This window comes from Spermophilus citellus, assembly GCF_964194105.1.
Source record: "Spermophilus citellus genome assembly, chromosome: 12".
Lineage (NCBI taxonomy): Eukaryota > Metazoa > Chordata > Mammalia > Rodentia > Sciuridae > Spermophilus > Spermophilus citellus.
Genome location: NC_138198.1, coordinates 9748623 through 9865431, shown reverse-complemented (window position 1 = coordinate 9865431; position 116809 = coordinate 9748623). Strand labels below are relative to the sequence as shown.

General features: G+C 39.4%; 2 protein-coding genes and 1 long non-coding RNA gene across 3 annotated transcripts; 1 reads left to right on the top strand and 2 right to left on the bottom strand.

Annotated features, from left to right (window-relative positions):
- Nucleotides 1–5064: 5064 nt before the first annotated feature.
- LOC308631361 (serine/threonine-protein kinase MRCK alpha-like) lies at nt 5065–52744 on the bottom strand (the record flags this gene model as incomplete). The annotated part of the gene is made up of 7 exons (XM_081262527.1): nt 52583–52744; nt 29818–29873; nt 10232–10325; nt 9723–9853; nt 8094–8161; nt 5831–5907; nt 5065–5073 (listed from the first exon to the last, which is right to left on the bottom strand). The coding sequence occupies exons 1-7, from the start codon at nt 52610–52612 to the stop codon at nt 5065–5067; spliced, it is 465 nt and encodes a 154-aa protein (XP_081118653.1). The 5' UTR covers nt 52613–52744.
- Nucleotides 10646–12808, bottom strand: LOC308631566. The gene is made up of 2 exons (XR_014018252.1): nt 12245–12808; nt 10646–10875 (listed from the first exon to the last, which is right to left on the bottom strand). It is a non-coding gene; the product is annotated as an uncharacterized lncRNA (long non-coding RNA).
- Nucleotides 52745–53100: 356 nt separating the features above from the next.
- LOC308631511 (serine palmitoyltransferase 1-like) lies at nt 53101–111736 on the top strand. Its single transcript, XM_081262804.1, has 13 exons — nt 53101–53237; nt 54790–54897; nt 55788–55882; nt 76545–76638; nt 77607–77679; nt 84233–84365; nt 90766–90895; nt 94231–94320; nt 99517–99624; nt 101020–101115; nt 101407–101503; nt 102992–103046; nt 111589–111736. The coding sequence occupies exons 1-13, from the start codon at nt 53181–53183 to the stop codon at nt 111719–111721; spliced, it is 1269 nt and encodes a 422-aa protein (XP_081118930.1). The 5' UTR covers nt 53101–53180; the 3' UTR covers nt 111722–111736.
- Nucleotides 111737–116809: the final 5073 nt, after the last annotated feature.

Here is a 116809-nt window from a genome sequence, read left to right as displayed (position 1 = left end):
ATTGCAGTTTGATGAACATTTGGGTTCTTTCCTGTTTTAGCTGCTCTGAATGTTCTTGTCCTGACATATGGGTGTGCTCTTATCATATGCATTTCTAGGAATGGACGACAGTACAGTACAGGAGGGTTCCCATTGCTACTGGGTCTCACCCTTGCTTGTCTTTTGCATTCTTTTTTTTTTTTTTTTTAAAGAGAGAGGAGAGAGAGAGAGAGAGAGAGATTTTCAATATTTATTTTCTAGTTCTCGGCGGACACAACATCCTTGTTTTGGTATGTGGTGCTGAGGATCGAACCCGGGCCGCACGCATGCCAGGCGAGCGCTTTTATTGGATACATTTTGGTTACTGTGTGGTGGTATCTTGTGAGGCTTAGAATGTTTCATGTGTTTAAGGCTGTTTGGATTTCTTCTTTTATTTAGGGTCTGTTAAATCCTGGACACTCTCCCACTAGGCTGGTGTTTTTTCTTTTCTTTTCTTTTTTTCTTTTGGGGCTCTTCATGTATTCTGAATGGGAGCTCTTTGTTGATTGTGTGTGTTGTGAATACTTTTCTCTACAATGAGGCTTGTCTTTTAATTTTTCTGCTGGTATTTTTCTCACTGCTTTGCAATACTAGCTTTATAATGAATATTACTGGCTTTATAAATAAGTATCCATAAAGAAATATTTTTCTCAGGACTCTGTTCTATCCCATTGGTTTATAATTTGTAATTTTGCCAATAGCATCGTCTTTTTTAAATTTACTATAGTTGTATCATAGGTATTGACAAGTTTATAAAGCAAGCTCAGTCAATTGTTCTTCAAAAGCATTTTTACTTTTTTGGATTTTAACATTCCCATATAATTTCCAAGGGGAAAACTAGGATTTTTATAATAATTATATTAAATCTTGAGATAGTATATTGAATCTCCTACCTTGATTAAATTATCATATATATATATATATATATATATATATATATATATATAAAGGCAAAATTAATATCTCTATAACAGCGAGTCTTTCAAACTAGGAATATGTTACTGTCTTTTAATTCAGAACTTTTTTAATGCCTCTTTTTTAAGATTTTATAATCTTTCTCCCAAAGGTCTTCTAGCTATCATTAGATTTATAAACACTAGATTTTTTAATGTTATTTTAAATGGTGTCTGTTATAAAAGGTAATTATTTAATGTTTCTTGTTGGCATATAGAAACGTATTACATTTCTGTATATCGACTCAGTATCCAATCACTTTGTTAAATTCTTATTATGTCTAATAAGTTACTGAAAAGGCCTTTCGTCACCCCCAAATTCATATGTTAAACCTTAAATTCTCAATGTGATGATATTTCGAGATGAGGCCTTTAGGAAGTAAGTAGGTCATGAGACGAGAGACTTCCTGTTGGGATTTGTGCCCCTGAAGGAGAGACATGAGACCTTGCTTTCCCTTTCACAAGCCAACCATGTGAGCAAGCAGTTGTGAAGGCTGCCATATTCAAACCAGGAAGAGGGCCCTCACCAGAACCCAGCCATGCTGGCACCTTTACATTAAGATTTCAGCCTCCCGAACACCTACGGCAATTCACCACAACAACCTAACGGGACAGACATCATCCTTATCATATTTGGATTGAAAATCTGAGCAGGCTTCTTTATTTTGTTCATAAATATTAAAAGGAGAATGGTAGATTTCATTGTTTATCTTTTGAATCAAATTAAGGCAATTCTTTTCTAACATGGAATGAGGAATTTTTCTTTTTTTTATGTTGCAAAATGTTATTGAGTTGTATCTGACATTTTTAGACTTTTATTAAAAATATAATTTTTATTTTGGGGCTGGGATTGTGACTCAGAGGTACAGCACTCGTCTAGCACATGGAGACACTGGGTTCGAGCCTCAGCACCACATAAAAATAAATACGTACAATAAAGGTATTGTTTCCATCTACAACTAAAATTTTTTTAAACATGATTTTTAATCTGTTAAGTTATGCTGATTCATGTTTTAGTGCCAAACTTTGTGTTATGGGATAAAACCAAACTGAGCAGGCTCTATTATTGTATTATTACTTTTATGTATGGTTTTGGGAACTGAACCCAAGGCCTCACACGTGCTAAGCAAGCACTCTACCACAAGCTACAACCCCAGCCGTTTTTTAAATTCTGTTTTTAAAAATTTTTTATTTTAAGACAGAGCCTCACTAATAAAATGCCAAAAAAAATGTGTCTTAAACAATGGAAATTTTATATTCTCACAGTTTTAGAGGCAGATAGTTCAAGTTCAGGGTGCCAGCATGTTCGAGTTCTGGTAATGGCTCTCATTTTGGCTTTCAGATGACTGCCTTCTCATCACAACTTTACATGTAAAAAAGAGACCCAAGTTCTACCTCCCACAAAACACTAGAATTCAGTTCAGCCTATTTCTTGGCGTCATATAAGAATCCTCTTTCCTCCAGTTCCCAGTCACCTGACCCTTCTGGTGAGGCTCTGTCTGAGCCTCACAGAATGGTACTTGGCATCCATATTTCTACCAGCATTCTGTCCATGGTTGTGTGTTCCCTAAGAATTATCAGGTATGCTTTCTCTCCAGCTCTCCTTTTCTTTCTGAGCCCTCAACCAGAATCACCACTAATGTCCATATTCTACCAATATTCCCAGTAGGCATTTTTGGCTTATTCTAACATGCACCTCAAAATTCTTCCAGACTCTCTCCCTGTTACTCAGTTCCAAAGCCAGTTAGACACTTTTAGTTATTTGTTACAGTAGCACCCCACTTTTTAGTACCAAAATCTTAGTTTGGATTTTCCAAAGAAACAGAACCTATTGGAATGTGAGTGTGTGTGTGTGTGTGTGTGTGTGTGTGTGTGTGTGTGTGTAAAGAGATTTACTACAAGGAATTGGCTCACACAGTTATGGAGGCTGAGAAATTCCAACATCTGCAGTCAGCAAGCTGAAGACTCAGGAGAGATGATTTCCAGACTGAAAGCCAACTGGCTCCAGACCAAGAAGAGCCATTGTTTCAAGTCCAAAGACAGGAAGAGATAGATGCACAGAGTCAGGCAGACAGGCAAGAATCCCCTGTCATCCACAGAAGGGTCAACCTTTTGTACTATCCAGGATCATCCCCCCCACCTTTTTTTTTAATTTTACCTATTCAAATGTTTACCTCATTCAGATACACTAGCATCCTGTGGCCCAGTCAAGTTAACACATAAGATACTAACCATCCCAGGGAGTGTTCCCTCATTTCCTGTTTTCTGGAACATTTTGTCTAAGATTGGACTCATTCCTTCTTGTATGTTTGAAAGAAACTGCGTGGGTCTGGGATTAAATCTGTGAGAAGATACTTCACAACAGTCATAATTTCTCCAATGGTTATAGAAATATTCATGTTTTAGATATTGCTCTCATGAATTGAATTTGTTGGGCCCTATTTTCTAATAGCTTGTCCCCAAACTGTTTCACGTATCTTGGTATGAGATACTGTCATATTTCAAAATAGCCTGAATTCAGTATATACTTTGTTATTATCTTTAACTATCTGCTCCAGCTATGATGTTTCCTTTTATCATTCTTGATACTGGCTTTATGTGCCTTTACTTTCTATCCTTTTCTTTAAATGATCTTGCAGTATATTTTTATCATTTTATTTATTTTTTTAAAAGTCAAAAGTATTTTTTAATTGCTTTTATTTTTTTAAATACATGACAGCGGAATGCATCACGATTCTTATTACACATATAGAACACAATTTTTCATAACTCTGTATATAAAGTATGTTCACACCAATTCATGTCTTCATACACCTATTAAAGTCAAAAGTATTAAATTCACTGTTTTATTCTATTTTGTCTTACTTTTTCTGCATCATCAATTGCAGCTTTTACGTTACTCCTTTCTGCCTTCCACACTTTGAGATTTAAATTGCTATTGTTGGGGCTGGGGATGTGGCTCAAGCGGTAGCGGTAGCGTGCTCGCCTGGCATGCGTGCGGCCCGGGTTCAATCCTCAGCACCACATACCAACAAAAATGTTGTGTCCGCCGAGAACTAAAAAATAAATATTAAAAAAAAATTCTCTCTCTCTCTCTCCTCTCTCACTCTCTCTTAAAAAAATAAAAATAAATTGCTATTGTTTTTGCAACTTCTCAAGATATATGTCTAATTCATAACTTTTCAGGCTTTCTTATTTTCTCTTTTATGTAGATAAAGCTATATTTTTTCTAAATACTGATTTAGCTATATTCAATATGTAGTATTTTTGTTATTATTCAGTTCAGACTGTTATCTAATTTCCATTAGAATTTCACCATGGGCTGACAGCTTACTTAAAACATGTATTCTTTATGTAGATATAAGATTTTTGATGGTTTACTTAAAATGTATTTCTTAATTTACATATAAAGAACTTAACATATGGTATAAAATATTTGTTTCTACTTCAGCTCTCTAACCATAGTTAGAGAACATATTTTCCGTGAAACCAATCCCCTGACATTTGTGCAGACTTAGTTTGTGATCCAGACTCATTTTAAAGAATACTTTTGCAGTTTTAGAAAGAAAATGTATTCAGCCTGTGTTATATGTTCTGTCTATATTTTTCCTCTCGGTCAGTCTTCTTAATCATTCCATTCAAATAGTTTTTGTCACTTGTTGAGAAATGTGTCTTTAGATCTTCCTTTATCATTTATGCATTTGTCTAGTTTTGTTGTAGTTCAGTCAATTCTCATATATTTTGTCATATTAGTCAGTTCATATATATTTAAAATTAGTATGAATTCTAAGTAAAAGTAACCTTTTATCACAGCTGAGTGCATTTCCTTACCTCCAGTAACAATTTTTTGCTTTAAATTTCATTTGATATTTACATGTCTATATCAGTCTTTGTCAGATAAGGTTTAGTCAATAGCAAAGCATTCTTTCTACTCGATTGTGGCTTACAGGTTTTCTTCACAAACAGAACATCTTACATTTTATTTGTATCTATTCTGATACAATCTTTCATTTTCTTTCCACTTCAGTATTTTTTTCACTGTCAGTCGGTTTAGTTACTAGTTTATTGAGATTCATTTCTGTCATCACAGGCCCTACCCATACTGGAGGGAAGAGAATTGTGCCCCCTGTTACCTGGCTTTTCTCATTTTACCTTTTTAGCTCTCCACTATTTTTAACCAAGTCTCTGTTTTAGGAGATCTCTATTAAAACAACTGGTTGAGTTCATTTTCCTGAATTATGAATCCAAAGACTCATCAACAACAGAATGGATGAAATGGTTATAAAATATCCACAGAAAGGAATTTTATATCGCAGTACAAACACGTGGTTGCTACACATCACAAAAAGCATGAAACTCACAAAACTGAACTTTGATGATACAAAAGAACATATGCCATATATCTAGAACTAAATCATATGGTCCATACACAGGCTGTGAAATAGAAGGAGAAGAGGGGGAGCCACTGCACAAAGCATGAAGGCAGGGTTCCCGTCAGCACAGAGGGGTGGGCTGTCACCTGGAGGGGTCCAATTCCAAGGTGGTCAGTCATATTTCCTGTGTTTATGTGACTGTTATGGACTTTTATGCACTTTCTGGTCTGTGTGGTTTGTCTCATGATGTCAATATCTTGTTCATTATTTAAATTCTAATACAGATGCTTTAGCATCATATAATCTTTCAGCCCTGATTTACACCCACACCTGATTCCTTCATGTATGTTTGTCAGGTCCTCATGCCTCTAACATGGAATGACATGGAAACAGTCATTTGCCAGAGGGAAACTGCTATTTTGAGAACAACAGAATCATTCCACAAGTGGCGGTAGAGCACACTCAGAAGGCTTAGCACATACTCACCTCTTTCTGAGCCACTGCATTGCAAGTCGTATTGAAAAGCGCCCAGGAAGACGGGCCTGAGTCCCGCTGCACCCCACCTGGAAGGCAACCACACATGTTTTTGAAGCTTGAAAATGTAAACTGAACCATGTCCATGACTTATTCCAGTCTTAATTCTAGTTTAAAGTTGTTCTCAGACTACATTTTTCAAAGATAAGCTCATTGGTCGCGTATACATATTTAAACCCAAATGTTTCTATATATTGACATATATTATTTACATTAAAATCATTTGATTGCATGTCAAATAAAGCAATCACTTTTACCAAGTTCATGGTAAACTGCACTGAAAATGCATAAATAAATTACATCAGTTTTCATGATTTGTTTAACTCCTACGTGTCGAATCACTGTTTTTTCCAATTGTAGGATAACTAAGTAGGACTTAAAACAGTTTTGGAGACTCAAAGGGATTTCAGAAGTATGACATGTGGCTTTTTTCTTTTCTTTCCTCCTTTGTTTTGTTTACTTTTCTCGTGCTGGGGATGCAACCCAGGGTCACACCTGCCTCACACCCTCAACCATGGAGCATCACCCCCGCCTGTACACCTTTTCTATACCGGTTGTTCCCCAAGACAGTTACAAATGTCAAACTACTTTGTGTGAAATTCTAGTGTGACACACTTTTTTTTTTTTGTACTAGGGATTGAACCCAGAGGCACTAAACCACTGAGCCACAACCCCAGCCCTTTTTTGTATTTTATTTAGAGGCAGAGTCTCACTGAGTTGCTTAGTGCCTTGCTAAATTGCTGAGGCTGGCTTTCAACTTACAATCCTCCTGCCTCAGCCTCCTGAGCTACTGGGATTACAGCTATGACACTTCTTCACAGAGTTATTCATGATAAGAACACACAGTCATAAAACAAATATAGTTAATTATACTTAAAACTTGTATAACATCAAAGTACTATTTACTTAGGCAGGAAAAAGATCAGAGGAATTTCTTTTAATGTCATCCTTGATCATCTAACTTTATATGCATGGTATTCAAATTTACCTTATGACTATAATTTGATTTAAATATTACAGAATTGAAAGGCACACATTTAAGTTCTCTAAGGCCACCCCCTCTTGACACCATTGATAATGCCAGGAGATGAATACTCAGACGTGAATCACTAACATCATCGTTTACTGATTAAATAAAGCAGGGTGTCACAGGACACTGCAGAAGTGTGCGAATGCACTGTGGTATTCAAAGAGAAAATCATGATAAGAAGAAAAAACACGAGGTCTAAAGGTGAACTTCGCAAAACACCATGGTCATAGTCTTCCTCTGTCGGGTTCCTTTTAAAACACGTCGAGCCGCAGGCCGATGTTTTGGACTCAGAGCGGCCCATTCACTGCTGATCTCCAGATGGCAAGGCTCCAGCCAAGGCTGTGTTGTGGGGGCACTCTCCCAGGGGGGCAGAGCGTCCTCAGTGCTACTCATGGACCCTGTCCTGCATTCAGCACTCTCTAGACCACTCTTAAATTGGAGCCTGTGTTGGTTTTCATCTTTTCAGGGGTAACTAGAGTGCTCTTTAAGTGTTTCTTCTAACTTCCATGCAAGAGTCAACTCACAGATATTAAAGGGACAGACGCTGCTTTCCAGGGTTTCCCGAGTTCTTTAGGAGTCTTCCCCTGTCCTCCACAATATGCACCCGCCAAGGGAGGGCCACCCCCTCTCATCTAGTCCAGTGTGTGCCATCAAAGCATGGAATGCAAGTTGAAGGTCACACATGTGTATAAGAAGTTCTACCAGCTAATTCATTATTAAGAAACAGCCCCAGTTTGAACACGAGCAAACCTCCCATATCTCTACGATGGTTTTGTCTTGTGCTGTGACATGTGGCAGCATTCCAAAACCGGGAAGTGATAGGACTGGGATAAATTTGAGAACTTTATCAATGGCAAAAAAAAATGTGTTTCTACAAAATATTTCATGGTAGAGAACTTTATCAATGGCAAAAAAAAATGTGTTTCTACAAAATATTTCATGGTATTAAATAAGGGTAGTTCCACTCAAAGCAAAATATCTTGCTTTTGCTATCATAAAAAGCTCTCTGGATTATTTAAAAGCAAACAAAATGTCTCCTTAAATAAGGACACACACACATAAGCCAGTTAGTGAGGGCTATTCTCACACCTGCCCAAAAGATGCCCATGGAAATGGAATGCCATACCACCCTGTCTACACAACAACCCATCCCATGCACCCCGCCTTGAGATCTGAATTCCTCACCCTTTTTCAGACGTTCGATTTCTAACCACAAGTCAGACTGGTGTTTCTTCACTTTAGCTTTCCTTTTACTAAAAGAGGCAAAAAGAACAGAAGACATCATTAGGTGCCCAGTGCCTGTGATTAAGCTATAATTGGATCCCACAAAACAGGAAGGTAGGGCTTTTGTGTTTAGAATCCTCAGCTAAGTTGAATTTCATATCTAAAATGACATTCCAAATAAAGGAGATTGGATAAAATTACCTTGGGTTTTGTTTCACAGGGAACCCAAACCATGGGCCAATAACTCAGTCTATGCGCCATATTCCATTTGACTCACAGATCTGCTTTGTGTGAACAGACGTGCCCTGAGCATAAGATGAACGGGCATGTTTTTATCTTGAAAGGCCACACAGATGCCATCTGGTAGCTATCCATACTGTACCAACCACATACTGAGAAATGTCTTTCCCACTTCACATTAAATGAAGTGTACAGTCTTATAATGGATCATTGGAACACGTAAGCTCCTGGTCTTGAGTAATTCAACATTCTGCACTGAAGTTGACCCAGTGTTACTGTCTAACACAGTTAAGTGAATCAGGCTTTAGACACAAAACCTGGCCCTTGGAGTCATATTTCTTTTTCTCTCACTCCATGACTTTGAGAGCACATCTATCTACAAAATTAATGTTATATTTGTATTTTTACTCTGCTGTGAATTTTACGTTTTCCCTTTTATCCTCCCACGTCACACCATCTCCCGTCTTCTGATATATCCATTAGCCATGTTTATTGACTACTGGCATAACTATTTTATTAGCACTCACACTGGTAGAATTTAACTGGCCCTACTGTTGTTGTTAGAAGAAAAGGAAATTCGCCACCATCCAGCAAACGGAGTGGGAAGAGGCACCTTTTTAAAAAGACACACTTGAAGATGTGCAATGTGAATTATAAGCTGAAATTGAAAACATGTTACACCATTAGAGTCTTCAGAATTTAAAAGGCTCTGAAAAAGAGGTCACAGGATTTTCCTGACTTCATTCCATTTGCATTTCAAAATACATTTGTACACACACAAGAGGATTTGGGGTGCTTCTGATTCAGAGACCTTTTCAAGTAAGAAGGAAAAAACAATAGAGGCTTGACTCTTAGGTGCCTCTGTTTTTGTATTATTCAGTATTATCAATACCATTTGGTGGAGATATCAGAATCACAGAAGTTAACATATTGCAAAAGAAGACACGTTAAAAGCATTGAATTAAACACTTTCAAATTATTATGACTTGTCATCTTGAAGACAAAAATCTAATTTTCAGGAACACCAAATGTTAGGTCATAGGTAGATTGAATGTGTGACCTTGAAGAGGGGGCTTTGTGCTTTGAGAACCACATTAGGCCCCGTTCCCAGGAGGGTCATCTACTTACTGGGGTGTGACCCTCATCCCTCCCTAAGCTACCTTTGTGGCTAGCTTACAAATTGTTTTCTGTTTGTTTGTTTCTGGTTTGTTGAAACAGAGACACACTCTGTTGTCCAGGCTGGTCTCAGACTTGTGTCCTCAAGAGAATTCTCTCAACTAGCTGGAACCACGGTCATGCATTACCATGATCAGAAAATCATTGTGTTTCCAAGGCACCACTTGGCCTTACCAGTGAAATGCCCCCTGAGGCCCCTCTGGGAGCTCCTGTCTGCATGATCTCTCTAGGTCCAGAGCCGACTCCAACTGAAGTAAAGCCGACGAATCCAGTTTATCAAATGGTTCCATCTCCCCTAGCATTTTCTACAAGATCATAAAAATAGGTTTTCACTTCCAATTTTATATTAACATCAAAATCTAATTCATGCAAACATTAGGAGATACTCTAGACTATTATTGTTTTGAATAGTAAATAGAAAATTATTCTTGTTAAAATATATAATTGTTCATGAAGTTTGGAAATGATGTTAGAGACTCATACAAACAATCTCATTGTCGTACTTACCACCACCATGATAGTTGTCCCTACCTCCCCCAAAGTAGGGCTGACTTCTTAGGGAAAGACTTTTAGTTGGCTGAGAGCCAGAGAAACTGGCACAATTCAGCAACTTCATTGTTAATATCAGTTCTTCTCATTTCCATTCTGTCAGCTTTCCTGGGCCATGATGGACGAGTACTCACCTTTCTTCTTGTAATCAAGCTGACATTTCTTAAAGATGCCACTTCTTTGGTTACTACTGAGGTCAAGCCCTGAGCATTTGTTTCATCTTCAGTGCTACAATACAGAAAGTAAAAGATAGAAATAAAATGCAAATACGGACAAAATTAGACACACCAAGGAAGGATAGAGAAAAGATATACTATAGAAAATCTGAACATGAAACTATCTAAGGAGCCTTAAAAAAATAAGCTACTGCCAATAGAAAGGAGATGTTTGTATTGGCAGAACACTCTTATACACATCTAGATTGGATTGGCAAAACACTCTTAGAAACCATGAAGAAGCTGGCGAGATTTAAGACTCATTAGGTTGAAAGAGACTACTTCCTAGATTCAGATCTCAGAGTGGGGAGAAACTATCAGTGTTTTCAAGAGTTAATTGAGCCAGAAATGTCACTGTTCAAATCTTTTCATTCTTAGAGGTTACATCAGATATCAATGTAAACATTGAAAACCAACACTATGCCCAGATAGAAATAGTTTAGTAATAAGCACTACGCACAATGCACATCAGTTATTCATGGAACCACATTAGGCCCCATTCCTAGAAGGATCATCTACTTACTGGGATGGTTACCTTCATCCCTCCCTAGTGAGACCAGAAGCTGGAAAGTAAGAATTCAGGGGTGACAACAAACTGAGCACACTTTTTTGACGTATGAAGAAAAAGAAACTTTAGTATATGGAGACCTTTCAGAAAGGATTTCTACAGGTTGCTCTCTAGTACAAAACAAAAATTGAATTCAAGAAAGGAATGCCTATAGGGGACCCAAGAATAGTGGCAATATAACCATAACTTATGTCTATAAGTCTAAACTACTGTTAATAAATAATAATAATCTTAAATTAAAATGCCAGATGATGACAGCCTATGGCAGGAGTGAAACTATCAGAGTTCATGATCAAACACAGGTAGAATGCAAGAACCCTACTCTACACTTCTCCACGGGCCATGTCATATTTTGAAGGTAGAAATACTTGTAGAAAAGTAACTTTTCCTGGTCAAAATCTGTCATTCAGAACATACGCAAATTTTTAAGCATATTCAAAAAGATATGACTGCATAAAAATCAACACTTCGATTTAAAATATTTTCATGCTAAAACAAAAACTTGCAGTATCTTCTATCTGTCTCACAAGAGGAAATATGACAGATTCTCATGCAACTGAACTGAATATATTTAGAAAATGTGTTTCTTTGAACCTGATCTGCAGAGACTTTATTGGGTTCAGTTAGGATGGTTTTATGTTACGTGTTATTATGGTGGAAGTTTTTGGAACTAAGGCTGTTTCTCAAATATATTTCATGTGATACATGACATGCAGGGCTTTTAGGAAAACAAAACACCTTCTAGTGTGGGCTTTCCTATACGTAAATAATGAGAGAAATAAATGGAGTCAAAAGGCTTTCAACATGACAAAAAATAAGACAAACATAAACTAAAATATGTGCAAGGAAGCAACATAGCAGGGAAAATATCACAGGCTATCAAGGTCACATGACCTAGTAACCAATCCAGGCACTACCTCCAAGGAGAGCTCTCGGCCCAGACATGTTAGAAAACGTGTGGAAACTGTGTTTATATATGTATTTGGGCACACACACAGACACACACACGTTTTAAGCCTCAGTCGAAACCTTAGAATTGATAATTCAGAAAAGCAGACTGAAGAATGTTTTGAGATTATAAACCTAAGTTCCTAATTCGTTAATCTCATCATGTAGTTTCAACACTTGCTGCCCGTATTTCAAAACACCATCGTCTATTACAACTTTTAAAAGAAAATAGGAATGTATTTAATAAAAAGATATATTCATTTGAAAACAGAAACTCTGAAACCCAGGTATAAGTATGAGGTTGTTCATTATGTATCTTTAAATCATCCCTGGGCCATCAATGGTAAGTTGGTAGGGAAAGAACCGAGGACACACACCTTCCTGATGTACTCTGCAGGGGCTGGTAATCAACCGACCTGCAGAACACAGGTGGTCTCTCCTTGCTCATGGCAGCAGTCCAAGGCCTTGCCCTTCCAGGGAGACTAAAGGATCTTGGCAGAGGAAGGAGGTCGGACAGTCTAGTTCCTAGTTCTCAACAGTCCCAAAAACCTGTGAGGGTCAGGCCAACTGCTGCTCCCAGGCTGGAAGGTTCTTGCCCCAAGATTCCAGGGACAGATCTGTCCTGAGTGGCAGTTAAATGTGCAGAGTGCAGCCTGGATGGGTACCACCTTGGATGACCTGCCCTGTGGAAAAGAAGGGACTCCTTCCCTGGACCACAGGATGGGATGGGTCCGGGAAGGGTATTTTGGTTTTAGCACTGTGATAATCGTTGCATGAGGCTTTGAGTTATGAACTTTCAGTGTGTGAGGGTATGTTGGACATAATAAACTAGTGTATATCTTAAGCAGGAAGTATTATACTTTTTTTCCTATTTTGTTGAGATATTTCTCTTTTGTAAACTTTGATTTTTTAATATATAACTTCAGACTTGCAGACAAATATATAAATAGTACAAGGAGCTCTTATATTTTGCCCTATTTTCTCTCTCTCTCTCTCTCTCTCTCTCTCTCTCTCTCTTTCTCTCTCTCTCTCTGTCTCTCTCTCCATACATAATATGTACATTTTTTCAGAACAATGTTCATATGCAATACATACTTGTAATATGTGCTTTTTTCCTGAATAATTGGAAAACAAGTTGCAGACACCATGTGCTATCAGCCCTTAAATATCTGAGAACCAAGACCTCTCCACGGTGAATATCTGGAAAGCAGCTGATACAACACTGCTTGCCAAACCGTGGTCTGTATCTAAATGTCAACAATGTCCCAGTGGTGTCCCACCTAAGATCCTCCCCTCTTTGATTCAGGTTCTGACTAGCTATCACGAATTGCACTTAGATAATTCACCTTTTAATCTGAAGATGATCTTCAGTCGCCTTGTATGACCTTGGACATTTGGAGAATATAAACAAAATGTTTTCTGAGTTTGTTTGACTTTTCCACATGATGAGATTCACATGACGCACTTTGGGGGAAGAATACCATAACCCCATGTTCTGTCCACACCCTAACCTGGTGTCCGGGGCATATCATACCAATCTGCCCTGCTTCTGATATTAGTTTGGGGTGTGGGGTTAGAGAGATTCTGAGACTGCTGAGACATCCTCTCTTTCATCCACGGCTCATGCTTGCTTGAATTGTGTCACTGTTGACTATTATGGTTTGTACATGAGGCGACCCTAACAAGTTCATGTGAGAACCCGTGCAGGGATGTTCAGAGGTGAAACGATTAGATTAGGAGAGCTGCAATCTAATCAGTGGATTCAACCATCACTGGGGTGTGCCCCAATCTCTCAATCCCTCCTCCTCCTCTCTCTCCCTCTCTCTCTCCCCCACCACTTCCTCGCTGTCATGAGGTGAACAGCCCTCCTGAGTCCTGCCCTTCTGCCGTGAGGATCCACTTCATTCAGGCTCAGAGCCATGGTGTCAGTTGCCCAGAGACTGAACCTCTGCAATCATGAGCCAGGTCAATTTTCCTCCTCTAAGCTGTTCTCATCAGGTATTTTAGTTACAGCAACAAAGAGCTAACAATGATACTTGGGAAATAGGTCTCTCACACTGTCATTTCTTCTACATTTATTAATTCGCATGCTCTAGAAGGAAGTTTTTTCTTTTCTTTCACTTATTATTCATTAATTTATATCAGTATGTGAATATAGGCTCCTATTCATTTTATTCCTGTGATTGATGTTTATTTTTTCTATTGGTTGTTCAAAACATTACAAAGCTCTTGACATATCATATTTCATACAATTGATTCAAGTGGGTTATGAACTCCCATTTTTACCCCGTATACAGATTGCAGAATCACATAGGTTACACATCTACTTTTTTACACACTGCCATACAAGTGACTGTTGTATTCTGCTGCCTTTCCTATCCTCTACTATCCCCCATCCCCTCCCCTCCCATCTTCTCTCTCTACCCCATTTACTGTAATTCATTTCTGCCCCTTGTTTTTTCCCTCTCCCCTCACTTCCTCTTGTATGTAATTTTGTATAGCAATGAGGGTCTCCCTTCATTTCCATGCAATTTCCCTTCTCTCTCCCTTTCCCTCCCACCTCTCGTCCCTGTTCAATGTTAATCTTTTTCTCATGCTCTTCGTCCCTGCTCTGTTCATAGTTGCTCTCATTATATTGATGTTTAAGTATCTGCTTCTGGGCAGCTTAAACAATAGAAGTTCATTCCCCACAGTCCTAGAGTCTGAGTGCAAGGTCAAGGGTGCTGGCCCAGGAGGTCTCCTTCTGAAGCCCCGCCTCTCGGCTTGGAGATGGCTGCCCATATTGCTCAGTGCACAGATGGCTTCTTTGATGTGTGGGAGGGAGAGGGAACAAGAGTGAATAAGCATCCTGGTGTCTTTCTTGTTCTGTAAAGAGGTTAATTCCATCACGAGGTTCTCACCTTGATGGCCTCATGTAACCCTGATTCCCTCCCTAGACCCCACTTCCCAATACTGTCACATGGGGTGACAGGGCTTCAAACTATGAATTGAGGGTGAACACAAGCTCTCCTCTGGCACTTCGGGTCCACTCCCGTGTCCTTTTCAAAAGCTTCAGTGCCATTTGAGCACTTAACTAGTTTCTGGCAGGAGATGTACCAAGTTCATCTTGTCGTTCTGGCAGGAGATGTATCAGTCCCAGACCTGGAATCAGGCATGCCACAGGGACCCCTCCCTGTTTCCTTTGTGGGGACTGATGTTTAGAAAACATGCATGGCCTATGGGCTTCTAATATGTCGTGTATTCCAGACCCTCTCAACATAGAAAAATAGTTGTACACACACACACACACACACACACACACATACAGTGTATACAAATATATGCAACACACCTATGTACACAATATATATGTGTATGCATGAACATGACCACACACAAACACACCATAATATACACATGCATAGACACACATCCCCATGCACACACACCCCATATGCAAATATGTACATACCACACACACATACAAAACATGCAAACCTCTATCAAACTTGAAATCATGCTTCTCGGAATATTGTGTTCATTAACACATCTAGAGAGGATAAACTGCCTAGAAATCCTTTCAGACTTCTCTGTCCTGAGACGAGAGAGGGAAGGAAGAGAGATTGTGTGGAAGGACCTGACACTGCAGTGTGGTTCCAAGGCTGCTGGGGAGGCCTGCCAGCGAGGTCCCCAGCTCTCAGGAACAGTCAAGCCTTATCATCTCTGCTGAGCTCAGCCACCAGCTGGAAGCAGCCTGTGGGAGCCATGACCTTGGCAGAGACACAGTGGTCAAGGTCGGAATGTCACTGGGGGTTGGAGATGAGAGGTGCATCCTCACGGCCACCACAGACAGTAAAACTGGAACATAAAACACAGTTAGAGTTTACACCTCCGTTGACCTTACTAAGACTGCTTAAGGGGTGGATTTTACTTTCAAAAGAAAAAATAACACTTTACAACACAAATTAGACAAGTGAAAAAATAATCAAATGACACCTTTGAAAGGCTTAATGAAAATAACTGCCAACTTCTAAACCCAGGAAATAAAACACACTCTGAAAATAAAGGTGGATAAAACTGAGATAATCAAGTCCTGAAGAGAAGAGATTAATCTCAGCTCAGAGTGTGGTAGGTTTCAGCCCCTGTCAGTTGACCTTGTGGCTTTGGGGCCTGTGGGTGAGGTAGCACACCATGCCAGGGAGCACTGATGGGGCCAGACTGCTCATCTTGTGGCAACCAAGAGAGGAAAGAGAGCAGACAAGAGACTGGGGAGCCGGGACACACAGGCACCACTCTAGGAACTTGGGAGGCTGTGGCAGGAAGATGGAAAGTTCAAGGCCAGCCTCTACACCTTAGCAAGACACTCAGCAACTTAGTTAGACCCTTTCTCAAAATAAAAAGGATGGGTATGTGATTCAGTGGTAAAGTGCCTCTAGGTTCAATCCCCAATACCAAAGAGAGAGAGGGGAGAGAGAGGAGAGAGAGGAAGGGGAAGGGAGAGGAAGGGACCCAGGGTCCCACTACTCCCTTCAAGAGCACCCAATGACCTGAAGACCTCCCATCAGGTCCTACCACCATCTCCCAAAAGCATCAAGCTGGGGATCAGGTCTTTAATACACGGGCCTCTGGGAGATATTGAAGAGCCAAACTATGGCACACAGACACACACTAAAAGAAGTACCACAGGAGATGTTGGAGTCAGAAGGGAAATGATTATAGGTGGGGAGATGGTACGGTAGGATTTTCATATATGAATACATGACAAGGGAAACTCCACATCATGTATAACTACTAGAATGGGATCCTCAGGAGGCTGGGGTTATAAATCAGTGGGTAGAGTGCTTGACTTGCCTGCATGCACAAGACCCTGGGTTCAAACCTCAGCACTGCAAAGAAAAAAAAAAAAAGAATGGGGTCCTAATTAGAGTAAGTTATACTTCATGTATGTATCCTATGTCAAAATACGCTCTACTGACATGCAAAGAACAAATAAAAACAAAACAAAAACACTGACCATTTAATCAGCAGTAATAATGAGAACTTTAAAATATATGTGTGAATAAAATAAATGACAATACCACAAGTGGCAAAAAGCAGCTTAATAAGTTAGTGTTTTTTTTCCCTGTCAATCAATTCTAAAGTTCATATACATTATAAACTTAAATGTGAAGTATAAAATGTAAGGGTTTTGGCTATGGAAATGTAAATAGTGTCTCCTTGGTGAGCAAACTCTCAGGGAATAATAGGCATTTTGTTTTCACAGCTGCAATATTCTGCAGTTTCTCCCAGGAACCTAGTAAGATAACTAATACACACTCGGTGCCTGGAAAAGTTCCTGTGCAAAGGTGCAGGATGCCTAGCTGCTGTGGTAACGCCTTCCATGAGGAGGCTCTGTGCCAGAGTCTTACCAGCTTCCGCCTTGATCTCAGACACTCAGCTCCTGGGAATAAAGGCACTCTCTTGTTAGACCACCACAATGTTTCTCCAAGTTCCTGCTCCTCCTGAACCTGCCCACATGACAGTAACTTTAAACAATGAACTTTCTTGAAAGCTACACAAAGCTCCTGATATTGCACATCACAACTTAGTATGCAACGGAGAAATAAGCTGCATAATCTTGCTGACTCAGCACCTGTCTAACAACACAATGGACAATAATGTATAATGGTGCCCAGTGACCTAATGTAAACTTTTGATATAAATGAAGCCGGGAAGCTTAGACAAGGGGCCATTCTGCCTCTGTACCTTGCTTCTGTCTCCTTTTCTGACAATAAAACAACTAAAAGAAAACTTAAGAAATCATTATGATTAAGTTGATGTACGTAGTTTCCTCAAAGAGGACATGAAAAGTGCCAACATATAATATTCATGATAATGATAACATATAATTATAATGAGGGGAAGAAGTAGGTCTTGTTTATTGAGGAAATACACACAACTTACATACTGCACAGGAGCCAATCAAGATAAAGGTCAGAGGGGTGGAGCGAGTCCACGTGTATACCCATCCCATAGTCTGTAAGGGAAGGCAGAGCTGTCCACGAGGGCCGGAGAGTCCTGGACCTATCCTGGAGGTGGTCCTCCTTTTCCGTCACCACCCACAGCACCGCTTCCTGGCTGATCACCAGGAGCCGTCCCAGCCACACGTGCGGCCCCAAGACCAGGAAGCAGGCAGCCATGCCCTACACACATGCACCTCAGATGGAGCACTAATCTCCAGGATATACAAAGAACTCAAAAAACTTAACACCAAAAAAACAAACAACCCCATCAATAAGTGGGATAAGGAGCTGAACAGACGTTTCTCAGAAGAAGATATACATTTGATCATCAAATATATGAAAAAAATGTTCAACATCTTTAGTAATTAGAGAAATGCAAATCAAAACTATTCTAAGATTTTATTTCATAACCAGTCAGATGGTAGTTATCAAGAATAGAGACAGCAATAAATGTTGGGGAGATGTGGGGTAAAAGACACGCTCATACACTGCTGGTGGGACTGCAAAGTGGTACAACCAATCTGGGAAAGCAGTATGGAGATTCCTTATAAAACTGGGAATGGAACCACTGTTTGACCCAGTTATCCCACTCCTCAGTCTATACCCAAAGGACTTAAAATCAGCTTCCTACAGGGACACAGCCACATCAATGTTTATAGCAGCTCAATTCATAATACTAAACTATGGAAGCAACCTAGATGCCCTTCAGTAGATGAATAGCTAAATAAACTGTGGTATATATACACAATTGAATATTACTCATCATTAAAAGAGAATAAAATCATGGCATTTTTAGATAAATGGATGGAGTTGGAAAATATCATGCTAAGTGAAGTAAGCCAATCCCAAAAAACCAAAGGCCAAATTTTGTCTCTTATAAGTGGATGCTGATCCATAATGGGGGGGACATGGGAAAAATGGAGGAGCTTTGGTGGGGAGAAGGGGAGGGAGGGAGGGGGAGGGGGGTGTGGGGTCAGGAAAGATGGTGGAATGAGATGGACACCGTTACCTTAGGTATATGTATGACTGCACATATGGTGTGACGCTACAGTGTATTCAACCAGAAAAATGAAAAGTTGTGCTTCAATTGTGTACAGTGAATCAAAATGCATTCTGCTATCACATATACCAAATTACAATGAATTAATTATATAAAAAATAAAATGTATACAGCATTATAAGAAAAAGAAAGGGGCTGGGGATGTGGCTCAAGCGGTAGTGCGCTCGCCTGGCATGCGTGCGGCCCAGGTTCGATCCTCAGCACCACATACAAACAAAGATGTTGTGTCCGCCGAGAACTAAAAAATAAATATTAAAAATTCTCTCTCCCTCTCTCTCTCCTCTCTCACTCTCTCTTAAAAAAAAAAAAAGAAAGAAAGAAAGAAGGAATGGCAGAAAGCTTCCCAACTTCCCAACACTGGCAAAACTCATAAAGTTTCAGATCAAAAGAAAATCTAATGCCCCCCCCCCCAAAAAATATGCTCAAATACATCACAATCTAATGGAAACAAAAGGGAAAGAAAACAGAAAAATTATGCATCAAATACAGAGCAACGATGATCCAAATGATGACATACTTCTCACTGAAAATCAGAGAGATTAGAAGTCACTGGAATGTTTCATAAATGCCAGAAGAAATGGACTGTCAACATAGAAATCAGTGATCAGTTAACATATCTTTCAGAAAGGAAGTCAAAATTATCATATTCTTAGGTGAAAGAAAACTCAAATTCTGTCATCAGCATACCTGATATTTTAAAAGAAATGCTGACAAAAACATTTCAGACGGAAGTGAAATGACATGCAAAGAAAAGTGAGAATGTCAGGAATGAAGGAAGAGCAAAAGAAATAGTAACTGTCTAGGTGAGGATAATAGACATGTTCTCTCCTGAAGTTCCTTAAAATAATGTGACAATTGAGATTTTTAAAAAATAGCTGGCCTACCTTAAAAGATATTACTCATGTGATTCAAACTCTTTGAATAAAGCTCAAGACACAGGAGTAAAACAAGATCACTCAGAAAGCAGAAGTCGTTACAGAACACCCACTATTAACATCCAGGTTATTGTCTATTTCTTTATAGTTTAAAACTGAAGTCAGGTATGAACACGCCCAACACCAGATCACTTTTTCTTGCACCAGAATATAAGCTATTAAATAAAAACTCCAGTATTCTCTTTTAAAATAGCTGGGCATTGTTCTTTAGGGATCTAAATATATGTATGTGCAATACCTGGGATATCTACATTAGTACCCAACAAGAGCAGAGTTCACATTCCTTTCAAATAGACATAGGATATTCACCAGGAGGGATCATGTCCTCAGTCACAGAACAAGCCCCAACAAACTGAAGGGAATGAAATCACCCGGAGCACGCTCTGTGGTCTTCCATGAACTACTTTGCTCCAGCCCTCCCTGTCCCCAGCCCAGCCCCTACTTGTCTTCCTTTCTCGTAGGTTTCACTCAATTCTCTCTCTCCATAGCAGTCCTTTTCCATTCTTCTCTTTCCTTCTGCCCATTTGCTCATTGATCAAAAATATTATTTAGACAGATGATAGTGCGTGTTGGTGAGGATGTAGAGAAATGAGAAATGAGAACGCTGATACAATGCTGGGGGAAGGAACATGATGCAGTGCTGTGGGGGAAAGCCAGGTGGTTCCTCTAGGAGTTGAGCACAGAGCGAACCTGTGACCCAGCAATTCCACCTAGTCCGAAAGAATTGAAATGGAATGTCTATGTGAGAATGTTCACAACAGCATTCTTCATAATAGCCCAAAAGTAGAAACAACCCAAATGTCCAAATCATGAGGAGTCCAACAAAATCGAGTCATACAAAGTACGGATTTATGCTACAACATGGACAGGTTCCAAAACATTATGCTAAGGGAAAGAAGCCAGTCACCAAAGGACCACATACTACATAATTCCATTTACATGAAATGTCAGAATAGACAAATAGATGAGAAAGAAATTCAATGAGTGTCCTCCCAGGACTAGGGTGCCAATGTCAGGGGAGGGAGGTGATGGCTAAGAAACATGGTGATTTTGGGGGGAAATTTCTCTAAAATTTATGGTGGTGATGGATGAACAACTCTGTGAATACACTGAAAGCATACCTGTTAAATGAGTGAATCATATGGTCTGTGAATTATATCTCAATAAAGTTGTTTAAAAAATATTGCGTGAGCATTCTTCCAGACAATGAGATACAGCAGTGAACGGAATTAGCAAGTTGCTACATTCCACTGGGGCCTGGGTTGGGGGGTAAACAATGAACAATATACGTAAGCCACCACTAGAATGGCCCAAAATAGCAATGGTTTAAGCAAGAGAGAGGGTTACTCTCTCTCCAGGAAAGAAACACACTAATGGGCAACTGAGACCCAGCCTATTCTGTAGAGCCAACCTCCAGCATCTGTAGGGTTCTGATTCTAGGATCCCTTGAAGGCATCCAAATCCCAGGATGTTCAAGTGCCTTAAATAAAATGGTGTAGAATATGCCCATCACCTATACTTTAAACAATACTTTTTTTCTCATATACTTTAAACAATCTGTAGATCACTCATAATATCTAATATGATGCAAATGTTATGTAAATAGGTATTATACTGTATTGCTTAGGGAACAATGGCAAGAAAAAAGTCTGTACATGTTCAGTATGGATGCAATTTGTTAAAAATATTTTGATTCACAGTTGAATCCATGAGTATCCAGCCCACAGATATGGAGGGAAACGATATTTTTGTTGTACCAACTTAACTTCCACCGTCAGGTTGCCTTCCTGGTTCCAGGTAGCTATGTCACCTTCCTGGTTCCAGGTAGCTATATCACCTGGGGAACATGAACACAGTTTATTCGGGTTCTCCAATGAGTCCATGACTCCAGTGGTTCCATTTTACAAACGAGAAAGTGAAGGACACAGTTCAAAGTCACTCAGAATCCCAGCTCCCAATTAGCTACTCCATCCATGTGTCCTCCTTGTTCACCATATGTGTCTTGGTCCAGTTCAGCATGTGTAGATGAGTGTCAACTTGATTCACAGTGGGCTGTGGGTTAAAGGTGCAGAAAGGTACATAGCAGAATGTCTGGAAGCTATGTCATAGCTTTTCTCAGAAGTGGCTTTGGTCCTCCATGTGTGCCAGATCCGCTGTGTTCCCAAGAGAATTCTGATTACTGAGTAGGAAGCACCAGGAATCTGTCTATCCACATAGACGATAATTGCACTGGCAAAATCTTTCTGATTAATTATCTTGGATATCTAGAGTTTATTGAAAGCTTGCAACATCTAGGGGAAGGCTTGAATGGTATGACAAATTATTGACTAATTTCATCTCCTAGCATAGTAGTGGCCACCCATCTCCCACTCCCAGCCTCTGGCAGGCAGCTGTGCACACGTCCCTAGAGAAACCTATACACAGTTTAGGGGAACCAGCATAGGATAAAAAGCCTCTATCCTATAACTATGAAGGATGTAGTAGCAGCTCTGATTGCTGATGGCTGCTTCTAATCACAAAGATGCAGACAAACAGGTGGGCGACATTTGTTTTTGTGCCCTCCCCCATTTTTGCAAGCCCCTCACCTGTGACAGAATTTACTTCCTTGAGATTTAAAAGGACAGCACTTTTTTCCTTCCTGAATTGTTTTCTCTTTCCTCTTATAGAAGCCAGACATTTTAAAAAGTAGAACATTCAGAACAACTTCACATAAGGGGCAAAGTAGAAAGTGATCACACAGGATCAGAGGGAGGCATAGACTCAGAAAAAACCTAAAAAGACCTCAGCTTTACACCTCAGGTCGATCCTTAGCACAGAGACAGCTGATGACAATCACAGTAACCAAAAGAAGGAAACAAAACAGAAGAAGCAAAGCCTCAGGGCAGAGGAGAATCTGAATTCCATAGATATCACACTATTAGAAACAACACCACCACCACCTACAACAAAATCACATGACATACAAGGAACAGGAAAATATGGTTCATTCAAAGGAAAACTTTCCCTGAGAAAGACCAGATAGAAGATCTTCTACACAAGACTTTAAAATAACTGTCATAGAGATGTTCAAAGGACTAAAGGAAGACATGGAGGAAATGAAGAAAATTATATATGAACAAACTAAAAACATCAATTAAAAAACTTAAGAGAAACTCTAGCTGTGCAAAGAACAATAACTGACCAAAAAAAAAATTCACTGGAGTAATTCAAAACAGATTTGAGCAGGTAGAAGGAAAATTGAAGACAGGACGGTTAAAATTATTAGGTCGAAAGAATAGAAATAAAAAATATTGAAGAAAAGTGAACAGAGCCTATGGGACCTGTGGCACAGCATTAAGTAGATCTTCATACACAGTGTGAGTCAGGGAAAGAGCAAAAATAAAAATGGAGAGAGAATGTATTTGAAGAAATAACGAGAACTTCCCAAGTTTAATGAAAGATATGATTATACATGTCCAAGAAGATCAGTAAACTCCAAGTAGGATAAATTCAGAGATATCTACCCCAAAACAAATTATAATCAATCTGTTGAAAATAAAGGAGAAAGAAAATCTTGAAAGCAGCAAAAGAGAAACAAATTGTTACATACAATGGATTCTCAGTAATTAGATTTCTAATCAGAAAATATTCTCAAAATACTAATTTTACAAAAAAAACTATCAATTAAGAATCCTATATCCAGAAAAAAAATGGTCTTTCAAAAATAAGAAAGCAATTAAGACATTTCCAGGTAAACAAAAACTGAGGGAATTTATTACTATTTGATCGTCTCCTCAAGAATTACTTAGGGGAGGGCTGGGTTGTGGCTCAGCGGCAGAGCGCTTGCCTAGCACACGCGAGGCCCTGGGTTCGATCCTCAGCACCACATAAAAATAAGTAAATCAAATAAAGGTATTGTGTTCAACTACAACTAAAAAAATAAATATTTTTTAAAAAGAATTACTTAGGGGAGCTCTGTAGTATAAAATAAAGGATAATAGACAGTAGCTCAGAAACATGAAAAAAAATCTCAGTAAAAGTAAATATTTCATAATTATAGACACTAGTATTATTTTAGCAATAGTTATAACTCCAGATTGTTCTCTATATGATTTAAAAGACTAACACTTTAATTTGACTACAAGTATTATTGTAACATGGATTTATAACTTTACATTTTGTTTTCTACACTTTTTAAAACAATTATTAGTTCCTGTTTTTGGACACAGAGTAAACATGTGATTTGGAGAGATTGATAACTGAAAAGGATACAGATGGAATTATAAAGGAGCAGAGTATATGTTATTAAAATTAAATTAGTATAAATTCAAATTAATGGGTTATAAATTTAGGGTGTTAAATGTCATTCTCAGGGTAACCACATGCATGAAAAAAAAAGTTAAAGTGTGGAAGCATCTGAAGAGTCCTCAACATGTAAACAGATACGTAAAATGTAGTTTATCCATAATTCAGAGTCTAATTCAGGTCCTGACTGAGGATGACAGAGCCTCTGATCTTGGTCACCATTGCCAGGCCTGCCTTCACTAACCTCTGGAAATACTCTTAAATGTGCTTTCATGTCTCTGTCCTTTTGTTTGAACCCCACAGTTGCTCTTTGCAGAGAGTAGAGTCTTACATCCCCATTTCAAGAATCAGGAAAACAAAAAGCTAAACATGACAAAATGTGCTGGAAAATGTGCAGTGCCCATCAGCACAGCTGGTTGATGGTACCTTGAGTAGCATCTTCAAGCCTTTAGCTAGAGCAAGCATTAATGGAAACTGAGGCAAATCTTTATTAAGAAGAGGACAGATGGGGGAAGGCACATATAGGTCAAGCATCAAGCCGGAGCTGCAGAACAGCATGGAAGCCCTGTTTATGAGCGGGTATGATGTTCCAGCAAACATTTTACACGGACATTCTTGCCAAGGTCCACAAAGATCCCAGGTAATCGGAAGCATTAGTTCTCATTGCTTCTAAGGGACAGAGGTCAATTAACTCACCAGATTTGCTCAGCTAGAATCAGGATCTGAACCTACACAGGAAACTCAGGAACGCTCATTTAATCTCTACACTCCACTGCCCTGAGCTGGCACACAGGGATAGGTCCATCCTTCTGCATCAGGACCACAATTTCATCCCAGGTAACGTGGCAAGGTAAAGAGAGGGCTAGATCCCTGAAGCTCTAAAATCTTGTCTGTGCAGTGATGTAGACAAGAGGAGGTAAGGTAGCTGAGTGCCGTGGTGCATGCCTGTAATCCCAGTGGCTCGGGAGGCTGAGGCAGAAGGATCATGAGTTCAAACCAGCCTCAGCATCGGTGAGGCACTAAAGCAACCCAGTGAGACCCTGTATCTAAATAAAACACACACACACACACACACACACACACACACACACACACACAGGACTAGTGATGTGTTTCAGTGGTTGAGTGCCCTTGAGTTCAATCCCCAGTACCCCCCACTCCTCCAAAAAGAGGAAGTAAGGTGAAGAAATGTGGTGCCCAGAGGCTTCCCAACCCAGAATGAAAATGATCAGTACACGTGTCCAGTCGGGCCTCCAGAACAGAAGACTGTCCAGAGGTGGATTGCCGCAGTCTGGCTGCAGCAAAATAACCCGGGGGTGACGTAGTCTGTTCAGGCTGCTTTACAAAACTACCAGAGACTGGGAAGCTTATAAATAACAGATATTTATTTCTTACAGTTTTGGAGACCGGGAAGTCCAAGATCAATGACTAATGAGAGCCCTCTTCCTGATTCATAAACTGCTGTCTTTTTGTCGTACCCCTACGTGGTGGAAGGGGCTGTTGAGCTCTCTAGAGAACATTTTATAAACATACAAGTCTGTAGGTCTCCACCCTCCTGACCTCCTGTCTCCAAGAGCCCCTCCTTCAAATCCCGTGATGTTAGGGATTAGGATTCAGGTTATGGATTGAGGAGGGTCACGTTCTATCCATAGTATACATGAAGGGTCACATTAGTGTGGTAGGCTTAATTAACAATTTTAGCTGTCCATGGGATAACAGTAAGGGCATGGTTTTTATCTTTTCTTAATCCCTTAATTTAAAAAATATTTTAAAAGACGTTTATAAGCAAACACACAATATACATAAATATCTACATCCATAACATGGCATTTACACCTACCCTATAGTTTATTCTATGTCTTTTCCTAGTATGTTTAATATATATTTTTGGTTATACATGTATCCTCAAAAAGCATACTGTTATCTGTATGAGTGTTTTATTTACATACATAGCCTGTGCTTTAAGACCTTATTCTAATTCTTACCTCTGTCATCTAGTTCTTTGCTTTAAAGTTATATCCATGTTGACAAGTCACATGCTTGTGCATTCAGATGCATGTGTGCACATGCGAGTGTGTGTTGCTTTTAGCAACTATGCTGTATTCTGTGGTGTGTTTAATCCGGGATTCCTAAGAGGGAGCCCTGGGATGCAAGGACATATGAGGAGGTAGGTAGAGGTAGCTCATCTGGGAGATGAACCCTAGAAACTAGTAGTGCAAGGAGGAATGGGGCAGGGAGCAAAGGGAGCCAGAAGAGGGCGTGTGATCTAGTTAGTTCCTTCAGTGTCTCTTCTGGTGCCTCCAGCGCCAGATAAAGCCCTGGCAGAGAACTGCAGGTGATGGCACAGAAATGGTACATACTGGGTGCTTAAGAAGTAAGGGGCACTAACTGCTTCTGCTATAGCATCTACCACGATAGCCAAGAATCCTCGTGTGTGTCCCCTCAGGACTCCAAGTGAGAGGTTTTCCAGGAACAGGCCCAGGAGAAGAACAGCCCTTTAGGATCTGAGGGGAAGGCGTGTTGCAGGAAGACTGCTGTACTGCAGAGCAGCCCTGTGAGGGCTCCCCACCACAGTGCCTGTCTCACTCTCCCCGCTACCACCAGAGCTGGACAGTGTCCACTTCTCACCCAGACGATCAGTGCAAGGTATTATCTCACGTTCATATCTAGTAACTATTCAGGTATTTACAGGAGAAAGAAAAAAAACAGATCCTGCCTTCATACAATGCACACCAAAAAAATTGCAAACATATCATGAAAAGCAAAAATATAAAAATTATAAAAACATTTTAAGAAAACAGTTTTTTTTATTTTAATTAATTTTAATTAGGTATATATGTGACAGCAGAATGCATTTTGACACATGGTACATAACTGCATTATTGCGCACAACTTTTCATTTCTCTGGTTGTACACAATGTCGCGTCACACCACGTGTACCTAGGGTGATGATGTCCATCTCATTCCACCATCTTTCCTGCCCCCATGCCCTCTCCCCCACTCCCCCCCCTTTCCCCATCAAAGCACTTCCATTTTTCCCATGCTCCGCCATTACGGATCAGCATCCACTTATCAGAGAAAACATTCGGCCTTTGGTTTGGGGGATTGGCTTTTTCGCTTAGCATGATATTCTCCAATTCCATCCATTTACCTGCAAATGCCATAATTTTATTCTCTTTTAATGCGGAGTAATATTCCACTGTGTATATACACCACAGTTTCTTTATCCATTCATCTGTTGAAGGGCATCTAGGTTGGTTCCACAGGTTAGCTATTGTGAATTGAGTTGCTATAAACATTGATGTGTCTACATTACTATAGTAGGCTGATTTTAAGTCCTTTGGGTATAGATCAGGGAGTGGAATAGCTAGGTTAAATGATGGTTCATTCTAAGTTTTCTAAGGAATCTCCATACTGCTGTCCAGATTGGTTGTACCACTTTGCAGTCCCAACAGCACTGTATAAGTGTGCCTTTTCTCCCACATCCTCACCAACACTTATTGTTGTTTGTATTCTTGATAACTGCCATTATGATTAGAGTGAGATGAAATTTTAGGATAGTTTTGATTTGCATTTCTCTAATTACTAGAGACATTGGACATTTAGAAAACCTATTTTTTTAAATGTAACTTTGAAGAAAGACTTTTTTAAATGCATGGCACAAATCCTAAAGGCCAAAACCAAGGAAGACATGAAGATCTAACTACTTAAAAATTTTTATTTCTTAGGAAAAGACGCCAAAATGAAGTTTTTTTTTTTAAGTTATGTAGTGGAGAAAATGTATGTGCATATATAAAAAGAGATAAATATACAAGTTATATAAAATTAAATAAGAAAAAGAATAACTCATTAGCAAAAGAGGCAAAAGCTTTTGACAATGTACCAAAGAAGTTTTATGGAAGGGCATTAACTAGAAACATGCTCTATTTCATGAGCAATTGGGGGAAAGTTAGCAAATCCACTGGGATGTTTCATTCCTCCGGTGTCAGGTGGACAAGGTGCTCAGCGTGTGGGACACAGGCTCGTGCAGTTGCTGGGGGTGGAAGTGCAAATCCGTCTGATCTTGGCAAAGGCACGTGGCTCTCCAGTTGCAGACCAAAGCCACGTCCACTGAAGACCCAGACACAGCAAGTCTGATCTGGGTTCACATCTCTCCTTGAGAGGTTTGAAGAGTTGAAGCTCAAAATCCCTTCACTAATCTACTTCTAGTCTTTTGGACGCTTCTCCCTGCCCCCACAGACCAGGACCTCAGCTTCTTCAGGGCGGCAAGATGTTTGGAGTGGCATTAGGCACTAGTTCTCAAATGTGAAGTTCGGAACACCCCCACACCATGGCCACCACTGCCACAGGTGCACTGAAGCCCAGACGCTGCCCCCCTCACCCTGGCCTCACAGTTTCTGGTCAGTGTGAGATGAGGCTCGAGAATCAGGTGATGCTGACTTAGTGTCTTGTCGGGCCTGTGTGCATGCTATTTCCTCTGTGGGACACTCCTTCTTCTGCTCCTGAATAGCACCTGCCGGGGCGAAGGTCTCACATGCACCTGTGATTCAGGAATCAGGTCTGTCTTCCCCATAGGATAGTTCCAGGATTGGATCTGGTTTCCTTACCCTTTTATCTTCTTCGAGGTCATCACATATTTTGAATGAATGAATGAAGCACTATGTAAAGATAACATGTAAAAGCATAAGGGAATGTATTCATGAATGTCAGTGTTTTGAAAAAGATCCCGAAGTCCGAACACCAAATTTTAAGTGTGATTTAAGTGTCTGATGGAAAGGGGAGGAAATGGATATAGGTATTTAGGTTTATAAAAAAGAAGAAGAAAGATAAAAAGAAGGAGGAGGAGGAGGAGGAGAACTCTATTTTCTTCTATATCCTTAATTATTCCTTGAGTCTTTGGCAAAAATGATGCATACAATAAACACATACATTGCATTCAACAGAAACAGAACTCCATCAGGATGACATGAACAGCATTCAGACCTCACCATGTTTGTGGCTGGTTTTTCTTATTATGGGGTGAGGAAATATGTTAGCATGTCAGCACATTTGTAATTGCCTGATTATTTCCGCAGGATTTTTAGAAGAGGGCTGGAGATATAGCTCAGTTAGTACAGTGCTTGCCTCACATGCATAAGGCCATGAGTTTCAATCCCCAGCACCACAAAAAAGAAAAAAAGAGAAGCATTTCTAGAAGGTTTTAGGACTCATGTGTCTGTATGAATGGTTTGGATTGGGGAAACCACTCACTCTCCATAGAAACTCAGTTCCAGGATTTAAATCCCTCTTTAATCACAGAAATGAAAAGGGAACACAATATCAGGAGGTAAACTCATAAACGCTGTTATGCAAACGTCTGTTAAGAAATCTAGCTCAGAGAATCCAGCAAAGGAGAAAAATATGCTGTTGAACTTGTCCTGCTCCTTGTGGATCCCAAATGTTTTCATTCCAGAAAACCTGCACTTAGTGCTAATCAAGATATTTGAGAAGATAAGTGACACTCCGACTTGCTTGGCTCCTTCACTTTTTCCCACCCAAACTTAACGTCATCTGTATTGTGGACTGACATTACCGTATACCTGAACATTAACATATTTGGAAAGGAGAAACAGTGGTAATCAACTACTTCCAATCTGTGAAGTCACTCTGAGAGTTTGAGATTCCAGACATGAAGTATGATAGCATTTCATGTTAAAAATCTAACTGAAGCCAGGTGTGACGGTACATACCTGTAATCCCAGCTACTCGGGAGTGAAGCAGGGGGGATTCCAAGTTTCAGGCCAGCCTGGGAAATTTAGAAAAAAAAAAAACATATCCCAAAATAAAATAACAAAAGGACTGGGGATGTAGTTCGGTGGTAGAGCATTTGCCCAGCATACAAGTGAATCTGGGTTTAATCCCTAGCACCCCCTCCCCACCCCCACCAACACACACACACATGCACACACACAAAAAAAGAAGGAAAGAAAGAAAGAAAAAGAAAAGTAGATTCAATTCATTTCAACCAATCCTGAGTCTCAGCCCCGGAGACCAAGGCTGCTGGGACAGCCACAGAGGTGAGTTAGTGGCAGGGTATCTTAACAAACACCCTGACAATCCCCCTTCCTGTACTGATCAGAAAGTTAAGGTCAAAAAGGTACAATGACTCACCTGGGGCACCTGAGGAAATAAGCGCCATGCAATAAACCTGGCCTGTCCCCAAAGGGTTCAGCCATGGAACACGCTTGTTCACTGTGTCAAGGTGAACTGTGCCAAAGTGCGGAACTCCCTCCTTTAAAGCTTGCCACTACTGTGGGAGGAAATGGAACTCATAAGCATGTCCCAGATGCCTTTTGTGTTACCCTGGTGGCTGCTGTTGAGGCTAGTCACCAATGCTTGCTTCACCCCGGGTGACCCAGATAAAGCCCTGGGTAGCATGCCTGGTCCTGTCACAGTGGGGGATCTGGTTGGGTCCTCAGGAGGGAGTCACTCCCTGAACCAGTTCTGGACTCACCCTCTGCCATCCTGGCAAAGGCTCCAGCCCTTCTGTCCCCAATCAGCCTGGAACTGTTCTAACAATGAAAGCGACTCTAAACTATGCTATCTCTTGCTGGGTACTTCCTAGTGTTAACCCATTTTTATTTTCATGGTTACCCATTCCCTTTGTACAGAGGAGAAAAAAAAAGCAGAGGGATTTTTTTTAATGTGCAGAGAACTTTTAAAAAAAAGGAGGGGATACTTTTTAAAAATTTTTTTCAGTTGTTGATGGACCTTTATTTTATTCATTTATTTCTATGTGGTGCTGGGAATCAAACCCAGTGCTTCAAAGATGTGAGTCAGTCGCTGTGCCACTGAGCCACAACACAACCCCTGCAGAGAGCTTCAAGGCTGAGACTTAGCAACAGATCATCTGGCTGGATCCATCTGCACTTCCTTGGTCATCTCTCTTCTGACCTTCTTCTTTCATTGAGTTCCCCCAGTAAGAGAACCTCACTAAAATTGCTTTGTCCTCCACACTCCCATCACAACTGGAACCCACACTGGATTCAGAGCCCTGAAAGTATACAGGAGGATGCACACAGGGTACATGATGCCATTTATATAAAGGACTTGATCATGCTCAATTCTCAATAACCACACAGAGTCTTGGAACTAACCCCCCACACACATAGCCAAGCACAACTATGCACACACACAGTGGTTATATGCAGGTGTGTGCAGATCTGTGAATATATGTGTAATGTATAAATTCCATTCTAATGTCATACCTGGTATGGAGGCCTCTATGGTGCATGAGTGTAAGTCATTCTGAAATGGAAATGCTTGGAGGCATTTGAAAAGCTACTTCCTGCATTTGAAACACAGGTCATTCTTCTCCACCAGTGGAGCAGGGAGAGGGGACAGGTGAGCATCTGAATTTACGACCACTGATTCCAACACTAAGCACAAATCTGGTAGTGTCAGAAGTTCATCTTTAAGATAATATTTCCTTTTATCTGGCCCTGGGATCTGGTCATTTTAAAGTCAGTGTTCTGTCTGGTATGGCCACGAGTATGCTGAAAATGAAAGTGGACATGTCCTTCTGAAAACAACACATTTCCTTTTAAAATATCCTGTAAGCAGTTTCTCTGTTACGTGACTTTTCAGACCTCATGTGACTCTTCACTATCTTTTGCTTCCCTAGGAAATTCACTGTGTTGGAAATTATACTTTGATTAATTTTGCTTCCTTTGGAAAAAAATAAAGCAGTGTCAAACTTCAGAAGTGGGTAAAATTCTATTCTTTCCAGGACTGGAGTGAAGTTCTCCAGGAACCAGGGTGGACCTGTGCTGATTCCACAGACATGGCGGCTGGGTCAGTCCCGTAACTCTAACCCTGCTGCAGTAGCCACCATGCTGAGCGAGAGCTGTTCATCAGGAAGGACAGCAAAGCCTGCTCTTCAGAGAGTCATCCTGCTCCTGGAGTCATCAATCTGAGTCACTCCACGGTCACTCAGGGGCCCCTACCTACGTGGTGCAGCGAGCCTCCAAGGGAGGTTAGGCACTGAGACTATTTTCTATATTCCAAATATTTATCTGATTTGGCCCTTTGGAGATGTTCTTTTTCGGTGTGCAATAGTAGTATGAAAGTATGCTGATTTTAAAAACACTGATTTTTTCATTAAAAACCAAAATAGTCATTGGAAAGATGCCAGAACTCCTGGTGCTGGCTGCCTCTGTCCCAGGACCCCATAGATCACAGCTGCCCCAGCCCATGCCTTTCTTATCTGCAGAGAAAACTCTTGTGTGTGACAGGGTTTGTAAAGATAGCTAGTGGGGACAGCATTCTGGTTGTTGAGTCTAGTTTATCCTTGCTTCTCTGTCCCCCACAGTATAACAGTGGGATCCCAGGAAGTATGTCCAAATCCTGCAATAAAAAGCACAATGCTACTGAAAATAACACAATGTGAATTGCATCATTCTCTGGTACACCCCATGAATACCAAAATATCTGCAAATGCTCAAGACCCTTACGTAAAACAGTGTAATATTTGCTTATAATAAACATGCATTCTCCTGTATAATTTAAATCATCTCTAGATTACTTATAATATGTGACACAGTTTAAATCCGAAGTAAATAGTTGTTATAGTTTGTTGTTGTATTATGTGGGGAACAATGACAAAAAAAATGTTTCTACATTATTTTCTGAGCTATACTTGGCTCAATTCAAAAATGTGGAACCTAAGTGCACACAGGGCCAACCGTATACATGTGTGAAACACAGAGACGCTTTATAGTTTTCTTTTATAATATAGGTGCTTCTTTGTCGCTAACTGGTTGGGTGCCTTCGCCTAAGTTGTTTTACCCCCTCTGTCTCAGGCCCTGGTTTGTTTCCTGACATATGATTGAACTTGACCTAGGTGGCTTCCCAATGTTCTCCCTGCCCTGCAGTCTCGGGAGCTGTGCCTACTGTGCATGGACTACGTTTGCCTGTCAGCTGAGGTGTCCCAGGGGCCAAACAGAAGAGCAGTACAAATGTTACAGGTGCCCGTCACCACAGCTCAAATTCACGCAACCCTCATTTCACCAGTAGGTATTGATACCCCATTGCATGGATGAGGAAACAGAGGTTTGAAGAAGTTACCTAATTTTCCAGAAGTCGTGGAGCTAGTACAGTGATGGATTCTGGGTTCAGGGCTTTTCGTGGCTGTGCATTGAGATCCTGCTGCAGTGCTAGACACAAAATAATAACTCCAGCAAGCACTTCAACAGGGGCCTGCCAATGTCTTCAGCACTCTACGTGCACTAACTTGCCCTGTCCTTACTACAATCTTATCTCCATTTGGCAATAGAAGAAACTGGGTACAGAAGGATTAAGCAGCTTGCCCAGAGTCGCAACGATAGTGTGCGTTCAGCAGTCATGTGCAGGAGCAAGATATAACTTACAGCAACACTTCCAAATCTTTCTAATAAAGTATGGAATGATTATTTTCCACGTCTATTTGCAGAATAATGGCCCAGAAGTTTGCCCTTTACCAAAGAGATAGCTTTGAAGACCTCCCTAATTACTGTTTTAATTCCCCAAGAATCAAAATCACAGGGTCACTTACCCCTGAGCACTATCAGTTGGGTACATTAATAAAACACATTAGTTTCATAAGCAACCAACTTAGTCCAACTTTATGGAGGAAGCTCTCCTAATTGTGTTCATTGGGACTTTTTTTTCTTCCTTGTATGTGACATAGTTATCCAAGAACTGAAAATGAACAAAATTCTGTGTCATTGTAAACTACTGATTTGTACTATGCTAAAATGAAATGTATATGTTTCATGGAGTCTAAAATGAACTTCCTTTAAGCAAAACATAATTTTTTTAAAATTTCTTACATACATGACAATAGTGGAATGCATTGCATTCATAATTATCCATTCACAGCACAATTTTTTATAACTCTGTATATAAAGTATGTTCACACAAATTATACCATTATATATGAGCTGCTCCCTTTTTTTTAAAGAGAGAGAGAGAGAGAATTTTTTAATATTTATTTTTTAGTTTTTGGCAGACACAACATCTTTGTTTGTATGTGGTGCTGAGAATTGAACCCGGGCCACACTCATGCCAGGCGAGCGCACTACCGCTTGCGCCACATCCCCAGCCCCCAGCTGCCCCTTTTTTGCATTACAATTCTTAATACACCTTTACACCACAATTTATAATATCTCTGTTTGTTTATAAGGTATGTTGACATCAAATTCACATCTTCATACATGTATTTTGTATAATGATGACCCTCTCTTTCCACCACCCATGCTATTCCCCTTCCCGCTTCCTTTCCCTCCCACCCCTATTCCCTATCTAGAGGTAATCTTCTGAACAGACACTTCTCAGAAGAGGTTATACAATCAATCAACAAATATATGAAAAAAAAATGCTTATCATCTCTAACAATCAGAGAAATGCAAATCAAAACTACTCTAAGATACCACCTCACTCCAGTCAGAATGGCAGCCACTATGAAGTCAAACAACAATAAGTGTTGGCGAGGATGTGGGGAAAAGGCACACTCATACATTGCTGGTGGGACTGCAAATTGGTGCAGCCAATTTGGAAAGCAGTATGGAGATTCCTTGGAAAACTGGGAATGGAACCACCATTTGACCCAGCTATTCCTCTCCTCATCCTATACCCAAAGGACCTAAAATCAGCATACTACAGGGACACAGCCACATCAATGTTTGTAGCAGCACAATTCACAATAGCTAAACTGTGGAGCCAACCTAGATGTCCTTCAGTGGATGAATGGATTAAAAAATGTGGCATTTATACATAATGGAATATTATTCAGCACTAAAAAAGAATAAAATCATGGCATTTGCAGGGAAATGGATGGCATTAGAGAAGATTATGCTAAGTGAAGTTAGCCAATCCCCCCAAAAAAAACAAATGCCAAATTTTTTCTCTGATATAAGGGTGGATGACTCAAAATGTGGTAGGGAGAGAGAGCATGGGGGGAAATGTAATTTATTGTTTGAACAATTTAAAATAAACATTTTGAACTTTTTTAAATTTAAGATGCAAAATAACTTTTAAAAATGACTTCTGTGTTCACACAACACCATTATAGAGAGATATGGGTGAAATTGAGGAAGCGAAGCACAATCCATGTATTCTATAATTATTTGTTATCTACCAGATACTTGAGAATATAATGACAAAAATTTTGCCACAATTCCAAAATTCTGGCGCATGGAGAAGGCTACAATAGACATTGACATACTTAGGCTTCATTATGGAACCAAAAAGTGCACAGTCCTAAAACAACCTGCAGCTCAGGAGGCAGAGCTCCCTGGGAAAATGGCATTTGATCTGAGGTCTGAAGGTAGGAACTGCGGCTGGGAGAAGACAGCACCCAGCTGTGGAGAACAGCATATGATGGGAGGACTGGAAAGGCTGGTGGTGCGGGAGTCCAGAGCAAAGTGATAACTAAGAACTGGGCCTTATCTAGTGGTACAGCAGGTCAGGTGGCACGTTCAGTTCCCTCCCTCCTTCCTCCTTTATTCTAGCAGTGTGCAGAGATTCCTGGGTCTCAGTGAAGGTTGGTCCAGTCCCCAGACCCAGAGAAGAAGGTTAAGATGGGTTGGTTATTCCATTCCCCATTTTTAGCGGCCCGTCAAGTTGTGGGCGTGTGACCCAGTTCTGACCAACAGAATGGAAATGGAGCATGGTGGATATTTCCTGGGAAAAATTAGGTTGACAGACAGACCCTCAGAGCCTTGGAAAGAGAGATTCCTTTGCTCTGCCTCTCTCTTCCTGGCTGTAATGTGATTATATGACACAGCGGCCATTTGGAATCAATGACGATTCTGATGGCACAAAGCAAAATGGATCTAGACAGACACACGTAGAGAGTCTAGGTTCCCCACATCGCTGAGCCACTGCACTAGTTCCACCACTGCCTCTCTCAGGCTTCGTGGTATGTGAGATCACTAGGCTTTGGCGGCTCAGTCAGTCTGGACTTTATGACAGAATCCGCAGACTAGGTGATTTGTGAGCCGGAATTGATGGGCCCTCAGTCCTGGAGACTGGGCAGTCCAGGCACTGGCATGTCTGGTGTCTCTGGTTCCAAGAGGGTGCCTTGGACACTGTGTCCTCTAGAGGGGTGGACAGCACTTCATCTTCATAGGACAGAAGGCAGAACAGAAAAAAGCAAAAGGAGACTGGACTTGCCCATTTCTAAGGCATTAACCTCACCCATGAAGGCAGAGACCTCACAGCCTGGTCACTCCCACCTTTTGATACTAATTCTATGGCAATTAAATTGAAACCTAAATTTCGGAGAGAACAATATTGAGCCATAGCACCTTAAGTCATTGGTGGTCAAGTATCTTCTTACAGCCCAATGTAACCCAAACTAACGTGTGTGTGTGTGTGTGTGTGTGTGTATACATGCATACATATGCATTTTTGTTATCTATTATTGATAACTAACCATCCTCAAATTTAATGGTATAAAACAACAATTTAATATTACCTCTCACAGTTCTGTATGTCGACTAAGCTTAACTGGGTCATTCTTGCTTGAAGTCTTACACGTGGTTCCAGAAAGGCTGGGGCTGCACTGTCTGAAGGCATGACTGGGCTGGGTTTCCAGGGTGGAGCACGGACAGGGCTGGTGGCTGATGGTAGCTCTTGGCTGGGAGCTCAGCTGGGGTGACCAACCATTGTACCTACACATGGCCCTTTTGTGTGACTTATGAATCTCAGTGTGGTAGCTGGTCAGAGGGAGTATCCAAAAAAAATGATCTGAGAGGCTCAGACAGATACCCTAAGGTTTTTTTATGATCTATCTTTGGAAGGTGGATGGCATCATTTTCATTATATTCTATTGGTCAAAAGCAGATACAGAGCCAACCCAAGTTCAAGGCATGGATGCCAGGAGGTATAATTCCATGGCAGGGTCACCACTGAAGAGCAGATGTCATACCATGGAAGGATTTTAAGTGATAGATTCAGGGGGTTGCTGTGTTAAATGGATTGGAGGAAAACAACATGTAGGAGGCTAGTCAGGAGATTTTGAAAGACACTGGACTCCCCAGTCTCCAGAGCTGTGAGCCAATAAACTCTTGTTGGTAAGGGGCCCCAACATCCCCCCCGTGACAAGTCTCAGTTCCAGAGTGGGGCTTATTATGGTGATTCCCTTTCTCCTTTATATTAATTCAGGAATGGGGCTGACTTGAGCCAATCTGGGCCCCTGGGACTTGAGCAATGCTCTAGGATCTCTGAGAAAGTTGGTTTTTGCTCTTAAAGAAAAAACATTTGGAAACCTCAAAGCCAGTTTCTGTGGTCACCTGAACATAAGCAGTGGGGACTATTGGTCTTAAAATGATCTTGATATTTGTCTTAAATGAAAGATGATCCTCTGATATATACAGAGCAGATGTCTCAAAAGAACCAGGGTCTTCAATGGCTTTGTGGAGCCACAGGATTGGGACCATCGAAGAGTAAATTGAACCTCATTTTTTAAAAATGTGACACGACTGATTGGAACAGCAATGAGTACCGTGCACTTAGCAAGACCTTAAAGGGGTTATTCAGAAGGACAAGGGATGGAAATGGGACAAAAGGGAAAAATAAATGAATGAATGAAGTACAAGTTATTTTTAAACTTAAGAATATGAATATCTCAATTTTATACCCCAAAACATGAATGATTAATGCCTGGAGGACCCTTAAGGAACATCATCTGAGGAAAAGTTACAGGAAGAGATTTCAAGGATGTAATATAAAGTTGCATGTTTAATATACCAGATTTATGAGAGATTTGGGAATTTTCAGCATTAATTTTCTTTGTATAACAAACTGACTTAGGATCCACCCAGAAATCCCTCTGCACCACACAATAAGTGGAATCACTCTTTATACACATAAATCACTCTGAATAGCATTTGACACATTATTAAATGTGTCAGTAAAAATATAACAAGATAATGAAGGACATGATTCTGGTTTAATTTTAATTCTTATCCAAGTAGTACTCAGGGTGTAGTTTAAGAACTCAGAAGTCCAAGGTTTATAAAAACAACAACAAAAATCAGTCCTGGTCTACCTTTTCTTCATCCTAGATTCCCATTTCCAAGGTGCCACCCACTCTTTCTTGTTATTGTTACTTTTTCTGAAAATTTTCTCAGATTTTTAAAGTGGCATTCTATTTGGCTATTTATGATACTGTCGTTTTTTCTATTGTTCATTAACATGGCATTAGAGAAGAGAAAGGTGCAGGTCTCTTATATGACTTCCCTTACCTGCTTCCCCTCCTCTCGGCTTCTCAATTTAGTTTTAACTCATTTGGGGGGGGGGGTGTATCCATTCAGAATGTTTGTCGTAAATGACTTTAAAACCTGTTGTTTACTGTGGAGCCAAGTGGTGATGCTCTTCCCTCTCTGTAGCAGTTTTCTCCTGAGCTCCTCACCTCCTTTTATTGATTTACTGATGTAGGACCCAGCGGTTACACTCTTTCTGCCCTCTGGTGCCTTAATCCACTTCTCAGGTCACACTTTAATTGGCCACCACTGTCTTCCCTCCTCTTCCTGTGAGAAAGCAAGCATGGGAGATCCATGCTTAAGAACTTCTGCTGTTACAATCAGTGCTGTTCACCAAATACTTCTGGCTCTGTTTTGCGAGCCAGGGTAACATGATCCTCCCACGATCCTTCCCGAGTAGACGTGGCGTGTCCCTTTCATGACAGAGCACTTCATTTCCAGTGCGTCACCTTCCAGAGCATTTCTCTCTAACGTCATGACAGTTGATATTCAGGACAGTGACTATGTTGTAAACTCGGATTATGCAAAAGGAAACAAATTGCAGAATCCAACCTCCCCCACTTACAAAAGTACAAAGGATGTAGGATGAGCATGATATAAACCTTTGTTGTTATAAGCCACAGAGATTTGGAGGTTTCTTGTTACTGCAGCATAACCTAACCTACCTGGCTTAACATATACTGTATGTTTTTACTTTTATGATTACTGGAGAGTTTCCATAGTGATGGAATCCCCTCTGGAAATCATTTCCTTCACATGTTGGAAACCACTGGCTGCTGCTACTGCTGCTTCCTCTTCCTCATCTTCATTTCCCCCCCTTCCTGTCCTTCTTCTTCTTTTCTCTCTCTTCCTCCTCCTCCTCCTTTCTTTACACCATCTGGCTTCCAGAGGTGCTGATGAGAAATATGATGCTATACATATAAGTATCCTTTTTACATGACCTGTTTGGAAATCTCTAGAAACTTTCTTCATTCTCATTATTCTCTTGCTTCATAATGGTATGACTGGTTGTAGAGTTCTTTATAATCACTGTGATGGAGTCTCTGAATCTAGACGCTCATGTCCTGCTGAGAATTTTCTCATATCATTTCTTAGGTCGCTTCCTCCCAACCTTTTCCTGTGTGTTGTTTCTGGAACTTGAGTATTCAAATCGTGCAGGTCATAAACTGCAAGATTCTCTCATCTTTGTGTCTTTCATTCTTGAGTTAGTGGGTTTTTGTTGCTGTGACAAAACACCTGAGAAAAGCTACTTAAAAGGAGAAAAGATTTATTTTTGTCTCATAGTTTCAGAGGTTTCAGTCCATGGTCTGCAGGCTCCAGGACCATGGGCCTATGCTGATGCAAAGCATCATGGTAGAATAAAGCTACCTCGTGATGGCCAGAAGAAGAAAAAGAGAGGGGAAGGAGTCAGGGATACAATAGTGTGTCCAGAGCACACACTCCCACACAACCCAGTTCCTCAAATTAGACCCCACATCCCATAGTCCCCACCACCTCCCAATAATGCCATCAAATATGATGTATCAATGGGTTAATCCATGGATATGAATTTAGAGCCCATGACCCAGTCATTTCCTAAAAGCACCACCTCTGAGCATGGTTGTGTTGGGGGAAAGCCTTCAACACATGATCCCTCAGGGTCATTCCAGATCTAACCCAGAACAGTCCCTCTCTTTAACGTCTTTGAATTTATAAGGCCTTTTAAAACTTTACCTCATAAGGCTTCTAGTACATTCTTTCTTTTATTTCTGATAACATATTTAATTAAATAACATATTTAATTCATATTTCTGATACATTTTTAATTCCCAAGAGCTCTAGATGGTCCTTTATACAGCCCATGTCTCCACCCATGGGTACAATTATATTCTTTCCCCCCTGAAACTATAAAAGTTGTGTATATATGTATGTGTATGTGTGTGTGTGTGTGTGTGTGTGTGTATTCTTCTGCTCTCAGGATTAAACTGGTTTGCCAAGTTGCCTTTTTAATGAGCTTTATATTTCAATATAAATTTGTCAATGTATATTAAATTTTAGATTTACCAAAAAGTATGAGAAAATAGCAAGGAGAGTGCCCTTATACCTTACCCCCAGTTTCTCCTAGAATTAACATCTTACATTACTACACCATATTTTTTACAGTTGATGAGCCAATACTTCCACATTTTTTTATTTTTTTATTTTTATGTTGGTCTTTCATTCTAGATGCTTTCCTCAACTCTATGGTGACTCTTAGACGACTCTTTGTATTTAAGAGCTAAGAAAATGCAGATATATAAAGGAGTTGAATTGTAATACAATCTTTGTAGAGACTAAAGTAAATTGTCACACTAATTCTTAGATGTCTCAATCTACATATTCAGTCTCTCTTAGTAGTCAAGAGTCCAAGATGAGAATTCTAGGACTTGAGAATTTTAGAACTTCTCTTTCCCCAAATGTCTAACTAGAAAATGATATCTAACATGATCAACTAGAAATAATACCTGAGAAGTGTAATTAATAGACAAAGCAGGAGACACGTTTAAAGTAAACATAAATAACATACCTAGAAAATAGTACTCTGAGGGAGACTCTTCATACCTCTTCTCTCCGGTACTCAGAGTCACCCCTTTGTAGACTACCAACCTTGTATCTCTATTTCTTATCTCCTTTCTGAACCTCAGATGCAAACACCCAGCTGCCTCTGGGATTCCCCCACTGGTGGCTAACACTCACTCCTAAACCTGCTCCTCATCTGGACTTCCCGTGATACTAGATTTTCATGCCATCCACTCAGGGGTGCAGCCCAAAGACCTTGGAGACATTATTGGTCCCCCTTTTTCTTCCATTCTGAGGTAGCCAGCCCGACCTTCCTGTGATGTCTCAGGTGTGATGGCTTCTACCCTCCCATCACTATGACCTGGGGCTGAGTCCGTCTTGTGCAGAACCTTTGCTCACCCCCCACCCCAGCCACACTGATGTGTTTGGCGAGTCTTGAACTTTGAAAGCCATTTCCACATATCAAAATATCTGCACCGTGTCTTCCCTCTTCTAGATCACTGTTTCACCCGAGATTCATATATTTTATTCCCTTACTTTATGAATTGCTTTGTTCTCACAATATCTCAGAGAGGCCCTCCCTCCATTCTTGCTAATTCATTTCTTTATGTTCTTTCTTTTCTTCACAGCATCCCAGGACATTAGATTTTACAGTTAGTTCTTGATCTATTTGTAGTCTCTCTACCCACCAGAATGTAAGTTTCCGGGAGGACAAGCACTTTGGGGGGCATTTTTGTATCTCCAGTGCCTGTATGAAGTAGGGGCTCTATAAATACTCATTGAATGAATGAATGTAGTGACATTGAATACTAGCTCAATTGTTGGAGAGGGTGAGTAGGCACAACTAGAAATAAATTAGTGAACCAGAATATTGACATTAGGAATTCTGCCAAGATGAAATGCAGAAGGTTAGAAAAGGAAAAATTTGGAAAGAATTTATATAAAAGATAAATATAACATACATATATATATTCAGAATGGACTTTTTAATGTTGATTTTATATATATATATATATATACATACATACATAATATAAAATTTACCATTTCAACCACTTTAAGTGTATAACCTGGTGGAATCAAGTATATTTCATTTGCCTCTTTGACCATTTTTAGTACTTCAGGAAATGTCTGCTCAAGTCCTTGCTCACTTTTCAGCTGAATGGCTTGTTGTGGTGATGATTGTTACTTTATAGAATTTCTGTATACACAGTGGATGTCTATCTCCATGCACTCTCCATACACTCTGGATATTTATCTTCATACACTCGTCTATTCGATCTAAGGCTTTGCAAATGATTTCTCTCAGAAATAGTTTTCCAAAGAGACAACAAAAATAATGAGGAAATATTCAGAGAAGCACTTGACAACACTGTTCTAGAGCTAAAGAAAGATACAGCCCTTCAGTTGGAAAGACCCTAACTAGTACTCAAGAAGAATAAATTTAAAATTTAATTTATTAAACTTTGTTACACATAACGCCTATGTACATAAGGTATATTCATAGGTACATGTCATAATGCTCTATACGGTTATATGCACTTGAAATTTTTCCATAAATACACTTCATAAACATATCATGAATATATTTATATAATATGCTTTTTCCATAAACACAGTGTCTCTGAAATTTACCCATGTTTATACATGTAAATAGTGGCTAAAATAAATTTGACGTATACTTTTTCATATTATTGTAAAGTTTCAAAGGAACAGATCAATCCAACAAAAGAAAGTATAGAGCTATGAACATCAAATAAACTAGAATCCAAGATCAGCCCGAGAAATAGTATGAGAGTGTTACTTAATTCTAATAGAAGAAGGAATCATCTGGGGTGATGTCTGAGATAAAATATACAGCATTTGAAGAAAAATAAACAGGGAAACTCACACATGATCAAGAACACTGCTCCTCCAAAGGCAGCCTGAAGTGATCCATGGAAATGGTTGGCTATCTACTTGACTCAGAAAAACTCCACTAAAGTATGCACATCAGGAGTCCAGTGGAGCTGTCCACAAAGGGTTCCGAGCTTTTACTGTACATGTTGATCTTAAGGGGTTTTTTAAAAGTTAGAATGATTTTAATTGTACTTACTTAGACACAGTGAGGTGATGTGATAGATGTACACGATGTGTAATGCTCTGATCCAAGGGGCTGGGTGTAGATTCTCTGGTCACTGAGAACACCCAGGTGGACAAAGCCCCTGAGACATCCTGGTGATTACAGAATTCATGGTCAGATTAACCCATGCATAAGTTCCCCCACCACCTACAGAGGGGCCTCACTGAAGAGGGTAAATTGCCCCTAAACCAGAACAGGAGGCTGCACAGAAGAAAAAGTTATCTACAATCAAGCAAACAAACACACACTGAAGGAACAAGGCTCATGGCATGGAATGAACTCAGCACAAAACAAACGCACATAAAAGTTTTTTAAAGAAGAGCACATAACCCAAGATTATCAAGCATGTGAAGAAAACCAACACCTACAAGGAATCTATTGCTTCTATGAACAGTTAATAAGTCAAATACTTATAAACACTGACCTTAGTATAGTTGGTCCTCTGTATCCGTGCATCCAGCCAATTTCAGATCACAAATAACTGGAAAAAATTTGCAAAAAGTGTTTCCTGTTGCTGTTCTCTAAATGATACAGTATAGCAACTATTTATATAGTGTGTTAATCAGTTTTCTGTCACTGTGACAAATATGAACAACTAACAAGGAGGAAAGACTTATTTTGGCTCATGGTTTCAGAAGTTTCAGCCATGGTCAGTTGGTCTCATTGCCGTGGACCTGTGGTGAGGCAGAACATCGTGGTGGGCAGAATCTGGTAGAGAAGAGTTGTTCAGCTCATGGTGGCCAGGAAGCAAAAGAGAGGGGGAGAGGGAGGGCCAGGGACAAGGTATCCCCTTCGAGGACACACCCCCAGTAACCTGCTTCCTCCAACTAGGTTCCCCTCCTGAAGTTTCCATCAGTTCATTAGCACCAGCAGCCGGGAGCCAAGCCTTCAACATGGGAAGTTTGGGGTATTCTAGATCCAAACTATAACACACAGCAGTTCCATCATGTGAGACATAAATAACTAGAGATGATTTAATGCATGGGGAGGATTGCATAGTTTAAATGCAAAGACTACACCGTTTTATATAACAGATTTGAGCCTCTATGGGGGACCTGGAACTAATGTCCCAGTGACACCAAGGGACAATGTATGATTGTACCCTCAAAGGAACAGTGAAGTTGTTCAGACTTCCCACCTCTAATCAACTTGTGGCCCACCCCACTGCACTGGTCAAGGTCACCAGCGATAGCTATGTTGGACAAGCCACAGTCACCTTGGGCCTTTCGGCAGCATTCACTCAGACAGGCACCCTGACACTGGAAGCACTCTGGTTTTCCTCTGACCTTCCTGAGGTTCCAGTTTGGTCCTTTTGCCGGCCTTGCCCTGGGTCTTGGGCCTCTAGCTTCTTCTTTCCTTCCTTCCTTCCTCCTTCCTTCCCTAGGTGATGTCAGGAACCTGTTTACCCAGCGGGGTCCTCAACATCTCTCCTGGCAGTCTATGTGTGGCAAATCGACACTCAACACTTAGCACCTGTCCCCCCAGACCTCCTCCTCCTGCTACCTTCCTCATCGGGTCATTGGCAGAACTGTTCTTCAAGTTCTCAGGACACAACCTTGACGCCTCTGTCTTCTTCTTCATACGGTGCAGAGAATTCGTCAGAAAATCAATGTAAGTGCTTCAGGGTGCCGCCAGTTCTCCGTCGTCCCCTCTGCCTGTGCCCTGATTCAAAACTCTCAGATTACTCAAATGGCATGAGTGCGGTGCTTCAGGGTCTGCTGGCCATGAAGATAGCCCTCACACTCTGGACACGCAGGGCTGGCCCTGGCGAGTCTCATTTCTCCTCCTCCCTCCTCTCTTGGCTGGCTCTCAGGCACCCACCCACAGGAGACTGAAAAGAGACAGAGGGTAACCTGGGAAGCTCATGCTCGCCACTGCGTTAAGCAAGATCGCCAGCAGCAATTACTTAATTCAGGGCTACTTTCCCTCCAGACTGGCCACCATCTGCAAGGCAGTTCAGGAAGATCCCTCCTCTCTGTGTCCTTCAGGTGGAAGACCAGCAAAGGCCTCCTGTTGACGTCAGGTTGCCACATCATTCCTGTATCCCCTGCTGCTTCTGCCATGGCCTTTACTAAAATCTCTCTGCCACCAGTTCTCTATAGTGCCCACCAATGGATGAATGGATTAAAGAAAATAGAGTACATATGCCAACTGGAATATTATTCAGCCCTAAAGAAGAACAAAATCCTACCATTTGCTGCAACATGAGCGAACCTGGAAAACATCAGGTTAAGTGAAATCAGCCAGATGCATTAAGACAAGTACTGCATGATCTCATTGGTATGTGCAATTTATAATAACTGATCTCATGGAGGTTGAGAATAAATAATGGTTACCATAGGCTGGAGTTGAGGGGAGAAGGGATTTGGGAGGGGTTGGATAATGGGTACAAAGTTAGAGTTAGGAGGAATAAGTTCTCTATACCATAGAAGTGTGATTACTTAACACCAACATATTGTATATTTCATAATAACTAGAAGAGAGGATTTTGAAACTTCTCACCACAAAGAAATGACAAATGGTAGAGGTGATGGATGTGTTAATTTCCCTGATGTGTTCATTATATAACACTTATGGGAAAGAAAATGTCACATTGCACCATCCCCCAAAAAAGACTACTCTGCAATACCATTAGTAAAAATGCTGCAATTGCTACAGTGTAGAGTCCAGAACTGGCTCTCATTCCCACCTTATCTCCTATTCCCTCCCACCCAGCACTGCTGAGCCTTCTCACTCTCATTTCCCCATTTGGGGAATGCACCAACTTCAGGATCTTTGCATCACTCTTTCTTCTACCTTGTAAAGCCCACAGCAGATGAGAAATTCTTGTAGAAGGCAATATAAAAAGGACAAAGATACTCACGAGGTTTCTGCAGAGCTAACGCAACCATTTCTGCCCAGTCTTCAAGTAAAGACTCAGCTTCTCAGAAAGCCTCCCCTGGTTGGTCCATCCAGAATACCACACCCCTGCAATTCCACCTCACTACTTCATATTCTCTGTTCTCTAGCATTTGTCATGATCTAGGATACCCTATATTTTACTTCTTTGTCTTGTTTCTATCCAGTTCCTCTAGTAGATCCATGAAGAAATATGTTTTGGATGGTTTTGTTCATTTCTTTGTCCTGTAGACGAACTCATTCAGGAAATATTGGTTGGATGATTGAAAAGAGAAGTGGTCTATGAAAGAAGTGACTCTTATAAATAAGCAACACCAAGACATTTGAATAACAAAAATACTGTACTCCAATTTTTTTAAAAAACCACTAAATGGTTGAATAACAGATTAAACGTGACTAAAAAGTAAACTATGGACATTCTTGGAGAATTATGAATAATGTTGTCATGAACATTCTTGCAAGGTGTGGTGCAGAACAAAAAAAGGGGAATGAGAACTATGTAAGAGAGACTTGGAAGATCTGAAATCCACTGATAACAGCTTCAAAACAGTAACAGAAAGAAGCTGTGAGAGGAAATATTCCAAGACAGCACTCAGAGTGACTCAACGGAGCGGAAGAAAGTTACATGACAACTCACACTGAAAGTACAAATCAGACCTAGCACAATAAAAAATAAATAACATGATTTAAAACTGAGGAAAGGATCTGAATACATGTTTCTTCAGAGAAAATACACAAATGGCCCTCAATCACATGAAAAGATGCTCAATATCATTAGTCTTTAGGGAAATGCAAATAAAAACCACAAGATGCCACCTCACACTCACCAGGATGGCTATAACTAATGACAGATAATAAAAGATGTTGAGAGATGTACTTGTGAACACATGTGGGTGTATGTTGCACACATTTACTGCAAAGATGATTCTAGGAATTTACTTAAGAGTTTGTTAACTGTGATAACTGGATAAAGTTAAATGTTTAACAAACTTTCAACTATTGAAGCATTTAACTTATTGTTCAAGATGCTTCATATCATGGGGGTTGAAGGCTTATTTGTGAACAGCATTATTTCGGTGAATGGCCCTAATGTATTCACTGAGGTGAACACATGACATGTCCAACATGTGTCCACCTCAAATATGCTGGTGGGAATGTAAAATGGCCCAGCAGCTTTGAAAAATAGTTTGGCATTCCTCAGAATGCTAAATATAGAGTCACCATATAACCCAGAAATTCCATACTTAGGTATATATATCCAAGAGAAATAAAAACAGATGTCCACACAAAAACTTGTACATGAATGTTCATAACAACATTATTCATAATACTCTGAAAGTGGAAAAAAAGCCAAATGTTTCAATAAATCATGGCTATAATTACTTCTGGAAGATGGCCAACAGATCTGAATATTTAGTTCTCCTTCTTTTGTCGTAAAGGAAGACAAAGGGAATGGTGATTGAGAATGTGTTGGATGAGCCAAATGAATTGTTGAACTGCTGTATCCACAAAGCTAAAATGTATTAAAACAATACGGTCCATTACAGCCAAGGGGAGGAAGTAACCTCGATGTCCATCAAGAGATAAATGAATAAAGAAAACGCAGTATATGCATCTTATGGAATTCAGCCTTAAAAAAAGAAGGAAATCCTGTCATATGCTATGACATATTTGAGACTTGGGAACATTATGGTAAATGAAATAAGCCAATTGCAAAAGATATATAAACATGATTCCACCTATATGTGGTGTCTAAAATAACCAAACTTCTAAAGTCATAAAGTAGAAAGGTGGTTGCCAGAGACTGGAAGAAGGCAGAAAAGGGGATGTGTTCAATGGTTCAAGAGTTTAGTTTTGCAAGATCAAAATATTCTAGAGATCTGTTGCATGATAAATGAGTATACAGTTAATATTTCTGAACTTTTCACTCAAAAAATGATTAAGATGTTGAATATTATCTCATGCATTTTTTAACCATTGTGGTAAAAAAAAATATATAACCATAAGCCAGTATGTTGAAAACTACTGTCTTAGTTTGCTCAAAAAAATATCATATACTGGGCTGGGATTGTGGTTCAGTGACAGAGCGCTTGCCTTGCACATGTGAGGCACTGGGTTCAATCCTCAGCACCACATAAAAATAAATAAGCCAGGGGCTGGGGTTGTGGCCCAGTGGTTGAGCACTTGCCTTGCATGCATGAGGCACTGGGTTCTATCCTCAGCACCACATAACCAACCAATCAAACCAGCAAACAAATAAAATAAAGATAAAGATATTGTGCCCATCTACAACTAAAAAATATTTTTTTAAAAAAATAATTAAATAAATAAACAAGCAAAATAAAGATTTTTTAAAATACCATATACTGGTAGCTTATAAACAATAAAAACTCATTTCTCATAGTTCTGGAGACCGGCAGTCCAACATCGAAGCACCAGCAGATTTGGTGCCTGGTGAGAGTCCACTTCCAGCTTCACAGCACCTTCTCCCTGTGTCGCTGCGTGGTGGAAGAGGTGTGGGACAGCACTGGGACTTGTTTTAATCCGTTCCTAAGGGCTCCACTCAGGACCTCATGATCTGCCAAGGAGTCTGCCTCCTAATAACACCTGCCAGTCCATTTTATGCTGATACAGCAGAATACCACGAACTGGGTGATTTATGAAAGAAAGGAAGGAAGGAAGAAGTGAATGAATGAATTTATTTCTCATAGTTCTGAAGGATGGGAAGTCCAGTAACAAGGTGCTAGGAAATGGTGACGGCTCTCTTAGAGCATCTTCACATGGTGAGAGAGTGCACAGGAGAGAGCGGGCCCCTCCCATGATAACCCATCCATGAGGTGAAGTCCTCATGGCCTCATTGTTTCTTAAATGTTCCACCTCTTAATATTATTACAATAGCAATCAAACCTCAACATGAGCTTTGGAGAGGATACTCAAACCATAGTGCCATCACATTCAAACCAAAGCAGATCATGTTTTTTAACACATGAATTTTGAAGGACACAAACATTTAATCCATGGCACCTTTTATCCCACAAAGGAAGCATATCTAGAATGTGGAAGGAAATTCCAAAAGTGAAAAGTAAAACACAAATAATCCAATTGGAAAGTGGGCAAAAAGCCACAAATAGACAACTTACCAAAGGGGATACATGGATATGTATCATGTTTATTTGGTGACAAATAAGCATATGGAAAGGCGTTAGCATTCCTAACCCCCAAAAAAATTAAGATAAAAATTCCAATGAGATAAAATTACACACCTATCAGAATAGTCAAAGTAAAAAAAAAAAAAAAAAAAAAAAAAACCTTGATTATGAGTACAAATATGGATTTAAAGATGATTCTGGGAGCTGAGCATGTGGTTCAGTGGTACAGCTCTTGCCTAGCATGTGCAAGGCCCTGGTTCAACCCTGGGTTCATCCCCCTAAACCATACGCACCAAATAAAAGTGGTGATGCTGGTGAGAAACCAGAAGGAAGTGTAGGTGACGGTAGAGAAAATTTCTTTCATCTTACAGAATGTATATCCCATTGTAGGTAAAATGTTAAGAGAAATATGGAGACTATAGTGTTTATGTTGAAAATTCAGAAGTAAATGTGGAGTATGTTATGGGAAGAAGATTCTTGAGATACAGTGGCAAAGAATATGTGACCTGTAGCTAAGCGGGAAGCAGAACTTTGAAGCAGTGAACTTGATATTTAGCTGAGGAGATTTCTAAGCAAAGTGTTGAAGGTATGGCCTGGTTTCTTCTTACTGCAAGGAGATGTTAAACACAAAAGACCAGCACTTGATGATTTGGGAATTGCGTGGCCTCGCCAGATTATAAAGAGTGCTAAAATTGGTAAAACTGCTGCTGGAAAAGTGTGGTGAGGAGAAAGAGCCAAGGTGTCCTTAGTCAATTTTTATTGCTGAGTGACAGATGGATCCACTAAACCTTCTTAGAAGAGTCAGAAAAATATATATGATTACCAGGAAAACATGTGTCGGGAACTCTTTTACCTAATAACATGAGTTTTCTGACATTCATGGAAGACCTACAAGGTTTGGGGGATGGTTGAATCAGTAGAAACTGTTGGCTTGACCTGAAGGGACAGAGAAGGACAAAGTGAAAGAGGGGGCCGTCAGATTCCTAAAATTCTATAAGCAGGAAGTGAACTAATAGAACTACTCAGTTATAAATATCTGATGCCCTTCAGAAGAAAGGAAGAATGGCCCTGGGTGAAGGCATGAGCACGAAGGTAAATGCTGGAGGTGGAGGAGCAGAGGTCTGCTGAACTGCCCTGGGTACACTGGCCAACTGAACCCTTGGCCCATGTGCTGCTTTAAGACACAGAGGATTGTTCTCAGGCTTTGAACACAAAAGAAATTTGCCTTGCTGTATTTCTAACTTGCATGGCACCAATAATCTATTCTTTCCATCTTCTCCCTTTTGGAATTGGAATGTCTATCATATACCTATTCCATCATTGTATTTGGGAAACAGATAAATTGTTCTCTAGTTTCACAGGTTAAAAGATGGAGAAAAATTTTGCCCTGTAGGGATCATACCCAGAAATTCACCTATATCTGATTTAGATTATGGGATCTGGGACTTTTTAACTGGTTATATAGATGAGAGTTGAGATTTGGGGGGGGGTTTAGGATAATATATATATATATATATATATATATATATATATATATATATATATTTAGGGGTTTTAGGATATATATATATAGACATGAATTTGGAAGGCCATGGGTTGAATGGTGGCCTCCCAAAAGACATGTCTATGTCCTGGTCCTAGGAACCTGCAATAGTGGCTCTATTGAGAAAAAGGTTCTTTGCAGAGGTAATTAAATTAACATTCTGACTAGAAGAGTCTAATAAAATTCTTCCCCAGAACTTTGGCAGAACGGCAGCCTTGTTAATACCTTGATTTTGGATATCTGGCCTCCAGAAATGTAATAGAATAAATAGAATAAAGGCTAGAATAAAGGCTCCCAGTTTCATTTGTTATGGAAATGCTAAGAAAACTAATACAGAGACCAAGAAAGAGCAAAACAATCAAGCAAAGTCCTGGGGTATCTCTTCCAGTTATTTACTGTAGCAAAACAATCCCAAAACAATGGCTGAAGACCATAGCAATGATCTATTTGGCTCACAGATTTGGGTGACTTAGCCAGACAGACTTCACTCAGGCGCTCTCTTGTAGTTGTAATCAAGTACCTGCCTGGCACCAGGACTGGTAAGACCCCGCAGCCAAGGACTGAAACAGCCGGACCCCTTCGTCATATTTCTCCCTCTATGTGTACCCACATAATCTCCTTGCGGTGAATTCTGTTTTAGAAATCTTACCAAAGAGAGGCCCAGCCACAAGGGATGGGCAGCACAGAGATTCCACCTTTTAACAGCAAGTATGAATGAACTTGAAGACAGTACCATTGTCTCAGAACTTCAGGGAGATGACAACGTTTGCCCTAGATCATGACATTTATATCACAGAAACCCTCTGTCCTCCTTATTGTCAAGTACTGCCCAAAGAAGATAAGCTCTCAGATACTTTCAATTCTTCAAGGAAACTTGGGTATGGCGGCCTGAATGTAGGCTTTTGAGAAATGCAAGCGAGGCCTGTTCCAATAAAAAAAAAAAAAAAAAAAAACTTGGGGGGCGGGCAGGAATGGATATCCAGGGGATGTGGGCAGAGCCTTCACATTATGGGCTGCATGGTGTGAAGTCTGTGTGGAAGTGTAATTCACAGTACTGGTGCTACTTCAAAGTATTGGGGAAAGTCGGGATTACACAAATAAGTGGCACTGGGAAAATCTATTATTAATTAGGGGGGGTAACTAAGACCCATATCTCTCATCACACAGAAATATAATTTTCAGAATAAAGAGCTAACTTTAAAAAACATCAAACTGGGACAAGCACAGCTGTGATAATTAAGTCCTTTCCAAGCAAAATACAAACCCAGAGGCAATAAGGGAACAAACTGACACATTACATAAGGATTTAAATGTAGGTGTAACAAAGGACAAGAAGAACAACTAGATAGAAATAAGGCAGGGCTGGGGTTGTAGCTCAAGAGCACTTGCCTAGCACAGTTTGAGACTGGGTTCAATTCTCCGTACCAAGTAAACAATAAATAAATAGAATAAATGTATTGTGTCCATCTACAACAACAAAAAAAACCCCAAAAATAGAGCAAAAAAAAATTTTTATGGGAAACTGAAAAATATCAGATATTAAGAACTTGTGTTCCTTCAAACCCACAAGAAAATGAAAAATAACCAAATAGAAAAATGCACAAAGAATATGAAATATTGGTTTACAGAAGGTCTACCAATTCCAGTGAATATAGAGTCGCTCGACCTCAAGAGTAATGATTAATGGAAAATAAAGCTCATGGAAGTATCATTTAAGCTCCATTAAATTGGCCAAAAAAATTTTCTTTTTTTCAAAGTTCACGTCAGACGGGTCGTAACAAGGTGTAGAGGGTGGCACACCTCACACAATAGCGTGCACACCCAGTCATCACCCTTATGAACCGAAGGCGCCAAAAATATATTTTTAAAGACAGATAATATCCATCATGAACTCGAGCATGGAAACATTTTCAAACATTTGAAATTGAGAAATTTTGGAGAGAATATGGCAGCCCTTACCAAAATCAGTAGCGTTTTCTGGCTAAACATTCACCTAACGGAAGGCAGGCAGAAGTACTCTGCCGGGCACAGAAAGGTGAGTGCGCTGGAACACCGATATTTACGGCAGCACGGTGGGCGGGGGGGAAAACTAGAACTGAGACGCCGCCAACGTCTCTGCGAACTCACACCGCCGCCTCCGACCAGGCCCGCGACGCAGTGAGCGCCGTTCTGCCAGAGTCGAGGGTTGGTAGAGATTTCTGGGGTTTTTCAGAAATGAGGATGCATTCCCGAAAGACTCAGGTAGTTGAGGAGTGGAGAATTTTGCGGCGACCTCTCTGTGTGGCACCCACGGCAGGCTCACACGGAGGCAGAAACCGGCCCGCCCTCCGTCCGCCCACGCCCGGGCCAGCTCCTCCCCCTCCAGGCCCCTCCCCTCCAGCCCGAGGCCCTTCTCCCTCCGCCCCTGCCCCACCCCTCCCTCTCGCTCCCGCAGGCCTCCTTCGGCTCAGTGCGCCGGCGCCAGGAGGTGCTGGGCACCCAGACGTCACTCGGCCGCGCCGCGCGCTCTTTGACGTCCGGGTGACCCGCCTTCCGGAAGGAAGCTCCGGGGCCGACCATGGCGACCGCCGCCGAGCAGTGGGTCCTGGTGGAGATGGTGCAGGCTCTCTACGAGGTGGGCTCCGAGGGCCGGGAGGCCCACGAACACCCCGGCCCTGGGGAGGGTGGCGCGGTGCGTGTGGACTTGCGGTCGGAGGCCTCGGTGGGCCGACCCGGTCCCGCCCGACTCGGCGTTCCTGGCTGAGAGGACTCTGGAGCTCCCCGTCCCGGCGGCCGAGCGTGGGCTGTGGGCCGGGACCCGCCGGGCCCGGACGGAAGGTTTTGATTTGAGCCGCAGTTTTCCGGCTCCTCGGGGCGCGGGAAAGGAGCCGGGGGCCGAGGGAAACGGCGGGCCCGGGAAAACCAGAGTGGGACGGAGGGGTGACCGCAGTGGGCGCGAGTGCCGTGGGCCAGCGCGGCCCGGGGCCGGGGAAGGAGGCGCCCGAGAAGGCGGAGCGCCCGCTCGGAAGAGCCCGGTGAGACTGGAGCCTGTCTGGACGGGGACGGGGCGGGGTGGGTGAGAAAAGAGGCTGCTGCCTGAGGACTCAGGCCGAGCAGCTCGATTGTCATCCCATGGTCCGTCTCGTCGACTTAGGTAGAGAATGAGTTCCTCGAGGGCTGGCTGTTTGCGATGTGGAGCTCATATGAAAGATGAGAATGCCCGTTTCAGAGAATGTCCACTGACAACTGGACGCTCTGCTGCGTCTCTCGGGTCTCTTCAGGGCAGTGGTCACTAAGCATATGGAGCTCTGAACATTTCTTGAGGAGGAAAAGAAGTGGCATTTGTGAATTTTATTAATTCACTAGACTGATAGTTTCTCGTTTAGAGTGATTTCTTTGTGGGATGGACTCTCTACCTGCTAAATTCTAGTCCTTGAGAAAACTAAAAGGATATTTAGACTTGTGACTGAATAAATTACGTTTCAGGGAGAATCAGCAATTTTTTAAAATTGTCTTGAAGAGACCAGTTCTTGTGGCCGGTTGCTTTGTCCTTTGTAATATTGGGGGAGGCTTCTCTGGTATATCTAAAAAGAGAGTGTGAGTGTGTATATAGAGTGTATGTAGTTTTAAAATTATTTGTGCCGTGACTTCAAAGTTTATATGTGAATTTGCCAGCAGTTTTCCAGTCTCCAATTTCTGGTGTATTCATATTTAAAATTGTATTGAATGATTGTCACTCAGTCTAATGCTTGAAAGTAATTTAGCTTACGATTCTAAATACTTTTTTGAAATGATTTTTTCCAATAACAGCGTGTTGGAGTACAGAACCCCATAACTAACCAATTGAGGATGTAATTAATATCTGAAATCTTCCACAGGAAAGTCAGCCTGGACTGAAAACATACAGTTAAGCAGAAGAACAGAGAGAGATTGTGGCAACTGGTTTCCACATCACTCTGTTAGCTTCTCTTGGAGTAGATCGATGGAGGTGATAGAAGGGTTATTAAACTGAAATATTTTGTTAGTCATTTCCTACCAGTAAAAATTGAAATTAACATGAAGGATCTGATAGTTTATACTGTTGTAAATATTGGGATTCTGTGTCAGATTTTTAAAATTTCGTTTTCAGTCCTAAAGAGATTTGAAAAGCTGAAGCTTTCTATTTCACTTTTATGTTTTTCTTCTAGGCCCCTGCTTATCATCTTATTTTGGAAGGAATTCTGATACTCTGGATAATCAGACTTCTTTTCTCTAAAACTTACAAATTACAAGAACGATCTGATCTTACAGTCAAGGTAAGAAATTAAACATGTTTTGTTTTGTTATGATTGTAATTGCTACATCTCTCTCAAAAGGAATTGTGGTGCCTCAGCTCTACAGGATATGTTAAAATATCTTCTGAAACGTAAGGAAATTAAGACGAATGAAATGTCACCATAGGCAAAATATTGGGAAAGTTTGGGATAAAGTCAGTATCCAAAGTTATATTCCTGTATTTGCTGGGAGAAAGCAGTAGTCTGAAAAACTATTGTATTTTATAATAGTTTATATAAAGACTATGAGTTCCTTGAGAAAAGCTAAACTATTTCTGAACCCTGGGAAAGTTCTCCCTGAGGACTTTACAAAGGACATTTGGAGTTAGAATCCTACCTACCCCCATCTAAAATGGAATCTTGATGTGTTGTATATGGTAAGGGAGAAAAAAAAAAATCCTGACCATAGAAATGAAATTTTCTTAAATATCAGTCATCCATAGAACCTTTAGCTTGTGATAAGGAAGGAGTTAAGGACAAAGTACATAAAATTCAGAAATGATTCTGTTTTCATTCTAGCCACAATAGCTATGTAATAGTGAATTCATTATGAATTTCCATTACAACCTATAGTTTGGTAGGGGAGAGTTTGTTTGTTTTTTGATATTGGTGATTGTACCCAGGGGTATTTAACCATTGAGCCACATCCCTAGCCCTTTTTACTGTTTTATTTGAGGCAGAATCTCACTAAGTTACTAAGGGCCTCACTAAGTTGCTAAGGCTGGTCTTGGACTTACAGTCCTTCTGCCTCAGCCTCCAGAGTCACTAGGATTACAGGTGTGCACCACTGTGCCTGGCTACACCTGTAGCTTAGAGATTGCTGAAGACTGTGGGAAATGACAGTGCTGAGTTGTAACCCTTTTCTCCTGTAGGAAAAGGAAGAATTGATCGAAGAATGGCAACCGGAACCTCTTGTTTCTCCTGTTTCAAAAGACCATCCTGCTCTCAACTATAACATTGTTTCAGGGTAAATTGGTTTTGCTATTTGAAGAACTTGAACTTGGTTTTCTCTGGTTATGTTTGCCAAAGTGCGTACTTTTTCAATAGATTCGTCTCTAGGTACCCATAGTTTTCCTTTGTATCATGAGTAGCATCTTTTTCCTATTCCTTTTCTTTTTTTTTTTAAATTATTTTTTGTTCTGATTTGTTATATATGACAGCAGAATCCGTTACAATTTATATTATACATATAGAGCACAAATTTTCATATCTCTGGTTGTATACAAACTATATTCACACCATTCATGTCTTCATACATGTACTTAGGGTAATGATATCCATCTCATTCCACCATCTTTTCTACTCCCATGCCCCTCCCCTTGCTCTATCTAGAATTTGTCTGATCCTCCCATGCTCCCTTGCCTCCAACCCCATTATGAATCAGCATCTTTATATCAGAGAAAACATTCAGCATTTGGTTTTGGGGGATTGGCTAACCTCACTTAGCATTATATTCTCCAGGTCTATCCATTTACCTGCAAATGCTGTGATTTTATTTTCTATTAATACTTAGTAGTACTCCATTGTATATATATACCACATTTTCTTTATCCATTCATCTACTGAAGGGCATCTAGGTTTCACAGTTTAGCTATTGTAAATTGTGCTGCTATAAACATTGATATGGCTGTGTCCCTATAGTATGCTGTTTTTAATATTCAGTGCCATTCTGACTGGAGTGAGATGAAATCTTAAGATAGTTTTGATTTTCTTAATGCATTAGCTAACACTTAATATTCAGAGCTGAAAGAGTGCCTTTGTGTCCTGTACCTCTATTCAAATGAGCATGACTTCTCATAACTAGTCATTCATGTCCATAATTTAAATTTTTTTTAATGAGGAAAACTGCAATCTACCATCCTACCTCACTCCAGATTTCTACTTTCTAGAAGGAATCACTTTCTATTTAGCTTTTTTCCCTTGTATTTACCTCTTTTTCCAAGGAACTTGCTTATGCTGTTATTTCATGTTTTGTTTTTTCTTTCATTCCCATGTTGTTATAGCCTCTAATTGTGAGAGAGAGAGAGAGAATGGCTTTATAAAAACAGATTGCTCCCCAAGCCTGTAGGAGCTCTTTTCCAGCCTTTGTGTGGATGAGAAAAAGGCAGCCTTCCTCTAGCAGGTGCGATAGTCAGCTGTGGGCCTTGGCTGTGGTGCGGTTCTCTAGGCGCCCTTAGCAGGACATCTGCTGCTCAGCTAACAGCAGCCACACGCCCCACCTCTCCCTGGCAGAGTTTAGTTATAAGGTGTCCTTCAATTTTTTAATGTCTACAATCGAATGACTACGGTAGTATCATTCATTAATTAGGCCAGTGTTATGTGACTGCGTTTTCTTTTCCTACACTTCTGTTTTCCCTGGTGTCAGTCATTTTTCTTTGCTCATTTGTTTGGTTCTTTGTATTGTCTCTTCAGTTTTCTCTAGGTGTATAAATCTCCGTTCGGGATTTTGACACACATTAGTTATCTCTTGGGTTTATTTCCTTTTTTTCTTCCCAGAGTACTCTTACTCTGCTCCAGTCCTGATTGGTTGTTAAATGCAGCTGCTGCACACAGTGGCCTGGAATCTCAGGTCACCATTCTCTCAGGACTTACTTTCTTTCTCCTGCATTGTCTATTTGCTCTGTCTTGGTTTTCTCTCTTATATTAGTAGAATATAAATAGATTCCTGGGAAAGATGGATGTAGTATGAACTTTATATATTTTTAAGTTGCTTTTTATTTTGACTTTTCACATTGTACTGATTATTTTATCATTTTTTAGTGATTTGTTAAAACACCTCAATTTTTGTGATCCTTAGTATCCCTTCTTTTTTAGTATGCAGAATATTATGTAAATTGTTTGCAAAAACTACAAGAAAAAAAATTGAAGGATTTTTTTGTTGTTTTGGTAAATTGTGTATTGCTTTTCAATTTTTTCAGTAACTATATTCAGTACTGACTTGACACAAAAATAAATAAATATTTTATCTTGATTTTATTCCTTTAAATAACAGCTTTATTTTGAAATAACTATGTAACATAAAATTTTTTATTTTGAAGTTTACATAATGAAGTGGTTTGGGAGGATAGTTGGTCTCTTTTGTTTGTTGGTTGTTTGTTTTGGTACTGGGAATTGAACCCAGGGGTACTCTACCATTGAGCTGTATCCTCAGCCCTTCTTATTATTTTTTGCTTTGAGACAGAATCTTTCTAAGTTGCCCATGCTGACCTCAAACTTGTGATCCACCTACCTCAGCCTCCTGGGAGTAGCAGGGATTACCTGGCTCAATTAGGTGGTTTTTTGTTTGTTTGTTTGTTTGTTTAACTTCATTCTTATTTATCTATGTGTGGTAATGAGGATGGGATCCAGGGCCTTGCACATGCAAGGCAAGCACTCTACTGCTGAGCCATAACTCCAGCCCCTGAATTAGGTGTTTTTTAATATATTAAAAGTTGTATAACCTTTAATTATATAATTAATATATTAAGAGTTATATAACTCTCACCACTTTCTAATTCCAGAACATTTTCATCACTTCCAAAAAAATATCCCAAACCTATTAGCAGTCGTGCTCCATTCCTTCCTATTCCTCCCCATATACCCAATCCTGGCAATCATTAATCCACTTGTATTATTTACCTATTCTGGATATTTCATATAAAATAAATCATACAATATGTAACATTTGGTGTCTTGCTCATTTTACTTGTGATCATCCTATTGTAGCATATATTAGTCATTTTTATGACTAATTACTGTTCCTTCATATGAATATATCACTTTATATATTCATCAGTATTGTGCTTTTAGGAGTGTGGCATTTTGACAATGTTAATTCCGCCTATCCAAGAACATGAGATATCTTTCCATCTTTTAAGGTCTTCAATTTCTTTAGTGGTCTGTAGCTTTCATTGTAGAGGTCTTTCACCTCTTTTGTTGGAATGATTCCCAAGTATTTTTTTTTTTAATGAGGCTATTGTGAATAAGATTGTTTATTCCTAATTTCCCTTTCAGTTGATTCATCACTGGTGTATAGGAACGCAACTGATTTATGGGTGTTAATTTTGTATCATGTTCTTTTGCTGAATTTGTTTAGGAGTTGTCAAAAGTTTTCTGGTGGAGTTTTTTGGGTCTTCTAAATATAGGATCTTCTTGTCAGCAAGTAAGAATAGTTTGAGCTCTTGTTTTCATACTCATATCCCTTTTATTTCATTCTTTTACCTAATTGCTCTGACTAGAGATTTGAAGACTGTTGAATAGAAGTGGTGAAAGAAAACATCCTCGTCTTGTTCCTGTTTTAGAGGGAATGCTTTCCGTTTTCTCTATTTAGAATGATGTTGGCCTTGAGTTTGTCATATATAGTTCTTGCAGTGTTGAGGTATGATCCTTTCATTCCTATTTTTTCTAGTGTTTTAATCATGAATAGATGCTGTGTTTTCTTAAATACTTTTTCTGCATCTATTGAGATAATTATGTGACTCTTGACTTTGAGTCTGTTGATGTGATGAATTATATTTATTGATTTCTGTGTGTTGAACCAACCTTGCATCCAAGGGAAAAACCCCACCTGGTCCTGGTGCATTATTGTTTTAGTATATTTTTGTATGTGATTTACAGCTTTTTATTAAGAACTTTTATGTCTGCATTTATCAGGAATATTGGTCTGAAGTTTTCTTTCCATGATGTGTCTTTGTCTGATTTTGGTATCAAGGGTAATACATCTTCATAGAATGAGTTTGGAAGGATTCCCTCTTTTTCTGTTTCATGGAGTAATTTGTAGGATTGGTGTTAGTTCTTCTTTTAAAGGTCTGGTAGAACTTGGCTGAGAATATTTTTGGTCCTGGTCCTTTCTTTGTTGGTAGGCTTTTGATGGTGTCTTCAGTTTCATTACTTGAAATTGATCTGTTTATATGTTCTATGTCCTCCTGATTTAATTTGGGTAGGACATGTATCTCTAGGAGTTTATTGATGTCCTCAAGATTTTCTATTTTATTGGAATGTAAATTTTCGAAGTAGTTTTGAATTGTTTGTAATTCAGTAGTGTCTGTTGTAATATTTCTTTTTCATCATGAATTTTAGTAATTTGAGTTTTTTCTCTTTTTCTCTTCATTAGCTTGGCTAAGGGTTTATCAATTTTATTTATTTTTTTCAAAGAACGAACTTTTTGTTTCATTGGTTATTTAAATTGTTTTTTGTTTATTTCTATTTCATTGATTTCTGCTCTGATTTTAATTATTTCCTGTCTTTGACTGCTTTTGGTGTTGATTTGTTCTTCTCCTAGGGCTTCGGGGTGTAATATTAGATTATTTATTTGATGACTTTCTGTTCTTTTAATAAATAAGCTCAATGCAATGAACTTTCCTCTTAGAACTAATTTTATAGTATCTTAGAGATTTTGATGTTATGTCGCTATTCTTATTTACCTCTAAGAATTTTTTTTATTTAATCCTTGATCTTATCTCCAGGTGTTGAAGTAGCTTCTATTTTTTATTATATTATTGATTTCTAATTTCTTTCTATTATGATCTGATAGAATGCAAGGTATTAAGAGTTTCTTTGTGGCCTAAGATATGGTCTGTTTTAGAGAAGGATATTTGTTGCTGTTGAGAAGAAAGTATATTCAGGCATGATGGATGAAATATTCTGTGTCTTTTAAGTCTAAATGATTTATTGTATTTTTTAGTTCCTCACCTTCTTTATTTAGTTTTTGTATGGAGATTCTATCTGGTGATGAGAGAAGCATGTTAAAATCACCCAGTATTATTCTGTTGTGATCTGTTTGATTCTTGAAATTGAGAAGGGTTTGTTTGATATATGTAGGTGCTCCACTGTTTGGGGCAAAAATATGTACAGTTGTTATATCTTGATATATAATTCCTTAAACAGTATGAAATGACGTTCTTGATCCATTCTGATTAACTTCTGTTTAAAGATCACTTTCCTGATGATTAGGATAAAAAGCCTTGCTTATTTAGATGATGCATGTGCATGATGTTTATCTTAAATTTGTGGATGTCTTTGCCTATGAGCTGAGTCTCTTTGAGACAGCATGTGGTTAGGTCTTGTTTTTAATTCAGTCTGCCAGTCTGTCTTTTGATTGATGAGTTTAGACCATTTACAGTCAACATTATTATTATTTTTAAATTAAAAATAAAAATATTAAAAATAAAGCTGAAATATACTAATCAAACATCTTAATAGTGATCAATGAAAAATAACTGGCTTCCAAAATGCTAGAAGTGAGGAGAAAAAAATGAATATGTATAGGTCTCCATGAGCCATTCAGGTCACAATTAAACAGAAAAGAAAAAAAAAAATTTTAAATCTTGATCAAAAGTTAAAGAATTGCTTCCTTTGGAGTTCATATATTTCTCACCTTCCCTTCTCAGCAGTGTTAGTGTCTGGAGTGTGATGCCTGCTTCGCCCTCAGGGTGGGGTTGCTAGTATATAAGAGGAAATCCCATAGATACAATCCTGGAGGGGGAGTTTAGGCTTAGGAAGTCTCTAGGTTCTTGTTGAGTGGTGACTGATACGAAGATTTTAAATCTGTGTACCACTAGGGCCCTGCAGTTGCTGGTCCACACTGGAAGCCTAGACCCGGGGAATCTCCCCTGGGTTCTCCTGGTGCAGGGGAGAAGCTAATTCTTAAGTCCACTCCATCACCGGCAGACTCCACATTTCCTCATGTCTTCAGTCCCCAAACTCAGTCTCTCACATCCCACCCCTACCTTTTCGAATTCCTGGCCAGGTGCTAGTTTCCACAATAAGTATTCTCCACTGTAAACCCCTCTCCACATTTGATTTGCTTCTGGTCAGTTAGGCACACTCTGAGTTGTGCAGTGGGTTACCAGGCTTGTATTTCAGGCTAAACTCAGGTTTGCCAGGAATTAACCTTTCCAGCTGCTAAGCTCCGCAACTTCAAAATGGTTCCTTTCCTATCTTCCACAGGCTGCTGGGAGAGAGGTGGTTTCTTTACTGCACAATGATGTTGTTCAGCAGCCTTTTGGTTTAGTCAGGCAATGTATTTGATCTCTGATCTCTCCATACTCAGACACACCTCAGGCATCCTAAAAACGTGGTTTCCTTTATTCCCTTTTCTTTCCATGTTGCTTATGGAGGTGTCTCCAGCTGTTGCAGCTGTGGTGGCACTGGGGATTTCTTCCTTATTTTATTATATCCAACCTCCTGGATCCCCAATCTACTTTGAGTGTCCAGAATTAAAGCCCAGTATACTCTCCCTTTTTAAAATTCTTTGTCGCCCATCTTTCTAAGAAGTTGCCTGTTTTCCTGGTTTCACACCATGGAGCAGCCAGGAAAGTATCCTAGCAACTCTGTCTCTTCTGCCATCTTGAAAAATGGATTAGCCTCATCATATCTTTTACCTATTTTTTTCTGCTGGATTCCCAGTCTTCTTTTATGTAGCAGAAGTTATACATGCATTTTAGATTTTAATCATTAGTTTTTTGATGTAATACTCTATTGCATTGATTCTAAGACGTTTTGGGTTTTTTCCCCTATTTTGAGATCTCTGAAGTAGGAATGAATTATCAGTTGCTGAGAGTCATTGATGAGTCATTGTTGGCTAGAGATATTGTGGTTGTCATTGCCTATGTACTGATGAACTTGGTCTTGGCTCTCCCTACTGTCAGTGCTACTATAAAGTCACATGCACTGCTGGTCAGTAAGGCAACGTATGGCTGGAGAAATAGCCTGACCACACTGAGCAGATGAAGAGAGGATGCTGTGACTAAAACATGGCTTGAATATCAGTTTGTCAGACTACCTGTTGCCTTTGGACAGTGACAACTTACTTTATAGAAACATGTGATTTGATTGGGGGAAAGATGAAACTGTGAGATTGTTCCAGTAGGAAAATTTTAGCATCAAAACTTAAGAATGAAAGACAATAACAGCCCCGGGGGTCCCAAAGGCCGCCGCCGCCGCCTCCGGCGGAGCACCATAGAGCAGACTCTTCACCGCGCGAGTGACCCGCCGAGTTAAATGAAACAGCTGATAAGATGAGTGACAATTTAAAGTCCAAGTGATCCGAGAACACACACTGAGCCCTGATTGGCGGAATTCAAACTCCCGGTCACCTGCTTCCCGCAGACAAACAGCTATGACTCAGCATTAATCCATCCGGCTGAAACAACTGGTCAGCCCTTCTCATCCTACGAAGGTAAATGCCTACCGAGCCTTCATAGGTAGTGGCCACAGGTTTGAAACAGGGCTTGGGAGAGACAGTAAGGACCCACCCATTGCATTGGTCGCCCAGCAAAGGGAAACGAACTGTCGCCATTTGCAAGAGACACCACTATGGCAGAGAACTGACGTCATCAGACTGCTGCGGAGGAGATAACTTCATTGAAACCTGCAGCTACAGGTGTGTGATCCCCTAGCCTTCCCTCTCCACACATCGGAGAAACCATAAGGGCCCCTCCCAGCTCTCCCATAAGGGCCCCTCCCAGCTCTCCCGTGAGTGCTACAGCCAGCCCGAGGGAATCAGAGGTGGTGCGGGACCCGCGGCGCGGAACTACCGCTCCCACCAGGGCTGACTGCTGAGGTCTCTTGCACCAGCTACGGGGAAGTGGATACCGGAGGGCAAGTAAAATCCGCTGAGGATTCTCAGCCCCAAGCTCTACAAACTTAGGGTCTGAGGGAATGGCAAACTGGAAGAGACTGCCCAGTCGTTCATGAAAACAGGGCTCCCGGGAGCAGCAGACCTGGCATGTAGCCAGTATTGTCGTGAGAGGGGCCTGGCTAGAGGAAAAGTGGGAAGTGACTAGACAAAAGAGGAGGCCCTAGACACTCAGGATTGGAGACTCGCCCAGTCTGGGAGGAGCTGCTGCACAGTGATTGGTTCCTGCGTATTGACAGGAGAAACTTGACCTGGTGGGCACAGCGCCACCTACTGGAAGACAAGTTAATCAAACTCTAAGACGGCATTTATTAGGTTTTTTTTTTTTTTCTTTTCTCTTTTTTTTGATTTGGGTTTTATTTTCATTTTTCTTTCTTGTTGTTTTATTAATTTTTTTTACAAAATATATTTTTTTAATTTTTTTATACTAATTTTAATTTTAATTTTTTTTAATTATTATTACTATTTTTTTTTAATTTTTTTCTTTTTTCAGTTCCTATTTTTTTCTTCTTTAGTCCTTTCATTTTTTCGTATCCCCCTTTCCTTGAATTCTACCTGCCTACTCTCATTCTCTTTAGTGACTTCTTCCCTTCCCTTCAAATACCTTTCCTCCCAAGCATCAAATTAATTTATAGGAGTAAACACTAACTCACAAGTCAAACAGAACAAGAAGTAACATGAGCAGCTTCAAAAAACAAGGAAGAAAAGGAGTACAAACAATGCAGGACAGCCTAAATATTCAGGAGGACCTAGAGTCATCAGAAAAATGGTCATATAAAGAACTCAAGGAACACCTTAGACAGATGGAATGGAACCTTAAAGAGGATACAAGACAGCAAATTCAAGCAGCGAAAGAACACATTGAGAATGAATTTCATGAACAGATAAAAGAAGAAGTTAAGCATCTTTATCAGGAGATAGAGATTATAAAAAATAATCAAACAATAATTCTAGAAATGAAGGAAACGATAAACCAAATTAAAAACTCAATTGAGAGTATCACTAACAGAGTGGAGCAAGTAGAAGCCAGAACGTCAGATAATGAAGACAAAATATATCATCTTGAAAAGAGTCTAGCCAACTCAGAAAGGCTGGTAAAAAAACATGAGAAAAACATCCAAGAGTTATGGGATAACATAAAAAAACCAAACTTACGAGTCATCGGGATAGAAGAAGGTACAGAGATTCAAACCAAGGGAATGAGTAACCTGCTGAATGAAATAATTACAGAAAACTTTCCAGAAATAAAAAAGGAAACAGATATACAAATTGAAGATGCATACAGGACACCGAGCACACAAAATCACAGTAGACCAACGCCAAGACACATTGTTATGAAGATATCCAATATACAGAACAAAGAGAAAATATTAAAAGCTACAAGAGAAAGGAGACAGATTACATTCAGGGGTAAACCAATAAGGTTAACAACGGATTTTTCATCACAGACACTGAAAGCAAGAAGGTCATGGAACAATGTATTTCAAACACTGAAAGACAATGGATGCCAACCAAGAATTCTGTATCCAGCAAAATTAAGCTTCAGGTATGACAACGAAGTAAAAATCTTTCATGATAAACAAAAGTTAAAAGAATTTGCAGCCAGAAAACCAGCATTGCAAAGCATTTTGAGCAAAACACTACACGAGGAAGAAATGAAAAACAATAACCAAAACCATCAGTGGGAAGTGCCTCAGTAAAGACAGAGGGCAAGGGGAAAGACAATCATGGAGAAACAAACTAAAATTTTTTAAAAAAAGGATAAACAATCAAACATGGATGGAAGTTCAAACCATATATCAATAGTAACTCTGAATGTTAATGGCTTAAACTCTCCAATAAAGCGACATAGGCTGGTATCATGGATTAAAAAAACAAGTCCAACAATATGCTGCCTCCAGGAGACACATCTGATTGGAAAAGACATACACAGGCTGAAGGTGAAAGGATGGGAAAAAATATACCACGCACACGGTCCTCGTAAGCAAGCAGGGGTGGCCATCCTCATATCGAATAAAATCGACTTCAAGACTAAGTTAATCAAAAGGGATAAAGAAGGTTATTATATACTGTTAAAAGGAACCATTCACCAACAAGACATAACAATTATCAATATTTACGCACCAAATAATGGTGCTGCGACATTCATAAAACAAATTCTCCTCAAGTTCAAGAATCAAATAGACCACAACACAATAATTATGGGAGACTTCAACACACCTCTCTCACCATTGGACAGATCCTCTAAACAAAAGTTGAATAAAGAAACTATAGAACTCAATACCACAATCAATAACCTAGACTTAACCGACTTATATAGAATATATCAACCATCATCAAATGGCTATACTTTTTTCTCAGCAGCACATGGATCCTTCTCAAAAATAGACCATATATTATGCCATAGGGCAACCCTCAGTAAATATAAAGGGGTGGAGATAATACCATGCATTTTATCTGATCATAATGGAATGAAACTGGAAATCAATGATAAAAGAAGGAAGAAAAATCCTACATCACATGGAAAATGAACAATGTTACTGAATGATCAATGGGTTACAGAAGACATGAAGGAGGAAATCAAAAAATTCTTAGAGATAAACGAAAATACAGACACAACATATCGGAATCTATGGGACACAATGAAAGCAGTTTTAAGAGGAAAATTCATCGCCTGGTGGTCATTCCTCAAAAAAAGAAAAAACCAACAAATAAATGAGCTCACACTCCAACTCAAAGCCCTAGAAAAGGAAGAGCAAAACAACAGCAAATGTAGCAGAAGGCAAGAAATAATTAAAATCAGAGCGGAAATCAATGAAATTGAAACAAAAGAAACTATTGAAAAAATTAACAAAACTAAAAGTTGGTTCTTCGAAAAAATAAATAAGATCGACAGACCTTTAGCCATGCTAACGAAGAGAAGACGACAGAGGACTCAAATTACTAACATACGGGATGAAAAAGGCAATATCACAACACATGCTACAGAAATACAGAACACAATTAGAAATTATTTTGAAAACCTATATTCCAATAAAATAGAAGATAGTGAAGACATCGATAAATTTCTTAAGTCATATGATTTTCCCAGACTGAGTCAGGAGGATACACACAATCTGAACAGACCAATATCAATGGATGAAATTGAAGAAGCCATCAAAAGACTACCAACCAAGAAAAGCCCAGGACCGGATGGGTATACAGCGGAGTTTTACAAAACCTTTAAAGAAGAATTAATACCAATACTTTTCAAGTTATTTCAGGAAATAGAAAAAGAGGGAGCTCTTACAAATTCATTCTATGAGGCCAACATCACCCTGATTCCGAAACCAGACAAAGACACCTCAAAGAAAGAAAACTACAGACCAATATCTCTAATGAACCTAGATGCAAAAATCCTCAATAAAATTCTGGAGAATCGAATACAAAAACACATCAAAAAAATTGTGCACCATGATCAAGTAGGATTCATCCCTGGGATGCAAGGATGGTTCAACATACGGAAATTGATAAATGTTATTCACCACATCAATAGACTTAAAGATAAGAACCATATGATCATCTCGATAGATGCAGAGAAAGCATTTGACAAAGTACAGCATCCCTTTATGTTCAAAACATTAGAAAAACTAGGGATAACAGGAACTTACCTTGACATTGTAAAAGCTATCTATGCTAAGCCTCAGGCTAGCATCATTCTGAATGGACAAAAGTTGAAGGCATTCCCTCTAAAATCCGGAACAAGACAGGGATGCCCTCTATCTCCACTTCTATTCAATATAGTTCTCGAAACACTGGCCAGAGCAATTAGACAGACGAAAGAAATTAAAGGCATAAAAATTGGAAAAGAAGAACTTAAATTATCACTATTTGCAGATGACATGATTCTATACCTAGAAGACCCAAAAGGGTCTACAAAGAAACTACTAGAACTAATAAATGAATTCAGCAAAGTGGCAGGATATAAAATCAACACGCATAAATCAAAGGCATTTCTGTATATCGGCGACAAAACTTTGAAACGGAAATGAGGAAAAACACTCCATTCACAATATCCTCAAAAAAAATAAAATACTTGGGAATCAACCTAACAAAAGAGGTTAAAGATTTATACAATGAAAACTACAGAACCCTAAAGAGAGAAGTAGAAGAAGATCTTAGAAGATGGAAAAATATACCCTGTTCATGGATAGGCAGAATTAACATCATCAAAATGGCGATATTACCAAAAGTTCTCTATAGATTTAATGCAATGCCAATCAAAATCCCAACGGCATTTCTTGTAGAAATAGATAAAGCAATCATGAAATTCATATGGAAAAATAAAAGACCTAGGATAGCAAAAGCAATTCTAAGCAGGAAGTGTGAATCAGGTGGTATAGCAATACCAGATTTCAAACTATATTACAGAGCAATAGTGACAAAGACAGCATGGTACTGGTACCAAAACAGGTGGGTGGACCAATGGTATAGAATAGAGGACACAGAGACTAATCCACAAAGTTACAACTACCTTATATTTGATAAAGGGGCTAAAAGCATGCAATGGAGGAAGGATAGCATCTTCAACAAATGGTGTTGGGAAAACTGGAAATCCATATGCAACAAAATGCAACTGAATCCCTTTCTCTCGCCATGCACAAAAGTTAACTCAAAATGGATCAAGGAGCTTGATATCAAACCAGAGACTCTGCGTCTGATAGAAGAAAAAGTTGGCTCCGATCTACAGATTGTGGGGTCGGGCTTCAAATTCCTTAATAGGACACCCATAGCACAAGAGTTAACAACTAGAATCAACAAATGGGACTTAATTAAACTTAAAAGTTTTTTCTCAGCAAAAGAAACAATAAGAGAGGTAAATAGGGAGCCTACATCCTGGGAACAAATTTTTACTCCTCACACTTCAGATAGAGCCCTAATATCCAGAGTATACAAAGAACTCAAAAAATTAGACAATAAGGTAACAAATAACCCAATCAACAAATGGGCCAAGGACCTGAACAGACACTTCTCAAAGGAGGATATACAATCAATCAACAAGTACATGAAAAAATGCTCACCATCTCTAGCAGTCAGAGAAATGCAAATCAAAACCACCCTAAGATACCATCTCACTCCAGTAAGATTGGCAGCCACTATGAAGTCAAACAACAACAAGTGCTGGCGAGGATGTGGAGAAAAGGGTACACTTGTACATTGCTGGTGGGACTGCAAATTGGTGCGGCCAATTTGGAAAGCAGTTTGGAGATTCCTGGGAAAGATGGGAATGGAACCACTATTTGACCCTGCTATTGCCCTTCTCGGACTATTCCCTGAATACCTTCAAAGAGCATGCTACAGGGATACTGCCACATCGATGTTCATAGCAGCACAATTCACAATAGCTAGACTGTGGAACCAACCCAGATGCCCTTCAGTAGATGAATGGATAAAAAAAAAATGTGGCATCTATACACAATGGAGTACTATGCAGCAATAAAAAATGACAAAATCATAGAATTTGCAGGGAAATAGATGGCACTAGAGCAGATTATGCTTAGTGAAGCTAGCCAATCCCTAAAAAACAAATACCAAATGTCTTCTTTGATATAATGAGAGCAACTATGGACAGAGCAGGGAGGAAGAGTAGGAAGAAAAGATTAACATTAAACAGAGACATGAGATGGGAGGGAAAGGGAGAGAAAAAGGAAATTGCATGGAAATGAAGGGAGACCCTCATTGCTATACAAAATTACATATAAGACGTTGTGAGGGGAATGGGAAAATAAACAAGGAGAGAAATGAATTACAGTAGATGGGGTAGAGAGAGAAGTTGGGAGGGGAGGAGAGGGGGGATAGTAGGGGATAGGAAAGGTAGCAGAATACAACAGTTACTAATAGGGCATTATGTAAAATTGTGGATGTGTAACCGACGTGATTCTGCAATCTGCATTTGGGGTAAAATTGGGGGTTCATAACCCACTTCAATCTAATGTATGAAATATGATATGTCAAGAGCTTTGTAATGTTGTGAACAACCAATAAAAAAAAAAGAAAAAAAAAAGAAAGACAATAACAATAATAGGTCGTCTAGGGGTGCTTTAAAAATGCTAAAATACACTTGACAGCACAAGGAGGATATTGCTGAATACCCAGCATACTGATGATTCCGCAGAAGAGAAAGACAACTGGATAAAGAGGTTTAGGTATATTTTGATGTATCTATTATATTTTCCTTTCCATAAGTATAAAAGCAGTATGACAAAGATCTGTGTCTAAGAATGACTAATAAACCTTTTTGTTAAATATAAACTAAATAGGTCTACATGAGAAAAATATATTCTTTCATTTTAATCGACATTGTTTTTCTTCCATAGTGATAGATAAAATATAATTGATGACCTCTTAGATTCAGTATAATATAATAAATCTCTATCACCTGTTACTTTGGTATCACGAAAACAAATTCCTTAATTTTGACTTGGTCCAATGCATCCAGTGTGGCATTGTTTTGTTATTTGGAGGCTTTTATGTACTTAAAGAAGTCAATTCCAAAGTCACAAGATATTTTTAAAAAGCTAACAGGATCTTTTTAAAAATATTTTTCACGTTCTTGTACTGGTAGTTTGACTTTGCCCAAATAGAGAAATTTATGTGTAACCTAGTAATTTGTGGGGCACCTGCTCTCATTTTCACGTATTTTTATGTATACAATTTCCTGCATTCCGTGTTCTTATGTCTCTTTGCCTGTCTGCACCAGTGCCAAATCTAGCACTACCAGGGTCTGAAATATTTACTGCTTCTTTGTGTAAAGTACTTTCTTCCCCTTTTCTTTTTGGGCATTACTGGGTATTCTACCCAGGGCATCGTACATGCTAGATAAGTACTCTACCACTGAGCTACACTCTCGGCCGTTTTTAAATTTTATTTTGAGACAGAATTTCACTAAGGATCTTATGTTTTATTATAAGACAGCATCCTGCCTGGCCTCAAACTTGAAATCCTCCTGCCTCTGGTGGGATTACTGATATGTGCCACCTTCTTCCTTCTGAGTTTAGTTTACTTATTTTATCCTTCCATGTAATTTTGAAGTTTGTAGAGATAATAGTTTTTGCCTCATGATACAGTATGGCCTTTATTAATATGATGAGCAATAAAAAAAATCAAGCATTCTTGTTTTGTTCCTGTTGTTGCAGAATATTTCTCCATTAATTTCCACTTAATATTTATAGATTTGGGGTATATATTATCTTCTCAGTTTGAGAACATACTTTTCTGATCTTAGTTTTCTAAGAATTTTAATTTTAAAATAAATATTGGATTTTATCAAATATCATTTCTGTCTCTATTAAGAGCATTCATAATTTTCTTTATTTCATTATATATCATGTATTTTTCTCAAATTGAATGATGCTTCCTGATATTTAACTTTCTTCTACATCTTTTAGATTCACACTGTTCTTTTTCTGATACAGTTGAACTCACAAAATACACATTTTTAACGTTTTCTAGTACTAATTCACAGTCAGTTTTCCAAAACCTTTAGAGTGGAGAATTCAGAATTATTTAGGTTTTGAAATATAATGAAGTACTTATTCCTTATTAGAGAACCACTTTTTCTTGAAGCCTGGGGCAGCATCCCATGTGAATATTTGCACTCAGTGGAATAAGTAAAAGCAATAAATAGTTCATCATCAGTTTAGGACAGGTTTTAGTGCCAAATGAATTTGTGGCAAACTTTAAAAACTCCTGTATCTGTGTTGAGGGCTATAAATTCCCTTACAAATACTATTAACCTATATTTTTAATATATGTGTTATTCAGATCTAAGTATTTTCTAATTTTCATTCTGATATTTTCCTTTAACCAAAGCATAAGTGTTTTCCCTGAACTTTGTTCTTCTCAGTAATTTATAATTTATTGACTATGATCATAAAGTGTTGTGGATGATATCCTTTCTGAATGAGACTAGTGCTCTTGTTGAGATTCACTTTTGTCTTTATTGAGAGTTTGTGCAAATGTTAAAGTTATATTGTGTGTTACATATGCAGATCTTTATCTTGTGGGTTTGAAAGTATGTTGCTAGGTGTCTTAGGGCTCAGTATTTTTTAGTGGTTTTGAATGTTCCTTTTGTCATCTTGTAGCAGCTTTCCTCATTTTTCTAATAATACTTTTTATCTTAAAGTCTGTCTGATAGCACTGTAGCTATACCAGCTTAGTTTTAACAAGTAATTAATAATTTAGTTAATAAGTAATTAATAATTATCATTCTCTCTTCTGTTTTCAACTTTACTCTTGTTTATTTTGTGCATAATTGGGTTTTAAAAGCCCAATCAGTATCTTCGTCTTTTTTCAACAATTTAGTTATAGATGGACACAATAACTTTATTTTGTTTATTTTTATGTGGTGCCAAGAATCAAACCCACTGCCTTACTTGTGCTAGGCAAGTGCTCTACCACTGAGATACAACCCCAGTCCAGTATCTTCATCTTTTAACTGAGGGGTTTGAATACATTTATTGTGATTACTAAGTTATTTGTATAATAAATATTAATACTGCTGAAATATGAGATAATTCATAATTTTCCTAGTAAAATTTAAGGTATTTTTTGGCCACTTTGCTATGTAAAATTAAATGGATATATAAGAAATAGCCAAAAATAATCTATCTAATTTAATCATACATATATTAAATCTCTTTGTACAAATAGTATTATTTGAAAATATTGCAATTCCCCTTACTTCATGCAGTAATCTTATTCTGATTCTTTACAGACACCTTGGATACCATATTTATCATTTTAATCACTTCAAAAATTAATTTTCCAGATGTCATTTTCACCTTCATTAATACTTGAGATCCATAATTTCTTTTTTTTTTTTTTTTTTTTTTTTTTTTGAGAGAGAGAGAGAATTTTTAATATTTATTTTTTAGTTCTCGGCGGACACAACATCTTTGTTGGTATGTGGTGCTGAGGATCGAACCCGGGCCGCACGCATGCCAGGCGAGCACGCTACCGCTTGAGCCACATCCCCAGCCCCAAGATCCATAATTTCTTAAATCTGTGTATTTTGCAGTATTTTACCCAAGTCTCAAATATTTATTCACTGTCACTCCTATACTTGACCCCTGTGGTAAAGTTTTTTGTTGTCTTTTTGTTTTAAAGGTTTATTTACTTGGTTGTGTAATACTTTCATTATGAAATCTTATTCCAAGGAATATATAATTTGGGTGGGAATTTATGCTATATTTATGTCAAATTATTTTACCTCTGTCTAAGAGAGAGGCGGAGAGAAGGAAAGAGGGAGGTAGAAAGAAGAAATTTGTTTCTTTTGACTACCTAAAAGTAGAATTGATAGAGATCATTTCTGGCAGTAGTTAGAATTCAGTTCTGCTCCTTATAATAGGAAATACAAACTTTCCTGGTTTGAATAAAATAGTTGTTAATTTCCCTTTGCCTACAGGTGAAGGGAGGGGACAGCTGCACAAATGTTCAGGGACCCAGGTTCCCATTCTGCTATTGTACTCTTGAGGTGTTGTGTGACTTCTATTGATAAGTCACCTAAGACAGAATGGTAAGCAGATCAAATTAGGTTATGTACATGTGTAAATATAATGCATTGACTCCCTCTGGCATATACAATTATAAGTCACCAATGAAATTTTTAAAAAATAAAAGTAGTTTTGGACTAGAAACAAGTTAGAGAACAGCCAGTCTTGTTATTCTAGTTTAATTTAAAATCCTAAAAAAAAAATAAAATAAAATAAACAAAAGAAAAGAGGTCCTTTCTGCTTTGCTTTGTCAGGTTGGTTAAGGCAGCACTGGCCACACCTAGTTGCGGGAACAACTGGAAAATGCCTCTGCTGTTCCAGGTGGCAGGGTAGAAATAAGAGAATACATGTTAGATTGGCAGCTCTTGATCTCTGCTGCTCGTGTTGCCCAAATAGCTGATGTAATTGCAGAAGTGCCGGGTAATGTGAGAGACTGAGGGCTCACCTATGTGGCTCTCTGTTACTGCAGGGATAAAAATTGGAGCAGATGACTTGTAGATTCTACTTTCAGCATCATCATTCTTAAATACCATGCTTTTACTGGTTTTATTTCTTTTTCCCCCTTGCATTCTGTTTTCCTGATCTCATTTTCTCAACTCACTTTTCTTCATTTCTTTCTTAACCCTCATATTTAACATAAGCATTTTCTGTCTAACTTTTAATCAGAATTTCTCATCTTACTGAACAGGACTGGGACTTTCTCCACTCTCTACCTCGGTTATTCCCAATTCTCACCCACTTCAGTTCCCCCAGTTTACACCCTCCTGGATTATTATTTTTGTGAAATACCACTTCTTACCTTTACCTGTTACCAGTTTCTTTGCTACTCTGTATTTATTGCTTTATCTATCCAACTTCTTTGGACTTAAAATGTTTTTTTCCTAAAATATATTCTCTGTTAGATCCTTCAGTAGGGGTTTGTAGAAGATAATCTCATCTCTTACTGAAAAATGTTTTCATTTTACCTTTTTGAGTAACAGAGAGAAATAAGTTCTAGATGGGTATTTTCCCTACAGCCCTTGGAAAATTTCACCATCACGTTTTTGTCACTATTTTGGTGAGGCTAATGTCAGTCTAATTGGTGCCCATCTTTTGTTTTTCCTAGTGGCTTTTACAATTGTTCTCTTTATTGGTAGAATTCTGCTGTTTGACTATATGTGTCTTTCTATAATTTATTCTTACCCTGTTAAGGTTTTTCCTTTTCAGTCTGATTCTAGTCCTAAATGAATTCTGAGAACTTTTTAGCTGTTATCTATTTGAAATGTTATCTCTTCCCTTTTCTTCTCCATTGTTTTATTTGGAACATCTGCCTAATGTTCTTTTTTTTTTTTTTTAGTTGCCAGTGGACTTTATTGATTCATTTATATGAAAAACAAACCCAGTTCCTCACGCATGTGAGGCAAGCGCTGTACCACTGAGCCACAACCCAGCCTTGTGCCTAATGTTCTTTTAACCTTTTCTTGGTATCCTTCATGTCCAGTATGTGCAGATTCCTATTTTTTCATTTCTTTATATTTCTCAGCTCTTTCATTTTCCATAGTGTCTGGGTATTTAATGTGTATCTTAGATTTCTAATTTTATTGACACTTAATTTTTATTTCTGGAAGTTACATATGGTTATTTTACACATCTATCTGCCTGTCCTTTTGTTCACAGTGCCTCAATCTTTCCTTGTGTTTATGCTTTTGATCCTTAACGCCTTCTTGTTCTGACACCTCAAGTTCTCAGGTGCTCGCCCCTCTGTACTCTTTTGTCTGCTGACTCTTGCTCATGGGAGGGTTGTGATTGTGATTGGGAAGAGTTTTCTCTTCCTTCCTTTTAAGTCCTCTGAAACCTTGATTGTGAAGGTATCTTTGGTCTGACTTGCTTCTGCAAGGTACCGTGTAGGGTTTTAGCTCCAAGATTCCTGTGTCTAGTACCTTGTTTGACTTATTCCAGCTAGCCTGCATGGAGGACAGGTAGGAGACTTTAGTTTGCACTGGATGCTGATTTCCTTTCCTTTCGTTCTCTAAGCACTAGACCAGAATACCAGCCCTACATCATGTCATGCTGCCCCCTGGCAGCTTAGGGCTATATAGTCTGGAGCTGTGGATGTACTTACTCTTGATATTTTATATTCTTTTTGTGTTACAGTGTTTATGGAATGACTTAAATTCTCAGAGCCAACAACCTCTAGTAAGGGTTTGTCTACTCAGGTGTTTTTGTTTGTCTTTTTGTGATGGCCAGCACCTCCACAATCAGGGAAGAGTTGGGGACACTCACAGAAGGCCCTGATAAGTAGGAAAGTAAATAACACTGGATTTGAAAGAAGCCCTCAAAGGCCCATGGAACAATGGAGATGTTTAGAGAGTATCTTTTATGGAGCATGCACTCCTATAATCACAGTTACCCTAAGAGAGAGATTCTCCCCCTAATTTAAAGGTGATGACCCTGATCATGGAGTCCAGGTGACATCCTAAGCATCCAGTGCTGTCAGCAGTCATAATGAAGATGGTGTCTATCTACAGTCCATTTTATTTTCACTGAGTCTTCTTGCCTTTGTATGGGTCAGTTTGCTTTTGTGAATTTACTTCAGACTGACTTTTCCTTCTCTGGTTTTCCAGTATTTTGTGTTATTTTTCTCATGAAATTACCAATTCTATTTGAGACTATCCACAGGAGCCACAATTCTCAGTCTTTTCTAGCTTCAGTGCATTTTATAGAGTGACCCAGTTCACGGGCTAATACAGAAACAAAACTGAAATCAGAGTTTGCTGGCATGCACGGTCCTTTCCCTCACCCTGTGCAATGGCTGTGTCTCCTTTGTTCCATTATATTCTTGTTCCCTTTAGTCAAAATAGGCTGGTTGTAATGAACATGGTCTCACAGTCCTTGAATAAATGGTTCGTGACCTGTAGTTTGACCCCATATTTTTTGAAGCATGGCTTATACTTCAGTGTATTCAGGAGAGGGCTTACCAGTACCCATTCTCCCATCTTAGCCATGCACGGATCAGTTTCCTAATTTGGGGGGAGATGGTAGGGTAAGGATGGGGAATCCCTATTATTTTTTTCATGACTTCTTATAGATAATGTTTATTTTTAAACATTAATCATAGCTTACTCTGCCTATTCTTGCTTTTGATCTTGATCATTTTATGTTTCCTGCCTATTTGTATAATTCCAGATATTTCTGAGATACTTTATTTAGCTACTTCTTTCTTAAGCAAAGTTTAAAACAAAGCAAAGATTTGCCATTTGTCCATCTCGGAATTCTAGCTCATTTTTCTTTTTTATTTAAGTAGTACATGGTAAGTTACTCAGAATAGAATCTATGGAAAGGTGTCTAGTTTTTACTTTCCTTTTACTCCTTAAAAATAAAAGAGAAGATTGGTATGCAAGTAGGGCAGAATGGCTACACTACTCTGTTGTGCCTACCACTAGGGTAGTATGTGACATGAATGTGTATTGAAGCATATCACTTTTGTCTCTTTTTCCTAGCCCTCCAAGCCACAACATTGTGGTGAATGGGAAAGAATGTGTGAACTTTGCGTCCTTTAATTTTCTTGGATTGCTGGATAATCCTAGGGTTAAGGTGAGTAGCACATAATGCTGAAGTGTGCAGAACTGTGGGTGCCTTAGAACATGCCATATCAGGCTCCTGTTCCCAAATGCCCCAAGACACATATAACATTACTGACTTAAGAAACAGAACATAAAATAAAAGGTAAGTGTGGACTATCAGAAGGGATGTGTAAGCATTTTCCATTATGCTTTGTTTGACAGACCATAACCTGGACTTAGACAAAGGGAAGCAAGAATGTCTAATAGTGCCAGGTGCAGGGCACATGCCTGTAATCCCAGCGGCTTGGAGGCTGAGGCAGGAGGATCATGAGTTCAAAGTCAGCCTCAACAGTAGTGAGGCTCTGAGCAACTCAAGTGAGACCTTGTCTCTAATTAAAATATAAAATAAGGTTGGGTATGTGGCTCGGTGGTTGAGTGCCCCTTTGTTCAATCAGCAGTACCAAAAAAAAAAAAAAAAAAAGAATGTCTCATAGAGCTTAGTGTGGGTGACAGCGAAGTACCAAGTAAACCAGACTTGAATTAGTCAGAAAGGTGCTAGGGATTTATTCCCAATATTGGGATTGTGAAGTAGCAAACATTTTTCAGGAAAGACTTAGATCCACAATGTAAAAAATATAAAGGCATTTGGTTAACCAGGTTTTGAGAGTCAAGCTAATATAACTGTTCCATGTTTTAAGTCATACACCTGAGTCTTCACACCTATAGTTTTCTTACATCCTATTAGAGTTGTCTTAGTCCTGGGCTGGGGTTGTGGCTAGTGGTAGAGCACTTGCCTAGCATGTATGAGGCACTGGTTTCAATTCTCAGTGTCGCATATAAATAAAAAAAAAATAAAAAAGAATTATCTTGGTTCTAAGAAAGGAAGAGAAGTAGAGGAAGGATAAGGAACTGTGTGAGTTAAAGAATAAAAAGCATGAAAATGTTGATTTTTATACTTTTAGATAAATTATTAAAATATAAATTTTTCCTAAAATATAGGCAGCAGCTTTAGCATCTCTTAAGAAGTATGGAGTGGGAACCTGTGGCCCTAGAGGATTTTATGGCACTTTTGGTAAGTTGTTGTGATACTCTTGTTTTTAACACTTCTACTTTTAAGATTGATTTCAGAGCTCATTGGAATATATGATCAGTTTGGGTGTTAAGCTGACATGCGCAATATCTTACCTAACTTTCATTTTGTGGTTTGGAAGCATTGTTGGGAAGTGCACTGATCTGGGATTGAAAGTAACCTGTGGAAAAGAGCTGTGGGTGCCTTAGAACATGCCATATCGGGCTCCTGTTCCCAAATGCCCCAAGACACAGCAGTGTGGAGAATACGTTTGCATTGTGCATGCCAGCTGTTAGGAGAAGACCCATTTGCAGGTGGTGCTGTTCTCATAGTTGTCCAAGAACCCAGGTCTTCCCCATCTCTTTGCTCTAGTGTCTGAGGATATTGGCCTGGTCTTTGTGGTGGACACAAGTCACAGTATGGGGGAATAGAAGTGCAGGGTAGCTCTGAAGGAGAGGTGGCCTTGCACATCATTTCTACCCACTGTCCTCTGGTGACCACTAACTCCAGGCCATACCTAGCCACAAAGGGGGCTGGGAAAGAGCCCGAACTGGAAAAGAGCCCTAGCTGGGCACCATGTTCCAGGAAGAAAGGCAACAACAGATTTGCTGGTGGAGTTACAAGCTTTTTTCTTTCTGGAATGAAAGTTCTTTGACTTCTTTGTGTGATTATGACCCAAGGCAGGCTAATTAAATATTTGGGTAAGTGTATAACAAATGTCATGAGCTCCCTAACTTAGTCTTTAAGAAAGATCCTGGCATTTTATGGCTGTTTTTATTAAGCGTATGTTGGTCTTCTCATAACTGTTCAAATGACTGTATTCACTCTGGCGTACCCAGTGCCCAAGTGTGGGTTAGTAGATCAAGGGAGACATCGTCTGACTCCTACCCTTATTTGCATTTCTGGATCTTTCTGTTTATTTTGGTTTTAGTTTTAACAGTTAACTTGATTTTATGTAAGGGAACATCTTTCTTTATTCCTTGTTTGGTGGTTACATTATTTATTTCAAAAACAGAGTAATGTCCAAGAATCCTGCATCTTAATGGATCTTGAAAATCTTGCTTTTATCATCCCTCCCAACTACTCAGAAGAAGAAGAGAAATCCCAGAGAAGTTAAGCATCTTCCTCTCAGTCACACAGCTCATTAATTCAATCCTAAAATTAGACCCAGTGTCCTGACTCCCAGTCTTAATGGCAACATCAAAGGACTGAGTTTAGATCAGAGCCTCCCACTTTCTTCTAGTCTTAAGACAAACACTCGTTGTTTGCTTGGTTTTTATTGGTAGGGAATTATTTCCTTAACAAAGTACTAGAAAACTAGAAAAGGCAATTTTTTATGAGGTTGTTGGTTGTCATCTGATTAATGAGGCTTTCTTTCTCTGACTATTTGCTAGGATAAAGAAATTGCTTTCTTAAAAGCCTCTCTTTATAGTGGATTTTATTTGCATGTGTAGCCTTGACCTCTTCTTAGAAGATAATCTGGGAAGACAAATTTATTGCCAAATCAAATTGTGAAGGGAAAAAAAGTTTAAAATCTTCAAAACCAGTTTCCCAAAGCTATCAAATACATTGTTAAAATAGCCTAGTTAACTCTCCATTTGGATCACTTGCATAAGAGTGTGCTGGGGGCTTTTAAACATCAAGTCCTTGGATTAATAGCTGTTAAATTAATTTTCTTGACCGGGTAATTCAGTACAGGATGTAAACATCAAAACAGAAGACGGAAATAGACAAGAGAAGCCTTTTAACCTCTGCCCTGTCCTCCCTATCACCATTCCATCCCCTCGAAAAAACAAGCTTCCATGACTAGTTTTTTAATTTTGCCAGAGATTTTGTTTTTCAGAATATGTTTTGCAGAATATGAAAACTTCTTTTATACATATGTGTTTCCCCCATTTTTGGAAAAATTGTTGTACACAGTATTTATTGTTCTCTTCCTTGATATTGAAATTGATATATTTTTGCTTGTTTTGTTTTTTGTGGTGCTAGAAATGGAACTAAAGACCTTGCACAAGCTATACAAACACTCTACCACTGGAATCCAGTCCCCAAATTAATGGGTTTTAAATTTAAATTGGATTTGATCTTTCAGGTATCTGAATGAGCCACCCCAGGCAACTGTGAATACAGTTGCTTATTGAGTCCTCTGTAAGCTATTTTATTGGTCACTGATTCATCCTAATTCTAAAATTATAGTTGAAGGTTCGAGGAGACTTTGGGATCTGGACCAAAGTTGCAAGTTAATTTGCAGTGGGACAGTTTTATAATGAGACAGGTGGGAGTAATGTGTCGTGTTTTCTGAGTGTGTTGTCCTTCAGACAACTTATTTCTTTTCTTCTTAATAGTTGCACAGTTCTCTTGTTATCTTTTTCCTTTCTATATATAAAATGCCCATATTTGTACTTTTTTGTTTCCAGCATGACTTTTTCTGTTTTTCCTTATTCTGGAAGTAATCATTTAAATATTTCTAGTTTTATTAATGCACCTTAAATTTTTAACATTTAGCAGTATCACAAACTATTTCTGGTCATCTCAATCTAAATTTTAAATCTCTGAAACGCACTGTATAATTTAGTTATTCTAAATATTTAGGGCACATTTGCTCTTTGCACTGAGCACAGAAGCAGTTATGAGGACCCCTTTCCCTCTTGTAGTCTTATGTGTATCCCTAAAGAGTTTAGTTCAAGGCTTAGGATCTCTTTTTCCCAGGGCCCCCAAAAGATAGCTTTTAACTTTGTCTTCTTTGTGTTCTTCTCTAGAGTTATCATATTCAGGCATCTGTTTTCCAAATCCATTCCCTCTTTTAGTTCTCTTTCTCTCTCTCTCTCTCTTTTTTTTTTCCAATTTTTCAGATCGTGAACACAAATCATTTGTGGTACAAGTAAATTTCCTTAATATTCCCTTTTTACTATTTTTACAGTAGCATATAAGCCAGATGGTTAATACAAAAAAAAAAAAAAGGAAATATAGCCATGATTGAGTTAAAATTTTATGTCATTTTTTTTAGGTTAAATCTTCTCCTGCCTCCCAGGTGCATGGCAGGTAGAGCTAAACAAGTTCTCACAATGGTGACCAGAATGTCTCCTCACCGACTTCTGAGGAAGTTAAGGAGCCTTCTCTTCCTCCAAGGCTATCTGATCTCTGTGCACCCACGAGGGTGTCTTCTGAAGAACACCTTTTTTCTTTGTTTTGCTTTTAATATACTTAAACTTATATTTACCTGTGATTTTTCTCCCTGGTACCCTGGGATCTGTTTTACATAGGTAATGGAAAGACAGTTGTGTGGTAAGGGTTTCTTGGTGAGAGATGATGGCATTTAATTCTGTTTGGAGCCATTAGTAAACAGTTGTTCATTTGGGTGTTTTTGAAAACATCTTCTTTCTTTGTGGTACTTAACTTTCATTTCATATTTTAGTGGGAAGAACATTAGACATAAAATTCCTAGATGTGCCACTTTTCTCCTGCCAGTCCTAGGGTGTGGTTGGCTCAGGTGGGAATATCTCTTCTTGCATAGCTTTTAAAAGTTTGGTAGGATTCTCATGTGAAAACATTTTGAAAAACATCCTGCGCTAGAGTTATGTTCTAATGAATACATAATTCTTATTATTTTTACTTTTAGAAAAACTTGTGTATCTAGGACTTTTTCAAAAGAGTAGTATAAATGCAAAAATATGAAGCTCTTAGAGAAAAACATAGTAGGTAAAATGTTTCTAAAATGTGACAAAGTTTACTATTTTTTGGTCTTTCCTCAAGAAAACAGGGCAGAAGGCTATCACATGATTCCATTTTAAGTAAGAAGCTAAACAAGTAGTTCTTAGAAGAAGAGACTGTAATTATTAGAAATTCAGATAATTAAGATAGCAAACTGTAACCGGGTTTTCCCTTTTAAAAGAAAACCTTTTCTTCTCCAGGTACCGGTTTAATTGAGCAGTCTTACATAGCATCCTGCTTGTTCCATTCCAGGCACTGTTCTTTATTGGCATTAACCCATGTGAATCTAACATCCCTTTGAGGAAGGGCTAGCTATTATCCCATATGGCTGAGGCACTGAGAGGCACAGCGCAGTTTTAGGTTTTCCCAGATGCACACCAGGTGACGGGGGACCCCAAGGCCTGTCTGTAATCTGAACTTCATGGTGGCCTTGGCTGCCAGAGCCTCTGATCTGGGAGCTAGACATGAAGATAAGCAAGTGTGAGAAAATGGGCCCAGTGCTCTGAGTCTTGTAGAGACTCTCTGGAGCACCTTCTGCAGTGGTATCTGCTGCTGTGACTTTGAGAATGCAGTGCTTGAGTTTTGTTCCATCCAGAGCTGAAGTATCAATTGCTGAAATGCATTTGTTCACAGAAGACATGAACATCAGAAGTCAAAGAATAGCTCCCTGTTTTTCTCCTTGCTGTCTCCCCTCCCTTGGGTTGAGAGTTTCTTCATTGCACAAACTAGCATCAAGAGAAACTAGTTCTGCAGTCACCCTGTCACAGAACCTGCTCTGCAAGGCCAGTATCTGCCAAACCCAGAATCTTTAGATAAAAGGAAAGCCCAGTCTTTCTGAAACTTTTGTACTTAGGTGTTGATTTATAGTTTGAAGGTTTTTCTTGCTACCTTACAGCACCTGTATATAAACAGTTAGGAGTGTAGGTAATGATGGGGTAGTCCTAACATGCCAGTTTTCATCCACTCACTTGCTCACTCTGAAGCCCTGAAACAAAACGATGTTCAGTTTTACAGTCTCATCTCTCATCAGTCAGGAGTCATTTAGAGCTAAGAAGTCTATAGAATGATTTAAAATAAAATCCCTTTTATAGTTAGCAAAAACAAGGTGTCTGTGTCCATAGCATGATTTTCTTTTTTGAAATTGGGATGTCTAATGAAAGCAGTCCACCATGTCCTGGGCAGCCCATCTGCTGACTACTTGGGGAGGTTTGTGGTAGATTCTCCCAATCAGAGGCACTATAATTGAAGGAGGCCTCTTCCTTGGGGTCTGCTTGGTGGCAAAGTGAGAAGTGGCTGGGAGGTAACACTAGGATGTGAGGGATGACCTCCCTGAGATTAACCCTTACTCATCTGCTTGGACTCTTCAGTTCTCAACTACTCTTCGCTCTCCAGCCAGGTTTTGCCTGAAACCTTTCACTAATAACATCTCTCTTAGAAGGTGCCTTGGACTTGGTGTAATGTCACAATATCCCCTACTTGGCTCAACTGGGATCTAGTCCACCAAACTTAGTGTTATTGTAAAATCCCACGTTTGTTTAATGTTGACATAAGGAAAAGTATCCAGTCTGAAGATAACTCTATTGGTAATGGAAATTGAATATTTCATGTGTTTCTTTCATGACTCTAGATTCCATTTGTATAAGTTGAAATGAAATGAAGAGAAGCATGCTTTATGCTTAATCATGACTTGACTGGAATGTGACTTCATTTTTACAGTTCTGTAACATCCTTTTAAGAAGTCTATAACTAGAGTGGGCCCTGCCAGCTATCCGCACTCTCTACCACTTGGAAATGTCCCTCACGTGGAAATGTCTTGGCCCCTGCTGTTGTCCCTAGTTCAGCCTTCCCCTCAGGGAACATACCACAGCTTCTTCTTCCACCATCTCAAAAATCTGTCTCTGCTATCTCTTATCACCCGCTCCTTTCTCCCTCAGAGCTGGCAGGACCCAGCTTCTTCCTTCCTGTGTCAGAAGTGCTTCTTGTACAGAGCAAATGGGAAAACTGTGATCTAGTCCTCCAGATGTGGGTCCTGCTGCAGTTAAAAGAGCAAAAGGAATGTTTAAAAATTCATTTCTCTCCTTGATAATGTCTCATTGTAAAACTACTTTGAAGTTCTAAGGATCAAAGGCAGTTGGTAGACTGTTCACTCTAAGCATTGCTGTCCTTCATCCCAGGACATGAAGCCTCATGGCACAGCTGTAAGGAACCCTGATTTAAGAGGGAAATAAAAACAGGTCAGTTTAATAATTATAAATTATCTAATCATTACATCAGCATTCTTCATAAGCTACTTCTGTGGAGGTATCCTGTTTCTTTTGGTATTATAAACTTGAATTTCCCGGTATACTCTTAAGAAATTCAGACAGAAGCCCAATCCTACAAAGAGATGGCAGATGCCACAAAGAATACTAACACAGATTGTGAAAGACATCGTCACTGAATTGCTAATACATGTTACCATCTCCTGCAGAGTTTACAGGTCCTTTCTCTAAAATGCAAAAAGACGGTATATTAACGTGGCCTCAGTGTTTTTGCTCCAGGAAGTTAAAGTAGATAGTCAGTGGATCTGGAATTCCTACAGTAGAGTGAAATAAAAGCAAAATTGCCTCTGTCACACATTTATAGATAGGAAGGTAGTTGATGTTAATTTCGTGTTTTTCAGAAGTGCTTCTAGCCTAGAATTATTTTAATATATCTTTAATAGTTTATTATTTAAAAAATAGATTTTATCCATAAGGTGAAAGTGTTATTAAGCTATTATGTTCCTTTCTTTATTTTTTAGTGTAAAGGAAGAATCAATCATTATAAGACAGTTTTAACTTATTCAACTTTTTTGTTGAAATAGATGTTCATTTGGATTTGGAAGAGCGCCTGGCAAAATTTATGAAGACTGAAGAAGCCATTATATATTCATATGGATTTTCCACCATAGCCAGTGCGATTCCTGCTTACTCTAAGAGAGGAGACATTGTATTTGTGTAAGTCAGCTTTACTTGTACTTCCAGTCAGAATTTGAAATGTTGACCATCTCAGAGAATTCTTCCATTGGAAGTTTTCTACATACTGTAATAGGAAGTTTTCTTTTTATTTGTAAAGAAATATACAAAGGGTATGAGACATTTACTCAAGGATGCTTGAAGGTTTCAGTTGTCATCTGCTATTGAGATTTTATTTATTTACATTTAGATGAGGCATACCACCTGCCCTCCCTGTTCAGTTCTGTGGCCTTGTGGTGCCCTCCTGAGTCCATGTCATGGTCTCACACTGCTCATTCTGCCTGGCAGTCACTTCTCATCACCCATCCATCCCAAACTCAGATCTCTGCTAATCTTGCTTTAGAGTTTATTTAAGGACACGGGAGCCATAAATTGAAAATGTCCTTACTGCCCACAGCAGATCCTGGATGCATGATACTGCTGTCACTAGAAATGCAAAGGCTGGCAAGGAGAAGATGTGAACTACCTTTTCAGGCTTTTTTTTTTTTTTTCTCCTTTTAACCATTTCTCCCCAGATATTTGAGCTGTAGCCTCCTCATTAGCCTTACACACTGGTTTCCTCTCCCCTCAAGTTCTTTGTACATGCAGTCCCCATGCCTGGAATACTGTTCCCTCCTCTTGTCATCAATTTATTTCCTGCTCATTATATTTATAATGTCTGCTCTGCTGGGAAGCCTTGCTCAACTTCTCAGAGCAGGTCAAAACCCCTGCCAGAAAGAATTTGATATCCTTATGAATCAGTGCACTGACATTCCCACTGCCTGCCCTTCATTCCCCTCAAGCATGAAGAGACATTCTCTCTCCACTCTTCTTTTCTAGTTCTTATAACAGTTAATAATTTTATGTCTTTGATTATTTTCTTCTGTTTCTTGCTGAAAGCCCATTGCTTAGGATCACATTTATCATTTAATAGTATTCATTTAAATATTAGTTCAGTAAATCAATGAACAAAAAAAAGAGGGGTCCGAGTACTTGAATGCTGGAGCCTGGCCTGCCTGGACCCTGCACTGTCCTGTTACCTGCCACTCACCACTGGAGGTGCTGCTTGTGCAGTGGCAGAACCTTCCACTGCACCCGCTACAGAGCTGAGGCTCCCTAGGGATTTTCAAGGTATATGTGACCCAATCCTCACCAGAACCCTTCAGTAATCTGGAGCACTGAGGAAGGCTTAGTTGGGCATTTTAATTAAAATTAAATACTGTGAAAGACTCACCACTAACTTGAAAGCCATTGATTTAAACAGTGTTTCTTTGTTTTCCATAAAAGCAGAGTTAGAGATAACTGCAATGTCATCATCTATTTACCACTTATTCAAGGACCCACTATTAATTCGTTTTTGAGTTTAAGTCCAGAAGAAGTGAACTTGTAGCTACCTTTTTCAGATTCAATGAATACTATGTTTTGAGTTTTAGCTGGTGGGAAACCTAAGCTACATATCCTTCCATGCACTATACCTAGTGTCTTTTTTGCTTCCAGGGAATCATTAGACAGTTTATTTTCTTCTACATGATCTATTTTTGACTGATTCATAAAAATATAAATTGTCCATATTGATTGGGTAGTGTGATATCTCAGTACGTGTATACATTATGTACTATATAGATCAATTTAAACTTCTATCCCCTCAAGCTCTTATGGTTTCTTTATGGTAAAGACTTAATGTGCTTTATTGTTTTGAAATATACTGTGCATAATTACTGTCTATAATCACACCAGAACTTCTTGCTCCTATCTAACTGTAACTTAGTATTCATTGACCAAACTTTCCCCTTCTCTCCCTCCCTGCTGTTCTTTCTGTCATCTTATAGTTGCCATTCTACTCTGAATTTCCCATTCCCGATGTTTTTAGATTCCACATAAGAGTGAAATCATATAGTATTTGTCTTTCTCTGCCTGGTTCATTTAACGTAGTTATCTTCATTTCCATCCAGATTGCCACAAATGACAGGATTTCATTTTTTTTATGGCTGAATAGTACTTCATTTTCTATGTGACACATTTCTTTCTTTTTCTTTCCTTTTATAGTACTAAGGGTCAAACCCATACTAGGCAAGTACTTTGCTACTGAACTGCACACAAGCCCTTTTTAATTTTTATTTTCAGATAGTTACCCACACTTATATTATACTTTCGATCTTCCTGCCTCGGCTTACCAAGAAGGTAGAATGACAAGCATGTGCCACCATACCCAACTGTACCACATTTTAAAAATCCATTTATCAGCTGATGGATATTTAGGTTGTTTCTATCTCTTAGCTATTGTAAATTATGCTGTAGTAGACATGGGAGTGCAGGTGTCTCTTCAACAGACTGATTTCATTTCCCTTGGTTAAATAACCAGGAGTGGGATTTGCTGGATCAGGTATGTTTTTAGTTATTGGAGGGGGGTGGTGGTGGGGGGGGTGGGAATTGAACTCAGGGCACTCAGCCACTGAGCCACATCCCCAGCCTTATTTTGTATTTTATTGAGAGACAGGGTCTTGCTGAGTTGCTTAGCACCTTGTGGTTGCTGAAGCTGGATTTGAACTCAGGATCCTTCAGCCTCCTGAGCTGCTGGGATTACAGGCATGTACTGCCATGCCCAGCTGTTTTTAGGTTTTTGAGGAAACACATGTATTTTCTCCCATTCTGTAGGTTGTCTCTTTACTTTTCTTGTTTTCCTTTGCTGTACAGAAGCTTCTAGTTTGATGTGATCCTGTTTGACTATTGCGTATGTTTTCTGTGCTTTTGAGGCCTTATCTAAAAACTTGTTTAACCATTCAGATATCCTAAAGCATATTCCCTGTTTTGTTCTAATAGTTTCACAGTTTCTGGTCTTTAAATCCTTAATCCATTATAAGTTGGTTTTTGTAACTGGTGAGAGATGGAGTTTCACTTTATTCTTCTGCATGTGGATATCCACTTTTTCCTAGCACCATTCATTGAAAAGACTATCCTTTCTCTGGCGTGTGTTTGCTCAAAATCATTTGACCCTAGAAACGGGTTTACTTATAGCCTCTCTGTTGTGTTCCACTAGTCTAATATATCTGCTTATACACCAGATACAATGCTATTTTAGTTACTGTAGGTTTATATTACATTTTGAAGTTAAATAGTATGGTTCTTCCTGCTTTGTTCTTTTGCTCAAGATGGCTTTGTCCATTTGGGGATTTTTGTGGTTCCATATAAATATTTTTTTCTTGTCTTTGAAGAATGTCTTTGTTTTTTAGGGATTGCAATGAATCTGTAGATGATTTTAGATTGCATATCTATCTTAATAATACTGATTTTTTTTCAGTCCTTGAAAATAGGATGTCTTTCTACTTTCTGGTATCCTCTTTAATTTCATTCACCACTGTTTTATAGTTTTCCTTGTAAAGATCTTTCACCTCTTTGGTTGTTTTGTCTGTGATTTTTGAGTCTTATCCTTTTTTTAGCTAAGGGTTTGTCTATCTTTTCAAAGAGGCACCTATGTGTTTAATTGATTGATTGTGTGTGTGTGTGTGTGTGTATGTGTGTTCTTCATATGTGTGTTTTTCTAGTTTCTTGAGCCATAAGGACCTGCACAGTCTAAAGGACATACCAAGACTTCAGTGTGTCTTTTCATTTGCACAAGTCTATATCACCAGTCAGCATGTCCTTCTCTACCTGGTGCTTAGGCAAATCTGGAGTGCCATCTGTGAGCACTGGCCCAGCAGTAGCTGTACTACCCAAGATTGAGGAAGGAGTGGTAAAGACAGTTCTTCAGATACCAAGGCTGACACTTGAACTGGATCACACCAAAGTCTCACAGCTTCAGGGACATATACAGTCCGGGAGCACGGGGAATGTGCCTCAGGCCCACTTCAGTCCTGGCAGTGATGCAGGCCAAAACTTTGGCCTATCCCACTGGCACATGGGTCTCCACCTGAGGCAGAGGTGTGTCTCAGTCACTCATCTTCGAGCTCTGGCCTGTGAATGAGGTCTTTGGTTTCTACCCAGCATTGAGTCTTAACATGGCAGGCCTGGCACTCCCACTTCAAAACATTCCTATGCCAGCTTTCATGCCCTACTCCTCAAAGGGCAGAGTCTTGCTCTAAGCCTGCCACCCCAACGTGGAGGAGGGGTGGCAGAGGCAGTCTCTGTGCAGCCTGGCTAATGCAGGTCCATAGGTTCAGTTCAGAGGTTTTCCCTGGTGGTAAGGGTAATGGGACTCTTTCTGGTACCGGGTTTCATCGTGGTGGGCCTGGTATCTGTGTTTCAGGTCTAAGGCCTAAACTTAATTCCCTGTCTCTCCCCCATGCAGGAAGTTTCTCTCGGCTTGGAGTTAGGGAAGGGGTGATTCTCTAGTAACTCCTTCCTTCCTGCTTTCTTCAGTGTCTTTTCATTTTGTTACACTAAAAGTAAGCCCTGTAGTCTCTCGCTTACCTGGCTTCCGTAGTTCTTGGTGGTAATAGTTTAGTTTATGAATAACTGGTAAATTCAGAATCTGGGGAGACAATTGCTGGAAGATCTTACTCAGAGGATCTTGCCATCGGCCTCCAATTCTGCATATTAAATATAATACTTTTGCCTGAAATTCAGTTGAATGCAGGGATGCTAAAGGTAAAAATGTTGTTTGATAAATTGGTCTTGACAAATCCATCAGGCACAGTGCTTCATTTCCTTTCAGTGAATGGTGATGATGTTTCACACACAGAAAATTTCAGCACAAAGTTTATTCACGAACTTAAGTCTGTTCCTTCAATCTGTTGTCTGTGTTCACTTATTTATTTCATATTCATGTTTTTAGATTAACTAAAATATTGAGGTCATTGCAGGTTTATAAGCACTGAAAAGAAATCAGACTGAGATTTGTGCACTCTACCAAGTCTGTTTTCTCTGGCTGCTTTCAGATATTTTTCTTGATCATTTGTTTTCAGGAATTGGACTATGGTGTGTTTGGGCATCTATTTGTTTGGGTTTACTGTTCCGGGCTTTGCTCAGCTTCTTTAGTCTATAGGTTTAAGCCATTTGTCCCATTTGGGAAGTTTTGAGCCATTATTTCTTTGAGAACCTTTTTATTAGTCCCACCCTTTTTCCCTTTTCCTTCTACAACTCTAGTGACACAAATATTCCATCATTTATTATACTCCCACAGATCCCTGAATCTCTGCTCATTTCTTCCTAGCCTATTTTCTTTCTGTTGTGCACCGTGAATCATTTCTATTCGTACATCTTTCCATTCGCTGATTCTTTCCTATCCGTTCAATAAAGTCTTGTTTTGTTTTTCAGTACTAATATCTTCTCAGGATTCTTCTTTATAACTTCTCTTTCTTTACTGAGGCTTCCTATTATTTCACTTTTTGCAGGCATGTTAATAATTGCTCATTGAAACATTTTTGTGTTGGATATTCTGAGATAATTGTCAGATGATCTTGTTTTCTCTTTTCACCTCAGTATTGACATTTGTTTTCCTTCATTCTGTGTAAGTTCTTCTGATTCTTGGTATAAGTAATATTTAATTGGAACCTGAGCATGTCATATAATGTACTACAGTGTATACCTTCTTTAAACCAACTCTTTCTGTCGGCTTTCTCTGACACTATTCTAACAAGGGAAGGAGTGGGGGACTGCCTCCTTGTTACTGCTGCTAGGGTGTCCCATCCCAGGTTCCTACTTGGCCTCCATTAACATCTGAGGTGGAAGTTTCTTCATTGCTGCTGGGTGATGAAGACAGTACTGATTTTTCCCTAAGTGACGTCTGGCACCACCAAGCAAAAACCAGGAGGGTGCCCCAATACTGGGATGGAATTTTATGTACCCCATGTGGTCTCTGCCAACACCCCAGTGGGGAGGACAGGGTCCTCTTGTCACCAGCTAGCAATGAAAGTCCCAGCCCCCGGGAGGGTGTGGGATACTTTGTTATAGCCCCTCAAGGGTCAAGTCGAGGTTCCCTTTCTCAGTCTCTGCTGGTTTGAGTGAGGTTGGAGCTATAGTTTTTTCCTATAACGTTTGGTCATAGTTAAGTGGTTATTGTTCAGAACCCTTCTGTCCAGCTGGGCTACCACTGTTGCTTCCCATGAGAAAATATAGCAGAATAACAGTCACATCAGAGATGACACTGATAGTGAGTTGCACCAATATGTTGTGTATTTCTTAGAAAGAGCAAGCATGTGAGTCATTTGATATGTGCATCCTGATCTCAGAGAGGTTAGAATTTGGCAAGTATGCACTGCTTAGAATAGATTAAATGTGATAATTGTGTGACAAGGACTTGCAGAGTGAAGAGCAAACAGTGACATATGAATGCTCAAACATGTTTTATTTGCTGTGTTCCAGTTAACAACTGGAGATTGGTTAACTCACAAAAGCAAGCATTCCTTTCCTGAGAATGTTGACAAGGCCCTTTAACCCCAATTTGGTGAACCTCTCTCCCTTGCAGAGATAGTGCTGCCTGCTTTGCTATTCAGAAAGGATTACAAGCATCACGTAGTGACATTAAGTTATTTAAGCATAATGATGTAGCTGACCTGGAGCGACTACTAAAAGAACAAGAGATCGAAGATCAAAAGGTATGATTCTTTTGAAGAAAATTATACAGTTCTTTTGTACTTTCTAACCAGCTAAATTATATATGAAATGGTAATTTGTCATTGAAAACTTGCCTGCGGATCACATTTGGATATTAAGTAAGCGTGTTCCTGCTTATTAAATATATTTCGTGTTGGAGAGCCAAGACTGATTGTAATTGCCTTGTCAATGCCATAATTATATACAGCAAAATTAAGGGGGTTGAGGGACAGTTTGCACTTAGTGAGTGGGGGAGATACACACTCTCAACTCTGTATAGTACCACCAAAACTCATTAGGGCATGTATCTAGTGGATTCAAAATAGGCTTATTATATCAGAATAAATCACATACCAATTACATGGAGGAAAGAATGTCAGCAGATTTTAATTTATTTATGAACCAAGTAAGACCCTTTCTCCCCACCCCATCCTTACCCTGGAGCGCTAAGCAGCTGCTGCCTGTGGGAAAGGACTGCCCTGTAATTGGACTGCCTACAACCTGCAGCCCTGTTTTCAGTCCTTTGTCCCAGGAACATGAATAGCCCCTGGTGGTGGTGGTTTGTATTTGCCCCCTTGGTTTCTAATTAGAGAATGGCACAGAGGAAGTACGTTCAAAGCATCGCTATTAGGATTATAATTTATTTTTCCTATGATGACAAGAATGGAAAGAGTAGTTCTGGTCTGTGGCTCTGTAGCAGGACATAGTGATAGGTGGACTGTTCTGGGAGCCTGAATGTTGTATCCTTTATCTCAACTGTTTCAAGAGGACTTTGCAGATGTGACTTGACTCATTCATAACTAGAATAACAGATGAAAATGCACATCACATTCCTCAATTTTGTGTTAATTTCCATTTTCCCAAATATTTGCTTTATTTATTTAGGATTCTGTCATCTTTGTTTAGGATCAGTTTAGAAAAATCTACAGGGAAGCTGGGCCCAATGGTGCACACCTATAATCCCAGACACTCAGGAGGCAGAGGCAGAAGAATCATAAGTTCAAGGCCAGCCTCACTAGTTTAGTGAGATTCTGTCTCAAAAAATAGACTTTTTTTTTTTTAAAGGGCAGTGGGTGTAACTCAGTGGTAAAGTGTCTCTTGGTTCAGTCTCTAGTACTGCAAAACAAACAAAAAAGCTACAGAGAAATTTCTACAATTTCTAAACTTGAAGCCATTTCATTGAATTTCTTTCTATAGATTGTAAAAAAGATCTCTATTATTCTTATTTAGTAATAACATGCTGGCCACCAGATTGAAAAATACTGCCTTGGAAAGTATGACCAAGAATTCAGTGTATTGTAGATTATTTTATTTAGCTAATATTGTACAGATTTGGAAGATGTCATATTCATATTCCATGTGTTTTATAAGATTTCTAATCCGTGGAAGTTTTCATGAATAATGAAAAATAAAATTTCATAGAAGGATTACTTACACATACTGTGCAAGTGAAAAATAACCCTTACTGCAGTATGATTAAGGAAATAGCCTAAAGGATTTAGTTTTTCAAATTATGGCACATTTTTTTAAGCAGTGCCCACATAGGTGTACTGAAACAAAGGATGCTCTATAACAGTGGGAAGAGTTTAAATTGGCACCTACCTCCTAGAAGGTAAGTGGGCAAATATATTCCACTTAGATATCCCCTTAGATTCCCCTTTGACCCATATGTGGGGTGTCACATTTAGAAAATAATCAGAAATGGTGTTAAAGGTTGGTGGGTTTTTTTTTTCCCCACACAAAAAGCAAAATGAGGGAAACTACTTAAATCCAACATTAGAATAGTTAGATTATTTGTGTTATTCCCACAAAGTAGAATATCTCCATTAAAATCATATTTTAAATAATACTAAATAATCTAGAAATGGTCATATTTTTAAAATCAGTTTCTGAAATTATTGCAATATAATTCTAACTTTGAACAAAGTAGTAGACATATACAAAGAGACAAAAATTATCATTGAGTGATGTAAATAGCTAATTTTTAAATTCTTTTTTTTCTTTTTTTTAATATATTTTTTCATTTCTTATGACTCTTACATGAATATTTTAAAATCCTAAGAAAATACTTGGGCTGGAGGTATGGCTCAGTATAATAAAACTTACCTATCGTGTACAAGACCCTGTGTTTAATTCCTAGTCCAGCCAAAAAAAAAAAAAAGGTAAAATAGAACATTTTTTTTTTTTTTTAAGGCAGAATGCCTGCCACCATGGTGAAATAAAGGTGACCTCTTTTCATCATTGACTCCTGATAGATCCATGTTGCTATCTGAGAAGCATTCTGTTTTGAGTTGACTGAATGACAAGATTGAACAACCTTAGTGATGTATAATTTGCTGGACCTCAACTGCCTAAACTGCCCCCTTAAAGCATTGCTGATACTTGAGTTTCTAACTGTCCAATGGAGCAAATGTCTAGAGGCAAGAAACCTTTTGAGTAGGAAGTGAGTTCTAACTCTTATCTGCGGCCACCAGTATTTTTTCATTCAGACACACCTGAAGCATCTACAGATTCTTACCATGTGAAGAATTTATAGTGACCTGCTGTGAGCAGGGTGTTGGGAGATCCATATTATTTGAATAGGCTCTCCATCACCACCCAACCCTCGACATCATTAGACCAAGGTCATAGTTGAGTTTTACTTGGCCCAGTGACAGGTCAGTGGGAGAGTGAGGAAGGACAAGGGTTTTGCTGTACTTTGGTATGTCAGGGAGATCAGAGTTTGTGATTTTTGTTATGACCTTTGATTGTGTAAAAATTGCCATGCACACAAAAGGAAGCAGTTGCATTGCTCTTGGGAGCTGCAGTTTCTCCCATTCCTTTTCCCAGCATTGTTACCAGCATCCTGCCATTCTTGTACCATCTGTACCTCTCCCTGCTTGATGATGATGCTGTTCATCATCATCATCTTCATTATGGTTCTTTTTCTTTTAGGCAAAAATTAAAGACATGGAAATGCACAAATCCTAGCCATATTATTTGATCAGTAGTTTTTACCCATGTAGCCCAGGAATCAGTGCTTCATCATGATATAAAATTTCTCCAGAGTTTCCTTGGGTCCCATCCCAGTCTCTCTGGAGTTGGAGGGTTTCCTTTGTGCTTTAACACAGTTCAAGTGCTGTAAGTATGTGTGAGGTTCCCTAGTCAGTGCTGTGAATGAAAAACATGTCTGAGGGGGAAAAAAAAAAACAGGATCTCAAACATTGAGCTTTAAATTCATTTAGACCATTTTTATTTTATGAATAAATCTTGTGAGGTGAACTTTGTAGGGAGTATGTAACAGATTTTTTTACTTGGAATTACTGAAATTTAAGATAATCTGGTTCTTTTTTTTAAGAATCCTCGCAAGGCTCGTGTAACTCGACGTTTCATTGTAGTAGAAGGATTGTATATGAATACTGGAACTATTTGTCCTCTTCCAGAATTGGTAAGCAACATGTTTATTCATTTTTTAGTATTTATTCATTTATTCATTATTTAGTATTATTTCAGTATTGGATAGTTTGGCAGATGTGCCTTTTGCTTATGACCACATTGAGTGTGTGACATCTACAGTACTTTGCACACTAGCTATCAAAGATATTTTGATCATTCAAGGGAGGCAGATTACTTACATGCTAACATTGGGCTTTAAAAAGTAATCAAAACTTTTTATAAAGCAACTTTATTGCTGGTTGCAGCATTGCACACCTGTAATCCCAGCTATTCATGTGACTGAGGCAGGAGAATCACAAGTTCCAGGCCAGCCCAGGAAACTTAGGCCCAGTCACAAAATAAAATTTTAATAGGGCTGGGGATATAACCTAGTGGTATAGAGCACTTGTCTAGCATGCACAAGGCACCAGGTTCAATCCATAACACCACAGCAACAATTTTTTTAAAAAGTTCTTTTTTAAAACATGTTATTGAGGCACAATTGATGTGTGTGAAATGCACCAACTCTTAGTATACAGTTTGATAATTTTAATAGATTTATATACCTCATCATCACCACCACCACAGCCAAGGTACAGAACATTTCCATCATTCCAGAAAGTTCTCTCATGCTTCTTTGTAGTCAGTGTCTGTTTCTAGTCCCATGCAACCATTGGTATGCTTTTCATTTCTTTAAATTAGTTTGATCTTTATTGAATTTCATGCAAATTAAATAATATGTATGTTATAAAATTCAACTTTATAACCTTGAAAGCAGTGTACTGTTTTTAGAAACCATGATCATTGAGATTTTCCATATCAAAGTAAAATTCACATAACATAAAACTGGCATTTTAAAGTATACAGGTCAGGCTAGGAATGCGGCTCAGTGATAGATTTCTTGCCCGACATGCATTAGGCCCTGGGTTTGACCCCTCCCCCAACACCACCAAAAAAAAAATTAAGTCTGCAGGTTAATGACATTTAGTATACTCACCATGTTGTACAACCATCAACTCCATCAAGTTTCAAAACAATCCATACCTATTAAGCAGTCTATATTCTTCTCTCCCTAACTCCTAGCAACCACCAATCTGCTTTCTGTCTCTATGGATTTACCTAGTCAGAATTCTTTCTATAAATGGCATTATACAACATGAGACCTTTTAAATATGGCTGACTTCATTCACTACTGTGTTTTCAAAGTTCACATACATTTTACTGCTATGTGTCATGTACTTGATTCCTTTTTAATGCTAATCTTTCATTGTGTGAATATATACCACATTGTATCTGTTCATCTTTTAATGACTGGGTTTTTTCCTATCTTTTGTCTATTATGAGTAGGGCTGCCATCAGCAGGATCTTAGGATAAACTGTTTGATTTCCTGAGGAACTGTCACACTGTTCTCCACAGTGACTGCACCATTTTACATTCCCATCAGCAGTGTTCTGATTCTCCACATTCTTACCACCACTTATTTTCTAGGTTGATTTGTTTCTTTTCTTAGCCATCGTAGTATGAAATAGTACCTCATGTGGTTTTGATTTGCATTTTCCAAAAGACTAATGTGTTGAGCCTGTTGTCAGGTACTTATGGGCCATTTTTGTTTATCTTCTTTGGAGAAATATCTGTTCAAATGCTTTGCCCATTTTTTGTTTGGGTTGTCTTTTTGTTATTAAATTATAAGAGCTCTTTTTTATGTTCTGGGTACTAGCCCTTATCATATATATTATTTACAAATATCTTCTCCCATTATATGAAGTTTTGCTTTACTTTTTGATATTGTCTTTTGATGCGCAAAATTTTTAATTTTGATGTGGTACAAGTTAGCTGTTTTGTGTCATATCTAAAAATCTTTTGTCTAATCAAAAGCCATGAAGATGTATTCCTTTTTTCCTTTGAAGAATTTATAGTTTTCACTCATAGTTTTAGGCCTTGGTTTATTTTGAGTTAATTTTTTATATGCTATGCTGTAGTGATCCAACTTTATTCCTTTGTTTGTATATGGTTATCTAGTTATTTGCATTGTTCATTGAAGACTAGTTGTTTCCCATGAAATGGTTTTGGCATTATTGTGAAAAATCAATTGATCAAAGATTCATAAGTTTATTTCTAGACTCTCAATTTTATTACATTCATCTATAAGTTCATTCTTATACCAGTACCACACTGTCTCAACTTTTGTAGCTTTAAAATAAGTTTTTTTTTTTTTAAGAGAGAGGAGAGAGAGAGAGAGAATGAATTTTATTTTTAATATTTATTTTTTAGTTCTCGGCAGACACAACATCTTTTTGTTTTGTATGTGGTGCTGAGGATCAAACCCGGGCCGCACGCATGCCAGGCCAGCGTGCTACCGCTTGAGCCATATCCCCAGCCCTAAAATAAGTTTTGAAAGATTGTTTTAGCTATTTGGGGCCTCTTGAAAGTCCATTTGAATTTTAGGATAAGTTTTTCCATTTCTATAAAGTGATGCCGTGGGATTTTGATAGGATTGCATGAATATGTAGATTACTTTGGAACATGTTGCCATCTTAAGGATATTAAGTCTTTGATCTGTGAGATATATTTCCATTTATTTAGCTCTTTTATAATTTCTTTGATTAATGTTTTGCAATTTTCAGTGAGTAAGCCTTGCTCCTCTTTCATTAAATTTACCACTGAGTGTTTGATTCTTTTTGATTCTATTATAAATGTGATTTTTTTTTTTTTGGATTATTTACTGCATGCTTGTGGAATTACAACTGATTGTACATATTAATGGAGTAGAGTAACATGATATTTCTATACATGTATGCATTGTATAATGTTTTTGTTTTGTGGATCTAATTCAGTATGTAATATGTCATGTTTGGAGAGAGAGAGTTTTATTTCTTCCTTCAATTTGGATTCCCCTGCCCTTTTTTCCCCTTGCTGATTCTGGCTAGAATTTCCACCATGATATTGACTGGTAGTGTTGAAAGTGGACACCCTTGTTTTGTTCCTAATCTGGGAGGAGAAGCTTTCACTATTTCACTATTGAGAATGATGTTAACTATTTTTCATAAGTACCTTTTATCAAGTTGAGGAAGTTCCTTCCTATTCCTAATTTGTTGAGTGTGTTTATCATGAGAAGTTGTTGGATTTTGTAAAATGCATTTTCTGCATTAACTTGTCATGTATTTTTTTTCTTTATTCTGTTAATGTGGTGTTTTACTTGCATTTGAATTCAAAATAAAGGCTTTACATATTATTTATATATTATTATTATTACTACGTAAGTTTTCATTACTTCTTCTGAGAATATAGCTCACTTCTGTGTTGTAGAGCACAAGAAATGTATTTTTCTTCTCCCTATTTCTTGAGAGTATCAAAGACTGATAGGATGATGTCGGGGAGGTGATGGGCCAAAAGGTACTAAAACTGTATGTTACATGGGTATGATCATAAGGTATTGCTGATGAACAAATATACAGTGAAACAAAAATATGAGAACAGACCAAGTATGTGTAAGTATTGATCATGTAAAGATTACATGATGCAACTAATGTTTGATCCTGAGTTTCCTGTTAGTAAGTTTAGCTGATTTCTCTTTTTCTGTGCTAGCACTGTGATATTATTAAATGTTTTCTAAAATATGATTTTTAGAAACTATAAAATATCTCATTCATATTAAAGAATGGGAAAGAGCAGTGTTGAGAAGATGTAATTCTCCCCAAATTAGTTTATTCATTGTTGATGGACATCCAGCCCCTTCAACTCCCCCTCCGAGTTTAACATTGGTTAGCAAGAATAGCCATAAAATTTCAACAATGAAAAACAAATTATCAAAAACTTGTCATATGGGGCACCAAAACAGCTTATATATTTTATGTATTATTTCTGTAGCTTCAGCAGAAAAATTAATTTAATCTAATTAAACTTAAAATTAGAAGTATGATTCTGACCCAAGAACAGATACATAAGTCAGAGGAAGACTTTAGAACTACTGTTCACATTATGTACATAAAAATGTAGTAGCTGATTGCTATATTTAATCCAGTCATGAAACTGATTATATTCAAATTTTATGGGTAAATTAATTATACAATAGAAAAAAAATATCTGTAGACAAACATGCATATATCAGCTTCTAATGGATTATTAGATTGTGTTCTTTTAAACCAGTGAAATAATTAGAAAAGGTACAGATTAATACCCACCTAAGCCTGAAAATAAAGAGAAAAACATTTTGACTAATGAACCATATTAATGAAAACAAGATTCCAAATTAAAGCCACCCATGGAGGAATATCTACATATCCCCAGGAGTTTGTATGTACAGTCAGACCAGTGTATAACAGATGGATTACATGCCTGTACATATAAATATTTTAACATTTACTTTTTAAAAATTTTGATAGATTACATGCCTGTACATATAACTATTTTAACATTTACTTTTTAAAAATTTCGTATTGTGCTGTCTTTTTTATTGAGTTAAATTGGATCATTTTAGAGGTCTAAAGTACACTCAATTCTCATTCACCATAGTTATGTTCTACCAAGTATTGCTACAAACGCTGACATGGGAATGCTGAGCTATGCTACTGAGGCAAATAAGGGTTAAGATTAGGTTTCTGTGAGCCTCTAGTCACAACATTTTTGTCACACTTAAAACACCTTGTTTTAAGTGCGTTTCTGTGTAAAGCCACCATGTTTAATACATAATACATATTGTTTACTCATTCTTCCTGAACCTATAGCCAACAGCCCCTAAAATTCATGCCTGAAAGAAGCTTCTCTGACACAGGTTTTCTCAGGGTACTTCATAGTCTTCTTGCACTTCAACCCTACAACTGGGAGCCATTTTAAATATCAGAATCACCAAGAGAATCACCAAAACAAGAAAAGTGTGGCAATAAGTAATGTCCATGAAAAGGGTACTTGTTAAAAGTATCTGAGCTGAAACAATGACTTATTCAACTTTAGCTAAGAACACAAGTGTCAAATAACTTGAATTCTTCACCACAACACTACACATGCCTGTCTTCTGACACTGTATATGTAAAGAGAGTTGTTGGTTTGGAGATTCCAAGTAAATTTTAACAGGTGAATTTGCAAATATAGGATTCACAAATATTGAGTCAACTGTGCTTACATTTTCAGGTTTAATTTTTTTTCATTGAAATATACTCTGTTTGCTGCTAATCATTAGTATTTTAAAGTTGGATTTTATTTAACACCTAGGTTAAATTAAAATATAAATACAAAGCAAGAATCTTTTTGGAAGAAAGTCTTTCATTTGGAGTCCTTGGGGAGCATGGCCGAGGAGTCACTGAGCACTATGGAATCAGTGTAAGTTCTCCATTTGGGGGAAATTCCCCTCCTATAGGAAACATATGGCTCTATTGTGCTGGGTTTTCATAGACATAAGACAGTGCTTCTCATCCCTGTAGAGGGATGAAACTATGGTCTCTGTCTTCTCACTGAGCCCACAGTGGGTTTGGTCATTCTGGCCAGGGGACCCCAGCTTCCTTCTGGAAGTGGGAGTGTGTGATCTTGACTTTTCATGTCTCTTTCTAGAATCAGTTAAAGTTTGCAATGCATTTACTAAAATCATTAAAAATTGCCTTAGAAGTCCTTTTAAAAGTTTATGATAGTAGTAAAAGGATTTGTCTGGATTTGTTGCAAAGAAGTGAGGAGGGCAGGTAATATGGGGCCATAGACAAAACCGTGTTCTTGAGTTGGTAATGATTATATCTGGGTGATGGGCGTTCTTCATTCTATTCTATTTTTGTATATGCTTGAAACTTTTCATAATAAAAGGTTAACAATCTTTTTTTTTTAAGAGCAAGATTACAGAAGTTTAGCAGGAATGTAGATCTTTGTTGCATCTGTGAATCACTTAAAAACACACCAGATGTGAACTAACTATCAAATTCATTATCAGAGTCCTCAAGATGTAATTACTGAAGATGCCATGTACATACCTATAATTCCAGCTGCTCAGGGGACTGAGGCAAGAGTCTCCAGTTCAAGACCACCTTCAACAACCTAACAAAAGACCTTAACTCAAGGACCAGGAATGCAACTCAGCAGTAGAGTGCCCCTGGGTTCAATTCCAAGTACCACATAAAATAAATTTTTAAAAAAGGAAGAACTTAATTGAACTCCTGCTATATACCCAAATTGGAACTTGATGCTAGGGGATGGAGCAAAAGAAGAGAGAGCAAAAGTACAAGATCAGAAGATGTAGGAACTTAGAGGCCCACAGGGTAGCTAGTTAGGTTTATCACTGCCCAGTTGGTCTGCTTTGGTCAGAAATTCTATTGCCATGATATTTGGAGTTTTGGAGTAATTTCTCAAAAAAAAAAAAAAAAAAAGGTAGATTTAGTTTTTTCTGGGGTAAAAGCCAGTTAGCCCACTGTTTTAGCAGTGGAAAAAGCTTATTTTGTAAACTATATTTTTAACATTAAACAGCTTCAGATTTCATCTTTTAATTTACTTTTCCGCTTTGAGCTAAGTGTGAATGCATGATGAAATAGCAGAAAAGTGTAAAATGAGACACTTCAGAGAAGACCATAAAACTGTGATTCTTATAGCAATAGATTTAATACATTTTTGTATCTTTTTTTACTCTTTTATTTTCATGTAGGTAGCTTGTTTGAGTTCATATATTTACAGACATAATTAACACTGAAGTTTTATCTCCATGGAGGAATAACTATCACTTTCTCCTGATTTTCTCAGATTGATGATATTGATCTTATCAGTGCCAACATGGAGAATTCACTTGCTTCCATTGGAGGTTTCTGCTGTGGCAGGTCGTTTGTAATTGACCATCAGGTAAGCCTTTCTTAAAAACAAGCAAAATCTGACACTGGTTGCTTCATTGTCACCTCAGAATAATACAGAATTTTACTCTCAATTTACCAGTTTTTATTTAAAAGCCAATTTTTTAAGACTCTCTCAATACCTTTAGGAATTATCTCCCTTTTAACAAGTCTTTGTATGGATTACTCGTGGCTGAATCTTACCCCTTCACCACATGTGGAGACACTGTTCAGTAGATAGTGTCAAGATCCAAATATTTACCCAAAGAAATATGTGTGATGCTTCTGACTTATTTCTTCTTAGCGACTCTCCGGTCAGGGATACTGCTTTTCGGCTTCATTACCTCCTTTGTTGGCTGCTGCTGCCATTGAAGCCCTCAACATCATGGAAGAGAATCCAGGTACAATCTTTTAAACTCAGGTTATTTTAACTATGTTACTGGCTTGGTTTTTGGAGGAATTAGCTAAAGGAAATTATTTACCAAAATAAAATTTAGGCTCCGAATTACATTTCAGGTTGAACATCACTAGTCTGAAAATCTGAAATCCAGAATTCAGTATTTTTTGAGGATAGACATGCACATTTCAGGTTTTCAAATTAGGGAATCTCAATCAGTAAGTTTTATGTAAGTATTACAAAATTCAAAAAACTCTTGAAATCTGAAATGTTCCAAGCATTTTGAATGAGGGGTTCTCATTCTGTATCTGGCAATTATAGGAAGAATGACAGTGAAGAAGTTGTCCCTGCCTCAAAGGTATGGACCAGAGCTTCTGTCCTAGGCTTGGAGATGGAGCCAAAGGATGGCTGGCTGCTGTAGCTAGAGAAGATGCCCAGAGGAGGGGGGTTACATTAGTGCTGGCCTAGACGTTGTCATTCACGTAAATTTTCCAGTCACTGTTTGGTTTATAGTTTTTTAAGAAATTAACCAGAATGTGCTGCTCTTTGGTATTTCTGAATTTATAACTATTTTAGTTTTTTCTTTCAGCCTTTGAATCATCAGCTAGTACTGAGGCCAAGCCTGGTTTACCAATAGCTTACTTAGCAGAATAAAAGTCAACAGAGAATTTAAAGTGTGGTCTTTGGCTGTAGTAGTACCACCTTACCAAAACTAAAACAAAAGGAGAAGCAGGCCTGATACCTGGCATGCCTGAATCTTCAGTGTTGACATTAATTCAGAGAATGAGAAGATATGAGTCAAATTTGTGCATACATTCAGAAGCTTACTTATGAGGTGGCCTGACTACTCTGCTTCCTGGTCAGATACTTTTGTTTTTGAATTTTCCTTAAATTAAAAAAAATTTTTTTTTAAATGTTATAGTTGACTTTTTTTTAACCAAATAATTTAGAATAAAGAAATAAGTAGTAGATTTGTACACTTTTATTTTTTGCTGTGTTATCTGTAGAATCTTGGAATAACAAGAGTAGTTGTTTTACTCAAAATCGTCATTCCAGATTTTGCTGAAAGTGGAGTGTCCGAGTGAGAAGAGGCCAGGTAATAGGTGCCAAAGACAAAGTTCAAGCTCTCAGAGGAGTGCTAATACTGGCTCAGTGATACTAATTAAAAAGACCTGCAGCATTTTAAATTGATGCACTTGAACTGGGCCTTTAAAAATATTTTAAGGTTGGGCTGGGGATGTGGCTCAAGCGGTAGCGCGCTCGCCTGGCATGCGTGCGGCCAGGGTTCGATCCTCAGCACCACATACAAAGATGATGTGTCCGCCAAAAAAACTAAAAATAAATATTAAAAAAATGCTCGCTCGCTCGCTCTCTCGCTCTCTCTCTCTCCCTCTCTCGTTCTCTCTCTGTCTCTCACCTCTCTTTAAAAAAAATATTTTTTTTTTTTTAGGTTATACTACCAAATGTTGTTTTTTTTTTTTTTTTCATTTAGGTATTTTTGCAGTGCTGAAGAAAAAGTGCCAGCAAATTCATAAAGCTTTACAAGGGTAAGTGATATAATTTTCAGCCAACATAATTATCTGTACCATACTTAAACAACAAATGAAAAGTTTAAAATTTGACCACATTGCAGCCGAGAAACCAAAAACAGCTCACTCAGCTGTTTATTATAGGTATAAAACTGGGGCAACTTTTCTGTCATTGTTTTAAAGAATCATGCCTTTGTTTTTATAAACAACATATTAGAGCAATACAGAAGATAAAAATAACAGTCCAGCATCTTCCCACAAGAAATCACCAAGGTAAACACTGTAATATTGCTCTTAATCTTTTTTTTTTTTTTTTTTTAAAAGAGAGAGTGAGAGAGGAGAGAGAGAGAGAGAGAGAATTTTTAATATTTATTTTTTAGTTCTCGGCGGACACAACATCTTTGTTGGTATGTGGTGCTGAAGATCGAACCCGGGCCGCACTCACGCCAGGCGAGCGCGCTACCGCTTGAGCCACATCCCCAGCCCATATTGCTCTTAATCTGCACAGATAAAGAGTGTTAAGTGTTATGTCACTGAATGGCACCTAGTTCCTCCTGCCCATGTTACTTTTTAATAAACTAAGTTTTATTTTAAATTAAGACATGAAAAAGAAATGAAATTGCAGTGAGTGTTACATGTGTTTGTTTTCTTTTTATAAAAAGTAAAAATTGCAGAGGAACAGTTCTTTAAGATTCCTCTTGAGAAAAAAATTAAGGTTGGTGACATCTTCACGCTGATTTCTGGTCTCATAGGAAATGATCTCACACTGCCTGAGGGTTTCCTTGTTGCCTCCTATGGCATAGTGCCTCTTCAGTTGTGGAAGTCTTTCTCGGTTGCGCCATATGGAAACCAGGGACTGCTGAAAGAAAAGGGGAGTAGGTAAAGGAGTAGATTGCAGCTGTTCCAGATAAAGTAGGGCAGAGACAATTAGAATTCTGGGTGTGTCTGTGATAGTAGCAGAAGTTAGTCTTGCATGATTCATGCTGGAGGGATATTACTTGTTGATTCCAGTTGCATTGGTTCCTGAAATATTAATATGCCAGCACACTGCAGGATGCTGGGAGACCTGCACATTCATCATGCACACCTCAGATGTCCTTCACTGTGTTCCTTTCCAGAGTCCAGGCCTCCATCTCCCCCAGCTCTGTCCTGTCTTTTATTCTCTCTGAAATTCCTTTTTGTGGGCAACCTAACCACATTGCTGTCACTTAGTCTTCCCCATTTTCCAGCCCCTGCTCTACTATATACAAGTCATTGCAGGCCCTTTATCTTTCTTAAGGACTGAGCACCACTGGTTGTCCACTCTGCCTTATCATCAGTCCCTCCCCTCTGCTGAGTTATTTCAGTAACATTCAAGTCCTCTCGACCCTCGTATCCGTAAACTCCCTGTACTCATGGCCCCACATTTCCCTCTAGCATATCTACCCCATTTCTTGGTTAGCTAATCTTCTCAAGATTTGTGTGTGCTTTCTCTACATTCTCATTTCTCACTTCTACTAGAAACCTACTGCTGAGACCTGGCTTTTACTCTTAACCAGTCCTGTGGAGGTCCGGTCCCCACTGGCCGTTACTGTGATACAACACCCACCAGGTTTGTCTTATGTCGCCATGGTTTTCACACAGGTGACCACTCTTTCCTTCTTGAGATTCTGCCACACCACATTTGTGGGTTTCCTTCTACAGCTTTGAATTGTATTATCTTTGTCTCCTTTAAAGGCTTTCTTCAAAACCCTGCTCTTTAGGACTTTGTTGCTGGCCCTCTTTTCTTTCATTACCGTCTTAGGGTTTTTTTTTTTTTTTTCGTCTTAGGGTTTTTTGCCTTCTTCCTTACCTGAAGTTTTAAATTGTTTCATGACCCCCGTGTGTGGACAAATCAAAATTTTGTTTCTCTCTGCTACACTTTGGGACTCCAGGTCTTACATCTACTCACCTACTCAGTAGCAACACTTGGAGACTCTCCCAAGTACCTCATACTAAACACATGCTGAAAGAGAGGTAGAAGGGACAACAGATGAAACAGAAGTCTGAGGCCAGTGTGACAAGAGGGGAGAAGTAGGGAAAGCCATGGAAGGTGAGGGCCAGGTGATGACCTTGTTGGCCATGGCTCAGGCACGACGGCAATGCATGAAAGAGTGGTACGGCACAACTAGATTTAAGTCATGACATAATTACTCTTGTGTAGTGTGAAATAATATATTGTACTGTAATAAGAACAGAAGCAAGGAGACTAGTTAAGAGATTGATGCAGGCAGAAGGTGGTGTTGAGTTTCACCTCCATAGTAGCAGTTAAAAGTGTTTGAGTTCTGGATATATTTGAAGAGGAATCCACTCTGTCTGCCAGAAGTTCAAATGCAGGGTGAGTGAGAAAGAAGATTCGAGGTTGATCTTAAGGTTTTTGGACTGAGCAACAAAATGGAGTAGCTGATAAGTGAATGCATAGAACTAGAAGAAATATTTGGTGGGGAAATTCAGTGTTGAATGTATTAAGCTTAGCATGCTCATCAGACTTCCAGTAGAGAATGGTATTTGGATACACAAGTTTGAGAATGAGTCCTGAGCTTGAAGCCATTAGCATAGAGATACTGTTTAAGACATTTCAGTGTGAAGAAGTCAAAAACACAGCCAAGGAGATCGAGTCAGGAAAAGGCAGAGCAGAAGAGGCCAACTGAAGAAGGTGGTTTGTAGGTCAGCATGCAGCGTGCTGCTTCTGACAGTCCTGGCAGGTCCCCAAACGTTGATGAGTCTTTGATTTCATAATATGGAGTTTACTGTGACAGTGAGCACTTCAGGAGGGGTGGGATGCCTGGTAGCAGGAGGCTCCTCAGAAACTGGGAAGAACGGGATTGAACACAAAGTAGATGACAATTTTTATCAGTTTTCTATAAAAAGCAACAGAAACTGGACAGTGGCCACAGGAAGAAACTGGAGTCAAGAGAAGATGAGTAAGGACAGCTTCAGAAACATCCAGATGACACATCCTTTTTTCTAGTGATTTATAGGGCAGCCACCATCATAGACATTTCCCATTTGTACATAGGTCTGCTTTTGATCCGTCTCTTCCATTTATTGGTTTATTTGCTCAATTCTGTTTTTGTTACTATATTTGCTTTTATTACTGTCTTAGTTTTGGAATACAGTTTTCTCCAAAATTATTACTGGCATTTTGATTGGAATTGTATTAATTTTTTTCAGTACTATGGAGGGAATTGTCACCCATGAACATCATCTATTCATTTAACTCTTCCTTTGTGTTCTTTAATGGAATTTAAATATTTTCCTCCAGAAAGGCCCTTGTATCTTTATGAGACCTTTAAAGAAAATATCTAGGGGGCTGGGGTTGTTGCTCAGTGGTGGAGCACTCAAATAGCATGTGTGAGGCCCTGGGTTTGATCCTCAGCACCACATAAAAATAAGTAAATAAAATAAAGGTACTGTGTCCAACTATAACTAAAAAAAAGTATTAAAAAAAAAAAAGAAAATGTCTAGACTATCTGTAGATTTTGTTGCTATTGTGAATGGGGTTGTGCTTTATATTTGCTACTTGGCTATTGCTGATATGTAAGAATATGATTTTTAAAATTGATATTGTGTCCTATAGTTTGTTTCATTGTGTTGTAATGATGTACATAGAAGTCCTGTTATCTGCAATAATGGTTTTCTGTCTTTCCCAATTCTTATACATCTTCTTTTATTGGATTGGTCTGGTCTGTGCAGAAAGAGCAGGCATCCTCCTCTTATTCCCTGTGTAGAAGCTTTGTCACTCTTGCTCAACAAGAGCTTCATGGAGCCACAGAGAAGAAAAGGCTCCGCGGTTTGTTTCTTTAGAGTCGGGTAGCCCCCATCCTTAAAGGATATCTAGGCCTGGGACCTCTTGTTGTTTGGGATAGTCTGTGATTATCTCTCCTTTGTCTCTGTTATTTCCCCCTTTTTATTTTGTGTTTCCCTCTTGTCCATTTTCAGAATGATCTTTCCACAATCTTCCCTATAGCAAGTTATTTTGGGGCTCTCTATATTTTTATTGTAGTTATTTTTTTTTCATTAATTTCTTTCGTTTTATCACTCTTGTTTCATTACGTTGTCTTTTGTTTTCTTTTTAATTTCTCCACTTGACTCACTCTTGTCATCTCTGAGATAGAGTTGGGGAGAATTCAGCAGCCCGTGCTGGTTTGCCTTTGTTTCAGAAACTTATAGGTTCCTCATCCCTTGTGAAAGACAGTGATTGGCATCTAGCTTTCTCCCTAGCTTGTGAGCATGCCAAGAGGCTGTAACTGCTTTGTTGATTGCCCTGAGCTCAAACCTAGCCCAGGGCTTGGGATTTACCTATTTGGATAAAATGAAACATTTGCCAAACTTGTTTTTTGAAGCCTCTATATTAGGCTCTTAAAAATTCTCGGTTTCGGGGTTTGAGCAACACTCTGTCCATTTGGGTTCCCCCATCCCCTTTTTATTGGCACATTATAATTATACATAACAGTGGGATTTGTTATAATATGTTCGTGCACGCACACAATATAACAGTATAATTAGATCAGTTTCATTCCCCAGTACCTCCCCTCCCTCCCCCATCCCCTTCTTCTATTCTACTGGCCTCCCTTCTATTTTTTTAAATTTGTTCTAATTAGTTATACGTAACAGTAGAATACATTTTGACACATTGTATACAAATTGAAGGCAGCTTTTCATTCCTCTGGCAGATGGTGCAGAGTCACTCCAGTAGTGTAACCATATAGGTAATAGTGTCTGTCTAATTCTACTGTCCTTCACAGCCCCACAGTCCCACCCGGTGCCCTCACTCCCCTCTGCACAATCCAAAGTCCCTTCACTCTTCTCTATCTCTCCCCCCACTGCGAATCAGCATCCACTTATCAGAGAAAATATTTGGCCTTTGGTTTTTTGGGATCAGCTTATTTTACTTAGCATGATGTTCTCTGGTTCCATGCATTTACCTATAAATGCCATAATTTCATTCTTCTTTAAGACTGACTAATATTTCATTGTGTATATATACCACATTTTCTTTATCCATTCATCTGTTGAAGGGCATCTGGGTTGGTTCCTAATTTAGCTATTGTGAATTGAGCTGCTATAAACATTGATGTGGCTGTTTCACTGTTATATGCTGATTTTTAAGTCCTTTAGGTATAAAATGAGGAGTGGGATAGCTGGGTCAATTCTAAGTTTTCTGAGGAATCTCCATACTGCTTTCCAGAGTGGTTGTACCAATTTGCAGTCCCACCAGCAGTGTGTGAGTGTACCCTTTTCCCCCCACATCCTCACCAGCACTTGCCATTCTGACTAGAGTAAGATGAAATCTTTAAGTAGTTTTGATTTGCATTTCTCTAATTGCTAGAAATAATTAACATTTTTCCATATGTTTGTTTATCAGTTGTATTTCTTCTTCTGTGAAGTATCTGTGCAGTTCCTTAGCCCATTTATTGAATGCGTTATTTGGGGGGTTTTGGTGTTAAGTTTTTTGAGTTCTTTGTATATCCTAGAGATGAGTGCTCTATCTGAGGTGCATGTGGTAAAGTTTTTTTGTTTTTTTTTTTTTTTTTCCCATTCTAAGACTCTCTCTTCGTGTTACTGATTGTTTCCTGTGCTGAGAAGAAGCTTTTTAGTTTGAATCCATTGCGTTTATTGGTTCTTAATTTTACTTCTTACACTTTAGGAATCTTGTTAAAGAATCAGGTCCTGGGCTGGGGATGTGGCTCAAGTGGTAGCGCGCTCGCCTGGCATGCGTGCAGCCCGGGTGCAATCCTCAGCACCACATACAAACAAAGATGTTGTGTCCGCCGAGAACTAAAAAATAAATATTAAAAAAAATTCTCTCTCTCTTTCTCACTCTCCTCTCTCACTCTCTCTTTAAAAAAAAAAAAAAAAAAAAGAATCAGGTCCTAATCCAACATGATGAAGATTTGGACCTATATTTTCTTCTATTAGGCATAAGGTGTCTGTTCTAGGGCCTATGTCTTTGATCCACTTTGAGTTGATTTTTGTGCAGGGTAAGAGAGAGGTTTAATTTCATTTTGCTACATATGGATTTCCAGTTTTCCCAGCACCACTTGTTGAAGAAGCTACCTTTTCTCCAATGTAGGTTTTTGGCGCCTTTGTCTAGTATTTATATGTGTTTGTCTCTGTGTCTTCTATTTTGTCCATTGGTCTACATGTCTATTTTGGTGCCAAAACAATGCCAATTTTGTTACTGTTGCTCTGTAATATAGTTTGGCTTCTGGTACTGTGATGCCTCCTGCTTCACTCTTCTTGCTAAGGATGGCTTTGTCTATTCTGGGTCTCTTATTTTTCCAAATGAATTTGATGATTGCTTTTGTCTATTTGATTTTAGTTAAACTCACTTGATTTTTCTCTTCTAGTGACAGAGATAGGCCATGCTATTTCATTTCTTCTCCCACCAGTCTCTGCCCTACGCACCACAGAAGCTGAGCACATTTGGTCAAAGTACAAACTAGATTTGGGCTTCAGGTGCCTTGTATATGTTGAGCAGAGGCCAGGCTATTTGATTTATGTGAAATATTTTAAAAAGTAATTTTTAAAGTTCTCCTCTGAGAAAACATGATCAAGAAAATTGATAAAATTCACATAGGAAGTAGATTGAAAGCACATTGCTTAATTTCTATATTAGTATAAGAACTAATCTTGAAGGTTTCCCCACACTTCAGATCCCTAGATTCTAAAATTCCATGAATCAGACCTGCAGCCTGTTTTTAAAGAGAGGTTCTGGTATGATGTATTACATTTAAGGAAAGGAGACACAAATTAGTAATGTTCAAGGGTAGATTGAAAGACAGATGAAATTAGCGTCCAGCATCTCACGTGATTCCTACCACCTATCAGCTGTGCTATAGCTAACTACAATAAAGTACATCACTACAATAAAATACCTGAGACGAGTTAGAAAGGGAAGAGGTTCATTATGGCCCACAATTTCAGAATTCCAGCCAGTGATCCATAGCCCCATTCTTTGGGCCTTTGGAGAAGCGGTTTGCATGGCAGAACAAACCACTCACCTCATGAGCCAAGAAACAAGAGGCAGAGACTTGGACCCCTCCAGTGGTGGGGAAGTCCTTCTCTCCAGGCCCCATCTCCTAAGGTCCACACGTCTCCCATCGGTGCTCCCCTGGGCCCCAGGCCATTAACACGGTGCTCCCCCCTCTCTGGGGGAGACTTTATCCATACAATAGCAGTAGTCCCAAACCAAGAAAATTCAAGTGTACCACTGAATGCTTTTTAAGATCTTTTCAAAGAGAAAAAATAAATCTAAGCAAAACAGACTAAATCAAAGCAATCTCAAATATTTGGCCAAATTCCAGATAGACATATGTCACCAAAACTCAAACAATGTTTTTTTATTATAGGATAAAATGGACTTTTAAGGGCTGGGGTTGTGGCTTAGTGGTAGAGTGCTCCCCTAGTGCAGGTGAAGCATTGGGTTTGATCCTCAGCACCACATAAAAATAACTGAAAATAAAGGCATTGTGTCCACCTATAACTAAAAAAATATTTTTTAAAAAATGGACTTTAAGTGAACCTGACTAAATAATATGGCATGGGGTTCTCATGATAATCAAGGGTAGATTGAAAGCTACCCTTGAAAGTCATAATCATTTTAAAATATAGAATTTTAATCCCAAAAAAGTTGTTTCTGCTGTTAATACCAAGAAAGAAGAAAATCTTAATCCAAGTAAATTTTTTAAACAAATCATGCATATAAGAAGGAAATTTTTAGGGCCTGGGGATGTGGCTCAAGTGGTAACATGCTCACCTGGCAAGCACGGGGCGCTGGGTTCGATCCTGAGCACCACATAAAATAAAATGAAGATGTTGTGTCCACCAAAAACTGAAAAATAAATATTAAAAAATTCTCTCTCTTCTCTCTCTCTCTCTCTCTTTAAAAAAAAAAGGAAATTTTTAATCTTACTGCAGTCAAAATATGTTTATTAATGTCAGGAATCATTCCTATAATTTATAATAGAGAAGATACATGCCTCTCTATTATAAATAAGCAAGGAAGCATCACATTATAAGTTGTAATAAGTAAGAAGTAGTCAAACAGGATAAATAGAAAATGGTAGAACGGACCCTTCCCTGAAGTGAGTGCTGAGGAAACAGACCCCCTCTAGAGACAACACGGGAGTGGGCCTGGCATGCGCAGTGCTGTAGTGGGAGTAGAGAGCAGAGCAGAGCAGGTGAGGTGATGATGGACCACGCCCAGGGAACCTGGGAGGAGGTGTCTGGCAGGAAGGGAGCACATGAGCCTCCCACTGGGAGGCTAGAAACAGGACAGACAGGAGGCCACTGCGTCCTCCTGGGATCAGGGAGCTTTTCTCACAGTCCCGCACTCACAGAACTGGCTTTGTGAGCATTTTCTTACCCTGGGAAGCACTGCCCAAAGCGCGGGTTCACACCACACAGTGCTTCCATCAGAATCATAAATTCTGTTCTGTTCATTCGGCCTTGACAATGGACTTTTAAAATTATTTATGTATGAGAAAGCTCTGAGCCTAGAAGGGATTAATGGGGGTATGTGTGTTTCCTTCTTCAGCATTTCTGGATTAAAAGTGGTGGGGGAGTCCTTCTCTCCAGCATTTCACCTACAACTGGAAGAGAGCACTGGGTCTCGAGAGAAAGATGTGAAACTACTTCAGGAAATCGTGAATCAGGTCAGTATTCACTGACTCAAGTGAACCTCCCCACCTCTTCCACCCTCACTTCTAGCAATGTTCTGTGTCATTTTTCAGAAAGACCTCCTTGCCCCAAGAAACAGGGTATATCAGAAGCTGCTGGTCACCACACTCGGCATGTGGATAGTCCCAGCTGAGTCATAGTGTCCCTCTAGGGACAGGCCACAGGCCCGCACTCCCATTGGGTCAATTCAGCTCCCACTGAAGTTGGGCATTCAGGCCACATTTTATTTAAATACACTCACCTTATCCCCTAAATAATTAGCTTTGCAGAAAGCTCTCACAGGCTGGCAGACATTCTGGTTGGGAGGCATTATATGCAATTCCCAAACATTCTGGGACAGCTACTGACATGGGGCAAACACCCCACCCCCACCCCCCAACACACACACACACACACACACACACACACCTCTGCACCTCGCCTTTCTGGTAGCTGGAAGACAGCCCATCATCGTCATCCTGAAATCATAATTCTCCCCTAATCAGAAAGGAAGAAGGAAGTCCTCTGTAATCTTTCTAATTTGGGAGATGCATTTAAATTTATCTCCTGAAAATCATTTTTCTTCTGATTACGACTTAGACATTGAGAGTAAGCAACCACTTAGGAAAGCTGCAGTACTGCCTCTCCTGAGCCCTCCTCCTCACTGTCCTCTGAGCTATCCTCCTCCTCTGTAAGACCCATCCCTTGGTCCTGCAGCACCATGAGCATGTGCCCCTGGCTATCAGTTTGCTTCCCAAAGCAAAGGAAGACCTTTTTTTTTTTTTTTTTTAAGAAAAAGAAAACAGCAAAGAAAGCCTGTGAAGTCACTCAGGGGCAGCTTGGGCTTCCACTGTATTTTTCTAGTTGCCAGGAACTTAGAAAGCCATCCCAGATTAACTGGAGAAGCCGTTCCCCCACCTCTTGAGAGGATGAGGGCTTTGTCTACCAAAGTTAAGAATAGATGCACTTGAAGACTTTAGTCAGCTGTTTTCAAACTTGAGAAGAAAATCATCTGCTAGACAAATGATCATTTGGGACCACATTATAATGGGAACTGCCTGGTTTCAGTGGAAGGTCCCTGCACTAGAGCCAGCAAACCTGCATGATGGCGGTTACCATCAGAGGTGGGCCTGCAGGACCCCAGTGTCCCTTCACGAATCACTCGGCATTTGTGTAGGGTACTTAAAGCCCAGTGTAAGAGTAATTATGTCTGCTCTTTGGACCTCTGCCGTTCTCCCCACATAGTTTGAGAAAAATCTTGGTCCTAATCGTTGCCATGGCAACAGCAACATCTGTAGTGCATCCAATCTGGAGGATATTTCAGGCGCAGAACCTGATCAGACAGGAACGGGTCCCCATCCTGGGTGCAAGCAGGAGAGTAGAAAGAGGCTTTCCTGGGGTGACACCTGCCTGTTCTGTCTTCTTAGAAAGCAGAGAGCACCAAGCTTGTACAGGTGGAGCTGAGGGCCTGGAAATGTGGTGTGAGGATTATGGGGATTCGGTTAGCAGAGCAGCCAGGAAAGAGAGGTATAAGGCATTAGCAGGGAGATAACTGCGGTGTGCAGAGGGTTAAAGCAGCATCGGAAACACAACCTGCCACTAGGTATTCCAGAGAGCCCTCTGGTATGTGCGACTTTGACTACTGATTGTTAAAAGCCAACAGAGCACCAGGCCCCATACTGAGGCTTACATATAACGTTGCATTTCATTTTACACTGTATTCCTATGATGGGGTGTGACTCTCCCTCTTAGGGAGATAAGAGACTCAGAGAGGAGGTGACTTAGCCAAAGTCTAATCGGGATTCAAGCCCCGATCTTTCTACTGCCCAAGTTCAAGGTCTTTCCGTCAACCCACAGGGCATATCCATGATGACCCAACTCAGCAAATGGGTGACATGGCCTTGGCCTTTACACACGCATGGCCTTCTTCGAAAAGGTTCTATCTGAATGATTTTGAAGGCGTAGGGGAGGAGACTTAGGGCCGTGAGGAAGAGACTGCATTGTATTCAAAGGACAAAGGGTCCAGCCTAAGTTCATTCACTCACTCACGAGTTATTCTGTGCGCTCTCTTCATGCATGAGGTCTGTGTCAGACCAAGCCCCACGTGCCTTCCCCAGAAGAGGCACAGGAGGCAAGCCTGAAGCAGAGCTTGAAGGGGTGGGGAGAGGGCCCTTTTGGTCTAGAAGGGTCCGGGAAGGCTTTTCTGATGAGGGATATTGGAGCAGAGGCCTGGAGAATGAGAAGCAGCTGGAAGAAGAATATTCCAGGCAAAGAGAGACTCGGGAGTTGGAAAGGGCTTGGAATAACGGAGGCCAACATTTCTGGGGCAAGTGAGAAGGAGTGGAATGTGAGATGAAGTTAGAAAACTCAGCAGGTGCCAGGCCACAGACAGCCTGTGACTAGGGTTGCCAAATAGAATACAGGACGCCAAGTTACCTTGGATACCATGCTGTAACGTGTGATCAGCAACAAATGCTTTCTGGTGTAAGTATCTCCCAAATATAAGTGGGACATACTCAACGCTAAAAAGTAAAACAATGTCCCCATCTTATCAATGCATCCCATGTTTTTATGGCTGAGGCTGCCAGCCCTGTAGGGTGAGCCTTCAGGAATCCATTCTAAGAACAGTGGGAAGTCATCAGAGGACCTTAAGCAGGGGGTGACGTAAACTGATTTACATTTTTTAAAGATTATTCTGTGGAAAGTGGATCATAGTAGAGCAAAAGCAAAACAGGAGACAGTTACTGTTGATCAGATCAGAGATGATGGTGACCGGGGTGACTGGGGTGAGGGGGTGGCTGTGGGGCTGGAGGGCAGACTGACCTGGGATACACTGCAGATGGACCCGGCCACTTGGACAGCCCTGGAAGGTGTGAGGTGGAGGAGCTGGGGAATCCAGGGTGATTCTGAGCTATAAGAGCAAACCGCCATCTGCTTTTTATGCCTAGGGAAGCTTCTTAGATGGAGAAGTTGACTTTACAAAATCAAGCGCTCAAGCATTGGTGGTATCAGTAACCTTTGGGGGTCTTCCTTAGTTCTAGGCCCACATCGAGGCCTTGAGTGTCGACATGCTTACTCAAACACTATGTGCCCGTGGGCTTTAGAGTTCTGCGGAGGGACCCTGGTTTCCATGTTGCGTGTGACATTCACGCCCCCTCACTCTGGTGGAGGCCAAAAATAGCAGACCTCTGGGACTCTGGATTTTTCCATTTGTCAAGCCAGTTTTAAAAGATGAGGTTGCTTTAAATCTGAGCTACGGCAACCTTGACCCAGGAGAGACGACAGTTCATCAACTTCTTGTGGGCTTAACCCAGAGAGACACGTAAGGGAGCCAGGAAGAACTTACGAGCCAAGCCGAGCCCAGCCCTCCGCTGCCAGCCCCAGCGGCTTTGGGGAGTAGAAACTAGTAAAAGAGAGTTTGGGGAAAGAATTTAGAGAACGAATTCTAAATATGGCAAAAGGAGACAAAGAGCACTGTGTTCCATGAGTCTGGGTCACTTCCAGGACACTGTGCCTACTGTATGCTCCCACAAAGGCCAAAGAAATAATCACGACACATTTATCATTCACTGGGCAGAATTATTTTGGCAAGAAATCTATGCCCCGGAATACATTAGACTGACAGCATATTGTTAAAAATGGAGATGATTTTTTTCAAAGCCGAAAGGTACTTAGGCCACCCCATCCGGCTAAAGGACTGGGTGGTTATGTCAGGCTACGTGTATTAAATGTTTGGGATAAATATTAAGTGATGCACGAAGTCAGGTCTTGTGGGAGTGCACTCCAGGGACTTGGGAATCACACAGTAAGAGCCACACCGGGGGAGGCTGATTCTACTCTGGGGGGGTGAAGCAGACTCCATCGTGTTCTTGATAAAAAGCTGCATTCGGCATAAATAAATGCATTGGTCCGAACATTAGGATTCTAAAGACTAAACAAAGGGACTTGTCCTCTGTGCCACCCGGGCAGCTGGCCACAGAAGAATGTTTCAGGGGGTGGTAAGAGAGGTCAGGACGGAATTCTCTTCTGGAAAAAAAGTGCAGGGCACTCTGCTTTTTTTTCCTGCGGGTGTGAATGATCATGGACATGCGCTGTTCATCTCCCCGGCGCAGGGCTCCTGGGTATCTCCGTCCTTAGAAATTCACACTGAAGCCAGCCTCAGATGCCTTGGGTATTCGGGAACAAGAGAAGGGAATTGATCCAGGACACCTCCGATGTCTCGTGGTAGTTCAGGGCAGAGTTTCTCAGCCGCAGCACCTGTGACATGGGCGCTGGCTCATTCTTTGTTGCGTGGGTCTGTCCTTGTGTGCATGGTCGGATATTTAGCACCATCCCTGGATTTGACACCTAGGATAGAGTTCCCCCCCACTGGGACAGCACAAAATGTCTCTAGACATGGCTAAATGTCCCCTGGGTCGCATGGAGGACGCCTGTTGGACAGTCACTGGATTAGGCTAGGGGGTGAGTTCAGGACATTGGACTATCAGCTTGCTGTCAATCCACTGTTTCAGGAAGGGCAGGACCGTTAGCTCCAAACCCCTGACCTCACAGGTAGGTGAAGGAAACCCCAGAAAAGTGAGGGCTATACCCAAGGTCACACCAAGGCTACAGGACAATGGCCTCAGCTCCTCCCCACGCTGCTCATGGCTGTCCCTGCTGGATCCCAGAATGTGGGGGGATGAGGAAAACCGAGGTGGAGATAAAGTCAAGCAGCAGACCGTTCTATTCCCAGTCGTGGCGGGACGTGCAGAGAGATACAGGTTTATTCCGACTGACACCTGAGAGGCCCTCTTCCCAGACACCTCCTGGAATGCTCAGGTGGCTTTCTTCCTAGAGAAGCCACCGCCTCTTTCTTGGGACTAAAAGCAGGTGAGATGGAGGTGCAGCCTTCAGCAGGCTGTCTTCCTCATCAGCCCCAGGAACAAAAAGTGCCCCACATCACAAGACCCGCCCCTTTCCTCCCAGAGGTTTCTCCGATCTCACAGTCCAAACCGGCACTGGTGAGAAAGCGCTCCAGTTACCCAGAAATCCCCTTTCCTTTGTCAATGTGCTTCTGTTGAAGCCTGGGCTGGACTCGCTAGAGAGCTGGGAACCGTAGC

Coding starts and splice junctions, on each gene's coding strand:
- LOC308631511 (XM_081262804.1), top strand. CDS start 53,181: ATGGCGACCGCCGCCGAGCAGTGGGTCCTGGTGGAGATGGTGCAGGCT. Junction 54,898..55,787: donor GATCTGATCTTACAGTCAAG/GTAAGAAATTAA, acceptor TTTCTCCTGTAG/GAAAAGGAAGAATTGATCGA. Junction 90,896..94,230: donor AAGAGATCGAAGATCAAAAG/GTATGATTCTTT, acceptor CTTTTTTTTAAG/AATCCTCGCAAGGCTCGTGT.